The sequence below is a fragment of the Raphanus sativus genome, chromosome 6, assembly GCF_000801105.2.
Source record: "Raphanus sativus cultivar WK10039 chromosome 6, ASM80110v3, whole genome shotgun sequence".
Classification (NCBI taxonomy): Eukaryota; Viridiplantae; Streptophyta; class Magnoliopsida; order Brassicales; family Brassicaceae; genus Raphanus; species Raphanus sativus.
In genome coordinates, this window is record NC_079516.1 from 39925330 (window position 1) to 40047225 (window position 121896).

Genomic DNA, 121896 nt, shown 5'->3' on the forward strand with positions numbered 1-121896 from the left:
AATCGAACCTGAATGGGTATCCGAACGCCCATTTCTAGTCATCATATATGTGTAATCATCAGTGGCGGAGCCAGAATATTTTTGACTGGGGTCATAATATATAAATTTAATATGTAAGAATATTTTTTTATAAATATTTATTTTAGTAAATTAATGGGAACATTGAAGATTTATAAATAAATTAGTGGAGTCAAATGTTAAATTATAACAAAATAATATAATAATTTTAGAAAAAAATACACTAAAAATAGAATACACCCCAATGTTAGTGGGGTCATCATATCTTCTTATATTAGATATTTTCTGCCCATCATATAATTAATCATATTTTATGCGTACCATCATATAAGTTTTGAGATAATTAGATTTATTCGTTTTCGTATATTTTAAAAGTTGCCCATAAAAGATAGTTTATCATAATATAATGGATTTCCAATTTTTTTAAATAACATAAGTCAATTACTTTTTCTTAATATACTCATATCTATGTTTCCTAACTACATTATACTCTCTTTATACTACTATCTATGTTTTTATACAAACCTTTTTTTAACAGCTATTTTTTTAGACTTCCAATAAAGTGATTTGCAAGGATTAATGTGTGTCAATTGATCGGATTTGAGTCTTGAAGTAACAATATATACGTTTTATTAGCTAAATCAGAAATACAAAGTTATTCTTAGTAAGATTGCTATCCTTTTAGTTATAACTAGGTGATAGCCCGTGCCTTGCACGGGATGAGTTAGTCTAAAATATTATTAGTTTTAATATATTTTGATCCAATAGACCGAAAATGTACATGTATATATAATGTTTATTTTATTTTTTGAAAATTTTATATAATTGGTTAGATTCAATTGAAGTATATTTTATGGGAAAAAATCAATAGGAGTAAACAATAACTAAAGTAAATATATTATGAACTTAAGATAAAACAAAACATAGGCAATAGAATAATTGCTTTCATAATAAAATGATGACTGCAATAACTAAAGAAATATAGATAATAGAAAAATAAAATATGAAATGATATAAAATCTTTTTTGAGAACTCATGATTTACAATCCTATAGAGAGACATCACACAGAATTAGTTTACCAAACAAAACACAATTATTTATTTATTTTACTAAAAGAAATGATATTCCTCTTTTTCTTGTGAGAATGTTTTTGCTAAGGGATGATTTAAGAAGTTGGTTTTGATGGGGTGATATCAACTCGGCAATGAGAGTTAAATAGGTCCTATGACTCGTCGAGCAATAATCTCTAATAATAAAATCGCCATAATTTTTACAATATTCGTAATTAATTTTTACGTAAATTGTGCGTCTCACCAATTATAAACTTGCCGTATTATTTGATATCGATAATAAATCAGGTTTGCAAAAAATATTTACATTAATGATTGTGGTATGGGTTTGAAAAAAATAAAGGAAAGTTTATATCACATGAACAATGGTCAAATTCTCTAACAATTAAAACCGATATATTCTTACCAAAAATATTACCTGCTCCGATATGATTATTACCGATAAATGAAAGTTTATGTTACATGAACAATGTTTCAAAATGCTACAATATGATTATTTTTGGGCGGTTAAAGTTACAGTTTGAGGAAAGTTGTAAATATTAATCAACGACGTAATTGTAGCTAAATTAGGTATGATTCGCATTCGTATATATGATTTTAGCCGGATTTCCTTCTAATAACAATGAAATTATAGAATAAAAAGTCAAACTTAAGATTCCGTGATAAATGTATTGTTACCCATTTTTGTTAATCCCCTTTATATTAAATTATGAGTATTTTTTAAGAGTAACCATATGTATATATATACAGCGGCGAAAAAACAATGTAAATATCAATAATAGATTTTTCTTTAGTACAGAGTCTATAAAAAATGTCACAAAAAATATCACATATATATATATATATATATTCGTATACAATGCAAAATATATATAACATAACTTTGCACCTATAAACCAAAACAACTATAACATATCTATTATTGTAAAAAACAAAATAATAGAAATTGAGTTTGAGATGATTTTTATGTGTGCTCCTGCTACCATTTATATATCGAACCATTGAAATGAAGTTATGGTTGGAGTAGGTTGAACTAATATAGAATGTACATTATATATTTAACTGTGCATTAAATATGAAATTTAAAAAGCGGGATTTTATTTTTTTGTAAGCAATTTCTCTTATAATATATATTTTGTTGACTATGTCATAGTTTATGAAATATAAGATATGTTTATTGTAGATGCATTATTATTTCTAACAGATCATTGTTGTAGTCGCAGAGGTCACAGTATAACATACATTATTAGCTTAGAATATATATTTTCAACTGAAACTAATTTCTTCAGACAATCGTCAAATAATAAAACTGGTAAAACGTTATACATGTTTGATCCATGTCTTCTTACTTTTATATTACTTTGCTTTTATTATATTTGCGCTTGCTTATAAAAATTGAATGGTTAATGCACAGTTAAATATAGAATGTACATGGGATTTGACACTAATTGAAACATATAATGATTTTGAAAACATGGAAAGATTAGAGACCATCAATTCGTCAATTAATACAGAGGAATAATACAATTCTTTTAATTTTGTATAAGTAAATAGTAGGTCAATAACATAAGTAAGTTGGAATATATCAATGGCACAATAAGTAATAATTCTAGTAAGTTAAGGGTTTTGTCAAGATAGGGATGAGAGTGAATGTGAAAGTGACACCTAAGAAATGGCATTGTGTAAATAACACATCAAGTAAATGTTATTTTCTTTTAGTGCTCCTAAAATAATATATAGGGGATGGTTGCTTTAAAATAGGAAATGTTTTCTAAATGATTTAATTGCCCTACGAAGTCATTGGTTAAGATTTGGTGGGCAGAAAATATCTTCTTATATTAACCAATCAATTTTAGAAGTCAATAAGTAGTCCATTTAATTTCCAAAAGGTTGGATCTGATTCTGTCGACACCACTAAACCGAGAAATAATTGGTTCTGAAATACGTATACAACTGCTATATAAAATTATAAATTACTGAATTGAGTTTTGGATAGATATGATTTGATTATGTACATGATCGTATGGTTTAGTATAAGACTCAACGTTGTGTATTATTAATTGTATAGAACGATATGTAGACAAGGTAACCGAGGATCAAGTGGTTTAGTAATAGCTTTATAGTTTATGGTTTATTAATAAGCAATTGTGTGTATCGGTTTAATTTTAAAACAAACTCTGTGTTTAATATCAGTGGCATAAGAAAGTAAATATTGAAGAAAACTAAGGATTAAGTACAAAGTGTACTTCACTTTTAATAGGATAGAAGATAGAAGATAAGTCTATATATATTAATATTTGATGTCTTTTGCAAATGGACTTTTATATAGAAAGACACTTAAAGATATGTTTAGATTCAAAAAGATATGTTCGGACTTGTATAAGATAAGAAAAATATCAGTTTATATAATAAGACCCACATATAACTAAAACAACAAATGGAGACACTTCTGAATATTCTTTAGGACCAAATCTTGAATATTTAAGTTCAGACATAAATGAAAGCTGATAAATTATTAGATCAGTCAAGTAGAAAATGGAAGTTGTCTCTCACATGGCGAGACAATTTTTCAAAGAGAAAAATGTGTATATATACAGACCTCAAGCATCTACCTCACATCTCACTATCACCAACTAACTAAACCTTAATTCAACATTTCTCTCGAACAACCGATCTCTTATATATCTTCATTGATCATCTCTCATTCAACCCAAAAATTATTTTTGTAATTTTTAAAATGAAACAACTGTCGACAAAAGTGACAAGCAATGCTCATGGACAAGACTCATCCTACTTCTTGGGATGGGAAGAATACGAGAAGAACCCATACGAAGAAATCAAGAACCCTAATGGGATTATTCAAATGGGTCTTGCTGAAAACCAGGTAAATACATTAAGTTTGGTTTTTCGACCAATAGCAAATATTTAGTCTATCTTTCCTGGTACTTAATATGATCTTCGTTATATGCAGCTATGTTTTGATCTCGTAGAGACATGGTTAGCCAAGAATCCAGACGCAGCCGGACTCAAGAAGGATGGCCAATCCATTTTCAAAGAGCTTGCTCTCTTCCAAGACTATCATGGCCTGCCCGAATTCAAGAAAGTAAGCAATTAAATACTTTCTCCTTCATATACACAATATAGTTCAAGACGCAAGTAAACTAATGGTGTCTACCTGTCCATCTAGGCTTTGGCAGAGTTTATGGAAGAAATAAGAGTGAATAGAGTAACAATTGATCCACGCAAGATTGTTCTAGCTGCTGGTTCAACATCTGCCAACGAAACTCTCATGTTTTGTCTCGCAGAACCTGGAGATGCTTTCCTTTTACCCACTCCTTACTATCCAGGGTAATTTCTACACCCTAATTTTTTAATGGTTGATATGTTATTCGCTTGTCTCCCAAGAAAACGGAGGTGACGTTTGATTCTCTTATGCGTACAGATTCGATAGGGATTTGAAATGGAGAACTGGTGCAGAGATCGTACCGATTCATTGTTCCAGCTCCAACGGATTCCAAATAACAGAGTCAGCTCTTCAACAAGCTTATCAACAAGCTCAGAAGCTTGATCTTAAGGTCAAAGGGATTCTTGTTACCAACCCATCTAACCCACTTGGCACAATGTTGACCAGAAGAGAACTTAACCTTCTCGTTGACTTCATTACTTCCAAAAACATTCATCTCATAAGCGACGAGATCTATGCAGGTACCGTTTTTGGGTTTGAACCATTCGTTAGTGTCATGGATGTCTTAAAAGACAAGAAACTCGAGAACACCGAAGTTTCCAAACGAGTTCATGTCGTTTACAGTCTTTCCAAAGATCTCGGTTTACCCGGTTTTCGCGTTGGAGCGATATACTCCAACGAAGAAATGATTGTTTCGGCCGCGACGAAAATGTCGAGTTTCGGTCTTGTGTCTTCCCAAACACAATACCTTCTCTCTGCAATGCTTTCCGACAAGAAGTTCACAGGTAAGTACCTCAACGAAAACCAGAAACGTCTCAAGATTCGTCAAAAGCAACTCGTGTCCGGTCTTGAAGCCGCAGGAGTTACTTGTCTTAAAAGCAATGCTGGTTTGTTTTGTTGGGTCGATATGAGGCATCTCTTGGACACAAACACATTCGAAGCAGAGCTTGAGCTATGGAAGAACATTGTATAGAAGTGATATTTCACCCGGTTCATCGTGCCACTGTACTGAACCGGGTTGGTTTAGGGTTTGTTTCGCCAATATGAGTGAAGAGACACTCGATTTGGCTCAAAGGCTCAAAGAATACGTAGAGTCAACAGATAGTAACAGATTGATTTCAAAAAGCAGCCACGAAAGGATCAAGAGTTTGAGGAAGAGGACTGTCTCTAACTGGGTTTTTCGGGTTTCATGGACCGACCGTGTACCTGATGAACGTTGAAATTAATTCTTCGTCCCAAGTTTGAGACGCAACAAATCTTCATACTTATAATCCGTTTTTCATATTTTGGACAATGTACCAACATTTTCCAAAATGTTTATATTACTCTCTTTGTGTTTTCATATAACTACTAGATTTTGATCCGCCATTTTAGAGGGCGGGACAATCGTTTTCACTTTAAATTTATGTTTTTATTCGATTTTTTCATAAGTATGTTTAGGTATGAGTATCCGGGTTGAGATCGATTGTCGTTAATAATTTTGGTTTAGTCCGACATATATATATCAAATAATATGTGGTATAGAATTGATTATTTTTTATTCGTTTTAAGGGTACGATAGAATTATGAGTTATATTCGGTTATATAAAGTATTGATTTTTAATATTTGATATATTGGTGAGAATAATATGTGTTATGTGGCTTGAATTATATTTGATTTATGTTTTAGAGTTTATGATTTGGCTAACTATGGTATAGGGTTTAGTATTTTTTTATTATATGAAAATTATATAACCTATTTTATGAAATATGATAATTTTAGGAGATGATATGTTATATATATCATAGACTAAGATTCCATGTATATTAATGAGTTTTCAGAAACACCTTATATTATATAGTTGATTATTATGATAATATGTATTAATGAGTATTCACCTAACCATTTATATAATGTAGCCATTGATTATTCTGGTTTGGTGATATATCGGCCAATGTATTCAATGTAACTCTTATTACCTATTAATATTAGCAGTTTATTACCTTTTGGGAAGCTTCTAGCTACTGCTTCATCAAGGTGGAATGTCTAGTTGTAGCAGCTAGTACTAAGACCCTTTCTTCATCCTTTGTGCGCTCTCCGGCTTTATCATGAATTCGTCTTCATCTTTAGCATAGCTTCATGTTTTCCAGGATTCTCGCACCTCCCCAACATTCTATCAACCTAAATAATTTTGTTTTGAATCAAAAGATACCTAGAAGGCATAAGAAACTGTAGGGAGATCGTGATACAAATTAACATAAAGTTACAGGGAAGCAGGTATTCAAAAAAACGGAAAGCAAGGAAGAGCTCTGTTTTTAAAGTCTTGCAACATACCTCATCCACACAAAAAAAAAGACGATTAGAGCTATATTACTTGCTAAAAAGAAAACAGCTTTCACGTGCTTCGCTCCCTCACCAAACCACTGCAAGAAAAATCTTTGTGTCAAATCCAATCTTACAGGAAATATTACAGAGCCACGTCACTGTTTTAAGAAGTATTTTCGAGGAAGCTACTTAGCAATCTGCACTATCTTCATGTGTAAGAAAATAAGAAAACAATAACACAAAACAGTCTTGATATATGAAACTGGAAGTTACATACTTGCTTATGTCCTCATGGACGATCAAGAGAGTGAGATTGGATTGTTTCCTTCTGGTGGATTACATACTTGCTCGTGATTGTTTCCTTCTGGTGGATTCAGTTGCAGATCATGCTCCAAAAGAGCTTTCATTAGGTGCTCTGTCTCCACAATCTTCATCTCCAGATTCATGGCCGTCGTAGTCAAACCTGTTGCTCAGCCTCGTTCGTATAAGTCCACGATCATTCTCTCAGATTCGTCACTATCTGAACAACTGAATCTCTCGACCACTCGAGCTTTTCTAAATACAATTTCAATGTTTGAATACTTAAAATCCTCCAAGATTAACCACAAAAATTCACTCTAATTACTGAATCCCACAAGAAGACGGGAGAGTACCTTCTTGCGCACTCATCCACCGATCGTGTCATTGCTACCTTGATTGCTTCAACTCCTCTATCCAACAGTCGTCGTCATATCCAGTCCGCCTTCAACCTCGAGAAAAGCAACACCACATGGAACATGTCAAGGATGAATCAGGAGAAAGATCAGGAGAAGATTTATAATAATGTTATTTGGATACTCAGATTCCTATGTTAGATGCCGAAAGATATGTGATATAGGGATTTAGTTAGAACAAACTTTTTGAAATTAGAATCGTAGAAAAGGAAGAAAATATTTTTTTTTTGAAACACAAGGAAGAAAAAAACATTTAATGAAAAGTATAACCTAAAAATAAGTCAGTGGCAAAAAATAGTAAATACTATTGAAAATCAAGTATACCTCAAAAAAGGCCTTGTGTTTTAATAGTATAGATGTTTTATTTAAATATTCATATCTGTACTGTTGCAAATTTTTTGTTTGGGTGTAGGTGTTACTAGTTAAGTGCACTGTCCAAATTTTGATTTGCAATAGCTATTTATATTATTCCCTTGTAATATGTCAGTGAAAGCTGAGTGTGTTCCATACAAATGTAAGAGATAATTTTATCCTTGAGTATGTACATCTCATAAAGCTTGATATCTTTTGCAGACTTGCAGTAACAAATATCAGCCATGAATACACTCACACTAATTCAGTGACGGATCCATAATTATTTTTTACCAGTGTCATAATTTAATTATTATTTTAATAAAAATATTATTAAATATTTATTAATATAAAAATAATATTAATAATATTATTATTTAACCAAACATTTATAATCTAAAAGTTTCGATAATGTTCAGTTTAGATTTAGAAGCTCACAAAATAAATAGCACAATTATACTATAAGTTAGTAGTTGTTAATAATTAATGAAATTGCAGTGCAGGTAATTAGTTAAACAAGGAAACATATGGAAGAACGTCACCACTCAAATTTTAGTGAGTGATAGTACGCAATGAAACACGCATACTAAAATAAATTACTTTCGAATAACGAAATACATGATAATTTATATTTTCACATGTTTAAAAATATACTATTGTTTTGGAATATTTATTTTTAAATTAAAATATTATCATTTTAAGTTTGGGATATATATTTCAAATTTGAATATTTAGTCAAGATAAATTTGGAAAATTATAAAACTAGATTTGAGTTTGAAAGATTATATGACTTTTGAATTTATTTTGTTAATAAATTAATACTAGGTGTTTTGCCCGCAGTTGCGGGCATAATAATTTTTAAAATTACTAAATAAATATATTATCAATTCGAGAACCATTAAAATAAATTATTTTCATGCCTTTGATATATTTAATAATTAATTAAATATTAATTTTATATACAATAAAGTTTTGTTTTAATAAAATATATTTATTATGTAAGAAATTTGAAAATATTCATATATTTATAAAACTATATACATGGATTTATATTATTTTAAAATATTTTGATGTAAAATATTATTGGATCACATACTATATAATTTTGTAGATAATGATGAGAATCTAATTAATGAAATTCGTTTTTAATTTGTGAGTAATTCTATATTAAAAAATCTAATCTAATTATGTATTAAGGATAATGAAGATTTTAAACGCTATAAATTTTAACGTGAGAGAAAGAAAATTACTTTGAATATAATAGTATAAACTAAATGTTCTCTTTTCAATTATAAAAAATTGATAACTTTTTCTTGATTAATCTTTAGTTATGTGTTTTCTGTTTTTATTTTAGTTTTAAATTTATTATTAAAAGATAATTTCAGATAACAACACATATATATTTATATATATTATATTATATTTTAGTATATATTAGGTTTCAGATAATTCTTCTTATTATTGTTATTATTATTTTTAATCATTTAAATTCGTTTTTATTTTGGAGTTAATTTATATATTTTATTTATTAAGGGTATAAATGATATTAACCACTCTAACTTTTAACGTGAGAGCTCGAATCCAAAAAATCACTTCGCAAATAATAGTATAGATATTATTTTATACAACATATTCGAATTTTTTAGTAAGTTTTTATATATTTCTCAATATACTTTGTTATAATTAAGAATAAACTTAAACCTGTCTATTCAATAGATTTTGTCAAAATATAGTTTATGAATTTTAACTGTGAATTATATCTTATTTTTATTTAAATAAAAAAATAAGATAGGTTAATCTACGATATAATATAATTCTGTTATAAAATCATTTTATAAAAAAACAAAATTAAGTTATAAAAAAATAAATATTACTTATTACAAAATTAATTAATGCATTGTTTTATCAAAAATATTGGGGGGGGGGGTGGATTCTAAATTTACCTTCAATTTTTATCACTTTTCAAATTTACTTTTAAATGATAACTTTTTCATAAATACCTCAATTTTATTATAAAAAACAATTAACACTCCTAAATAAATTATAAACTTTTAAACACTATTTATAGATGTTTATGAACTCAACTCCACACTTTAAATACTAAAATCTAAATAATAATCACTAAACTATATATAAATCTATGTTATACTATTTTGATTGAATTTATTTTGAAAATTTCTTTTCTAGTTAATGTATTTCAAACAAGTTCTCAAATATTATTTATTTTTTTCTTAAGATTTATTACGTTTTTTTAAAATGGTTGTTATAACTAAAAATAAATTTAAGTCTATAGTTAAAGTTAATTATTATTAATATTTTAATAATTATTAAGATTTTCTATAAATTTATATATTGGATTGATTAATATAAGTAATTAAATAAGTTATAGTAAATAATTAATGAATGGTTTCATTATAATTTTATATAGTAGATTTTTAATGATTTTATTTTATTAGAATAGATACCTATATCTGGTAATATTATGGGGGTCAGGGTGAGGGGAATTGCAGTACATTAAATCAAGTCATATGATATGATGCAACCATTGTTAGAAATATGCATACGTTATCTATACTATTAATGTAGAATTCCTATTAGGATTCTGCCATTAGTTTTAAAGTTATTTACGAGGAAATGTCATTCCCTTATTTTAATTTCTCTTCTATAATTAAATTGATTTTGGGAAAAATTGTGCTTTAAAGTCAGATATCATAACAATTCTTACCAAAAATATAGGAACTTCCATAACATCCATATATATTTATTAGTTTCAAAATAACGTTGGCAAAAAATATAATTCGTTGGTTACAAATCACTGAATTTTAGAAAGTCTAACAGAGGAAAGTTATTAAGGATGTGAACTATATTCCGATTACATTGCGCAGTTTTTTTTTCATTTTGTTTGAAATTGAATCACTAAATACGTGTATACAAGGCATCAAATAACAGATAAACCCATTATTAATAGATATAAATATTTACAGGCCGCCAAATCTATATTATTAAAGCTTATGATTATGTCCCTAACTTTTTTTAACTAATTACAAAATTGCATATACTTTTTTGCCAGCATTATTTGGCAACCATTCAAAAGTCATTATTTTACAATTACATTAAAAGTATTTAATATAATTCAGTAACATTTTTAAAAATTTTATTTCCTAAATATTTGCACCATATATTTCCAAAAAACAATTCACGTTATTTATTATTTGAAAGCATTTATTAAATGAAACCTCAAAATAAAATCAAGTTGAAATAACAAATAATTAAATCAATAAAATCATAATACAGGTCTGAATTATCTCAACTCCTTAAAAATAGTTTCATTTAAAATAAAAATAAATCACATAAACTAAATTTAATAAAATTGTAGAAAATGTTTTGAAACGTACAAACAAATTTTTTAATACAAAGAGTATTGAAGATATAAAATATTTTATTTAAATAAAAAAATCAGTGTAAAATAAGTTTAATTTCGGGTTAAATAAATAAAATCATATTACGGGTTAGAATTATTTAGAGTTTTCAAAATTTATTCATATTTAAAATAACAAAATAAATCATATAAATAAATTTAAGATAAATTTCATAAAAAGTTAAAATATATAATTTATCAAAAATCATAACTTTTATTACGTGAAATAATTTTTCCAACAAAAAATATCCGCCCTTTTTAAGGGCGGGTCAAAATCTAGTATATCATTATTTCAGTCATTCTATTTCTTCCGGTTGGAGAAGTCTATAATGGTCCAATCATTTCGAAAGAATATATACTTTCTCATTAATAGTATTTTGTTTTTGTCAACTTCTTAATAATAGCAATTTAAAGTCGATAAAATGTTGTCAATTGAGAAACTATCAATTATCATTTTATAATTATCATAGATATGTTCAATATATTGTTACCGGTTTATCATTTACTGGTCGTAGATTATGATCTTAAATATAGACATGATATATAACCAAGTGGGGTTCAATTTTCCTTAGCTATCCGTAGATGTGTTAAGTGGCAAAAAAACACGATATCTGTGAATCTCGTGGTTAATTAGTCTTTGAACCTAACGTTTTTGGAACACACCACGGTTATAAAAAAACTTATATTTTCAAGATAAATAATTTGAAAATGCCATGTGCTTTGTTGGTACTAGTACGAACGAAATAATCGAAACCTTAGTAAAGTTAATATAATTTTACTCGTCTATCTACAAGAATAAATCTAACAACACATCTAATATCGATCTTGTTCCCTTATTCGTATGAAACGAGGAGAACCCGCCCGTTGCGACAAGAGAAATCCTTACATGTGAGGAGCAATGTTTTGGTCGTCGGCATGTATAACATATGGTATACTCGAAGTAAAAATAGTAATATCGACACATACAAATGATTTTGAGTATTTTATCTGATATTCGTAGTCAGAGAATATTGCAATCAATGGTGTTCTTAGTTGCATATGGCACAGCCAGAACTTGTCGTCTATATCATCGACCATATATATATGCTCTTAGCCAAGAAAGAAATAATTACATTTTGAGATTTGTGAGTTGGTCTCGATAAGATTTGAATCACAAATATCTATAGCAATCAGCAAACTGGTCGGTTGGTTATATAATGATAGAACTGATAGTAGCTTCACAAATAGGGAATTATGTCCCCACATAATTGTTTGATATGTGTTCAGATCCTTATTATATATACTTCAGTTTAGAAAGTGCATTTCCATTGAAGAATTCTCGATGAATATCTTAAATTCAAATTCTTAAGAAAAATAAAATAGGAATAATATTAAAAAGTGAAAAAATGTTTGAAGAAGTTCTTAAATGAGAACTTATAAGAATTCTATGATACCTACAAATACATGTGTCAATAATATTTTACGCAGTCCACAACTTTTATTTAGTATTAGAATTAATTGTAAAATGAAATTACATACAAATAAAAAATCTTCCAATAAGATTGCTCTATAAAAGAAACACATTATCTTTTTCAGAAAAAAAGGGAAATCTATAATAATAAAGTTGAAGATAAAATTTTCATATACTCGCCACCTTCTTTTTCTTCCCATATGTAGAGTAAAAAGAGTGTGTTTTTGGACTTCTAATTCGCAGAGAAATTGTTAGGTTTTCTGTTAATTTATTGGGTCATCAATATTTTGATATCTTTGCCATGTTTTGTCTTTAGAGTTTGGTGTGTCCTCTTCTTCAGTTCGATGTGTTGGAACTCGTTTTTTGACGAAATGGTTTTAGACTATTTTCGGTAATTTTTCCGGGCGAAGACGTTCGCCGGATAACTGATTGTTTGACAAATACTATGAATTAGTGTATTCATATGTCAAAAATAGAGTTCATTTGAATGAGAAATGGAGTAATAAAATATGTGACTTAAATGTACACATTAGATATTAGGTTTGAATTTGGATTTAAATATATTAGATAGACTTATGTCTAATAACTTATGGTTTAAATCATATTCATGTTATCTTTTATATTTGTTTAAATATAAAAATGTAAACCCAAAAGTATATTGATGGTTTTTGATTTGGTCAAAATATCTTTATGACTTGAAAAAAAAAAAACGTACAAGAGTCATGAATTATGGAATTCAAATTTCATTATGGCACTTAATTAGTACGTTTGGTTGACTCCATAATGACATAACGTGCCTTCATTTTTCTGTATAAAAGGAGCACTTGTGTTAACTCATTTGATAGAGATTTACATACAAACAAAGTATAGTAAAAATAATTCTCCCATGTTGAGTAGTGATGTCTTTTATTTTTTATTTTAGTTTGTGTCTGAGAGTACAACACAAAACCAATCTAATTAAAAAAATATTTGTATTTCGTTAATGCTTAAATGCACCTTTTTTAATTAGTACGTTTGGTTGACTCCATAATGTAAACTAAACTAAAAATAAAAAATAAAAGACATCACTACTCAACATGGGAGAATTATGTTTACTATACTTTGTTTGTATGTAAATCTCTATCAAATGAGTTAACACAAGTGCTCCTTTTATACAGAAAAATGAAGGCACGTTATGTCATTATGGAGTCAACCAAACGTACTAATTAAGTGCCATAATGAAATTTGAATTTCATAATTCATGACTCTTGTACGTTTTTTCTTTTCAAGTCATAAAGATGTTTTGACCAAATCAAAAACCATCAATATACTTTTGGGTTTACATTTTTATATTTAAACAAATATAAAAGATAACATGAATATGATTTAAACCATAAGTTATTAGACATAAGTCTATCTAACATATTTAAATCCAAATTCAAACCCAATATCTAATGTGTACATTTAAGTCACATATTTTATTACTCTATTTCTCATTCAAATGAACTCTATTTTTGACATATGAATACACTAATTCATAGTGTTTGTCAAACAATCAGTTATCCGGCGAACGTCTTCGCCCGGAAAAATTACCGAAAATAGTCTAAAACCATTTCGTCAAAAAACGAGTTCCAACACGATGTAGTGTCCTCCATCGTCCGATTACAGTTTCTACAGCATACTGCTACCGCTTTATCATTATCTGTACCAATCAAGACTTTAGAAAAATTTATAGACTCAAAGGTATAAGGAGACAAATTTATTCCCAATATGGCCTAAATAGCCAATTTTCCCGAAAAACGCATTAATAAGTTATATTTGAACAAAGAATGCAGTCACATGGGCTTCACATCCCATGCCATAAATTCCGCATATATGATATACATGAACTATTTTGGATTATCATTTAATACACGAATTAATTTTTGTTTCCCATTAAATACACCAATTTTTTTTTAAAATTAGATTTTACGCATCAATTTTGACAATATCAACTATGTTCACCATGATTAAACGCCGTCAACTATGTTTAACATAAGTGAAGACACTGTTAGATTTTAGTTAAATTATGAAGGAAAAATTCTTTAAAATCCCCCGGTGGATTATATAGTTAGCTTTTGTCCATTACGCTTCCTAGTGTAAATTAATCTTTATTAACTAATCAATGCAATCAAAGCGAAAAAAATAAGAATCATAAATACATAATACTAAAGTATTCCAAAATGAGAAACTCGTTTAAAATTACCTATTTTTCATTATTTTTTACTGACATGGAAAGAGACTTCACTTTGAACTGATATGAAGGGAAATCAAAACGAAAAATAAGAAAAAGAACAAAGTTTTGAGAATAAGAGAAATTGGAACATATTAGAGTTCCAAACTCGAATTGAAACTAACTTGAACTATAATTCAATCGTTTTGAGAGTTTTTGGTTGAGGGTGAGAATATTTTCACAATTTAACTACATGTTTAATTTAAATAAATGTCATCTGACGTTGTTTAAACCGATGTGTAAACTATGCAAATTTAAAATGTTTATGTATTTAATAAGAAACGAAAATTAGTTCGTGTATAAAAGAGAATCCAAAATAGTTCATGTATTTTATTAGCAAATTAAAATTAGTCAATGTGTTTTTAAAAAAAATTCCTTTCACATTTTAACCATGTTTTAAATTAAACATTAACGATGTCGTGCCATTTAAAGCAATTCTAAGAATTTCAAAATTTTATGTATTTAATAAACAACAAAAAATACTTTATGTATTAAAAAGAGAACCAAATAGTTTGAATATTTTTTTGGTAAAAAAATAGTTTGAATATTTTATTAATAAATAAAAATTAGTTCGTATATGTTTAAAGAAATATTACGAACCAGAGCTTTATATATGAACTAGATATGGATCCGTGCGTTGCACGGATTTTATTTGATGTTTTAATTTCACGAATACAAAAAAAAAAAAAAATCTTTTTCACATTAGTTCTTGTATTTTCATTATATTTTGTTAGCTTATTTTAATAATAATAATCTTTTTCTTCCATAAATTTTTATTAGTATTTTTTCAATAATCACAGTGTTTTAAAAAGTAAATTAGTTTTTTGTCTTTTTAACAAATACTTCATTTTTAATTATTTTCAAAATAATATTAATTGTAATTAATTAAAAAATATATAACTGTGAAATCTCTATATTGTTTATTGTTTAAAACAAATTAAAAATAGCACAATCCAAAATATTAATGTTACACAACACCAATCAATATATATTATTGATAGTCAGCTAAATATCAAATATATTACTGGACAAATATCAAATTTAATTACTTTCGCATCCATAGTTTGATTTTAACCTATTTTATATATATATCATATATTATTAAAAACTTCGTGATATATAATACTTTGTAGAAAACCATTGTCGTTGTGTTTTAAAAATCTAAAGCTCTGTAGTTATAGTGATTTTTGATAGTGCGGTGTATAATTGTAAAACTGGACTTGGCAAATATAGACAAACTTTTTTGAGTTTTAACGTAACTCTTATTGACAATCATTAGATAACAAAATCATAAAGGGAATTGATCTTTTCAGTTTGAAAAGCCATCTTGCATATGTAGGTCTAGGAATAAATATTCATTTTCCACGTAACTTTCGATTATGATTTCTGCTTCAATAATCATGTTGCCTAGGTTTTCTATTTGATTTAAATTCTTTAGTTCTTTAGTAGCATGACCTACAATAGCATAACCAATTTTCTTAGTAGCATAGAGTAGTCCATTTTCCACGTGACTTTCGGTTAGGATTTCTGCTTCAATAATTAGTAATCTTGATTTTCTGATTACCCTAATTTTCTACAATAGCATAACCCTAATTTTTGATTAGGATTTGAAGAAAGAAAAACTACTATTAAACACTCTTTTACCATTTTCTTCTGTTCAAGATTATAGAGAAGGACAACTACTATCAAATATTTTTTTACAATTATATTTTCTTTAGAAATTACGAAAAAGGAAATCAGTACTAAATAAATTATTTGAATGTTTTTTGTTTATTTGGAAAAAATACTATTAAATAATTTTAAAATCACTTTAAAAATTCCCCTCTTATCAAATATGATTTTATCCTTATTAAAATTATATAGTAATTTTCCTTTTTAAAAGAATCTGGTGATAAAAATGATATTATAAATTATTTAATTAACAAATACGTAATTTTCCTTATTTTCAGCTATTTTCCTTATTTATTTTTTGTTGATAATGAACATGATATTATAACTTATTTAATTAAAAAGGTGTCAATATAAATAATATTATCAAATACTCTTTTGTTTAGGATTTTAAAAATGGAAAAATTACTATTAATAATATGTATAGTTACTTTTTATTAAAATTCGTTTTTGTCATTATCTTAATATATATGTTATTAATTATGAGATAGATTAACACATGTCATAATCTTAGATATATAATTGACATATGTCACAATCATGTTAATTAGTAAAAAACCAAGCTTTATATAATAAATTTTAATTAACAAATACATAATTTTCCTTATTTGTTTTGTTGATAATGAACATGATATTATAACTTATTTAATTAAAAAGGGGTCAATATAAATAATTTAAACAGAAAACAATTATCATAATTATATAAAATAAATGATTCCATAGTACTTTTATTTTTATAATATAACCAAAACATATTTTTAGAAAATTAAAATAAATGATTCCATAGTAATTTTCCTTTTATATTATAACCAAAATAATTATATAAAAAGTATATGGTAATTTTCGTTTTTAAAAATTCATTTTTATTATCTAAGTATATATATTTTTAATCATTATATATTTAAACACATGTAAATTTATTTGAAGAAAAATTACTATCAAATAACCTTTTGTTTAGGATTTTAAAAATGGAAAAATTACTATTAATATTTTTTGTAGTTACTTTTTGTTTTTTTTTAACGCTGATTTATTATGATATTACAATTACAATTACAATTATTAGGAACATTACATAGACGATTCGACAACCGACAAACTACCTGTCTTATGAAGATCTACGCCTAACTGCATCATCTGAGCCGTCCTATGAAGATCTACGCCTGACCAGATTTACTTGTACTATATTGAAGATCTCTTGTAATCCTTCCTTCCATAATCTCATAGTTGCATGTAATCCTTCTTTCCATAATCTGCATAGTTGCCTAATAAATCGCGCTCTCTCCGGAACTTGAAACATGGATTTGAGAAAATTTGCAATAAATTGCATAGTCTGGGAGTCGAACCCCAGACCTGGGTGTAGAAGCCTTTAGACCTTAACCATTAGGCTAAGGTGCTTCCACCGTAGTTACTTTTTGTTAAAATTTGTTTTTGTCATTATGTTAATATATATGTTTTTAATTATGAGATAGATTAACACATGTCATAATCTTAGATATATAATTGACATGTGTCACAATCATGTTAATTAGTAACTTTGAAGAACCAAGCTTTATATAATAAGATGATGATTAACAAATACGTAATTTTCCTTATTTTTCAGCTATTTTCCTTATTTTTTTGTTGATAATGAACATGATATTATAACTTATTTAATTAAAAAGGTGTCAATATAAAATAATATTAACAAAAAATAATTATTATTATTATATAAAATAAATGATTCCATAGTACTTTTTTTTTTATAATATAACCAAAACATATTTTTAGAAAATTAAAATAAATGATTCCATAGTAATTTTCCTTTTATATTGTAACCAATATAATTATATAAAAACTATATGGTAATTTTCGTTTTTAAAAATTAATTTTTATTATCTAAGTATATATATTTTTAATAATTATATATTTAAACACATGTAAATTTATTTGAAGAAAAATTACTATCAAATAATATTTTGTTTTTAGAAAATTAAAATAAATGATTCCATAGTAATTTTCCTTTTATATTATAACCAAAATCATTATATAAAAATTATATGGTAATTTTCTTTTTTAAAACTTCATTTTTATTATCTAAGTATATATATTTTTAATCATTATATATTTAAACACATGTAAATTTATTTGAAGAAAAATTACTATCAAATTACCTTTTGTTTAGGATTTTAAAAATGGAAAATTACTATTAATATTTTTTATAGTTACTTTTTGTTAAAATTTGTTTTTGTCATTATGTTAATATATATGTTTTTAATTATGAGATATATTAACACATGTCATCTTAGATATATAATTGACATGTGTCACAATCATGTTAATTAATAATTTTGAAGAACCAAACTTTATATAATAAGATGATGATTAACAAATACGTAATTTTCCTTATTTTTCAGCTATTTTCCTTATTTTTTTTGTTGATAATGAATATGATATTATAACTTTTTTAATTAAAAAGGTGTCAATATAAAATAATATTAACAAAAATAATTATTATAATTATATAAAATAAATGATTCCATAGTACTTTTCTTTTTATAATATAACCAAAACATATTTTTAGAAAATTAAAATAAATGATTCCGTAGTAATTTTCCTTTTATATTATAACCAAATAGTTATATAAAACTATATGGTAATTTTCGTTTTTAAAAATTCATTTTTATTATCTAAGTATATATATTTTTAATCATTATATATTTAGACACATGTAAATTTATTTGAAGAAAAATTACTATCAAATAATATTTTGTTTAGGATTTTAAAAATGGAAAAATTACTATTAATAATTTTTATAGTTACTTTTTGTTAAAATTTGTTTTTGTCATTATATTAATATATATGTTTTTAATTATGAAATAAGTTAACACATATCATAATTTTAGATATATAAGTTAACAAATGTCATAATCATGTTAATTAGTAACTTTGAAGAAATAAACTTTATAATTTATATAATAAGATTGTGCAGGCAAAAAAATACTCGCCGATTTGGGTCTCGTCTTCTCTTCGGTTTCTTCCATGTTCATTCAACTTTTCTTCTTCCGTACAGTTTATTCTACTTTTTTTCCATGTTCATTCAATTCATATATAAACGGAGATGATTTTTTTATCAACGGATGATAAGAAATATTACAAACAAGAGCTTTTAAGGCCCATTTGGCTCCTTAGACGACACCTTTGACTTGATTTGACCCGGTTCAGCCGGTTTGGACAATGTGAGACAATTTAAAAAAACAAAACCGGAAATAAATTTTATCTATGGACACATTCTCTGCTTTACTCATTTAGACATATTCTCTACTTTCTTTACAAAAAAGAACACAATCCACTTGAGAGACACATTGTGTAGGAGAGAGAAGAAAATTTTGACGTTAAAGCCCTTTCTTCTATAGAGAAAGAGACTAACGAAATTGTAAGGACAAGAGATTGAGGAGGTCTCGTTAGGATCCAGCTGGCATTTGTAAATCCTCTTACTTTAGCTTCATATTTTGAATAAATAAAAATTTACCAATATATATGTATAAAATAAAATATTTTTTTCTTTTTATTTTGATATCCATATATCTACATGTAACTTTTAATTAAATTTTATTAATTTAGTGGACACCTTTTCTGTGGATGTGGATGCATGTTTTGGTAGACAAAAGTAATATAGATGTGTTCGTGGTGGACAATGGGGTTGTGGTCAAGATGAGAGTTTAGTTGTGAATGTGGACACGGCGACATGAGGTTGTGAGGTTGTAGTTATCATGATATTTAGCTTCTTAATGACCATTTCTGTCAAGCTTAGTTTGGTATGAACAAGCACGATGATAGGAGGTCGATGGATGGCACAAAGAACTTAACAATAATTAAGAAAACTTTACTAATAAATTTTATAAAGCTAGGAAAATATATTACAAAAAGGTTTATAAAGCCAATCTAAGACGAGCTAACAAGTGCGAGTAAGATGATACAAGGAACCAAAACTCCATTTCCGACGAACACAGTGTATAACAAATCCTGATGTCCCCGCAGCTTCACGCCGACCGGCATGTTCGAAACCGGCCACAAATCCACCAACATTTAATCTTCAAAGCCAGAGCCAACTCTCAAATCCTCCTCCGCCAAGCTCTGCTGCTGCCTCACCGCCATACTCGCAGCCACAAATCCACCAATATTTAATCTTCAAAGCCAGAGCTAACTCTTAAATCCTCCTCCGCTAAGCTCTGCTGCTGCCTCACCGCCATACTCGCCTTTGAGTACCGCACACACAGCATTATATATTACAAAGAACATAGAAGATGCCGGAGGAATCTTCACTATTATCCATATCTCATCTGATCGCCTCTTATCTGACCACTTCACACTTGCCACAACTCTCATGTCCACACCGACCACATCCACACAACCGCTTTCCACACCGACCACATCGACACAACAGCTGTCCACATCTTTGTCTCAAGCTCTGCAACTAGAGTTCCACTCAATTTCCAAGAAATACAGAGATCTTTGTTGCAGAAAGCTTGTCATTTGTTATGTTTCTTCCTCTTGGTAGTTGATGTTATAGCAACTTCTTCGTTATCTTTCTTGCTCTTGGAAATTTTTTTTCTTCCAGTTGTCTAACAAAAGAAACACGATATGTTAACTTTTTTCCTCATAAACACAAAACAATAGCATTGCCGTGTACATATTTAAATCCAAATAAGAAATACCATTGAGAATTGAAAGTGACTTACAAAAGAAGGTAACTTTGAGTAGATAAAAGGAAAAAAAATCAACAGAAACTAATTATGAATCTCAAAATAAATCGAATTTCACAATAAAAACTCAGAGAAGAGAGAGATGTTACTGTCAGCTGCATAGTTCTTGAGTTTCAAGAACAGAGATGCTTGCAGAATCAGATGGCGAAAGCTCACAACATCATCTCTGCATGAGACTATGCTTGACTGTGTTGTTCCCCGCAAGAGAACGAACACCGGCGGCCATCCACGAAGATCTTAAACACGAAATACATGGTGTGGACCACTGGCAGTCGAGGAGGAGGAGGTGGAGCACGGCTACGCGAGTGGACAGCTTGGAGAGGCTAACTCCGCGAAGCAGTCTCAGATCGAGCAAAAATTTAGAGGTCGACACAGAGAGCTTTAACGAAGTGACGACTCCGGCGCTTCGCCATAGACACCACGACAGAGATCGTTTTACAGAGGATAGGACGCGGGCGAGAGGAATTCGTGTAGTGGTGGAATGACACATCGTGAACGGTGATGAAGGCATCGAAGGGCTGAAATCATGCGCTGTTACTCTCATCCGCTAATACCCAAGAAAGGAAATCGCAGTTGACGAACACAGCCCAGCCTTGGTAATCAGACATTAATTAGGGTTCTATACCTTCATCGCAGAGAAGAAGGAGAACGAAAGAGAATTATGATTAGGGATTATTGACAAGAACTGGGAAAGTGATTTTTATTTTTTTTATTTTTCGTTTTAAATTTTAAACAGTTAATCAATAAACAACGATCGTTTTAGTTGAGAAAGGAGTGAGAGTAAGGAAGAGTAAATAGTGTTGGAGGGCATATATGACAATCAATACCAATAAAGTGTGTGGCAAGTGGATTGTGTTCTTTCATGTAATTAGAAACACGAAAAATGTCTCAGGGAGTAAATATTTCTTTTTTTTGCTTAATAACAAAAAAGTTAATTAGATTTTGGGAGAGAGATATGAAGAGAAAGTACAAGAGAGGAGGTGTTTTTAGTTAGTTAATGGATTTTTTTTTAATGTATACTGGGTGCAATTCCCCTTTATCTATTTGGCTTCAAAACAAACACAAAGGATACCAACATCTACTGATCTTTAAGCAGACCTGTAAGATGTCAACTTTTAAGATCGAACAAAGTTTTTTAAAACAATCGAACTTGTAGTTTCACGAACAAGAATCACAGACTTATATGAGAACAAAAAAATAAAACCGTAAACACCAGTGTAGAGGTTTTATCTAACTCAGATTCACAGTCCAGTTCATGTTGTCCTCGCTCAGACCCATCTGTAAGCTTGTCAGAACGGTGTAGAGTTTCTCCGAGACAGGTCCAAAGCTACCTTCTCCATAAGATACTCTGCGTGCATATATTATTGCGGATTGAAAAAAACACTCTTGTGAAAAAATGCAATAAAAAAACACATTTTATAGCTTTGTTTTAATACCTTTTGCCTTTGTGTGTAATGCTTCCAACTGGAGAGACAACCACGGCGGTTCCTGTGCAGAAAACTTCATCTGCGTCTAGTAACTCGTCCACTGTCACATCCCGTTCCTCCACCTGCATGGTTTACCAAATAAAATATGCTCCGTGACCACTACCTACTTGTGGTAAGATGTGAGTATAATTGAAGAAAGGGAGAGATTTTACCTTAAACCCTTGGGTACGAGCCACATCGATTATGCTTTTCCGCGTAATCCCAGGTAAAATGGTTCCTTTTATTTCAGGAGTAGATATCACATTGTCCTGGTAAAAGAGAAGCAAAGCAACAACGTTTCATTATAAAAGAATCAGTAGCATTGAGATGTTTACCAAATGATCCAACAAGATAAAGACTCTTTTATATCTTATAGAATGTATATTGGATTTATTTAATTTTACCTTAACAATGAAGATATTGCAAGAGGAGACCTCTTCAAGATATCTTTTGTAAACGCAATCAAGGTACAAAACATCAGAATATCCTTTAGATTTCGCAATCGACTGTGCTTTTAGTACCTATATATAGTTATAAGGTGTTACGGTGTGAGTAAGCAGAACAAAAAAAAAAGACCATCAAATATATTAAAGAAATCAGATATACTAACTGCAGCGTAATTGCCAATGGTCTTAACACCTCCAGTACCACCAGGTGTTGCACGGTGAAATTCACTTTCCACAATCAAATTGATTGGTGCCACACCTTCCTGAGGAGAAACGAAAAAAGCATAAAAAAAAATATGGATTATATATTTAATTGAAAGGAGGAGGAGGGGATGAAAGAAGGAACCTTGAAGTAGTTTCCAACAGGAGAAACATAGACAAGAAAAGTATATTCTGGTGCAGGGGCAAGACCAAGAACAGCTCCAGTTCCCATTAGCAACGGTCTAATATACAAAGAACCTTTTCCTGCAGGTGGAACCTGATAAACAACAATACGTCGATTTAACTAACTCATCATAACAGCCAACAAAGAACTCTGTCTTTATTCATTTTTACCCAACGTTTGTTTGCTAAAACGGTTGCTTTAACAGCTTGGACAAACTGATCAACGGAAGGAGCAGGCATACACATCCTCTCGGCACCATTTCTCATACGCGTTGCATTCTCTTGAGGACGAAAGAGGAGGATGTTTTTACCGTCTTGCTTTCTGTAAGCTTTCATCCCTTCGAACAATCCCTACAAACAGTAGTACACACATTAGCTAGTAAGACTCAAAATAACAGTAAAGGAGGTGACTTTTGGGGGAGGGGGAAACAAAAAACCTGTCCATAGTTGAGGACACCAGCAGAGGGGCTGACTTCGATGTTCCCAAAACGTTGCAATTCACCCTCTGAGAACTCCCCGTTAAGGTTGCATTTCATGACGTACATGTAATCAGTGGGTTTCAGACCGAACCCGATGTTGTCCCAATCTATGTCTGCTACCTCCGTACTACTATTTCAACATTGTATTAAAAAAAATACCCAATCTTATCATCAATTAATTAGCAAAACACACACCCCCAAAATGATTGTGAATACAAGGAACCTGGAAGACGAATTGGAGAGGACGGCGTTGCAACGAGTAAGGGAGGTTCCGCCATTGATGGAACAGGAAGATACAGAAGAGGAGGAATGCTGAACCTGCGGAGAAATGGGTGGGTCAGACGACGATGACAGTTTGATGAGAAATTGATAACTTAAAGCAGTGGATAAGAAAGAAGGGAGAAGAGAGATATAGACCTTGATGGAGGAGGAAGATGATGGCGATAAGCTCCGAGTAGTAGAGAAGGAGTGGAGGCGCGTGGTGAAGGCGCGTGAAGGACAAAGTAGGTAGTTTTGACTCAGGCTCGGAGAAATGGTGGTTGCTCTCTCCATCTCTCTTTCTGAAAGCAATTGGGTGATAGCTAGGAGGAGGCTCTTCTTTTTTTGCCCTACCACCTTTTATTTTCTAGTAAAAAAAAAAGTTCGGGAGCTATATCATAGAATGTTGGAACACACATATGTGAATGACATCGGCACCTTTATACTAATTTTTTTTTCTTTTAACTGGCTTTCATTGCAATAAAATAAACTAGATCTTAATCCGTGCGGTTTTGTTTTCAAAATATATATAAATATTTGTTTTAGAACATAAATGATTTATATTTTTAATCATCTATTTATATAATTATATAACTATTTCATATACAATAATTTTATAATTTACATGTTATAATTAGTTAATTATTTAAAATCGTATGAATTTGTCAGTTCTCATTATGTATTTATCGTATCGTATGAATCGTATGCTCTGTTCAAATGCAATTCGGATCCAAATCCACATGAAAAGAAACATATGAGCATTTGATAAAAGAGAAAAAACCACACAGAACCGAGTCTAAAATGGATCTTAAAAACAACAACCAATATAAGAAACTACATAATATTGTCACTCTGTTCTCCCATGCTGCGATTCTCATTCCTACACTCCTGTCATCATGATCATTAATGTTGGCACCACCACTGCCACCACCGAAGTACTTCTTCACGAACTTGTTAATCTTGTACCTAATCATTACTCTCCTATCCCCTTCTTATTATTTGAGGAGACCATTTGATAACTAACCATTTGATAACTAACCTTTAGTTCATGTGTTATTTTCAATTGTGTCATTTCTTATGTGTCAATCCCACAAGTTCTCTCACACCCTATATTAAAAAACCCTTTGTTAACTAGAATTTGCCATTGATCATTATAATATAACTTGACTAATATACTATAATCTTCTTCACTATTGACAAACAACAATTAATACCTCTACGATTGATGATATATTCTGACTATTTTCGGAAATATATTTATTACTTAGTCTACTATATGGTTTTAGACATAATAAATTATTGAGGCATATTGTACTTTCAGAATATATTGTATGACTATATAGAAATCGAATATGACCATGAGTTTTCACACGACGATGTATTAAAACGTAACCATTATTATTTTTTATAGAGAAACCTAATTTATTTCTTTAGAAACTGTTTTTATATAGAAACCATATTTTATTTTTTTGTCAATGTTTGAGTCATTGTGGCTTATTGAGATGCAACATAGTATATATACAAGGGGTTTATAATATGGTTTTAAATTATATTATTTCTCTATCGATGATACCTTTGTACTTTTGAATCATTGTTTTAAATTGCAATAAAACGATCCAATATTTATTTTTAAATGATGATTGCTTCACCTTTGCCATAATTGTTTTTATAGAGAAATCAAAATTTATTTCTTCACAGAAATGTTTGAGTCATTGTGGCTTATTGAGTACCATGATAGTATTTTGATTCAAGGGGTTTATAATATGATTTTAAATTATATTATTTCCATATCAATGGTACCTTTGTACTTTTGAATCACTTTTTAAAATTTCCATAAGACGATCCAATATTATTTTTAAATACCAATTGCTTCTCCTTTGCAATCGATAACTATGTTTAGTAATCGATAACTATGTTTTGTCAATGCCATATTTCTTGATGCAATATACTCTTTGATTTTTTATTGGCAAGCGGAAATATGAATTGTTTTTACAACGTTAATGCAATAGCGGAAAAATATATTCCAACGTTAATTAGGTCATTGATTTGCTTAGTTTAGGTGTCTAAAGATCAAATATGAATTATCAATCACATTGTTAAAAAAAAGAAATATCAATCACAATTTACTTGTGTGACCTAATGCATGATTTTAATAATATATCTATGAAAATTATGATATTGTTTCGAAAATTAATACATGTCAAAGACCAAATTTGAATTGTCAATCACGTCAAATTAAGAATATAAATGTGATCGCCACTGATTGATTTTAAAATTTAATAAGATTGACCAAATCCTCAGTTTGTTTCCTATTATACAACAATATTGTATAATATTTAATTGTGAGTTATTTAAAATATAATATATTATGTAAAATTTTACTCTTTACAAAAGTCATTAGTTACAATTTTTTTTTTATAAAACTTTATATCAATCTATATGTTATAATAAAAACTTCATACTCCCTCTGTTTTTTAAAGATGTATGTTTTAGGAATTTTTTTTGTTTCAAAAAGATGTATTTTCATATTTTCAATGTAATTTTTGTCAACTAATTATGAATAATTGTGAATCTCAAAAACATTAATTGCATTTCTTGAAATTTTATTGGTTTAGAAATATAGGAAATATAAAATAACAAAAAACTATGCACTAATAAGTAAATTTTAATATGTTTTTATTAAAAAGTGTGAAAATCTCAAAACATGTATTATTTAAAAACAGAGGGAGTATATAATACGTGATCTACTTATTTTTTACTCCATCTCAATCTTTTTCAAACTAAATTTGGTATGTAATTCAATATGTTTGACCGAAATAAAGACGGTAATTGTTTCCTATCTAAAATATATATTCAATTCATTGATTATTTTTACAAACGTATCAGTCAGATCTAAAATTTTGGAATCAAGTTTGGAATCAATTCATAATCTTCACTAATTGATTTTTTTTAAACAATCAACTAATTTTCCTCAATTATAGTTGTTGAAAAACAAATTTTCATATACACTTCGAGATTCAAATTCTGCGTAATTTGAGAGCTGCATTTTTATTACAACATATGTTAAGGCAAGTTTTCAAGTATTTTGTTAATATTTTAATACTTCGAAGATCATGATCAAATTATGCATAAATCATCTTTTACGATGTAAGACAAAAAACTAATGAAAGGTAGATTCCCTATTTATTATTGGTACCTAAATCAATTCAATCAGTATTACGGTGAATTGATTGACTAATAATGGAGTATGCCTAATTATTCTATTGGAAAAATTAGAATTCAATTAGTATTACAGTGAATTTACGTTTTATCATAATTATTCTATTGAAAAAATTATAATTAAAGTAAATAAATTCAATTAGTATTACAGTGAATTTACATTTTATCATAATTATTCTATTGAAAAATTAGAATTTAAGTAAATAAATAGGGAATCTACCTTATAATTTAAATGAATAGGAGATTTAGTCACGTCTTTTAATATCAAATCCATTAATGTTTTGTTTCTATATTTACTTGATTATTTTTTGCTAATTTTACGTTTAATAATAATTAATGCTATTGAAAAAATTAGGAAACTAATGTAATATTAATCAATACGCATTCTTATTTAAGTTAATATATGAAAGTTACAACTAATATATTGAAATTTGTGAGACCAATTAAACATTTTACACAAAATTGTAGGGATTTTCTGATATTAATCTCGCCATGTAATATATTTGATTGATACAATTATCATGACCTAAATCCTGTTAATTATTACAATATATCATACTAGACTTTTTTCTGCTGTATCACAATCTACAAACTTTAAAACACGCAAAGAAAATGAGTGTTATTGATGCTTTCAGAAAGAAGTATATTATTTCGTTTAGTGAGTTTGGTAAGCTGATAATTTCTTTATAGGATTGCAAACAAAGAATTATGAAGACATTTTTATTTATTTTTTTTATAATTTGTTTTTTCATATTTTATTATTCTATTGCATAAGTTCGTTTTATATTATATTCATAGTCTATATTATGAAATCAAATTGCATGTGTTTTGTTTAATCTTAAATTCATAACTAATTTTATATAATTTTTTTTTTTACTCTTATAGATTTACTTCCACAAAAAATATTCAGATGTTACATTTAATCAATTACACAAGTTTTTTTTTAAAAAAAATCAAAGTTCACCTTATATAAACATGCATAATTTCGTCAAAACTTTATTATATAATATGTAATATTTGTTACTATGATTTTTAGTTTTCTAATATCTATAGAGTAAAAGTTATAATTTTATTAGTCCATTCGCTCCGTGCAGGGCTCCGTGCAGGGCGCGGATATCACCTAGTTCTTCTCATTATTCTTCATCCTTCTCACCTTCCACCACTAGTGAAAGAAGTGTTTACGATATCTATTTTTACAGTTTCTTTTTAGATATTAACTCAATGTACTAAGAATAATTTTTTCACATCTTTCAAATGGAAAATATCACCTAATTGATTTTGTATATTCTAATAGACTAGCTATTTTGAATTAGGATTCAATGTCATCTTGATCAGTTTCATAGAGGAGGATCACCAACAAACATGCGAGAGTTGTTTAATTGGAAACATGCGAGTTTGTGAACAGTAATTGAACGGATATTTGGATTTTAGAAAGCAAAGTAGCACATTTTTATTGTAAACATCAAAAATATGGTTTAACTAAGTGTATAAAGATTTTAACATCAACAGTGACACTACACAGTTTGATAGGTGACTCGCATCAAAAGATAATGATTTTGTAAAATGGCCAAATCTGACAATGGCACACATTAGAAAAATATCTAGTTCATGGTGATGAAGAAGAAGAAGAATATGATGATGAGACTATCAGTGATGATGATGATTATAGTGAACATATTCAATACGAGCTTACTAGTTATACAGCCATGAAAAATTTGTGTGATGTGATTACAAATGAAATTAATAGAAGATGTATCAACCATTTTAGATATTTTGAATATTGTTTCTGGTGTAGATTTACAATTTCTTTTTGTTTGTTACCTTTTATGCTCTATATTCATTTGAATTTACTATTTTATCATAATCATTATTATTGATGTTTTTATTTGCAAGTACATGCTCTTTCAGATTTATTTGAAAGTACTAGACAGAAGTAAACACATTTTGATCATCACAGGAGACCAAGATTTCAGGCGTGTCACTACTAGCTTAATGGCATATGATGCTTGGTTTAACCAGTAACAGTGTGTGCTCTCTCTTTAACAAAGCTGAAGTAACCTGGATGTGGCACCAGTTGAAAATAGGAGGCGCACCTTACCTCGTGACCACAAAGAATGGGAGATATTTTGGTTCATTTTAACTTTTGGTCTTGTGACTACGAAATAACAACAATACTAGAATTGAACCCGCACGTTCGTGCGGATATATATTTAAATGACATTTAAAATATAAAATATATTTTGATTTATGTAAAAAATATTATTTTGAAAATAAAATACCAAAATTTATTTTTGATAAAATTGTACTAATCATATATTCACCACATATCTTTTTATTTAAAAATGTAATATTCTATTAATAATTTAATTTAAATATTAGTTTCATATGAATTATTACAATATTTGTTAAAGTTGTATTCTAACAATATTTAATGTAAATCAAATTAGTTAATATTATATTCTGAAAATATTTTTATTTAATGTATTATATTTTAGCTTTGTGTTTTTTACTATAAAATGAAATATATAATGATACAACCAATAAATTATTATTTCTTATATAAAAAGTTTATATATAACTTTTAAAACAACTGGGTTATAGTACTATTTAATTTCAAAATTAATTACCCAAATATAGATAAAATCTGGCCTATATTAAATATGGTAAAATATAAAAAATAGTTGCATGATATAAATTGATTAGATTTTTACCAGAAATGTTATTATTTGGATCTATATTGTTTTTTGTTAGAAGAATATCATATCATACATGCATAAATTTAGGATATGTTGTTAAATTTTTAGTTACTGGTCTGACATAGACCTTTTTATGGTAGATAAAATTAGGACTCTATTTTAATAGAGTAGACTAGATTCTGACCCGCACGTTCGTGCGGATATTTTTTATTCTATAATCTATATAATCATAAATATTTAAATATATGATTTATATTTTAATATTATATATTATGTAATTCTATCATCTTGTTTTTAGGTTTTTATTTGATATTATTAGTATATAATAATCTCTTTTACACATTTTATTTGTTATTAATTGTTAATGCATACAATACATTTTAAAATATACTTAGTTCCACTCTAGAAAATATATTTGTTTAGGATAATTTAATATTTTCATGTTTTTTAAGAAAAATATATTTTGGCATCTATCTTTTATATATTTTGTAGAAATTTTTAAGTAAATACATTGTTCTGTTTAAATAATATGGTTTATTATTTTAGTATATTTTATATGTAATATCATCTATTATATTTTTTTTAGTAAATTTTATTGATATAGTATATTTTGGATGTTATGGTATTAAGTTTTCTGATTCTTTTGTTATTAAATTAAGTTATGGTATTTTAGTAAATATATTACTTTGATTTTTACAAACATAGTTTTTTTGTATTGCATTTCAAAAAATTATAGTTTTTTATGGCATTTCACAATATTACTTTTGATTTTTACAAACATAGTTTTTTTGTATTGTATTTCACAATATTACTTTTGATTTTTACGAACATAGTTTTTTTTTGTATTGCATTTAACAAAATTATACTCTAACATCTATGATGTTATCTTTTGTAAAAATCAAAGTAATATATTTACTAAAATACCACTAAGAAATGTTAATTAATACATAGATTAATTGATTAGATATGTCTTTCGTTAAATTATGTTATTACAATATATTGTATTAAATAACCGATTTTTGTTTTGTGTGGTTAATTTTTTTTTTGTTTATTTGTATAGATTTTCCAACCATATAACATTAATATAATGTAAAAGTCTCATTACGGTTCTTGTATTTTTAATGTAATAGTAGAAAACCGTGGGTTTTGTTATTGTAGTGTTAAGTTTACATAGATTTAATGTTGGTTTTGTTTAAATTGTCCAGTCCTATAATCTTGGTAGCATATAGTAATAATTATAGTGTAATTAACTTGAAATGGTCAACAAATTAAATAACATACTAACACACTTGAAACAGTCCAAAACTTAAGTGAGAACTTTTATAGTAGATAAATTTAGAACTCTATTTTAATAGAATAGATATATAATCACTAGTCGTATATCGTAAGGTCTATACGACATTCAAATGTATGGCATATATTGTCAAATCAATGATCACCAGAAAAAAACATATTTCAATTGCCGAAACAGAAGTTGTCTTTTTGGTGGGGGTGAGAGGGTCAACCAAGAGTGCATATCTCAAAAATAGATTGTTCTTCCAAGTTCCTTTTTGGTAAAATGTTCTTCCAAGTTCTTCTTATTCTTTTGTGCACCTTTTTTTTTTAATAAAATGTTATTCAACCCGAGAATCGGGAATATAGGTCCGGTTACAAGCACGATTTGAACAAAATTTCCCAAGTAAACCCATTACATCCTAGCTTCGCCCACCCACTAAACCCGACACGTTCCACTATTCAGTTCTAAGTGTTCCTAAGACCCAGTTGCTGTTCTCGATCTTTGGCAATGACCCCGAGAATGTAAGGTTCTCCTCGTTGACTCGAATGCCGGGAATTCCCGAGTTGCCTTTGACGTAGCTAGCTGTTGGAGATAAACATGAAGATAACTTAAGGAGCAAGACAAAGCAATCCTAAGAGAATTAGGATTAGGATAGTTAATACCTAAGAGTTTAGGAAATCTATTAGCTATATATATAGATATGCAAGAGTGCTGCATAGATATAGAGTTCATGAGTTTGTGTTTGAGTGCTTGAGATTTGAGGAGTTTCTTAAGCTAATAAAGAGAGTTCTTTATTGAGTTCTTGTGTTCATATACAAACAATTGAGATAACATTTGGTATCAGAGCCAAACTTGAGAAAGATAATCAAGAGGAAAGATGGGAGATATAGTTGCGACTAAAACCGATAAAGGAGGTTCATCCTCCATCAAGTGTCCAATGTTAACCACCACGAATTATACAGTTTGGGCGATTCGCATGAAGCTACTACTCGACGTTCATGAAGTATGGGAAGCTGTCGAAGGAACTAACACCGAAAAGAGGAAGAACACCATGGCAACCGCTCTGATTTGTCAATCTATACCAGAAACCTTAGTTCTACAAATTGGGAGCCTTGACTCGGCAAAGAAGGTATGGGACGCAATCAAAACACGTCATGTTGGAGCTGAGAGAGTTCGAGAAGCCCGACTTCATACTCTAATGACTGAATTTGACCGCCTAAAGATGAAAGAAACCGAGAAGATTGATGAGTTCGTCGGAAAACTATCAGAGATGTCCTCGAAAGCAGCCACATTAGGGGAAACGATTGAAGAAACAAAACTAGTAAAGAAGCTGTTGGGAAGCTTACCGCGCAAGAAATATATATTTATGGTTGCCTCCTTGGAACAGACACTAGATTTAAAAACGGCAAACTTCGAAGACGTCATAGGACGTTTAAAGACATTCGAGGAACGAGTAAGCGAAGAAGAAGAAGATACGCAGGATCAGAGCAAACTAATGTATACTAATGCTGAATCACAACGAGATTATCAAGGAGGACGAGGCAGAGGTGGTAGATTTTATAACAGAGGAAGAGGACGCGGGAGAACATATTGGGACAATAGAGATAATTCACGGTCTTACTGGGAAAGTCGAGATACCTCGAAGATAACGTGTTTTAGATGTGATAAACAGGGACACTTTGCAGCAACGTGCCCTGACAGATTGTTAAAATTACAAGAGACTACGGAGAGCAAAGATGGGGATATAACTCAAGAAGCTGACAGACTAATGATGCATGAGATCGTCTACCTAAACGAACGAAATGTAAAGCCTAAGATTTTTGAATCTAATACCGACAGTGACAGAGTATGGTATTTAGATAACGGAGCTAGTAACCACATGACCGGGAACCGAAGATACTTCAACTCTCTAGATGATAAAATTACAGGGAAAGTTCGATTTGGAGATGACTCAAGAGTAGATATAAAAGGAAAAGGATCGATTCTATTCGTTAGTCAAGATGGGAAGAGAAAAATACTTGCGGATGTCTACTATATACCGGATCTTAAGAGTAATATTATAAGTCTCGGGCAAGCCACAGAGTCAGGATGCGATGTTAGAATGCGAGAGGATTACCTTACCTTACATGACAAAGATGGGAATCTCATTGTGAAGGCACAAAGGGCAAGAAATCGACTATATAAAGTAGTAATGGAGACTGCAGAACAGAGATGTCTGAAGACGGAGGGAGTTTGTGAGTCTTCTCAGTGGCATGCGCGCCTTGGACATCTCGGAGCAGATGCACTAAAGATGATGATAAGCAAGGATCTTGTTCGAGGTCTCCCCGAGCTGAAGATTGAGAGAGAGATTTGCAGCTCCTGTCTACGAGCCAAGCAAACAAGAAAACCATTCCCACAATCAACATCATATCGTGCAAGTAAAGTACTTGAGTTGGTACATGGTGACCTCTGTGGACCAATAACACCACAAACTGCAGGAAGAAATAGATATATATTCGTGCTCATCGACGACCACTCGCGATATATGTGGTCCATATTATTAAAGGAGAAAGGAGAAGCATTCGAGAAGTTTAAGAGTTTTAAACACATAGTTGAGCAAGAGACAGGAACAAAGATAAAAACACTAAGAACAGATCGAGGAGGAGAGTTCACTAGTACAGAGTTCCGAGTGTTTTGCGAGAAGGAAGGAATACAACGACATCTGACTGCTCCATACACGCCACAACAGAATGGGGTAGTAGAGAGGCGTAATAGAACATTGCTAGAGATGACAAGAAGCTTGCTGACACACACGAGCGTACCAAATCACTTATGGGGGGAAGCAGTTCGGCACTCTACATACATAATAAACCGTATCGCAACCAAGACGCTAGTCTCTCAAACTCCATACGAAGCATTCAAAGGAAGAAAGCCTAATATTGATCACATACGAGTATTTGGATGCGTGGCTCATGCAAAGGTGGAGACAGCAGGATTGAAGAAGTTAGACAGCAGGTCTCGTACTCTGGTGCACTTAGGAACCGAGCCCGGTTCAAAAGCCTACAGGCTGCTTGAACCCACGCATCAAAGGATCTTGGTTAGCAGGGATGTCGTATTTGAAGAAGAAAAATGTTGGGATTGGAATAAAACAAAAGGAAAAGAAGCAGAGGAACCAGGGAGTTTCAAAGTTATTTTTGGAGAATATGGTAACCAAGGCCTCAAGGAGATTACAGATGATGGATTTAAAGATAAAGAGACAGTTAAAGAAGAGAGTATTGATGCAACTGAGGAAACAGAGGAAACAGAGTTAGATGAAGAAACAGAGGAAACAGAGGAGACAGAGTTACAGACTCGAAAGTCCAACAGAATTACCAAACGACCAGGATACCTTGACGACTATATACTTCTGGCAGAGGCAGAAGGAGAACGTTTGCTGATTCTCTTAGACGAAGAACCGTGGGATTTTAAGAGTGCAATGGAAGAGCAAGTATGGCGTGATGCGTGTGAGGATGAGATCAATTCAATTGTCAAGAACAAAACATGGAATTTAGTTGATCTCCCACCAGGAGCTAAAGCAATAGGCTTAAAATGGATATTCAAGATAAAACGAAACGCAGATGGTAGCATAAATAAATACAAGTCAAGATTGGTGGCAAAGGGGTACATTCAAAGACACGGCATTGATTTTGAAGAAGTATTCGCGCCGGTTGCACGCATTGAAACGGTGAGATTTCTAGTTGCACTTGCAGCATCAAAGAGATGGGTGATCCATCATCTAGACGTAAAGACCGCTTTCCTTAACGGTGACTTAAAAGAGGTCGTATACGTCAAGCAACCCGAGGGATTTGAGGTACAGGGAGAGGAAGACAAGGTTTACAAGCTTAATAAAGCTTTGTACGGACTGAGACAAGCGCCAAGAGCCTGGAACGAGAAGCTAAACAAAGTGTTGGAACAGTTACGTTTCAAGAGATGTTCGAAGGAGCCAGCATTATATCACAAGGAAGAAGACGAGCAGCTTCTTCTTGTAGCTGTATACGTTGACGACCTGTTGGTCACAGGTTCAAACGAGCTTATGATACACGAGTTCAAGAAGCAAATGTCTAACAACTTTGATATGAGCGATCTTGGACTACTAACTTATTATCTCGGCATCGAGGTAACTCAAGAGAAGGGGAGGATCACATTGAGTCAAGCTAGATATGCGAAGAAAATCTTAAGCGAAGCAGGTATGGAGGAGTGTAATGCCACTCATACGCCTATGGAGTTTGGTCTGAAACTATCAAAAGCAGAGGAAGAAGATGACATCGATGCTAAAGAGTACAGACGGATGATTGGATGCTTAAGATATATACTACACACACGACCAGATCTTGCCTTCTCTGTTGGTCTACTCAGTCGCTATATGCATCAACCAAAACGTTCGCACGGAGCAGCGTTGAAACAGGTACTAAGGTATCTAAAAGGAACGACAGGAGTAGGCCTCGTCTATAAGGAAGCAAGTTCAATGGTGTTGGAAGGTTTTAGTGACTCAAGTCACAATATTGATGAAGATGATGGTAGGAGTACCACTGGACATATTTTTTATTTGAATGATAGTCCAATTACTTGGTGTTCTCAGAAGCAGGAAACGGTGGCGCTATCTTCTTGTGAGGCCGAGTTTATGGCAGCAACTGAGGCCGCGAAACAAGCCATATGGCTGCAAGAACTACTTGGAGAAATCGTTCCAGGGTGTGATGATCGGGTCACTATAAGACTTGATAATAAATCCGCCATTGCACTTACAAAGAACCCGGTCTTCCATGGTCGCAGCAAGCACATTCACAAGCGCTACCACTTCATAAGAGAATGTATCGAGAATGAGATAGTAGATGTTCAACATGTTCCCGGAACAGAGCAAAGAGCTGATATCTTGACTAAAGCATTGGGAAGAACTAAGTTCAAAGAAATGAAAGATCTAGTGGGAGTTCAAGTCATTAAGGAAGTTAACTTCAAGTTTAAAGGGGAGAATGTTGGAGATAAACATGAAGATAACTTAAGGAGCAAGACAAAGCAATCCTAAGAGAATTAGGATTAGGATAGTTAATACCTAAGAGTTTAGGAAATCTATTAGCTATATATATAGATATGCAAGAGTGCTGCATAGATATAGAGTTCATGAGTTTGTGTTTGAGTGCTTGAGATTTGAGGAGTTTCTTAAGCTAATAAAGAGAGTTCTTTATTGAGTTCTTGTGTTCATATACAAACAATTGAGATAACACTAGCTTCCAAGGATCGCCTCATAACTTATAACCCTTCCTGTCGTTTAAGCGCTAGACAGAAATAGAAGTGGAGGTATCGAGTAACCGTTACCGAGAAGAGCTCCAAGAGACCAAGCTGTACACACCACTATCCCGCCTCGAACCTTGCAGAAAGCGAGTTGATTTCACCGTCACCACCATATCAGGTTGCCTCCAATACCTGCACAGAAAGTCACTACACTGCCGCAAGATGAATAATTAGTGAAAAGCTGAAAATGAATAATTATCTGACTGATTTAATTGATGTGTATATTACACAATTTGAAGGTGAAACTAGAGCATCACAATAAAGTGATTTAAAAAAGGGATCTGGATAAGACACTTAGACACATGACCAAGAGACCATAGCCTTCATCATTATGGCTTACCACTACCATACATTATCTACTTTGACCATAAGCTTTTCATCAGCAGTATGATTCGTATGAACAATTCTCAACCTTCAAATACTTTAAAATCAATAATATTATAGGAACACAAAGACACTTGACAACAGATTGATGAATACAATGAATTGAAAAGGTAAAACGGTAACTAAGAAGATTTGTGTCCGAAGACCTACCTAAATAGTTCCAAGTCACACAACAAAAAGAATGGATTTTGAAACAAAGCTAGAATCAATCTAACACGACTAAACGAAGAAAGTGAAACACTGGACGGTTACAAACATGTTAAGGAAAGTATGTTTACAATGACTGGGTTAGAAGAGTCTAATCCCTGTTTGCATTATTTCTTCGGTGTCCAAAGTCTAATAGACTTGTCGAGCGAGCCAGATGCGATCAAGTTCTCAGTCGGGTGGCAAGCCACGGTCATGACAGGCTCAGTATGTCCCTCAAGTTTCTGAAGCAACTTCCTGGAGTTCAGCTCCCACATGTACACACACTTGTCCTCCGATCCACCCACTATCTTCCTCCCATCAGTGATGGAAAACGCAGAGGAAACCGAGTACTGAGAGGTGACGTGGCCAGTGTACGTTTTAACGTATTTGCCAGAAGAAACGTTCCACAACCTCTGCAATATTTCCAGAATACATTAAATTACAAAATCATGATCTACACGTGATTTAACAACACAAGTGAGCGTAACAGAAGAAGCACAGGAGGAACGGAACTCACGAGGGTGTTATCGAGGGTGCCGATGAGGACGAACTTGCCGTTAGGAGAGAATCTAACGAACGAGACAGGATGATTCTCGTCGTCCATCAGCAGCGTCTTCAGACAATGCCCAGTCCCCGAGTCCCAAACCCTACACAGCCCATCGTAGCTACTCGAAACGACAAGCGACCCGTCGCGGTTGAAATCCACGGCGGTGACGGGGTCGGAGTGCGCGGGGAGGATTTTCAGGCACTTTCCCGTCTTCACGTCCCAGATCCGGACGGTCTCGTCAAAGGAGCCGGAGGCGATGGTGCTGGACTGCGGGTTGAATCCGACGCAGAAGGCGTGGCTGGTGTGCCCGTGGAGGGTCTTGATCGAGGAGCCGGTCTCGACGTCCCAGAGCTTCAGGGTCTTGTCGTCGGAGGCAGAGACGATGAGCCTCGCGTCTGGGGAGAAGGCGACGTCGGAGACGCCGTTTTGGTGGCCGGTGAGTACTTGTAGGGGTTTGGCGATGGGGACGGAGTTTTCGTCGTCGGGGTTGATGTTGATGGAGTAAGTGCGGATTGTTCTGTCGGAGGATGATGAGGCGAGGAGGCGGCCGTCGGGGGAGAATTTGACTGAGGAGACGGCGTGGTCGTGGGAGGTTAGGGTTTGGGAGTGGGTGTAAGGGGTGAATGATGGAACTTCTTCGTCAGCCATGGGTGATGGAAGCAAAGTGATTTTCAAAATCTGTGAGATTGAATTTGGATAACTAGTGATCAGTGTCCCAAGGAGAGAGACACGATCAGTGTTGGTTTTCAGACAACTTCTGGGGTCAATTTTGAAAATAATAATACTATTGGGGTTTATTTTGAGTTTTCATAAATTTTATCTTATGAACGGCTCATGTGCTAGTTAATTAAGCTCATAAGGGGGAGTATGTAAGCCCATTACTCTAGCGTTTATACTAAGCCTAAGCCTAATGAAACCCAAACTTTAACGAACACAGACGCCATTAAAGCCACCGTGAAGCTTATCATCACGTTCCTCCTCTCTCTCCGCCGGAATTAACCTTCTCCGGGGTCGTCACTGTTTCCCCCGAGCCGCCATTCTGCACGTCTCTCGTCTCCTACTCGAAAACTCGAACTCTGGTTTGTGATTTCTCCCTGTTTCTTCTCTTGTTCTTGAAAGTCTGCTGTTTGACTGCGATTAGCTCAGAAACGTTGTTTTAGTTCTGATTAGTTTGTCGAAATATATCATCGCCGTGTTTTGGATTGTTGAAGCCCCTTCTGTTTAGCTCAGAACTGTCTACATGTGTCTTGTAGTATTAAAGACAAAGAGATGGAACCTAGAAGCGAACTGAAGCTAAAACTTTACGAAATTTTCAAAGAGTTTATGACACGGTAAGTTTTGTTTTGATTGATTGTTTGATTAGTCCCTCTGAATCTTGGTTATTGCAATGATTTTAGGGTCACAAAACTTGAGGAACTAGAGAATGCTGCAAACACCTTTCTTCTACGGTTTCAGCAAGGACTCTGTACGTTTTTTTTTACTTTGTATTGTCATCAGTTTTACTACCCTTCTCTCTCTCTCTGACACTCTTTCTTATCTTAGGCTTGCTCAAACGCTCTCCAATGGTCACTTCGTCCGATTTGGTCAAGAACATTCTGAAGAACAACGAAACAAGACGGCTTAAATCGTATATAGCATCCGGCTGTATTAACATCGATGATGCTGCAAAAAGCACAAGAGCTTGTAAGTTAGTTACTGATCAACTCTTTTGATCTCACTCTCAAAGTTTGTCACTTTATGTGAAAAGTTTCATTTTTTTATTAACATTGTTCAGTTCTGCTTACACATTTCTCTTTTTTTTTGTTTACAAAACTACCGGAATAAGAAGTGCATACATCCTTATCAGGACTTTCTGACCACCTTATTAAAGGTAATAATGTATTTACTGTTTCTCGACATGTTGTTTGTTTTCCATTGGTTAATGTTTAATCTTTAAAGATGTGGAAATTACAGCTCGAAGCTTACTATCTGAGCTCGAGCGTCTCACCGATGAGGCAGCCCTTGCGATTGAGACTGCAACAACACAGCTAGATGTAGATTCAGGTGATGAGTTAGAACAAGTAACGAGTGATGAGGTATGATTTCAACAGATATTTGTTGAGTAAACTAACTTTTATATCTTTGAAAAATGGTTTCAGAGAAGAGTAATGTTGTTTGGTTTTCAGGAGAATGAGACTGTGCATTTTCCTCAAGAACCTGAAGTTACAGAGTACGCTACAGTCATTGCAGTGGTTTATAGTATGGTGAAGCAGAACTATGTTATGCAGGTGTGTGAGATTTTGAACCTTTAGATACTCTCAAAAAGCTTACTGCAGATAATTGGATGATAATTGATGATACTGTTTGCAGGAAAAGATTGTGAGATCGCTTAGTTTGAAGACATCGTTTGATGAACTAGATACTTACACTATGATGTGGTCATTGCGCCCGTTTGTAGAAGACGAGATTATGAACAGAGCGTGGAAATGTATCTACTAATACACATTTTGTTTAATCAGTTTTGTCTCTGATTAGTTTGTTAGTTTGTTTCCGATTCATTGCCATTCAAAAAGCTAACGTATCCGTAGTTTACGTTTTAGATTAGTTTATACTGTGTTTAGTATGGTAAATAAAACCAAACCAATCTAAAACAAGCTAAAATAAATAAATAAAATTTGCATGATTTTGGTTACATCATATAAACATATGAATGTTATTTTTTGATAAAAAAAATCACAGCGCACATATATGATGATTAACTGAATAAATTTTTTAAATTGATAGATTAAAATATAATATATAATTATATAAATTATGAATGATAAGTAAAGTAATTTTATTAAATATAACCTTTTAATATTATAAGTTTTAGTTTGACTAGTTTATCAATTTCTTTATTAAAATTTTAAAATATATGTTAATAACTTTATATATTTAAAAAACGAAAATAATAATAATATATCAATAATTAATTGACAAATTTTCTTAAACAAATTAAACATACTTACGGAATTATGGTTTTCGGTTGAAAATCGAGGAAAACTGAATGTTTCAACTCTCAACCCAAACAAAATCATAGTTTTGAGGTGTTCTTATTATAACTTAACGAGGCGTAAAAAGGCCCAACACAGCAAAATAAAATGGCCCTAGTGAGGCCCAATTATGAACGCAAGCATATGAAGCAAAAATCAAAGAAATTTCTGCGCAGATCTTGGGGAGGGGATTGTGGCATCATCTTCGTGGCTGCGTTCGACGACGCTGCCACGAAGAAGAAGAAGAAGAAGACAAGATGGATTACCGGAACAAGCTTGTTCTTGCTCCGATGGTCCGTGTGGTAAGTCCAAAAGCCTCAAAACTCGCTCCCAAACCTTTGCTCTTACCTCCTTCTTATTGTTATGTTGTTGTTGTAAAGGGAACGCTCTCTTTCCGAATGTTGGCGGCGGAGTACGGCGCCGATATTACATACGGAGAAGAGATTATCGATCATAAGCTTCTCAAATGCCAACGCCGTTTCAACAGTAAGTATTTGGTAATATCCCATTAACTGTGAAATTTTGAATTTGAATTTGATTCCTATGGTTTATTCATCCTCATAGCTTGCCTGCTTCCCTATGCTCACTTGTTGTTGTGTTTTCTACAGTTGCTTCCGGAACAACAGAGTTTGTGGAGAAAGGGAGTGAGAATGTTGTCTTTAGCACATGTGATGCAGAAAGAGAAAGGGTTGTTTTCCAAATGGGGACTTCTGATGCTGTTAGGGCTCTTAAAGCTGCTGAGATTGTGTATTCTTCTTCTATACTCATATTATCTACCAAAGTTTCATGTCTTTATATGCATTTTGAAAGAATAAATGTTTTTTTTTGTTGTTTCTTCATCTTTAGGTGCAATGATGTTGCAGCTGTTGATATTAATATGGGTTGCCCCAAGGCTTTCTCTATTCAAGGAGGAATGGGTGCTGCTCTCTTAAGTAAACCCGAGCTCATTCACGATGTATTATCCCCTCTCTCTTTTTCATATATATATCTGCCTTTTGTATCTGACTGATCAGTTTTTGAATTCTTCTCCATCCCACAGATTCTGGCAACACTTAGAAGGAACTTAGACGTCCCTGTTACTTGCAAGATTCGTCTATTGAAATCACCTGCAGATACTGTTGAATTGGCTAGGAGAATCGAGAAGCTTGGTGTACCAGCTCTTGCTGTACATGGGAGGTAATAATAATAATACAATACACCACTGTGAGTTGTTGGTTCTCACTTCTTTTATCTGTTTCTTTTTATATAAAAAAAATAGTTGGTAACTGGTTTTCTCCTGGCATATTAAATATAGGAAAGTTGCAGACAGGCCAAGAGATCCTGCTAAATGGGACGAGATAGCAGATGTAGTTGCTGCATTGTCCATTCCCGTTATTGCAAACGGAGATGTTTTAGAATACGATGATTTCTCTCGCATTAAAACTGCTACAGGTACACACATGATAAGACTTATTGAATCTAATGGTCTTACTCGAATTCACCTCTGAGTTATATAACCTTGTTTTTTTATATTATGTTCCTTTTCGAAGGCGCTGCGTCCGTGATGGTTGCAAGAGGAGCTATGTGGAATGCTTCAATTTTCTCTCCAAAAGGAAAGTCTCACTGGGAAGATGTGAAAAAGAAATACATTAGAAAGGTTAAACAAATGTCCCTTAAAAGAGTATAACATGAACTTTCCTGGACAGAGTTTTTGATTTTGCAGGTTTATGTGTTTCTTTTTGTTTGCAGAGCATCTTGTGGAACAACGATGTTAAAAGCACGAAATACACGATAAAGGAGATGATAGCGCATCATTCTTGTCTTGAATTAGCCGAAGGAAAGTCTCTCAACAAAGCTGACACTTTGGAAGATATAGCGTAAGTTGTTTAAACCTCTTACTTTAACTGGAGGAGGAGACTATAGTAGTGGCTCGAGTCTTGGACCAATTTGGTTGATGTTGTTTGTTGGGTGTTGATGTTTCAGGAAGCTTTACGAGGTGGAAGATTACTATTGGACAGTAAAGAACATTCGTCCCCTGACACATGACTTGGACTACGTTTTGTGATACTCAGACAAAATGCCACTTTATTTCGAGTCTTAGTGTAATCTCGTTTTTATGTTTTATATATAGAGGGATCCCATTGGTTTTACTTAACCGAAATTCGAATCTATTGTTGTACTGGAAGTAACTACACTATTATTAATCATGCATTCTCTTGATTTACCCTTTTGTTCTGTTACATGGATTCTTTGTAACCAAACTTGCTTAAACTCTACATGAGTCTAGCCTTGAACAATGCGGAATTTGCATTTTCAGAGCAACTTTGGTACATTACATCACTATCTTACTCCAGTCGTATCACCTTGCACGGCATTCAGATGGATGAGCCTTTTTTTTTGGTTATTGATCGGTTGCGAAAGTCACACTAGTACTTTTGTGAGACCCGAATTTGGGTAAAAACCAATTGATCACCAATACAAAATTGTTAAGTAGTCGATAAAGATATAAATAGTGCGCCAAAATAATGTGTTAGCAGAAATAAATAACGCGTCAAATTTTGAATTTGACTTTGAATTTCTTTTGTTTGGTTAAGTTGACTTTGAATTTCTAAGTTCTCAATTTATTACCTAAAGACATAAGGTTAGTGTAGAAAATTATCTTGACCGTATAATACTGAAATATTAGCCGAATTAAATCAATATACATGAAATATGAGAAATATGAGAAATATTGGAAACTAGGTGGATGGAATAGCCGGTTTCAAGAAAAATAAACGAAACTGTCCTCCTTCATCGACATACAAGCTGCAACAAATACAGGAGTATTGCTTACGAATATGGATGTATGTTTGCAAAAAAAAAAAAAAAAAAAATACAGGAGTAAGCTTGATTAGTAAAATATAACATTAAAGATATTGGTGTCAGAAATATATTAAGAAGTAGCTGTCTATTATACATTTAACGAGGATATTGCTTACGAATATGGATGTATGTTTTAGTCAAAATAATTTTTTTTGTCATCAAAAAGTAAAATTAAATATGGATGTATGTGTATACACACACATAAAAATTCATAATGTACATTGATAGAGATCTAATTATTTTCTCTCTTTAGTTTTTCTTCACTATTTTGCAATCATTTTTCTCACTTTCAAAATTTTATATGGTTATGCCGGATTTTTTTTTTCATTGAAAAAATGATGATTTAGCTTCTTCCTACTGAGAGTCTGAAGCTAAAACATAAGTTTTATGATACACATATTTTTTATAAAAATAAGTTTGCAAAATAATTTAGATATTTATTTTTGAAAAATAAAATAATATTTTTATATTTATAGAGATCTAATTTTTTTCTCTTTCTCTTTTGCAATCATTTTTTTTTTCACTTTCATTTTTTTCTATCACATGGCTATGGTCCAAATATTTTCACTGGAAATGATGATGATTTAGCTTCCTAATGGGAGATTGAAGCTAAAAACATAAAATTTTAAGATACACATATTTATATAAATACATATTTCCCAAAATCATTTAAATCTTTTTTTAACATAAAAATATATTTTTACTATGAATTTTGATCAAAACATTTTTGTAATATTTATAAACGTGTACGAAATTTCAAAAGATTTTCAGTTATGTTCACTTGTAAAAATTCAAAGTTTAAACTACACTTTACTATTTGTTTCCCAAAGTAATAGGTATCAAACTTTTTCATAAAAAAGAAGAAAATATCAAACTATACATAATCCAATGAGAATATATTATAAATTCAAGACACAATATCAAGCTAAATGCAAGGGAAAAAGGTTAAATCTGATTTTAATCTATTTTAGAATCACTATTTTAGAATCTGATTTTAATTTATTGTCTAATCCAGAAGAATAAACGCAATCCAATTTCTAAAAAAATAACTGAACTATAAGATTGTACATGAACAAAGTTACATATATATATATATATATATATATATATATATATATATATATATACATATAACATATAAAAATCGTACAAATTATTAATCTTAAAAACAAAATATTAATTGTGTAAGATAATTTATATATTTATAAATAATTATATGTGTATGATCATGGGAGATATTTAGTAAACATAATACACAGATATGTTTGTAACAAATTATATAGTAACATTATTTATTAGAATCCAAAATCCAGCCCGAAAGCAAAACCAATCAAATTAACTGTGTTCCACTAAATTTTCGAAGGTGGTCTGGACTTTGTTAACAAGATGCTCTCCATATACAACTCTTCTAGAAACTTGAGATCTTTTATCTCCTGGATACTTCTCTTTGAAGATATCCAGTGGTTCAACCACCGCGTCAAAGTTAGTCTGTTCGCACAAAATAAATGATTCAACATCAAAGTTGAAAAATACACAAAAATTAACTGTTATACAAGTTTTTTATACCTCATAGAAGAAAGCGATGCATACACGGTATCGATGAGAGTTGTTGATCACTCTATGAAGTGTGGATTCGTACACTCCATTTGAAAGTATCTGCATATTTGATTTTCAAATGTTTTCAAAAATTGTCAAAACGAAAAGAGAGAAAAAGAGGCAGAACAAACAAAACCTTTAACATGTCACCGATGTTACAAATAAATGATCCAGGGATTGGAATAGCTGATACCCAATCACCAGCCAAGTTTTCCACCTTTTCAGGAGACAAAATAAAATCTAAAGCCAGTTTTCTAAGTAACAAAATCAGAGAAGATCATGGTAATAATAGATACCTGAAGAGCAGTTTTATCATCGTCTTGATTTATAAGCGTCAACAAGCCTACAAATCAGGATTTTCATAAATCCAAACCAGTTATGGTATAAAAGGTATATGATGATATTTATTCAGTATCTTAAGTATGAGTTGAAGCTTACTTACCATAGTCAGTGTGAGCTCCACTAGAATTTTGTAAAGAAAAAAAAAGGAGACGAATTATCATCAGTTTACCACCTAATGGAGTTAAACAAAAAGAAATGTATGCGTAGTAAAACAATAATGATAAAAAGTTTATTACCATCCGATAACATTTTCTTGGTTTACACCTGGATAACCAATAATACGCATTACCCAAAAAGGATCCCCAACCATTTCTCCTTCAAATTCATAAGGTGATCCACCAAGAGCTAAGGAGATTCCTCTTAGGATGTTTCTAGAGAGATCTTGAAACCATGAAATGATCTCTAAGTTGGAAACAAACACACACAAAATAAATACGAAGGGGTTGAAATAGACGAATACACACCTGTGCATAACTTAATATACTCATCCATCAACCCTTTGTACTCTTGAGGATATTCTGGCCTTCAAATAAAATGTCCAAAAAGTTAACAAAGAGAAATATAGTTCAAAGAAGGACAAAAGCTAATGTAATCAATTAAATTTTATGAAAATTTTATATATTTTGACATTTTAAAATCGTGATAACATTTACCAAGTGTTCAATGTTTCAAAATGATTTCATTTTTAGTATGAGCTTTATTTTCATTTTAAATACAACTTAAAACACCATTAATCTATGAAAACCAAAAATTTAGTGTTTTAACTTTTTCACAGTTCTAATATTTGACTAACTTTATTCAGTTAAATCTTTCATATCCTAGCATTTGACTAACTCTACTTAATTTAAATGTTTTGGCCATTCAGTAGATTCTATTTATTTGACTAAGCAACTATTCATATGTATGTATCAAAGATTGTCAAAATATATTAGAATTATATCGATTCTATTAAAACGGTAACATGACATTTATTTAAGGGATTATTCTATCAAATTAAATTAATATTAAACACAAATATAATTATAATACTGAATCAAATATAAAAAAGAAATTTTCAAAAAAAAATTAAAACAAAAATGTACTCATCCTTTCAGAGCATGAGTCAGAATCTGATATCTTATTAAAACATAATCAACATTGGTAATAACATTACCTATACGTGTGATTTACTATGTGTACCATTTAGGGGTGTCAAAATGAGTTACAACTCATGAGTTAGCTCAGCTCAGCTCATTTTTTTATGAGTATGATCATTATATTTTAGGCTCATTTAATAAATGAGTTTAATGATCGAGCTTAAAAAAGATCACGAGTTATATGAACGATCGTTAATGAACATGAGCTGACTCATGAGCTCGTTCATTTCTTATGGAAAAATATAATTTTTATATTTATCATATTTATCTTTTAAAATAAAATGTAAAATATACATAAGTAATATAGGAATAAAACTTTTAAAAGTTATCTATACTTTTTCCGAAGAAAGAAAAAAGAGACTATCATGTTTAGAAATTATCAAAATCTTCTATATAAACCCACGTTAACCATATCATCTCTCTCACAAATTTCATTGATCTCAAATTTGACATACGTCTCCTCTCACTTTGCTTATCGTAACTCAGAACTCACGGTAAGTTATTTATGATTAATAGTTTTATTAAATTTTGAATAATACTATAGAAGTAATTTTATCGATGTTTAATTTCATATAGTTATAATTATTTTGTGTTAGATCACGAGTTAGCTCATTTAACTCATGATCTAGATGATCCGAGTACGAGTTTACATATTGAAGCTCATATAATAAATGAGCTGATCTGAGCTAACTCATGAAAGAGCCGAGCTTACTATGAGCTGAGCTGAGCTGAGCGAGCTAGCTCATTTTAACATCCCTAGTACCACTCAAATTTTAACTATTTATTTTTTTGATTTAAAAAATATTGTTTAAATAAATAATTAAATTCATAACTATTATTAAAATATTTACATAAATATTAAATCAGTTTTAGTTTAAAATGAAAAATACAAACTAAACTTATTATATTTTTAAACGGGGCAATCTTAACTTACACAAATTTTAACACCTTTCATCAAAATTTAAAATCTAAATATGGGAAAACCTAAAATTAAATATTTTTATTTAGATTTAATTTTTAGGGAAGATAGTCTCACGTTTTTAAATCTAGTAAGTCACAAAAAGCTGGTAAAATTTCGTCTGCCCCTTTCATTATTTTTTACCAACATAAAGGTAAATGCAAAAATATACATACCACTGGTTTAACCCTTCCAAGACCTTTCCAGTTTCCCCATACTTTCCTTGCTTGAACTCTCTATAACACTGCCCATAAGAGAATAAATACTTATAAGTAGAATCACAACTGCTATAAATCAAAATTGTTCAACCCATTGGCTAGTACGTTGGACCACTTTTTCACCACTTACATCAATTGCTTCGTGGAAATCTTGTTTCCCGCTCGTATAGTTCACTCCAATTCTCTGATATCCTCTGTGTAACTCAACACCATTAATGATCCTCCACAAAAACAACAGCTACGAACGTATTAAAGCATTAAATATTTTGGTTTTCGTTTACAAAAAAAAAAATATTTTGGTTTTCTATTTTAATAGGATGTATCTTTATTTTCAAAAACGTTCCTGGTCTCTTGCACTGTTGGAAGTGCCACCAAACTCTCATTAAGTAATGCATCATCGATAAAGTATTTATTGTGTATATCGTTGTGAACAAAATAGTTCCGTTTGTAATTAAAACGTGATACGTACGTTTTAGATCCATTTTCAGATATTTGAAAACAAACCTATATCCAACTGCTGGAGTAATTTTGATCTTAAGTTTCTCCTCATATGGAAGCTTGAAGAATCGATGTGTCATCTCTTTCACCTTCCTCATAAGACTCTCCGAGATTCCATGACCAATCTGCTTCACCACACTCACCAGTCCAAATCATCAAACCATGTAGAACATTTTCATTAAACCACAAGCAAAAGGTAAATTCAAAATAAATTTTTAGTTACCACGTAGAAGAACCCGACGTCCCGACAAGCCTGGTCTAGTTTTCGGACAGCCTCCGCCACGCCAGTATCGTCCATCATGTCGGAACCATTGCATTTGACAAGCAAAGGTTTGATGTCTGCAACAACACGTTTCATTATAGTTCCCTTGGCATAATATGAAATGAAAGTTACTTTTGATGATGAGAGAGTGATCACATCTGCTTGAAAATAATGAATCTAGGTTTTTTTTGAACGCACCGATAATTGGTAAGTGTGACTTGAAGTTTGTAGCCATCTCAGATTCTAAACATAGATGGAAAATTGTGGCGTTGATATAACACTCCTTAAAAAATTGGAAATATTCTAAATGGTTTTTTTTTTTTTTTTTTTTTGCCACTTGGGGAAATCTCACACCCAGGAACCCCTGAAGGTGGAGTCGAACCCCGGTGCCTTGGATGCCACTTAGCCACTAGACTAAGGCTGACCCGGCAATATTCTAAATGGTTATTTTCTTAATTTTCAATCAAACCCCGAATTGTCTCTTAAGATCCTTAGAGGCCAAACAGCTAGCTAGGGTGCCACCGCGGCCCCAGTGGCCAGTGGGAAAAGATAGTCCGTGATCCGTTTTACTCCACAATGAACCATATCCAAACATATGTGACAGTGTATTATTGATAAAATCCAAAGGAAACAGATGTCACGTGTTTAAAACGTTTTGCCAAAATTTGAATATTGTTTTGAGTAAAGAAGAGAAGACAAGAGGGGAATTCATGTGTTTTATCCATTTTGCAATAGATCTTTTATTTAGGATTACAATAGTTTGGAGACAAAGTATAATTTAGAGTGGAGAACAAATATATCTAAGACTTTTCAAATAGATATCATCATAATATTGATAACATTTCTTCTTGATGTCCATCATGTTAAAGTGTTTTCAAAATGCCATAGATGATGTCTCGTCAAAAACTTCACTAGAAAAACCCAATAGAAAAAATCATGGTTAAGAAAAAAAAAGAATGCAATGCGTGTTAACTTCCCCTTATGTGTACATATGTCAAAATCTTTGAGATAACACACTCCGATAAGGTGAACTAACTTTTTGAAAGTAGTTGTGTTAGGGCCTTAAATGAATAAGCCAGCGAAATTGTTACTTGAACGAACGTGTAGGATACCAACATCGCCATTCTTCTATAGTGTACGAGTCTTCATATGATTTGATCATTTTCTTGGATTCTCTTTAGAACAATGATAGACTTTCATCTCTTAGATTGTAACATTCTCCTTGGGTGTCTATTCTTTGTGTGTGTTTTGTTGCCTCGTTAAAATCTTGTTATGGGAAAACTTTATAGGATAAAAACCATGATAAAAATAGTACAACCATACACATTTTCATATTTCTTCCCATGAAAGCAATATCTTCGGGATAGGCATTCCAATCAAATAAATTTTCTTTGAAATTGAGAATATCATAATAAACTCTTTCCATTAGAGTATTCAAGATCTACGGACTTCTGGTCCAAAATTCTCATTTGATACAGACAATAATTTTTTGGTCTATTTAGATTTCAAGCCAAACATCTTACAAACAGTCTTCTAGACATTCACCTCGTATGTATTCATTCATAACTATAAAAGTTACTATTATGATTTTCTTTCTTGTCATATGAAATTACATCTTTCAGTTATGAAAAAAATTAGTAACTTGCTCAAATAATACTCTTTAGTATGGTGCTTCAGGATCAAACATATATGAGCATAGTAAAATTCTTTAAGGATCTTTATGATATTTCACTTTTAGATCTCCAGTTTGGACTAAAACAATATGGTATTATAAAGAGTTTTCTTTCAAAATACAATTTTTTCTATAACTCTTTGGGAGTTTTGATTATATTCAAACCAATGATTCTATTGATCTATAATCTTTTGATAAATACAAAGATGTATTGATTAACTTCAAATATCCCATATATCTCATAAAACATATTTTGATCGAATAGCTAGAGTTCCCGAGAACATGATTTTGATATCACAATTCCTTCAAGGATTATATCTCTTACGGATTATCAGTTTCCAAGGGTTGTATAATTCACGTTCTTTCTTTATTGCCAGACTTGTAAGAAACTTGAAAGTAGTTGCATCTACCATATGAGACTATGTCTCTTCACAATCAATACCATATTGATCTTACTTTGGTTCAACGACTCATTTCTATCCCACTTATTTTACACCTTCTAGTGTATGGACTACTGGTCCAAATACTTCTCTCTTTCGTAAGAGTTTCTATATTTTTCTATTGCTTCCTTCTGATTTGGCCAATTATTTATTTGTGTACACTTTTCAATAGACTTTCTTTCATGATCCTATTTCTCATTTATCATATCAACTGCTACTTTGCATACATAAATATCATCGACGTCGATTTTTATACCATGCTACAGGCGTGACTAGCAGTTTGATATTGTTCTTCTAGAACATCAATTCTTATTGAAGCATTTACAGCTGGTATTGTGACTTGATCACTCTACTTATGTGGGTCAGTCGTCAATGTGCCTGACAACTGATTTACTAAGCTTTGTAATTGAATTATCTTTTGGACTCTATTTCACATTCTCTTTGGTGCTACATCTTCATCAACTCTTTGACGCACCATCCTACGATTCATATCTTCACCATCTTCCTCAACTCTCTGACACACCATATGATTCATATCCTCACCATCTCCATCATCTCTCTGGCGCACCTTAGGATTCATATCTTGACGAAGATATGAATCGTAAGGTGCGTCAAGAGTTGATGAAGATGTCACTACAAAAAAATCATTGAATTGTATCACTTAAATTGTATCACAAAAATAAGTGATATGATTTTAAATTAGTTATTTAGAAATGATACAAATATATATAAATTTTAAATCAGTTAGAACAATTGATATGTTTATCAATTAAATTAACATCAATTCAATAAAATGATATAATTTTTATGAATTTGCATCATTTTAACACAACTGATATTGTTATACAGATTTATATCATTTCAACAACTGATACATTTATTTTTTTGCTTAACATCACTTATTAAAATGATATATAATTTATATCAATAAAAAACTGATGCTAACAAATAATTATATAAGTATATTTATCGTTAAAATCGTTTTAATAGTTGTGATGTTATATTATCTTCATTGACATCAATTAGAATATCTGATAATAGTAAAATTGGTTTACATCGATAAAATAATTTCAAGTTATTAATATATCTAATAATTTATATTGTAAAATTCTTTAAGTGATCAGTTATAATCCCTACAAAATGGGAACCACTATTACAATTCCAAATAAAACGTTAACCAATTAATTAAAAAGTACCATCGACTTAAGAAAAAAAAAAAGACTATGAGAAGTTGTACAGTATATTTATGGCTTTAACCTCAACAAACGCTGCTCCCTTCTCTCAAATTCCTCATCTTCATCTTTTTTTCTTTCAGTTTCTTAAACTTTCTTTATCAATCTAAAATATGTCTAACTGTTTCTTCTTCTGAAGAATTTCAAAGGAAACTGGATTTTTCTAATCAGTGGGATCTGATTGAAAATTTTCAGAGGTACTTTTCTTTTCTTTTTTTCTCTTGGTTCTTATTCTATTAGAAGATTACAAGTTTTTTTAAAATAATTGTTTATGCTTTACTTATTTTTTGTTGCTAGAGTGGAGAGCATCTAGAAATGTAGAAGGAGATGACGTTGATCCAAAAATGAAAGAAGCATAGAAGTAACGAAGAACTGAAGAAAAAAAAGAAGAACTGAAGAATCTCAATATTTTTAACTTTCATGGCAAATTTTGTTTAACCATTTCAATTATTTTCTCTTTTAAATTCATCTTCGTATTTCTTTTTACGCATGTAACTTTTTCTTGTTAATTATATTTTTAATAGAAAAATAAAAATGTTAATAAAATATGTTCTTCAATTTATATATTGAAAAGAGTTATTTAGGTACAAATGATATTAATATACTTAATTAATATTATCAATTATATAATTACGAAATCATTTAAATTTTCATATTAATTTAACTTCAATTATAATAAATGATACAAATAATTCCAATCAGTTATTTTAATTGATGTCAATACTAACATCATTTATAAAAAACTGATGTAGTTGTTAAAATCATTTTTTGCAATTGATACATAATGATATCACTTATCATAATTGATGGAAATATTTAGTATTTTTACATCATTTATTAATAAACTGATGCAAATTATTTGCATCATCACTTTCAGAGTCATTTATTTAAGTGATGCAAAATTATTTTACATCATTTATAAATGATACAAAAATAAAAAATAAATGATGCTAAACAACTCTTTTTTTGTAGTGTGTTGAGTATATTAGTAGGGTGTTAGAGAGTTGATGAAGATGGTAAGGATATAAATCATAGGGTGGTGTGTCAGAGATTTGATGAAGACGGTAAGGATAACACGTTATTCAAGCCAAGAGACAAGAAAACTGTTTTAAAATCATCAAAAACAAATCAAAACAAATTAAATAATCACCTCTGGAACAAAGAGAAGGACTTTATTTTCGTTTATTCTGAGAGAAAGAAAGAATAAAGAAGACTCTGAAGACTGGGTATTGAAGGTGAAGAGAGAGAGACACGAGAAGAGAGTTTATATAAGAGCAAACTGTATTTGTAAGAGAACTATCTATCACTTTCTTGGCACGGTACATTTATATATACTCTACCAGTCAACACAATAACTCCACTTTTTATTCTAAACATTTAAAAATATTATAAGATATTCATAATATTTTTTAAGTAGTATTTTCATTAATTTTGAAATGTATATCCATACTTATTAATCTCTTTAGTGAATACATAGTATTTTACATTAATTTTTAAATAGTATGTGTATATTTTTTATTTATTGTAGCTAAATTTTTAAATGTCTATACATACACAATCACTTTATATAAATTTGTTTGGTATGTAATTACTATTTAGATTTTTATTAATCATGATAATTAATTTTAACAGTAATAACGCATATGGTAAGTAATATAAGAGAGACATGTGTCTTGCGTCTTTAGTAATTAAGATTTTCTAACAATTAATTAATGATTTTGTATGTTTCTTAAACAATTTAAGACTACTATATTTTTTTCCTCTGGAAATGACAATAATCATAAACCATGAGTGATAGACATGTGTTCTATACCAAAATGGAGATTTCTTCTTTAATAGTTAAGACTTTATTCAAAAGATTTACTCGTAACTCATGCTTTAGACTAAAATAAAAAAAATGTAACAAAGTTGGAAAAGAGACCAAAGTATTGTTGAACAAAAAAAAGACCAAAGTACTAAAACTAAATCACATACCACACATATTACTTTAGGAGTATAAGAAAAGCAAAAATACAAGAGAAAGAGGCACCTCATTGGTTGCAATTAATAACAAAGCATTCTTTTCCAACCCCCTTAATTTCTGTTTAAGGAAATATAAACTAAAGATATGAATGGATATTGTTCGTAAATGAATTTTAATTGAAATAAGAATTTATATTATAATTTATAAAATTAAGTACAATTTACTGATTTTCAAATATACTATGTTAGTTTAATTAATGTTTACAAATCCGGAGATTTATCTCGAATTTAAGTATTTATATTTTAGACTTATTAGTCAATTAAAATATACTGAAATCAAATTTATTAACAAATCTGCATAACTAATACTTGATTTATGACTAATACTTGATTTGAGTTAAATTTTGTAAATCGTTAAAAAAATAAAAACATCAAATTTATTATGTTGGTTTTAATCATTGTTTACAGTACAGAGATTTTATTTCCAATTAGAGTGTTTATATTTTAAATTTATTAGTTAATTCAAATCTATTAAAATCAAATTTATTTTCAAATCCTTATGATTAATACTTGATTTATGACTAATTCTTTATTTTAGTTAAATTTTGTAAATCGTAAAACAGATAACAAAATTTTCAAATCTATTATTTGGTTTTAGTTAATGTTTACAATCCAGAGATTTTGTTTCGAATTTGAGTATTTATACTTTAAACTTCGTAATCAATTTAAATCTACTGAAATCAAATTTACTAACAAATCAGTATGACTAATACTATATTTATGACTAACTCTTGATTTAAACTAAATTTTGTAAGTCGTAAAACAAATAATACCTTTTTCAAATCTATTATGTTGTGTTTAATTAATGTTTAAAATCCAGAGATTTTATTTATAGTTTGATTATTTATGTTTTAAACTTAGTAGTCAATTAAAATCTATTGAAATCAAACTTATTGACAAATCTGTATGACTAATACTTGATTTATGACTAATTCTTGATTTGAATTAATTTTTTATATCTATAAAAAATAACACCATTTTCAAATCTAATAAGTTGGTTTTAATTCATGTTTACAATCCGGAGATTTTATTTCAAATTTGAGTATTTATCAAATCTATTAAAATCAAATTTATTAACAAATCCGTATGACTATACTTAGGGGTGTTCAATCCGGATATCGGTTCGGTTTCGGTTCGGTTTTTTTTGGTTTTTCGGTATTTCGGTTAGTAAAATACAAGTACCATTCTAAATCCATATTTACTTCGGTTCGGTTCGGTTTATATACTGTTGGTTTTTGGTTTATTCGGTTTTATACCAAGAAACATAATTCTTTATTTTGTGATCATATTATATGAATTTTAGAATCATGTTGTCAACACAGTCATTTATTAAAAAATATTATATGTTTAAATAAAAGAACAAAAAAATAAAAAAACGCTTATACCATCTAATAAAATAATCAAATCTAGAATTAAAATCAAAGCTCAAAATTTTGAATAAAAGTAAAAAACTAAAAACAAAACAGAAGCACGAAACACTAAAAAAGTTTTTCTATTCTTCCATATTTAGCGTTCATCAAATTCATGTTTCTTCGATTGAATACGAATCTCTGTTCATTTATAGATTAAAAAAAATTGTGAAGAATTTCTACTAATTATTGTCCAACAAATTTATAATCTTTATTTCAATTTAATCAATACTAAAATAAAGCAAAAAGATCAAAAAGAAGACTAAAAATAAGAAGCATCGGTTGCGATGAATTGTTATTTAATTATACTTCAAATGTTTTACAAATCATGACTTCTTTATTACTGTAAAAAATATGGTAATAGTTATTAGCAAACAAATTAAGTTATGATTTTCATACGTCGTTATAAAATATATAAATATTTACATGTTTCTATTTTTGATCGGTTTTATTAGGTTTATTCGGTTTTATCGGTTATATACCAAACCATATCCAAATCCTACGGTTTTTAGAAAATTACATCCATTCGGTTTGTATGGTATATACCAAATCCAAACCACATTGTCTATTTCGGTTCGGTTCGGTTCGGTATGGTTCGGTTTTACCATATTGAACAGCCCTAACTATACTACAAAAAAAGACTATGTTAAATCAGATAAATAGTATCATAAGAAAAACTGATACTAATTTAAAATTAATTATTAGTAAGTGATGTAAAATAGTGTATTAAGATTAATAATAATACTATCAATTAATATAACATCAATTTAATATAACTGATATAAATTCACAACATTTCCAAATAATTGACACTAAATACAAATTAGGATCAGTTATTTAACTGATGTTTTTTGAAATTTTTATTAGCATCAATTAAAAAGTGATGCAAAATTTACATCAATTATAAAACTGATGTTAATAAAAATTTATTGGAAAAACTGACTAATTATCAAGTGTCATTTGATTTTAGCTGTGGCTGTAATTCTAAAATACTTCAATATATTAGTACTGAAAAAAAATTATATAGGAAATTAAAAGGAGATTTGAATGGAAAAGGAAAAAAAACAATTAAGTGGAGTTTGTTCAGAGGAAAGAGTGTTTCGGGATCTAGAAAAATATATTAGCCTTTTGATGTAAAAGTTGGTTTATAAGAGAATCTGATTCTTTGTAATTTAAAGTCTAGGAAAAATATAAGAAACTTCTAGAAAATCGATGTACTTTAAAAAATTGGGTGATAAAAATATTGTTAAAATGAACATGTGAACACTATATCTTCAACTTTTTTCTAAAAAAACTTCATTTTTTTTCATTTTGAAACAAGAAATAAAGTACACTTGAAGCAAAATTTTCTTCAGAATGAAGCAAATGCGGAAAATTAAGCATCATTAAAAATGGTCTAAACCTATTTATATATTTTCTAAGTATTCCTCTTAACAATTTCGTTCTAGAATTTTAACTATCAAGTAATTTTTATTTATTTATTTTTAAAGTAGGGTTTACACGGTTGGAAAAAATGGTTAATTAATATATTTTGGGATATATTTAGTTGGTATAATGATCTTTTTACAATTATCCAAATAAATGCTTCACAAAATTTACAATGTCCAGTGGCATTTATATAATATAAAACATTATTTTCTATTAATTTAAAATGATTACATTTTTATATTATAGATAATTTGAAACAGAAAAATTAATTCATTGTAATATTAATATTAAGTATTATGACCTTAAACTGGTATTTTGTGATATTTTATTTTATAATTTATAGAGTCGGGGACCATATACTCGAACTGTAACATGTAAATTACATTTATAATACTATAATAATAATAATCTTTTGCATGATAAAAACATGTAATTCTCTGAAATGTTTTCTAAACTGTTATTATTAATAGGTTTTAAAATTGCTAAAACTAGCTGGACTGATAAACATATATAATGTAACTTGTAGATTGTTTCTAAAAATATTTTAGTTTTAATATCAAACTAGTTAGTAATATTATTGATTAGAATCGAAATTTAGTCTGAAAGCCGAACCAATTCAGTTAAATGTGTTTCACTAAATTTGCAAAGGTGGTATGGATTTTGTTAACCAGATGCTATCCATATACATCTCTTTTGGAAACTTGAGATCTTTGCAGACATCCAATGGCTCAACCATCGCTTCAAAAGTTAGTATGTTTGAACAAGATAAATGATTCAAAATCTGAGTTGAAAAATGCAGAAAAAACTGTTACAAGTTTATTATACATAATACCTCGTAGAAGAATGCGATGCATACACGGTATATAGGAGAGTTATTGATCACTCGATGCAGTGTCGATTCGTTAAAACCTTTAACAATGATTGAGAGAGTCAAACTTTTACTTTCATTAAAACCAATGATGATCCAATTATATATGAATGTAATCTCTGTCTCTTTTCTCTTCAGTTTTACTTCCTAATGAATTATTTTATTTCTCAAGATTTTTTCACTTTTCTGTCTGCTGCTTGCTTTATCATTGGGAAAGCTGATGAAGAGCTTATTCAGCCAGGACACCAAATATCAGCTTGGTAGTTAGCTGCTTTGAGAAGTGGCCCTTGGTGTTATGATGCGGTGGAAGCTTATCTTGGTCGGTTTACATCATCTAAAGAATGTGAATTTAGTAAATTTAGCACAGTTTGAAACATGATTTTGCCACAAAAAAAATTTGGCATGATACCAAAAGGTGAATCATAGCTTATTTTCCCGACCAAACCCTTAATTACATTAAAAATGTTAAATCTCTATAATACTATTCGAGAAGTTTCAAGATTGTTTATTACATTGATAACTTTAATAATTGAGTTTATTATATAATTTTCATTGTATTAATATTTTTTTTCTTTATTTTATTAAATTACTTTTATACATATAAATTATAAAAAATAATACATGGATATTTTTGTAACAAATTATAAGTAACATTATTTATTAGAATTTGAAATCCAGCCCAAAAGCCAAACAAATCAAATTAAATGTGTTCCACCAGATTTACGAAGGTGGTCTGGACTTTGTTAACGAGATGCTCTCCGTATACAACTCTTTTGGAAACTTGAGATCTTTTATCTCCTGGATACTTTTCTTTGAAGATATCCAATGGCTCAACCATCGCGTCAAAGTTAGTCTGTTCGAACAAAGATAAATGATTTAAAATCTGAGTTGAAACATACACAAAACTGTTACAAGTTTATTTATTATACCTCGTAGAAGAATGCAATGCAAACACGGTATAGAGGAGAGTTATTCATCACTCTATGAAGTGTGGATTCATATACTCCATTTGAAAGTATCTGCATATTTGATTCCCAAGTTTTTCAAGGATTGTCAAATTAAAAGAAAAGAGAGAAATAGAGAAGGAGAGAAAACAAACAAAACCTTTAACATGTCACCGATGTTACAAATAAATGATCCATGGATTGGAGTAGCTGGTATCCAATCACCAGCCAAGTTTTTCACCTTTTCGAAGATACAAAAAAAAAAATCTAAAGCCATTTTTCTAAGTACCAAAATCAGAGAAGATTATATATGGTAAATATATACCTGAAGAGCAGTTTTATCATCGTCTTGATTTATAAGTGTCAACAAGCCTACAAATCACGGTGGTTTCATAAAACCAAACCAGTTAAGGTATATCTTATTTTTGAGAAAAAAAAATGAAGATATATAATCATTATCTTGATTAAAGTTGAATCTTACTTACCATAGTCAGTGTGAGCTCCACTGGAATTTTATAAACAAAAAAAAGATGATGAATTATTACCCGATTACCACTATTAGAGTTAAATAAAACGAAATTTCTCCGTAGTAAAACAGTAATGATAAAAGTTTGTTACCATCCAATAACATTTTTTTGGTTTACACCAGGATAACCAATAATACGCATTACCCAAAAAGGGTCTCCAGCCATTTCTCCCTCAAATTCATAAGGTGATCCACCAAGTGCTAAGGAAATTCCCCTTAAGATGTTTCTAGAAAGATCTTGAAACCATGAAATGAAATTACAAAACTATGAATCTCTAAGTTGGAAACAAACACACACCTAGTAAACACAAAAGGGTTGAAACAGATCGGATACACACCTGTGCATAGTTTAATATACTCATCCATCAACTCTTTGTACTTTTGAGGATTTTCTGGCCTTCAAATAAAATGCCGCACAAAAAAAGAAAGAAAAAAAGAGAAATTTAAACTAAAGAAGATAGAAAGCTAATAAAATAAAACATTATCGTCATGTATATTTGGCATTCAAAAATCGTATATATTTCTAATATCAAGTGTTCAGAAAATTAAAACTAAATTTATTTATTATGAACTTGTATTTCCCTTAATAATACAACTTAAAACACCCATCTATGAAAAATAAAATTTTAGTGTTTTAATCATTTGACTAACTTTGTTCAATTTAAATGTTTCTTATTCTTGTTTTTTTACCTAACTCTATTCAATTAAAATGCTCTGGCCGTTCAGCCTATTCTAAATAATTGACTAATCCACTATGCATATTAACAAAAAAAAAACGTTTCTAAATTTTATATTCAATTAAAGCTAATAAAATTAAGTCTGGCGTTTTCGTTATTTTTTTCCCAATACAAAGGTAAATACATAAATATACTAACCACTGATTTGGCCCTTCCAAGACCTTTCCAGTTTCACCATACTTTCCTTGCTTGAACTCTCTGTAACACTGTCCGTAAGAGAATAAATATACATTAGTAGAATCACAACTACTTAATAAATTAGAATCGCAAGCAGTTTGATGACAAAAAAAAAGAGAAATTGGAATCGCTTAAGCCATTGGCTAGTACGTTGGACACTACTTACATCTATTGCTTCGTGGAAATCTTGTTTCCCACTCGTAAAGTTCACTCCAATTCTCTGATATCCTCTGTGAAACTCAACATCCATTAAAGATCCTCCACAAAACATTATGTTCGATTCTTGGAAAGACTTTTTGTTTGTTTTTTCCTCTTCAAGATTTTGGTTTTTACGTAAGGTGTTGGTAATCTAGTGGGAATGAAAAAAGATTGGTTTTCTTGTTCCATGGGTTTCAAACCACCCTGGATTCAAACATAATTTTAAATTGAAAATTTTAAAGAACTGACTTCGGAAATAAAAAAATTACGGGCGTAAAGTTTGAAGTTTCCATAATAGTAATTAAACAATGGTTTCCTATTTTAGTTGGATGTATGTATATATATCTTTGATTTTATTTTTGATGAAAGTATGTATCTTTGAATTTTTCACGGACGTAAAATTATGTTTGGTTTTCGATATTAAGTTATATGTTTGGTATTAGATTTTCGTGGATTATTAACTTATTACGTTTTTTTGCGAGTTTTTCTTGGGTTCACTCCCTAGGGTGAACTTTTAGGTTCACCAACCAATAGAAACTTGTTATCTTAGATTGAGTATTTTTAAGAAAGTAAACAAAATAATTATCAAATTTGCATTATGTTTTTAAAATAAATAAAAATAGTAATTAACATAAAACGAATTTTTGAAAAATAATTTTAAATCCGCCAGCAAAAAACTATACCCTAAACCCTAATCACAACCCTAAACTCTTGGATAACCCCTAAACCCTTGGATAACCCCTAAACCCTTGGATAAATCATAAATTTTAATTCGTAAATAACAAACTCTAAATCATAAAAACACTGAATTTTTTAATTCTAAATCTTAAACCTTTAGATAAATTATAAACCTTAAGATTTATATATAGTTTTTAAATACATTTATACAATTACTATTACTTTTATTTTTTTTTATTTTTATTTTAAAACATAATATAACTTGACAATTATTTTGTTTCCTTTTTCAAAAGATACCTAATCTAAAATAACCAATTCATATTGGTTGGTGAACCTAAAGGTTCATCCTAGGGAGTGAATCCAAGAAAAAAGTATTTTTTTGCTCTTTTCCAATGTAAACTAAAACGAGAAACACGTTTTGGATCACATTTTCAGATCTATTAAACAAACCTATAACCAGCTGCTGGAGTAATCTTGATCTTAAGTTTCTCCTCATATGGAAGCTCGAAAAATCGATGTGTCATCTCTTTCACCTTGTTCATAAGACTGTCTGAAATCCCATGACCAACCTGCTCCACAACACTCACCAATCCAAATTATTAAACGTCCACGAAGAATATTTTCATAAAACCAAAGAAAAAGATAAACTCAATGTTTGTTACCACGTAGAAGAATCCGACGTCCCGACAAGCCCGGTCTAGTTTTCCGACAACCTCAGCCACGCCAGCATCCTCCATCATGTCGGAATCATCGCATTTAACAAGTAAAGGACTAATGTCTGCAATATCAGCGTCTCATTTTAGTTTTTAAATTTTTGTTAAAGGATTTATCTCATTTAGTTTCCTTGGCATAATATGAAATGAAAGATTTTATGGTAATAGAGTGGTTATATTTCCTTGAAAATAATGAATCTAAAATTTTATAGAACGTACCGATAATTGGTAAGTGTGATTTGAAGTTTGTAGCCATCTGATCAGATTCTTAGACAATGACGGAGTCTTTTCTCGTTGGTATGTTATATATCTATCTCGGATTCTTTTGGACAATGACGGAAACCTTTCCCGTTGGTCCATTTATATCTATCTTATTAAAACAGAAACATTCTGTTGGACCTAACATTTACTTTGTAAGTTTTTAAATTAAATACACATTTATACTTTATAATTAAACATACATTAAATCATTAATGTTTTTTTCTTTATACTACTATCCATGTTTCCAAACAATATACTTATTTCTTTATAATACTATCAATGTTTCCAAACAATATACTTATTTCTTTATACTACTATCAATGTTTCCAAATAATATATTTTTTATACTACTATCAATGTTTCCAAATAATACAATAATTAATCTTAGTTATTTTATATCTATCATTTTCTCTTTAAAATTTTGTAGAAACGTCATAATTTCATAAGTTGCAAAATAGTGCACTTTAAAATTTCGATTATAAGATTACAAATTATGAAACTATTACAATTTAAATTCAATTAGATTACATATCGGTCATCCATCAGTTCAATCGGTTAGTCTCGGGTTTTAGTGATTTTTTAATATGAATATTTTAAAAACATAAATTGAATTGTCAGATCTCCGTATTAACCGGTATAATAACAATCGGGTTGAATTCAAAAATACTGATTTAAATACATACTCTTTAAAAATTATCAAAATATTTGTTAAATTATTAGTAAAATTTTTCATCGTAAAATATTCCGCGCTTCAAAAGCGCGGGTCAAAATCTAGTAACTATCTTAAAATGGAATATTTATTCTAAATGTTGATGTTATTAATTTTCAAGCCCCCTAAATTGCCTCCTAAATCCTTAGAGGCCAAACAGCTAGCTAGGCTGCCGCAGCCGTCGCCGCCTCAGTGGGAAAGGATAGTACGTGAACCGTTTTACCCCATCATGATCCACATCCACACATATGTGACAATGTATTGATAAACTCCAAGACAAAATAGATATATTGAAGGTTTTGCTAAAATTTCAATATATATAAATTTAATAATTCTCCAAATATTGATCCGTTTGGTACAATTTAAATAAAATATCAGTAGCTGACAAGAAAATTATTAATAAAATTTAGGAGTCAAAGAAAGCGAAATTCCAGCAATCTGCATTATTCATTAACCTTTTTTTCTTTTTTTTTTGGCAAATCATAAATTTAGTCTGTTTGCAAACCTAGTATAGATTGTAATCGTTAAAAAGTTTAACACCACATATAAGTTACTTAAACAGTACTAAAGAACACGTTGTAATTAGCGTAATTCTTTTGTTTATACATGCGTAGAATAAACGCCTAAAAAGTTTAATAGGAGCTTAACTAGGGATGGCAATCAAGGACCTGGACCGCGGACCTGGCCCGTAAAAGCTTGCTGCGGAGCGGGATTGGGCCTCCATTTGATAGGCCCGCAAAATTGCGGACCTCGCGGGACGGGTTCAAAGCGGAACGGATTCAAAGCGGGATTGACTCAAAATGGGACAGGTCAGAAAGCGGGATGGGTTAAACCGCGGGATTTTGCGGCAATCCTAAGTCTCCATTTATGCTTTCACATGAGAGAGAGAGAGAGAGAGAGAGAGAGAGAGAGAGAGAGAGAGAGAGAGTGAGTGAGAGAGAGAGAGTGTGTGTGTGAGAGAGAGAGAGATTATACACTATGGAACTCCATTGATGGTGGTTTCAGTGTCGATGATGCTTCTGGTCTCCCAAGAGCCTCTAATCTGTACTGGTAGAGCTTCTTCAAACCATCATAAATGATAATAAATACATTTGTTTTGTATAAGCTTAATGTATTGATCTTGTAAGAGAATACTCGATCATGTGCAAGATGAAAATCAATTCATGTCTATGTTTGTTTGTGCATGTAGAAATAAGCAATGTAATATTCGATGTCCCACGGGACGGCCCGCGAAGACCTGCATATTTCGCGGTACGGGATTGGACAGCTAGTTTGAGGACCGCATCCCGCGCGGGACAGGTCCGCTGTGTACCGCCAGAAGTCGAATCCGCAGCGGTTCGAGACGGGACGGGAGAGCCCTTAACCAATAAAATAATCGAACTAAAGACCCACACTGTGTTTTAACTTAAACCGAACTCGGATACGCTATCACGGTTTAATCTGGTCCAACCGAAACGATTTGGTTTCACAAAGGTTTTCAATATTTTAAAATAGAGAAATACAATTTTGACCAAAAAAGAAAATAAGAGATATACAACCCGCTTGGGCCTAAGCCCATTAAGTATGTATATCACTAATTTCAGGCCTTTTAGGTTCCGTTAAACCTTGCTCTTTCTTCTGATCTGATAAGAGTTCAATCTTCCTCGTCGTCTCCTTGTTGTCCGCTCGCATCTCGCCGCATCGACGATAAACTGGTAATTTAACCCTTTCCCGATTCAATCAGAGATCTGTGTGCTATTAGATTCAGATTGGTTTTTAAGCTTGAGTTTTAGGGTTTCTACAGATCTATCGATTTGAATCTGAACCAGTCTCTTTCGCTAATTCGATTTAGGGTTTGTTGTGAGGTGATTGAAGTTTCGTTTCGTAGAAGAAAGATGTACAACGGAATAGGATTACAGACGGCGAGAGGCTCAGGGACTAACGGTTACGTTCAGACGAACAAGTTCTTCGTGAGGCCCAGGAACGGTGGTAAGCCCGTTAGTGGCGGAAAGGGGTTTGCGGATGATCAGGGAACCGCTGGTTTATCCAAGAAACCGAACAAAGACATCCTCGAGCATGACCGTAAGCGTCAGATCCATCTCAAGCTCGCTGTGCTCGAAGACGAGCTCTCGGACCAGGGCTTCTCTGATGCGGAGATTGCTGAGAGGCTTGAGGAAGCGAGGTTGAAGTTTGAAGCTGCTACTGCTGCTGGTGGTTCTGAGGAGAGTGATGCGAAGATATCTGATACGCAGACGCATCAGGTTGCTGCGAGGAAGGAGAAGCAGATGGAAGCGTTTCGAGCTGCGCTTGGCTTGACTGATCAGGAGCAGGCTGAGGAAGGGATGATTGAGGAGGAGGAGCCGACGGGGGTTGTGAAAGAGAGGCGGGAACATTCGTTTTTGGACCGTGGTAGTGGGAGGAAGAGAGATGAGGATGTGGAGGTGAAGGATGGTAAGGTTAAGGAGAGCAAGAAGCAGGGTGGTGATGAAGTGAAACGTCAGAAGAAGAAAGAGAGCAAGAAGAGAAGACATGATGATGACTCGTCTGAGTCTGATGGTAAGGGTCGTGACCGCAGAAGGCGGTCGAAGAAGAAGGCTAAGGGGCGTAAACAAGAGAGTGACAGTGAAAGTGACTCAAGCAGCGCTGATTCTGACTCTGGCAGTGACAGTGGAGAGAAGAGGAGAAGGAAGCCTACAAAGAAACGAGGTAGAAGCAGAAGAAGTGTTTCTTCTGAATCTGAATCTGAAGCTGAGAGTGATGACAGCCTGAAGCTTCGGAAGTCACACAAAAAGAGTCGGCCCTCCAACCAAACTGTTTCGAAAGATTCAAGGGACAAACCTGACGAAGGAAGAAGTGGGCGAAAGAGGCATGATTCTGATGTTAGCGAGCCTGAGTCTGAGGATGAGAAACAACAACTGCGGAAGAAAGAAGAAGCTTACCGTAGTGGACAAAAGCAGAAAAGAGATGAGGAAGACCTGGAGTCTAATCTCAAGGACATGCGTAGAGGTGGCAAGAAAGCTGCAAGAGACTCTGATGACAGTGAGGCCGAGTATGGGAACAACAAGAAACAGTTGCGCAGTAAAGTAGAAGTTTACAGTGGAGGAATGAGCAAGAAGAGGGACGAAGAAGAGACCCTGCCCAAGCATGACAAGGACACCTATAGGAGTGATTCTCGTAGCAAGCAAGTTGCAGGAGACTCTTCTGATGACAGTGAGGCTGAGTATGAAAATAGGAGGAAGCTGAAGGATGACAGTTACCAAAGAGGAAGGAAGCAGATAAGAGAGGAGGACCACGGTCACCATGGAAGGGACAGGTATAGAAGCGATGATGCTGGTCAGAGACGTGGAACAGTTAAGGATGTTGATGATAGGTATAGAGGTCAAGCCAGCGAGGAAGAGGATGACAGTGACAGGGATAGATACAGACAGAGACGTGAAGTGGTTAGAAAGGATGATGAAGAGTACAAGCGTGGCAGGGACAGGTACAGAGGCGATAAGGAGGACAGGTACAGAGATGATGTTGCTGCTGGGAAAAGACATGTGACGGGTAAGGAAGACGAAGATGATGAAAGAGTTAACAGGGAGCGTGAGTACTCAAACAAGGGTCGAAGTCATTACGATGGCAGATCAAGCGAGAAGAGGTCCTCCTACGGTGATAGAGACTAATGATAATCTTGTTTCATATGTATGTTTTGAAGTTTCCCAAACATTCGTGCGTCTTTTATGGGTTTGTCGCAACATAAACCTTGTTTTGCTTGCAGACTATCTTTGAGACTTTTATTAATGTTACATGTTTGTCAAAAGGTTTAAGCCATAATAACTAGACACGGGTGTTTCAAACGCGCCGAACCAAATACCCAAACTGAACCGACCTAGCAACAAAACTAAACCAAGAAATGATTAGTACCAAATATTGTAAAATACCATCTATAAGTATATTATATCTATACTATTAAAAAGCAAGATTATGCACCCTTTCATATACTAATACATTCTTGGTCTTCTCTTATATTTTTCTAACTATATTATAATAAATGCTTTTATTTATCTTTTGATTTTTTTGCATTTTAATACACCAACTCCTAAGAGCATGCCCATTGGGGGTTTTTAAGGGGTTCATGGGCTCGGGTTCATAGGGCCGGGCAGGGAAAAATAAATCGAAAATGGGCTAATATCGGTGACCCGAGTCTTACGCATGATCTGTTCTTAGCCGGGTTCAAGACACGTGTTTGTAACCCATTGGCCCCGCGTTTTCGAGTTTACGCGAAGCATTGACCGAGACCATTCATTTTTCTTTTCTTCTTCGATAGCTAGGGTTTGTTTCTCTGAGGCGATTGAGAGGCGATTCTGGTGCGACGGCGATTTCCGAAGTTTTTGACCATCAAATCAACGACGAACGGTCCCCTCCACGAGCTCAGGTCAGTATTGAGTAGATTCTCCACAATTTTGAAGCGTTTTGGGTCTCGAGGATTCTCAATCGATTTAGGGTTTTCATATTAGGGTTCAAAATCGAGTTGGGGCTTTCGATTATCGTCATCGGGGTTGTATTTACCCAGTTAGTGTTCGTTAATCGGGGATTCGATGTTGATTTGGGGATTTAGGGTTACGGTTCCAAATTGATTTGGGGGTTTTAGGTTAGGGTTGTTAATCGATTGTGTGGGTTTCGTTTGATGGTTTTAAATCGTCCATGAGTGGTTTATTGATTCGTTTTGATTTGATTGTTAACTTTTATGAGTTTGCTAATGAGTTTTGTTTGTGTTTCTGCTACAGATGGATCCCGCAGCAGAGAGAAGAGACGCAAAGAGGAACATTGAGTACAACAACTCATTAGGCTATGTGGCGGATTAAGAGTATGGTATTCCAAAAAGGTGTTATTGCGGTGAGAGAATGATTGGTGAGGTTCAGAGGAAGGAGGAGCACGACACTCTTCTTGGGAAGCGATTCTTCACCTGCATAAACTACGAGGTAAGAAACAAACATAGTTTATTGTTTATGTTATTATTTTGTTTCTGTTTTTAATTTCAGTACATGTTTTTACCAAGGCTGATGGGCTCCACTACCGTCAGCCTTGGGTGATTGGTGTAAGGAGGAGATCGAAAGGCTGACTAGCCGGCTGGAGGAGGCTGAGAAGGTTATCAAGGAGGTGCCCATCCTCAATGAACAGATCGTATCTCTAGAGGTTAGTGATCATTCATTGTATTGTAATGGTTATTGTTTGTTGCTCTTTCATTAGTTATTAGTTAGTTCAATTAAAAGAGAGTATTAACTCATTTTTATTGTTGTTTCCATGTCCAGGAACAGGTTAAAAGTCTCTCTGGTCTGCTCAATGTTCTCACTGTGAAGGTGCATGACCTGGAGATGGTCTGCTTCGATTGAAAAGCAAAGGTACCGTCTTATCTCATTGGTCACTTTGTTTGTGATGCTCTCATTCCTCGCTTTGTTTGTGATGCTTTTGTGATGCTGTGATCTCGTTCTGTTTATTTTTTTTATTAATATGTTAACGTTAACTGAGCTACTTGTAGTTCAGTTAAAATTAAACTAGAAGAACAACTTTATACTAGAAGTTGTTGTGTTTACTAAACTAGAAGCTAAAACTAGAACTTGTAAAAATTACCATAAATTCATTGTGTTTGTTGGTTGGTTGCTGTGATTAAGACCGATTGTACTGAGCTTTAAATAATGGTCTCGACTGATTTGATAGTTGTAGTTAAATGAAGTTGTTGTGTGATCAATGTTTGGTAGTTAGAGTTAAATGTAGTTGCAAATTGTAGTTTAAAAACATAACAAATCCACTTCTAAAACACACACATACCAAACCGAAACAAGAATGGAACATTTTCCCCAAAACCCCCAAACCTCTCCCGTTAATCAAAGACGCAAGTGGTCAACCAAAAAAGACGTTGTGCTCATCAGTGCTTGGTTGAACACCAGCAAGGATGCAATCGTCGGTACTGACCAGAAGGCTGGAGCTTTTTGGAAGAGAATTGTGGACTACGTGAACGCCAGCCCTCAGCTCAGTGGCGGCGTCCCTAGAGAGTGGAGTCAGTGTAAGCAGAGGTGGGGAAGAATCAATGAGCAGGTGTGCAAGTTTGTGGGCTGTTATGAAGCAGCAGTGAGGGAGCAAGCGAGTGGCCAAAACGAGAATGATGTCATGAAGGCTGCCCATGACATCTTCTTCAATGACATTGGCATCAAGTTCACACTTGAACATTGTTGGAGGGAACTTCGGTTCTATCAGAAATGGAAATCACTTGGTGTTCCCAAAGAAGGTTCCAAGGAGAAAAGGAAGGAAGCTGCGGAGGTGGTGGCTGAGGAGGAAGGTGCGGAGGTTCGGCCTCCTGGTGTCAAGGCTTGCAAAGCAGCCAAACGCAAGAGGCAAGGTTATGATGAGATACATGCCATGCTTGCTGTGAAGAAGGAGATACAGCAACAGAAACTGCTAGAGCGTCTCCTTGCCAAAGACCCTACCCATCTAACTGCAAGCGAAATCACCCTCATGGAGAAACTCATTTCTGAAATGATTTGAGATGGGTAATATGATAGCTTAAGTTGTTCGTTTGATTGCTGTTGTGGTTCATTTGGATAATATGATAGCTTAAGTTGTTCATTTGGTTGCTTGATCTCGTGGTTCATTCGTTTGCTTGATCTTGTGGTTCATTTGGTTGGTTGATCTCGTGGTTCATTTGTACTTCATGTTGGTTGCTTGCTGTTGTGCTCATGAGTATATAATTTTGTTTTCTTTTGTCTTGCAGGTCACGGGCTGGAGTTGAAGTTGTATGGCAGGAAGGGAATGCACATGTTTATTAGCTTTATGGTTGTTGTGTTTCACGGGAAAGTGTAGTATTTTGTTTCTTTCTACACTTCATTTCAATTAACTTGTCTTGTTTCTTTGTACTTTGTACTTGTTTGGTTGCTCACGGGTAACTTGTCTTGTTTCTTTGTTTTGTATCGGCTATGTACTGACTATGCCAACTCTATATATAAAGCAGGGTGTTTGTTTCATAAATTTGCTCACTTCAGTCTCTTCTTTACTCTATCACTCATATCAAACCGAAGTATAAAGAGAACTACCACTCTTCTCTCTATCACTCATCTCTCGAACACCCCTCTTCTCTCTATCACTCTTCTCTCCAACAACACTATCAACAACACTCTTCTCTCTATCACTCTTCTCTCCAACAACAAGTATACTCTCCCATCACTCTTCTATCAAGACAAGTATACTCTCCCATCACTCTTTTAAAAAGTTATATTTTGTTATTAAAGTAATGAAGATTTATATTTTTTATTTTAAAAAAAAATATGTTTCTTGACTAGTGCAGATTTAATTTTTTTTTTAAATATATGTTTCTTATTAGACTAGTGAAGATTTATTTTTTTTTTCAAAAAAAGATATGTTTCTTATTAGACTAGTGAAGATTTAATTTTTTTTTCAAAAAAGATATGTTTCTTATTAGAGTAGTGAAGATTTTATTTTTTTTTAAAAAAAAATATGTTTCTTATTAAACTTGTGAATAATTAAATTTTTTCTTCTATGAAGGAAGAAGTGTTCAAGTGATGTTTTTCTCATCAGATGATGCAGCAAATAAACTAATTGAAGATACGTTTGACGAACATGTTGATAATTTTATCGACCAACAAGTTGATAATTTCATCGACCAACAAATTAACAAGCCGAAGAGACGAGCTTATATCGAAAGACATAGGGAGCAAGGCCACGAAGACCTTTGCAATGACTATTTCAGTGAAAATCCTACATACCCACCAGAAATGTTTAGGCGGCGTTTTCGAATGACGAAGCCATTGTTCCTTTCCATTGTCGATCGCCTGAGTAATGAAGTTCCATACTTTCGTCAAAGACGAAATGCTCACGGAAGGTACGGCCTATCTGCACTTCAAAAGTGTACTGCAGCTATATGTATGCTAGCATATGGTCAATCGGGAGATACGTATGACGAATATCTCCGACTTGGTGAGAGTACCGCACTTTTATGTTTGGAGAAGTTCAACGAAGCGATAATACAATTGTTTGGAGATGAGTATCTACGAAAACCTACACCAGCTGATCTTCAACGATTACTCGATATCGGAGAGGTACGCGGATTTCCGGGAATGATAGGCAGCATCGACTGTATGCATTGGGAGTGGAAAAACTGCCCAAGGTCTTGGAGAGGGCAGTACGCACGAGGTCACGGAAAGCCGACCATTGTCTTAGAGGCTGTGGCATCACAGGATCTTTGGATATGGCACGCATTTTTCGGTTTACCAGGTACCCTAAACGATATTAATGTTCTCGATCGGTCACAAGTTTTTTCTGACATTATACAAGGTCGAGCTCCTAAAGTTAATTTCACGGTCAACGGCCACAATTATCGTATGGCGTACTACCTTACAGACGGAATCTATCCGAAATGGTCAACATTTATCCAATCCATTCCACTACCTCAAGGTCTTAAAGCTGAGCTTTTTGCTGAAAAACAAGAATCCGCCAGAAAAGATGTCGAACGTGCTTTCGGAGTTCTGCAATCGAGGTTTGCAATAGTAAAAAATCCTGCTCTACTATGGGACAAGGAAAAGATTGGAAAGATTATGAGAACTTGTGTCATACTACACAATATGATAGTAGAGAACGAACGAAACACATATATTCTGTCTGATACATCTGAGTTCGACTCGGGAGAGTCAAGCAGGAGTTCACAGGTGGAAATCTCGCAACCTACGGACTCTCCTTCCAACTTCGTTAATAGGCATGGCATTCAAGCTCAAATTCGGGATCAACAAAAACATGATCGTTTGAAAATATATGGCACAAATTTGGTAATCTAGATGAATAATCTTTGTATGTTTTTTAATTTCCATTGTATTAAATAAATTTTTTTTTTTAAAAAAAATATTATTTTATTCTTATGAACCCCATTTTCGGGTTCACTAATGGAAGAGCAAAATTAATACGGGTTCGTCACTATTCCCGGACCCACCCAAAAACAATAAAAAAATCCCTATGAACCCCCCCTTAGGGTTCACAAATGGGCATACTCTAATGGATCCGATATATAATATCAAAGCAAATTAGTTGAAATCGGTTAGTTATGAATATTTGTGTTCGGTTTGTTTTACTTAATTTTAAAACTAAATATATCTTAACATGTTTTCTATCTTATCCATTTTACAGACAATATATATGCCAGATATAATAGATTATAAGACTTTTATTTTCGGATCGATTCCGAATCATTTTTTTGGATACGAATATTTTTTACTAATTATGTTAGGTGCTTATTAAGAAAATATAATATGTTACAAACTTCAGAAATAAAATTTTAAAATAATTTCTGAATACTTATGACATAAGTGTATAGTTATACAACTTGACATATTTAATATAGTTACAAAAAATTATATTAAAATATTAAACACAAATGTGATTACAAAAAGTAACAAAAATATAAAAATTAAATTTCTCACAAATTTTAAAACAAAAAAATATATCCGCTCTTTCAAATGACGGTCAGAATCTAGTTATATAGTTAAATTAATTAATGATATGACCAAAAAATAATTATGCATGGATCAAACAATTTATATGTGGATGTCATGAAATATATGTATGTAAAATGATAATTGATGATTAATTAAATAAGAGAGACAAATTTATAATTAATTTGATTGATTACAAAATTAGTTTGTTAGATAGCAAACTTGTAGGAGTAAATAATAGGAAATATTAATATTTTGTTACTGATTAATGTAAATATTGTTATAGAAATATATGGTAACATATTGTTAGTCTAAGTTTAAGATAAAATCAAAATAATATTAGTCTAATAAAATAGTGTGATAGTCTTGTATAAGTAGATTTTTTTGAGACTGATTCCCTTTTAATAGTATAGATGTTCAAAATATAATTTATCAATCAAATTTTTATATAAAACATCTAAAATTATCCAAAAGACATAATTAACCAAAAAATTTGGATTGACCAAATTTATTTAAATATTTGTATCTGAAATATCTAAAATTATTTAAATTGTTTAATACTTTTATATTAACTATCTTAATTATCCAAACCATCTTATATACCAATCCACATAAAATCAAAATTTTCTTTCTTGAAATTAATCATTTTTCTCTTTAAAACCGAATTAAACACAAAAAAAACTGAACTAAAACCATCTCAAATTTCATAAATATTTGAGATGGTTTTTATATCTCCAGTATTTTTAATATTAAAGTAGAAAACTATAAAAAAATTGAAAACCCCTATAAAAAATTAATGTTTTATATAATTTCTTATCAGAAGATGTCATCCAACGCGTGAATGTCCTGAAATAGTGGTTTTGATGGCGTTGGCCCATGATCTAATGAAATTGATAAGTTTGTCACATTTAGAGTTTTTTTTTTTTTGGATCAAACGGTTCACATTTAGAGTTAGTGGGACATTAAATGCAAAAGAAACTAAATTAAGCCAATGGGGATTAGTTTGGAATGAAATCTCATCTGTGGACTACAACAAAAACCTATAGAGACTTAATATAAATGCAAAAGAAATCTAGAGCTAATTGATGATCTCTTCCTTAATATAATCTGAAATCGAGAGAGCGCGCGCGGGACGACAGTACAGAGACGAGAGGGAGAAATTATTAAAAAAAAAAAAAACAAAGAGAAATAAAAATTAAAAAGAAAAAAAATAAAGAAAAAAAATTCGCAGCGGAGACAAAGAGTTGAGGAAGAAGAAGAAGAAGTAGACGGAGAAAGCTTGAGAGCTCTTTTGTTTTGCTCTCTCTCTCTACTTAGCAGCTACCAACTCTCCCCTTTCCACAGATTCTCAGGTACTCTTTCTCCTCCCCTTGATTGTTAAAAATTTCTTCGCTAAATTTCTCAGTTGCTCCGATCGATCTGGGAGTGTTCGACGTGATTATCGTGTTAAACCTAGATGCGAATTTCATCGAATGTTTATATTCAGAAACGCTTGAGAGAGGATTATTATGTATTTTGGAAATTTCGGTTGAATCGGTGATCAGATTAGGTTGAATAAAAATGTGTGTTTCTTCTTCTTGTTCTATTTAGGGTTTGGTGGTGACACAATGAGACCTAACACCAGGAACAAGAACAAACGGCAGAGACCATCAGACGCTGCTGATTCCTATTCTCAAATCCTCCGGTTCATTTTTTTCACCTCTTTCAATCTAATAACTGATATGAGAGAAAGTAAATCGACACCTAAATTGAAACTAAATGCGAAAAACAGATTTAATTAAACTCAAATAGAACACAGAGATTTAATTAACAAAGATAAATCTTATTAATTAGAGGCTAATTTTTTTTTTTTTTTTTGTTGTTGTTATGCAGAAAGATACACGAAGCTAATGATGTAACTGAAGAAGACGTGAACCAGCTTTTCATGATATCAAAGCCACTTTGTCAAGGCTGTCGTGTCAACACCCGTGACAACCCCAACTGTTTCTGCGGCCTTGTTCCCCCGCCTAACGGGAGCCGTAAATCCGGTCTCTGGCAGAAGACTTCCGAGATCATCCAGGCTCTTGGCCCCGATCTCTCCTCCGAGCTTCGTGCCTCCGACTCCACCCCCGCTGGTCTGACCAATCTCGGAGCTACTTGCTATGCTAATAGCATACTCCAGTGTCTGTACATGAACACTGCCTTCCGGGAAGGTGTTTTCTCTGTGGAGGTTGATGTGTTGAGACAGTATCCGGTCTTGGATCAGATCGCTAGGCTTTTCGCGCAGCTGTATGCTAGCAAAAAGTCTTTTGTTGATTCCGATGCTTTTGTGAAGACACTGGAGTTGGATAATGGGATTCAGCAGGATATACATGAGTTCTCCACTTTGCTTCTCTCCTTGCTTGAGCGTTGCTTGCGCCATTCTGGAGTTTGCAAGGCTAAAACGATTGTGCAGGATCTCTTCCGTGGTAGTGTCTCCCATGTTACCACGTAAGATTTGATCTTAAGAATATACTTATTTTGATACATATCTGTTTTTTTTTTTGTTTATTGTTCATCTGTTTATTTTCTTGTCTTGTTAGGTGCTCAAAATGTGGGAGGGAGTCGGAAGCTTCTTCAAAGGTCGAAGATTTTTATGCCCTTGAGTTAAATGTCAAGGGCCTCAAAAGTTTGGATGATAGTTTGAATGATTACCTTAGCTTGGAGCATCTCAATGGGGATAATCAGTATTTTTGTGGCAGCTGCGATGCCAGAGTAGATGCCACACGCTGCATTAAGCTCCGCACACTACCTCCTGTTATCACTTTCCAGCTCAAACGATGTGTTTTCCTCCCTAAGGTGGTTTCCTCGATCTTTAATACGCCTTGCTTCTTGACTCGGTTGTGCACAGAAATTATTTCAATGTCTTGCTTACTCATCATATCTTGTGATTTTGCATAAGAATTGAATCATTTTCCTGCGTGTTTTTTTTCAACATATCTACCTCTTGTATGCGTTTGTGTATTACAAATGCTGACGGATGTTTCTCGTATGTTATCTTCGGCTGGCTGTTTTTTACTCATGATCATTTCTCATGCCTTTTCCTTTTTGCCTTCTCCTGATATCAACTTGTATGTAGAAAAATTGAATCTCTTACATAAGACATTGTTAAAATTTTCCTGAACTTTTCCTTCTTTTTGGCTGGATCATGTCAACAGACTACGGCTAAGAAGAAAATTACGTCATCGTTTTCCTTTCCTCAAGTGCTGGATATGGGATCGAGATTGGCAGAGTCTTCTGAGAATGAGTTGACATACGAACTCTCTGCTGTGTTAATCCACAAAGGAAGCGCTGTGAACAGTGGACATTACGTCGCTCACATAAAAGATGAAAAGACTGGCTTGTGGTGGAAATTTGACGATGAGCAAGTGTCTGAACTGGGTACACATCCATTCGATGAAGGCTCTTCTTCAACTACACAGTCCGAGAGTAATGGTGCCGCTAGTAGTAGGAACACCAAAGATGTCAATCAATCAGGTTCTTCTTCTATTAAGTCAGAGGTTTTCTCATCCAGTGATGCTTATATGCTGATGTATAGTCTTAGATGCGGTAAAAAGGAAAGTCAGGGAGGACAGAGAGAGAATCCTATTGACATAGCCAACGGAGAAGTTGCTAGTGTTCAACAGCCGGAAGGTTGTTATCTTCCGTCACATCTCGATACATGGATCAATGACCTGAACGCAACATTCCTTGAGGCCTGCAAGCAATTTGATTTAACAAAGGAAAGTCAATTGAAAACTTTGACTGAAAGGAGGCAAGAAGTACGGACTATACTTTCAGAAGCTGCTGTTCAGTCACTTGAAGAACAATACTTTTGGATCTCCACAGAATGGCTTCGTCTATGGGCTGATACCATTTCGCCCCCGTAAGTAAATCTCCTCATACATGCATTTGTTGTTATTCTTTACATACCCGCGCCAACTGCACAGGTTTCAACATACGATGCTTTCAGATCTGCAGCAAAATATATGATTTATCAGAATACAATGGGGCCACACAAACTTTCTAGATATTGCTTTACCTTAACATTATATTTGATTTCAGTTTTCAGGTCTAACCGGTAGTGTTGATATGATTTTCGATTTAGAAAATTAGATCACATCCATGCTTTCAACTGTTCTTGATTATATTTGTTCTTTTTGTACAATGTAGCGCTTTGGACAACACCCCGTTACTTTGTTCCCATGGGAAAGTTCTTGCCTCAAAAGTTACTTGCATGAAGCGTATATCTGAACTTGCATGGACTAAGTTAGAATCAAAGGTTAGTGCCTTTCCTTTGTTCAAGTTTTGGATCAGCTGCTATCATAAGCCATGTGTCAGACAAAGTCGTAGTTTCTAAATTCATGCGAACAGACTTCTATTCTAGTATCATGTCCTTGAATTCTTTACTGGTTTTTGCCACATCCTTATTTCATCTTTTTTTCTGATACGTTCATTTCCTCTTATGTTTAGTTCAATGGTGGACCAAAAATAGGGAAAGGGGACTACTGCAGGGAATGCCTTATGGATGGTGCTCGCTTGGTTGTCTCTTCAGACAGTTATAGGGATCGAAGAACATTCATGAAAAGCATAGCAATCGATGTTCTTTCGGGAAAGTGTGAGGACGGAAATTATTACGTCTCTAAATCATGGTATGCATTCAACTCTCCTGCAACTTAAAAGTTACTGATAATACCGTTTTGCTTATCTGTGCGTGTTCGACACTTGATGCATTTGCAGATGGCGACTTTAGCACTTATTTACTATTGTTATTGTTATTTTGTGGGGGTGTTAACACAGTTAGCTGCTTCTATGTTAGACGCCATTGGGACTCGCACTAACATGTTTCAAAAATCTTGCTCCTTCTAAAGCTTAATATGATGTTTCCAGGTTGCAGCAATGGGTGAAAAGGAAAAATATTGATGCTCCCAGTGAAGCAGATGCAGAGCCTACAAATGCAATCACGTGTAGTCATGGAGAGCTGATGCCTGAGCAAGCGCCAGGGGCCAAACGAATTCTAGTTCCAGAAAACCTCTGGTCTTTCCTTGTTGAAGATGCTTTAAAAGTGACACCAGAAGATACTTCGGGTTGTCAATGTTTCACTCTGGACTCCATCCAGTGTTCTCATTGCACATCCGAACTTTCTGAGGTTGCAGGCGTCGAGGATGCACTAAGGTTAACCATTGTTTACTTGTTTTTTCTGTTGGTCTTGATGCTCTTAGATATTTTCTTACGTTCGGTCTGATGCAACAGAACAATAAAGGCCAAGCAGCGCCAAAATCACGATAAGTTAGCCACGGGAAAGGGTATAGCATTAACGCCACAAAGCCGATATTTCTTGTTGCCATCTCCATGGCTAGTGCAGTGGAGAAGCTATATTAACATGACTGGAAAAAATAGTTCCTCAGTACCAGAGCCTGAACTTCTTGATGGAGTCATTAATACTCTCAAATGCCAGAAGGTAAGATCCATTGCTGGGCAGTAATTTGATTTCGATATGTACAGAAGTGCTTAATTCTTAATTGGGTTACCTGACTGCTTTCTCTATTTCCTCTCACACACCTATTTAGATGTGTTAGTAAACGCTGGTTAATGTAAACTGTCGTATATCAGCAAACCTTTCATCTTCCCACTAGCAATTTGAGCATAAAACTAACGGTTTGTTCCTATGGTTATTGGTTACAGCATACTCGACTCCTTGAAAGGCTCCCTGAACTTGTCTACAGACGTGGCTCGTTATTTCAAAAAAGTCCATCTGTAAGTGCATTTATATACAGTAATATGCCTTCTTAATCAGTATTGCAATCGTTTGAATTAATAAAGCCATGATCAGAATGGAAAGAGATGGCTGAGTGTTTCTGTAGAAGTAAGAATAGTATATATGAGACATTATTCAAGTGTGTACAGAGATGGCTGAGTGTTTCGGAACTGGTTTTATTAGGGCTTGGAGGGTTTAGGATCTCTAGGATAAAGTTACTGATTTTAATAGTTTGGTTATGTGGTTTGATTGTCGTTTCTGTTTGAGAAATAAAGGGAACTGTGCTCTCAATTGGGCAGTGGCTGTCGCTTCAGTTTACATTCTTTGTCTTGTTTGCTTGCTGCTTTAGCGATGTGATGGAAAATGCTGACTTTGATCTAAACTCTTAACACATTTTTCTAGACGGATAAGCTGACAATCATCCCTGAGGACGACTGGAAGTATTTCTGTGAGGAGTGGGGAGGGATCGTGGAGAAAGGGGTCTCTGCTCTTATTGAGGATGGTAGTAATACAAATCGAAGTGCATCATCCCAGGACGTTATTGACCTTGATCAGGATTCTTCTCCTGATGTTAATATGGAGATTGATAATCAGCAGCTTATTATAAGGACATCCCCAGAGGTAACATCTTGAGCTTGTGATTTTACATTGGAATTGTAATGTTGGCTTAGCTTTTCGCACGAGGTTTAGATGTGTTACATACACTACGATGTTTTTTTTTCCTTCGTATAAGTAGATGTTGTCATTTGCATTACATTGATTAATCGTTTGAGGTTCATGTGTTGCGTTTAACAATAGCTTTTTAACCTCGCTAGGTTTGTGAGGAATGCATAGGAGAGAGGGAGAGCTGTGAGTTGATGCAGAAGCTCACTTATTCTGAAGGAGATGTATATGTCCTCCTGGTGCGCGGAAAGGAAGCTCCAAAGTCAATGTTAAATGCATCTGACTCGAGCTTTGAGGTGGACCGTCGTACTTCAAAGCGTTCTCGGAGAACTAACTATGGGAAGCATACCAGCCTGAAAGTTTCTGCAACGACCACTGTCTACCAGCTAAAGATGATGATATGGCAACTACTTGGGGTAACATTGCTTTTCGAAATCCTCGAGAATAGTTTTTTTGAAAGTTTCACTAGGTTACTTGTGGATGACATACAAATATTGAGAGGTGTGCTATAATAATAATATTGCAGGTGATGAAGGAGAACCAAGAACTTCACAAAGGCACACAAGTGATTGATCAGGAATCTGCAACCCTTGCAGACATGAACATATTCCCTGGCGACAAGCTTTGGGTGAGAGATACCGAGATGCATGAACACCGCGATATTGCTGGTAAAGCTAAACTTCTTTTAAATTATTACAGTGTAGCCCAATTACTTAGATTTGTCTGTTAAAGAATAACCCTCTTTTTGATGTTTTCAACAGATGAGCTCTGCGATACAAATTCAGGGCCTCAAGATATAGAGGAAGGTTTTCGCGGCACACTTTTGACTGGAGATATCACTTTTGAAGCCTGCTAGTTATTCTCAGTTAGTTGTGCAGGAGATGATGGATGACAGTTTTTTTTTTGTAAAGGCAAGGGGCTTTGAAGCTTTATTTTGTGCGCAAAGATATTGATGAAAGCTTGCAAATGCCTGAATCCGTAGATGTTTAGGCGTGGATGGATTTGAAGCTTTTTCTGTGTGTGTTTCTGGTGTACGGTTTATTTTAATGTGACATTTGTGTTACAAAACTTCTTTTAAGTGCATATTGAAAGTTCATTTGCGGAAACTTTGTTTTGTTCTTTTACAGAAACTAAAACGTGAGCTCAAGTATTCGTTATCAAATCCATATTTACAAACATTCATCCCATTAACTCATATCTTTCTTGCTTAGTAGACAGGAGTTGCTTCACCAACACTCTCGGATTTAGAGAGAAGCAAGTCTTTAAGCTGCTTGTAGTTTTTCAGTTCTTCTAGTGCATCTGTTGTACTTCGAGCCATCGAAAATTCAGATTCGGTGCCTGACACCGAACCTTCTCCCTAAACCCCCGACATTGATGCCATGCAATTGCTCGAGTCTTGCGTAATGGCGGTGCTGTCTTCAGCATTTAAACAAGAACTCCAACCGATGCGTCCTGTGACTTTCTCCCTATAGGTAGCGACTGTGATATATATAGAGCTTGACGTTTTCCTCCGGTCAAGACTTTGGCTACACCGGAAGAAATGCAAAATCTTGACGTCATGTACAGATCCGTTTTAGGATTATGTGTATATGAATGTATCTTTATGGACAAATCTTATGTTTTCGACATTAATTAAATGTTGAGAGCAATTGCTAATGAATAATTATTTCTCATATTTTATGCAGAATTTTCACATATAGAATGGTCCGACTTTCAGAAAAATTTAGCAAAACTCTTTATGGATTTGACTTGTGAAACATATTACGTTTTTAGTAATGAGATAATAACATACGAGTTGAGTAGTCAATATTAGGTTTTTTTTTGTAATTCTACTCTCAGATTCTGGTCATACTTTTGATTCTTCTTTGAATGAAATTCAGTGAAAAATGCAGCCCAAGTTATAGCATATACTTTTTTAACATGTTTGGAGATATTTACAGTCAAATTGTAACTAGCAAATATGATATGTGTATGTGGAACTATTACTTATGTTCCTTGTTCGATCAGAAGATGCACCAAATGTAGTAAGGCCCTCTTCTTTAAGCTATCGCGTGACATGCGATTTGCTGTCGTGTAACATGCGACATGCGATATTGATCGGAAGTCGCATGTCATTGTTCGTTTTGATGTTACGCGACTGATTGCATGACCAGTCGCAGGTTCCGATTCAAGTCGTCCGAAAAAACAGCTACCAAAAATTAAGAAAATTTTGATCGGTCGCAGGTGGCGCGATACGTAAACGAACATGACCTATATTCATCAATATATGATTTGCGTATTTGACAAAAACAAAATTTTATTTTCTTTGACAAAAAGAAACAAAATTTGTGTGAAAACATCAGAACAAAAGAATATCCTTATATTAATTCTTCAATGGGATCCAATGTATTTCTAAGGGATTAGAGCAACGACATATAAAACTGGAATGAATCAATCGGCGGTGTAAAGTGTTATATTATGTATGTAAAGTTCTTTAATGTAGATCAAAGTTTTGACAAAAAGGGGGTTTTATATGGTTATAATGGAAACCGTAGAAAGACTTTCACTATATTGAACTCGATAACAAGTTTTCTATATATGAGTTTCCTGAAACATAGGTGTTCCATATTGGTTGAGGGTCATTTCCTATTTTCATAATTATATATAGTCTAATCTGTGCAAGAAATATTATATAACTAGGTGTTTTGTCCGCACATGCGGACATAAATTTCTTATAAATACTTATTAGTTTATGTCTTATTAATCTAAAATCAGCATAATAAATTATTATTTATGTTTTTAAATAGTTAAATCAAACATCAAAATATTTATATATGTCAAATACTTTTAATCAAAATATATACTTATTATTGTGTTAATTTTTTTTAAAACATTCATATCTTAGAGATAGTTTAGAAAATATATTTATATTTTTTGGTTGACTAATATTTAATAATAAATTGTTTTGTATCTTAATTTTTTTTAACTTTTATAATAAAATATTGTTTTCAGATAGGCACAAAAAAGAATATTATAGAAGAATTATCTTTTTTTGATAATTCTAAAATATTATTTTGTAATCAATTATTTAATATAGCATATAACATATAAACTTTATATCATTAAAATAAATTAGTGAATAGTTAGAAACTAATAATAAATTAATAACCTATCTAAAAGTTTAAAACCTAATAAAAATATGACAAATAAGAAAAGCTAATATAACATATAAATTTAATATTAATAAAATAAAATTTGTTTTTATTTATATAGAATATTCATCAAGGCTATTATTTTAAATTAATGATTTAGTGACTCAGCTCAAAACAAATAATACATCAATGATAATTTAGGTTAAACTTAATAAAAATATGACAAATAAGCAAAATTAGCTAAAATCATGGTGAAGATGACAAATAAGCAAAATCACTTCATAAATAATAGTATAGATGACAATGTGCTGGCAAAGATTGACGTGAATTTATTTGTTTGTTATACGATTAATCGAGCTCTTTTGATTACGTTATTAGCAATGACAAAACTTGAACGAAAGATTTAATAATTAGATGATGACATCATGTGATTGTTAGCCCTTTGCACTTACCATTCCGAGACGACGAGAAAGTTCCATGCGTATATTTTACAATTTTAACATCTTCATCTTGGTCGAGTAAGTCATGACGGTCTCGGTCTAAACCAAACCTGTCGACAATGGATTGAATTGAATCTTCAATTTGTTTGAAGTCTATTTTCAATCCCAAACAAAGCAAAGCTAACCAAAACAGATACGTTGGCATTAATTAAACCGAAGTGAAACGGAAAAAATATGATTTCGACGAGTCAAACTAGACCCGAGAAGAAAGGAGGTACATTGAACCTGGACGTAAAGGAACTCAATCAAGTTGTGAGGGGATATCCCGAATCTGTCTACTGATCCTTTTGGCAGTTTTAAATAATTGTGGAAAATATCTATTTCATGATTTGATTCTTTTTGCATTTTTCTAGTATTGTATAAATTTATCCTTTATTTTAAATATTTCATACACTTAGGATTAGTCCTCTTTTTATTCAACCACCTCTGATTAATTATATTATTACAATGCTCAAAAATACTACATAAACGATTTTACAGCCGACAATTTTACCGTTTTATAAGATCCATATTCGATGATAAAGATGTTATAATAGGTTCTGTTTGCGGGTTTTTAATGGATTTCTAAAAAATATCTATTTAAACCCATTTAGTTGAATGGATTTTAAATAGGTAGTTTTGTTAAGACTCATTTGATAGATATGTTTCTACTTTAATTTAGTGGGGGTTAACTCATTTAACTTAATATATTAATTTATTACTTTTTTATGGAAAATGTGGTTTTTTAGTTTTGCAGTGTTGGCAAAAAAATTTGATTTTTTAGTTTTGACGGAAAAATTTGATTTTACGATTTTTGGCGGAAAAATCTGATTTAGAGATTCCGGGGGAGGGGGGGGGATCTCATTTAGAAATTTTGGCAGGAAAATCTGATTTTACAGTTTTGGCCGGAAAAACTCGATTTTGCCTAAGCACTTTATTTTTTTATGTGTATGTTTGTTCTTAAAATTGTTTTGAGCCTAAGCACTTAATTATTTTATGTTACATATGAATTTACATTATAATTTTATTTAAGTTTTTTTTGTTATACAATTTTTTAGTTCTTAATTCAATTTAAAATACTATATTTAAGCTTCTTTAAACATATTTTATTAATCTATATGAAAGACTACAACTTTTGTTGTAAAGAAAGGAAGGAAAACAACAATTTTTAATTAAGATATTTTTTAAGTAAGTAATTTTAATCTTCCACTTTTAAACTGTTAAATATAATTAACGGCATTAAATCGTTGATTTTTGACGAGACTGGAATGACTTAGTCAACGAAAATATAAAATTTATTGGTATTTATTTGACTAGAAGTTGAAGGTTAAGATAACTTATTTGTGAGTTGGAGATTTTTTTTTGCCTATTTTCTAAAGTTGATGATTATTTTGTCAATTTTCCCAGAAAAAATACCAGTGAATTATTTATCGGAAAAAGATTTGCAATAGTCATCAAATACGTATAACGTACCACGTGTGGTTACATTTCAAAGAAATACGACAGACACGAGATACACTGAACCTGGACACTAAGCATTCCAAGGCCAAAACGCTTGTTAAAAGGAGCAACAACTCAAGACAGAAGTACACACATTACAGAGGCAACAGAACCACCACCAAACAAATCAAACTGTTTTCAGTAATACAAATAAAAATAAAAAAAAATGGGAAAAGGAGGAGCTTACGCGACGGTGGCGGCGGACGAGATGGAAAAGCTAAGGAGGAGGAACGGAGAATTGGAGAGAGAAATGGAGGAGATGAAGAAAGAGATGATTCAGCTGTGGAGGAGAACAGTGGTGGCGGAAGAGGCGGAGGAGAGACTCTGCTCGCAGCTGGCGGAGCTGGAGGTGGAGTCTCTAGATCAGGCGCGTGAGTATGAGTCTCGTATACATTTTCTCGTGGATCAAATCTCTCGTCTCTCTTCCTCCTCTCTCGAAGTCGTTGTTATGAATTCATAGTCTGATATATATCTGTAAAAATGGCTAAGAATCCTAAGATCTATACCAGTTTTTAGTTTTTTTTTTTCTTTTTAATCTTGGTTAGGAACCTCTAGAGCTAGTCTGATGTAAGCAAAAGTAAAACAGAACATCACTGTATTAAATTTTCGAATTTCATCTGTAAAATTTCAACATTTATATACCTAGAAAAGGTTAAACATCCATCAGGATTTTTTTTTGTGCGCCAACGCCAAGACTCTTCGCCCAAGAGTTTACATTAGTAGAAAATTCTCTTGCCGCTTAATATTGATTTTAGATGTTTATTTATTTATTTTACAACTTCCACGATTACGGACGACGACTGTCAGACAGAGACGTCTCATCAAGTTATTTTCTTAGCGGCAATACTTTAATTATTCTAGTGAAGATATTTTGATCAACAATAAAATAATTAGATAAACACAACAAGATTAAATTCGGTAAATCGAGGTCCAACGTCAACAAACTATTTTAATATTTATATCTATGGTAATAGCATCAATTGATTTATTGATAAGTTTACACTGCCTTTTGTGATTTGCAATTGCCAATGTTTTTATGGTTAAGCCAGCCCGTATCATCTTATTATCATACAAAGCATATCCCATTTATTTCTTCAGAATATAAAATGCTTTCAAATTTTAAAGAGAATTCAAAACAACATTGCTAGTAGAGGCAGAAGAATCTAACAAGAGTTCTTCCTAGCAATATCAGCTAAGGAAAACATTAAAACAAGACCATACATTTGTGTTTCGACATATCCTTACAGCCAAAACAGATTTGATTCCAGTAATGACCATATAAACAAACAAAAGGGCAGGCTCAGCTACTACTTTCCTCGTTTGCCCTTTATCTCAGGGTCCCTGCACTCAAAACAACAGAGAGAACGGTTCGACCCAGTTCAGTACTTTTTTCTTTTACAGATTCAGTCTTTTCATTAGTGGAAGAGTGGAAAACTTGGTTTACGAACCTCTGGATATGGTCTAGTATCAGAAGCCTTGGCCCTGGTGGGATGCTCACATCTCTTAGCGCACTATGATTCAAGTATCAACAAGAAGATAAGACATTAGTCTTAAGTTAAGTTGCTACGTAAACGAAAGCTTGAAGATGATGATATATATAAAAGTAAGTACCTATCGGTGAGTAATGGCAAGGTGGGATCAGTTAGAAGTCCTTTCTTGAAGTTCTTCTCGTACTTCTGTAGACCTAGCTTCAACAGCATGGATCTAGATCGTGTGTAAAACGGGTCTTCAGGACTCGGTTTAGAGAATCTTTCTCCCAACTGAGTTTAATAAACCAATTAGGGGGGTAAGAATAGAGATGCTTATGCATTGATTCATCATATTAAACACCAAAAATGATTGATAACTCGCCTTGAAAAAGATTCCTTGGAAGACAGCGAAACCAGCAGCAGTGGTGATTGCGTTAACAGGCTGTCCTTGCAAGCCTTGGCTCACCAAAGAGTAGGCAAATCCAGATCCTAATGCTGCCACCACGCTGCAAAAGTTAAAAAAACATCTCTAATTACTTAACCACAAAGTCTTAAAATTCAAGTTATACACTTAATATTAGCCTGGGAAGTGAGAGACATACGCAGATTCAAGATCCTCTTTGCCTCTAACCCGTTTCATAACACACGCAATTCCAGCGTTAACACCAGTAATGGCAGCAAAGTTCCGAGCCTGGACCCATGGCCCACCCACAAGAGCCTGAGCTTGCTTCATCGACGCCATGGCTTGAGGGTCGTTGCTGGTCTGAGGCATCTCGGGGGAGAGTGTTCCCATGAGTCCTCCGATGAAAGCTCCCTGCACACCGCTCATGGTTGCTACCACGGCTGCTTCCACCGGTATCGATTGCTTCGACAGCCACGTCTTGACACCCACTTCTACCTCCTTGAACTTCACTTGTATCTGCTGGATTGGATTCTGCTGCTGGTCGCTGAACAAGCTCGACATCGCCATCATCATCTTCTCTCCCCCGCTTCTCCTCTCCTCACCACCTTCTCCGCCGCCTAATCCCATTTCTTTTTTTTTTTCTCTTACACACGACTTTTGAGTTTTGTTTTCTGTCTTTCGGTTCTTGCTTCTTCCGTCTTATCTCCTTTCTTCCATTCTCTATTGGGTGCTTTAACCTTTAAGATATGTTTGGGCCGTAGGGCCCATGTATCTTCTCTCTTAAATTCTACCTTTGCTCTCATATTGTTCCATTATTTTAGATAACTTTTTCTTTTGACAACTTTTAGAAAACTTATTAGAAATATTTAATGTAAATACAAAATAAGTAATAAATAAAAAAAAAATTAGGAAGTAATCGCTGACCACTTTGATTTTATATCATTTTCATGAAATTCCAAAACAACTGATTTGAAATCATTTTAAATACAAAAAATTAAAACCTTTGAAACTAAATGCCACTAAATTTTTAATTTTTACTTAAATTATTTATCGAATAACACCATATTTTAAATTAAATTTATAAATATTATATCCAGTAATACTAAATTTTATAAAATAATTTAAAATCACCATTCAAATAATTGTGAATTTTGTTTAGATTTAAGCTCTATTAAAATAAATGATTGAATAATATATTTTGTGATTGTTGCAAAACACCATGTGGATGTTTTCTACAAAATCAACAAATCTTTAGAAAATAGTAAATCGGTTAAGGAAATGTTGATATGAAATTCTCCTGAAGCAAAACTGATTTATATTTAAATTAATAAAAGAAGAATCATTATGACACACAAAGAACAACCAAAGCCAATTAATTAAATCATGTAGTAGCAAATCAAATCAAGGTGGTTTTACAGCAACGTTCAAAATATTTTCACATTTTTAATCCAATCAAACGGTGACAACAACTTCTTTCTCTTCCTTCACTGGTTCGGCCTCAGCCTCTTTCGCCGCAACCTCCTCAACGTTTTCTGTTGCAGCCACGACGTTCTCAACTTTCTCAGTTGCTGCTGCAACCTCACCAGCAGAAGATGACTCTTCCACGGCTGCTGCAACCTCTGCTTCAGCAGTAGGAGCTGTTTCCTTGGTCGGTTCGACCTCAGATGTCTCCTTAGTTTCCTCAGGAGTTGTTTCAGTGGTCTCCGTCTGGTTCTGCTTCTCACCGGTTTCTTCTGTGTTGATCTCCTGTATTATCATACCAAAACATCATAACTTATTAAGCACGGTTTGTAGCCTAATTTTCCAAATTAAAAAAAAAAACTAAATGATTAGGTTGTCTACCTTGGCTACTACGTCTTCAGACACAGGCTTAGGAACAGAGCCTTCGTTGTTCATGTCTGACTCCTTGGGTCTACTCGCACAGCCACCCATTATTTATTTATAGTTTTTGTGGTTTAGGGTTGGGTTTAGGCTGTGGAGTGTAAGAAATTATTTTGCTTTGCGATTTATTATTGTCGACCCGAGGATTGAACAAACGAAGGGAACATAGTCAGGTTATATAGATGAAGATGATTCCGAACTTCATTGAGAGCCCTAGTTTTTTTTGTGTGGTTTGAATAATTCAAGTTGAAAATGACTAAGAATAGATATTTACAGAATGTTAGGGGATTATATTAGAGTTTAACACCAATCCAGGAGCATAATTAGGGGTTTCTGTATTTGAAATTGCTGTATTTAGACTCAGACAAAGGGAAGTTTTGTGGACGTGTCGTCGCTTGAGACTTGCGCTCTATTTTTAGTCGTTCCTAAAAATAATAATTCGGTGAAGAAAACTACTATATGAAAATCTTTAATTCGGTTGTTTATAGAAACTAGCATTACTCAAAACCAGTAGTAAGTTCTAGGTAACATTTCAAAACCTGTGGAAGTGGTAACCTGCTATGAACACGTCGAGTAAAAAATATCCTTGAAAGCAGTGGAGATCGATTTTTGGGAGGATCAAACTGGCCAGCACTAACTACCGCAGACTTGCAAGCTGCATATATAGCCCAATTGTAACTGCAACAAGATATAAAACAAAAAGAGCACTAAACCCAACCGAGTTTCTTATAAGAAATGGACAGGTGTAGCAAAAGGGAACACGCCTGAAGCAGAAAATATAACACCCGTTATAGTTCTAACAACACTAATAAAGGCGTTAATGATCGGCCAACCAATCACTATGCATGTGATATTCTGTGGTCAGTAAGATGGTTGCTAAGGTCTTCAAACGAAAGAAATAGATAAGAGAAGAAACGGAGATATACTTGTTGGACTAAATGATGAAGAAAGAGGGTGGCTAACAAGCTTGAGAGGGCATAGTCCAGGTTTGAATTCCTTGGGAATGAGGCCAGAGCAGGTATTCAGCATAACAAGCTTGGAGTCGCTATATATGAACTAGACTTTCAAATTGTTTGTGCCTCCCTAAATCTCAGGCCATCCCTGAATGAAGTAAGCCTATTAACAAAAGAAAGCAAATCGCCTGGCCCAACCTCTAGCTTCATCATTGTCCATTGATCAGCATTATAGAACTAATACAGTAATATACTAAAATAAAAACTCCTATGTCAGCGAGACTTACTTGCGTCTCAAACTATTTGGTGCTGATGGTGTAAAATCAAACGTACCGCGAAGTAGCATAGACTGCTGGATTGGTAGTCGGGAATGATGTGCGGTTGTAGTAAAAAAGACGAGGAGTACAGTAAGGATGATTGCACATCTCCGGAAGCATGGGAATCTTTTCGTTTTTTTTTTGGGCAAAGGCTTGAATCTTATCGTTTTCGTTCGGTAAAACCATTTCCAGACAAACGTCACCTAATGTCACTGGTAGTGATAACACAGAAAAAACTAGGGCCTGACATAAATTGCCAATTGAGAAGGAATGAGGAAGGAGACTTCGAGTCTTTTATTTTTGATAAATAACTTCGATTCATATGACTGGGTTATGGTCGTCTTACGACTCTTACCTCATATCATTATTGTTATCCCACCATAACTAAAAGAGTGTGTGAATTTTAGCAAAAAAAAAAAAAAAACTTAAAATGTGTGAAGCCACGTCTGAATTAAGAAAAAAAAGAAACAGAAACAATTTTCCCAAGTCATGGAAGCATCCGAGAAACTCAACAAGTGGAGCTGACACCGAAACCTCCTTACCACGTCTACGTGTCGTTATACCATTCGTAGTCTGACATAACACTTGTCTATTTACTTCACCTTACATCAACTTCTCTACTTTACCCCTACGTGTTTTCAGTATTAATCAACAAAACAACCTCTTTCATAAAAAGATCGTCAAGGATAAAATAGTACTTTCTGTAATTTTCCAAACCGCGTAATTTGGCGCGTGTATGTAAGAGACGCCACGCGCCAGCCTCATCACCTCTATAATTATACTTTTGACCACAATGGAACTTCTTCACCATCTTCTTCTTCACTTTACCAAATCGTATCCAATCTTAGGGCAACAGTGAAATTTTCATCGTCTTCTTCTTCTCGATACCTTCGAATCGCATCTCTAGTAAAAAAAAAGAGTTCCTTATCCAACCTGTATCTGAGAATCTTTCAATTCGTTAAAAAGAAAAAAAGTTCGCATCAATGAATCAGAATATTAAAGTATTAACGCTGGATTCGTTACCAGTGGGGTTGAGATTCCGTCCAACAGACGAGGAGCTAGTCCGTTTCTATCTCCGCAGGAAAATCAACGGCCACGATGACGACGTCAAAGCCATCCGAGAGATCGACATCTGCAAATGGGAACCTTGGGACTTACCTGGTACTAACCTATCTTCTTGTAATTTATATTATATATATATTCGCATCACTCACATATAATTAAGCTTCTGTTGTGTTTATAGGTTTCTCGGTGATCAAAACAAACGACTCGGAATGGCTCTTCTTCTGTCCATTGGACCGGAAGTACCCAAACGGAAGTAGACAGAACCGGGCGACGATCGCAGGCTACTGGAAAGCCACAGGGAAAGACCGTAAGATCAAATCCAGCAGGAACAGCATTATCGGCGTGAAGAGGACTCTGGTTTTCCACTCTGGTCGTGCTCCTAAGGGTACACGAACGAACTGGATTATGCACGAGTACCGTGCCACCGAGGATGACCTCCGTGGCACCAATCCTGGCCAGGTAAATAAAATAAAATAAATGAAAAACCGAATTGGTTACTTAATGTGGTTGTTTTTTTTAATATATATGCAGAGTCCTTTTGTTATATGCAAATTGTTCAAGAAACAAGAGTTGAGTTTAGAGGATGAAGCTGCAGAACCTGCTGTCTCGTCCTCTCCAACATCTTCCCCTGATGAGACTAAATCTGAAGTATCAGTGGTCGTTAAAACAGAAGACGTGAAGCGTTATGACGTAGCGGAATCTTCTCTTGTAGTCTCATCCGGTGAGGCTACAACCGCCAAGGTGAGGACATTGCAGAGTTTTAACTTTAGATCATTAAGTGTAGTTTTTTGCTAATTAAAGGAGTTCTTTTTTTTAAAGTTTGAATCACAGCTTGGAGATATTGATTATCTGTCTTTTCCGGAGCTGGAGTCTCTGAACTACACAATGTTCTCCCCATCACACTCTCAACTCCAATCCGAGCTTGGATTCTCTCTCAGCGCATTTCAGTCTGGCTTGAGTGACTTTTCAGGGAACTACAACAACAGCAGCAGCAGCAGCTCCCAGGTTCAGACTCAGTTCGGTACTAACGAAGTGGATACGTACGTATCAGAGTTTGTGGACTCGATTCTTGATCTCCCAGATGAAGCAGTTCCAGAGCAGGACGGGTCAGCGCCACATCAGATAGCATATGCACAGGCACAGCACTCGGTAGGTGACATGAGCAATGAGGTTTCGAGAACAGGTATCATCAAGTTACAGGCTCGAAGGGAACAACCCTCAGGTTGTGCCACTGACTATATAGTCCATGGAAGTGCCTCGAAAAGGTTGCGTCTGCAAAGCAACCTCGACGGTATTAAGTCGAGAAGTCTAGAGATTCAGACTATCAAGAGAGAGGTGAGCATAACAACCACCTTCAAATGAATTTACTCGGTTTCTTGTTTTGTTTTTATTCCGTGGCTTAACAAATGAATGTTACTACTACGCACAGGTTGAGGATACGGATGGAGATAGCATGAAGAAGGGGAAGCAATCAAAGAACAAAACCGGATTCTTGTTTAGAAAGATCGTGTCCATGAGATGTTCGTACGGAGGACTTTTTAGGGCAGCCGTAGTTGCAGTCCTGTTCTTGATGTCAGTGTGCAGTCTGACCGCAGACTTCCGAGCTTCCGTGTTGATCTGAAAACTGTGAAACCTTTGTTATATATAGTGCTCGAACCAGGTTCTTTTTTTTTTTATTTGGTTTTGGTTTCAGTTTTCACCTTATCAAGGGCGAGTGTACGTCTGTATTATTTGTTTGTATACATTGTATAACGTTATGATGAGATGTTAAGACTCTAGCTACTTCTCTGACTTTATTAGAGAGTTCTTGTTACATAATTAAAGCTTTCTTAACGTGTTTTTATTTTTGGCACTTGACAATGAAATAGCAAAGATTACTATTGTCGTATTGTTTCCTGAGGTTTTAAAGATTGCTCTATAAAGGGTGATAAGTACCATTCTTAATAACAGTTTTGAACTTTATAGTTAACAACCATGTGTTGAAGAGAACAAAGTTGGTAGTGGACTTATTTGAAAAGTCTTGTCATGTCTTCTTTCGAATGATCATACCACAACAAGTGCAGTTACAAAAGCATACATGGCAGAACTTCTTATTAGCTTCTCAGGATGTTCACTTGCCAAGATCAACTGCTTAACATTAGTTTCTTAACAAACACAAACAAAACTACAAATGACAACATAAAAGCTCTAAAATGTCCACTGGACCGTGTGTGCACATAAGTGAGGATGAGGATAAATGCCAAGAACATCATGAATCTAGGAAACAAGTATTATATACAAATGAAACAAACATTGTCATTAATCGAGTATTAGATCAAAGACTAACCACAAAGAAAACCTACATTGGTTTCTCTAGAACTTATATCCAAGAAGACTAAGCATGCAATTACGAATGGATGACCCAAGGAAGGATGGCTAGTTTAGACAGAAGGAAGTCTCCTTGAGTACAAACAGACAAAATTTGAAAGTTTCTGACAGCCAGTTCCTTGTCTTTATCAATGGCATGTAACTCATATATGCTCGCTCGTTTCATATTCATTCGAAACTATTTATTATCAAAATGGGAGTAGATAAAATTTTTTTTTTTTGTTTGCACAAAAAAAAACAGAAGAAATGTTAAGTTTTTTTATTAAGATAAATAATTAAAATAGGAAATGATAATTATCTAAATTTCCAATGTATATCGGCCCGGTATTACATGTACATATTTAATAAAAAACGTGATTATCTTAAAACTAATAGTCGTCACTAAATCGTGTAGATAATTACGAATTGACGTTAAAACCCTATAAGACCTCCTGGCCCATTAGTAATTACGATTAATCTTAAAAGCTAATCCTCCTCAGCACTTGGCTGCAGAATCACTTTTCCTTCTTCTTATTCACCAGTCGCTTCCACCTTTTACGACGGGGATGGCGGATGAATTTGTTGAGTACGGCGGTTACGCAGGAGTAGTGCACCCGTACTGGCTTTGGCCTCCGTATCAGCAGCATCCTTCAGTTTCCACTCCGCCGTTTCTCGCAACCCCATCATCCTACGATCATCCGATGAATATTCCTCACGTCTCTTATCTACACCGATCGCCTTCGTATGGTGATAATTCTCGCTCTCCGACCCCGCCGCCTTCATCGTCTCAACCCGGTATATATAATTAATCAACCAAATTTTGAGGTTTAATACTAGTACTGTGACAGTTTCAAACTGTAGAGAGATGAGTCTAGTAGATATGATAATAGATCATGTATTTGTGTTTGTGATTAGTTGCAGGAAATCATCTAGGTCACGGGGGTGAAGATGCTTGCTCATCCTCTCAGGCTGGTGGATATTACCCTTCAATGGAAACACCAACCTCTGGTGTCGTCTACTGTCCTCCTATGGAGAGGCAACGCGTGCCTCCTTACAGCTCGGCTACGGTGTCTTCTTTAGCTGACATGCTAATCAGAAACTCTCAGGAGCCTTTCTATGTCCCTGTTCCTCCTTCTGGTGTTTGTGCTACTACTAGCAGCAGCACCTATGCTTTTGATCTCAACTCTGGTCCACATGAAAGCGTGGATGCTGCTGTCTCTGCTCCTCCTTACCTACGTGTTCCATCTATGCCTATCACACAAGGTTTCTTTGGTGAAAATCGGCCGACTGGGATTCGCTTAGGAGACGGAAGATCGTTCCGTCACAATGTTTCTAGTCACTTCCCTGAGTATATTCAATTTGGTGATGCTACTGGTCATGTCAAGCCTTTGTCAGAGAATCCAGATCTTTGCGATGGGACTGGTTCACGGACTCCCCGGTCTTCCCACCCGCTACAGTTTGATGCCAAGTCCTCCCTTTATCACAAGGCAACCACGTTGGTTGCTGACAGTGAGAATGGTAGCTCCTTGAAGAATGCGATTGGCGATTTAAATTTTGATGAGCAGCATGAATCTCGGAACCACTGTGTGGTATCTTCTGAGGGACCTTCAGCGCCTACTATGGGAAGTGGTGCAATGAAAGCGGATAACAGGAATGCTGCTCAGTCAGCTGTCAGCTATGGAGCCCACTCCGAAGGTTGTGCTAACAAGTCAACTGGTCAATCACTAGTATGTGATCAAGGAGATTTCACATGCCCGGATTCTTCTACAAGAGTTTCTTCCGTGGTTAATGCCATGCATAATCTCTCAGAAGTGCTTGTTTATGAATGCTTCAGCAATAGAAGAAGCTTGCTGAAGCCCGAACAACTTGAGAAAATAGTAGAGAATCTCACCAAGTGCTTAAAGAAAATCACTGGTGACAAGACTATAGCATCAGTTCCAACTCAAGCTATACATGAATCCTGTCCAAACGTGGTCGACCTTAATGAGGTATGTGATGCAGCTCGACCTTGGCATTTGTGATTATAGGTTGAAGTTCAAAAAAAATATCTGTTTTCATGTTGTCTGAGCTGATAATTTATTTCTTATGTTCCGGACCTATTTTGTTTTCATATAAAATACACTTTACTTGTTCTTGTTTGCTGTTAGTTGCTTAATGATACCTTTTCAGGCCCCTAATGTAGTTGCTGAAGACTCTCAAGGGTTTGATGTCAAGCCACAGGACAGCTTTGGCTTCAAAGTCAAAGAATCGGTGGATAAGGATAAGAATGAGATGACGCAGGTATTTATTTACAAAGATTTTTTTTTTTTTTTTTTTTTTTTGCATATTTGTAAACACCTGACTTAATCTTAACTTTGCAGAGTATTAAGAACACACTTGCTTCCAACTTTCCTGATGGTGAGGAAAACCACCCACAAACTCTTTTGTACAAGAATCTCTGGCTCGAAACTGAAGCTGCCTTATGCTCCACAGCTTACCTGGCTCGATACCATCGGATCAAGAACTGGGCTGGTAATCTCAAATTGCAGAATAGAGGTCGGTAACTTTCAAACTGACCGTCTCCTTTGTTTGATAGTATTATTAACCACTAGAGCTGCATTGCAAGAGCATATTCTCCACAATCCCATTCATGTTGTTATTGATGCCATGCCATGCCATGCCACTGCTATGCTAAATTTCGTATAAAGGATAATATACTCAGGCAGTTTAAACACTAAAAATGCTGGTAGATGAGATTAGGATACTGTTACTCTCGGGTATTTGTGAATACCCTTCAAAAGTATTTGTTATAACAGTTCATCTTTTGCTTTTCTCAGAGACCTCTGCAGATGCATCAACCTTTAAGCAGGAACCTTCTCTTAACCCCCCGAAATCAGTTTCCATCATAAACAAGGTAGAGCAGGAGACGGCTGAACCACTCATCAAAGACGGGAGCACTTTTGGGAACAATGTAGTTGCAATGAGTCATGACGCACCACAAAGCTCTAGATTCAACACTGCTCCCGTTGATGCAGTGCTCTCACAGATGAAGCAAGAGTCCCCTGCATCCACCACAGAGGAAAACCATGATGATGTTATAGAAAGGTTTCAGATTCTGAAGCATCAGGAAACAATGCGCAAACTCAAGTCTCAGGAAACCTACTCAGAGACAATGGATGAGCAGGAGGAGGACAATCCAGATGCTTCGGAGATGGCTACTATTGGCAGAAGCAGCCATATGAGTGATGTTATGGGTAGATTTCAGATGCTAAAACGCCGGGAAGCTGAGCAAGTTCAGAAACCTCTCAACAGCGTCGTCGACTTTGATTCAGATTGGGATTCAGAGTTCGAATCAGATTCAGACAGTGACCAAAGGTGTGATTATCTCTTGTCAGACTCGATGATGACAACAGGTGGAAACTCACAGATAGAGACGTGCGCCAACACTGAGCCATCTGCAGATGGAAAAGGCTACGAGAGCCCGACCTCGGATTGGGAACATGTCCTCAAGGATGACTGAGTACTGGAACTTCCTTGGACAATAAGTTTCGATCCTTTAATGGCTTTATTAGTGTATTAATAACAAAAGGCTTTGTGGAACAACATTAAATGAAACTGGTTCCTACTCTTATTCAAAATGTGGTTTGCAGTTATTATATTTTTTAGAAAAAAAGCTTTACAAGTAGCCAATTGCTCTATTGTTTTACAAGAGGTTGATCTCTCCTTGTACACTCTGGTGCTACAAAAACTCACACAAACTTGCGCAACATTAACATAGAAAGGCCATGTAATTCTGTACCTAATTTACATAGTTATTGCTTAATCATATCACTACAGCTAGTTTTTTTTTATTTAATTTTTATAAAGGTAGTTTTGTTTTATTTCTCAGTGGCTAGTGTTATTATTTCTCTCATTTCACTAGTCTGACAAGAAACTCAGAGTATACAAGGTTTCTTCTTTATCAATGCACCTTTTGAAGAAACGAAAACAAAAACATACAAACTATGCGTCCTGAATCGCTAACCAACGTAACTCATGTCTCCAGGACTCAAGAGTCGTAACAGAGGCAAGTGTTGGTACACAAGAAAGACCAAGCAACTGGACCAAAAGAAAAAAAAAAGTAATTTTCCGGTGATTCTTCCAAACCCGGTATAAGTAGATCAACCAGTGAATGAAGACAGAGACAAAGAGAAGATATATCTGTACGGCTTTAACGTTTGACCCATTGGAAACTCTTTCTTGCCTTGGCTTTTCCAGGTTTCTTCCTTTCCACAACTCTCGAGTCTCTTGTCAAAAAACCAGCTGAAAAAACATATCCAAGATTAAAAATAAGATCGTAATCATCAAGAACAATCCATCTAACCAAATGGAAACACATCATGCCTGTCTCTCTGCTAAAGAAGAATATAAAGCTTGCTTACCAGCTCGAAGTGCTGTCCGCATATCTGGTTCCCAGTTTTGCAATGCCCTGCTGATACCCAATTGAATAGCTCCAACTTGACCTTTATTTACCAAACATTTTTGAGTACACGGTTACTTATACTAGCTAGACAAACTTGAGCAACGAGTGACTATATCCCTAGGAGGTGATCGTTGAAAGGGGGTTTACCTGTAGTTCCACCGCCATTAACAGTGCAGTTAATATCCCAACTACCTAAGGTTTTGGTTTCAGCAAGCGGGCGGAGAAGAGCGGCACGGTGATCAAGCATAGGGAAATAGACATCGAACTCTTTGTCGTTAACAAGGAACTTTCCTTTGCCAGGGACAATCCAAACACGGGCAATGCTGCATTTTCTTCTCCCCGTTCCATACGCTCTCCCAGTTTCATCCACTTGTCTGACCCTCGATTTGGCAATCTCCTCTTGCATCTGGAGTTCTATCTCAGCTCTTGAAGACTTCTTAGAACTCTTCTCACGTCGCAGGTTCTCAATCTCAGCCAGAGGAGGCAAGCCCTGGACCCCTTGGAAATCCTTCAAGGCTATCAGACTGTCTAGCATTTCATCTGTTATACCAGACTTTGCTATCAAGTCTCCGAATGCTCGATCAGGACCTGCCATAACAGAGTAAGTTCCAAAAAAAAAAAACGTTTTTCCTTTTCCTAATAGATATATGGTTAAGCAACAATCAATATAGCAAAAGGGTCATGATCCAGAAAGAAGACAATGTTATGTCACACTATATGCCTAATCAACTTGTACAGTGAATTAGAATAATATGAATCCAATCCTGAACAAGTTTCATGGAGAGAGGTAATAAGAAACAACTACTCCAAATGCTAGAGGCAATTTACACTTAATCATAAGAAATTATTAATGATTATGTAACAGGAAGACCAAGGAGGCACAAACAGTGTAACTTCCTAAGTCCTAAACCAAAACATCCAAAATACTCACCAACTCACATCAAACCCGACCAAACTAATTTTCACAAAAATTGGCTTTTAAAAAATAATCAAAAGGCAGAGAGAGAGAAACATACCAAATCAGAGTGCATATGTGTGTTGGTCAACTTGCAAACAAACAAACAAAGTGCTCTCTCTCTGTCTCTCTCAGAGCTTTGGATTCAGGGTTAAGGGTCTGTATGGTATGGGTGGAGGAGGTAAAATCCCCAATTCACATTTGATAATGATGTGATTGTGCCTACTCAGCCCATACATACAGACACTTAATCCCTGAAACCATCCCAAAACACTAGAAACTATATTTTCTCCCCAGATTCGATCCCCAGCCCCCCATCGCTTAACTCTCGATCTACTTTTTTTTTTGACTCAGAAAGTGTAGTTTTTTGCTAATTAAAGGAGTTCTTTTTTTTAAAGTTTGAATCACAGCTTGGAGATATTGATTATCTGTCTTTTCCGGAGCTGGAGTCTCTGAACTACACAATGTTCTCCCCATCACACTCTCAACTCCAATCCGAGCTTGGATTCTCTCTCAGCGCATTTCAGTCTGGCTTGAGTGACTTTTCAGGGAACTACAACAACAGCAGCAGCAGCAGCTCCCAGGTTCAGACTCAGTTCGGTACTAACGAAGTGGATACGTACGTATCAGAGTTTGTGGACTCGATTCTTGATCTCCCAGATGAAGCAGTTCCAGAGCAGGACGGGTCAGCGCCACATCAGATAGCATATGCACAGGCACAGCACTCGGTAGGTGACATGAGCAATGAGGTTTCGAGAACAGGTATCATCAAGTTACAGGCTCGAAGGGAACAACCCTCAGGTTGTGCCACTGACTATATAGTCCATGGAAGTGCCTCGAAAAGGTTGCGTCTGCAAAGCAACCTCGACGGTATTAAGTCGAGAAGTCTAGAGATTCAGACTATCAAGAGAGAGGTGAGCATAACAACCACCTTCAAATGAATTTACTCGGTTTCTTGTTTTGTTTTTATTCCGTGGCTTAACAAATGAATGTTACTACTACGCACAGGTTGAGGATACGGATGGAGATAGCATGAAGAAGGGGAAGCAATCAAAGAACAAAACCGGATTCTTGTTTAGAAAGATCGTGTCCATGAGATGTTCGTACGGAGGACTTTTTAGGGCAGCCGTAGTTGCAGTCCTGTTCTTGATGTCAGTGTGCAGTCTGACCGCAGACTTCCGAGCTTCCGTGTTGATCTGAAAACTGTGAAACCTTTGTTATATATAGTGCTCGAACCAGGTTCTTTTTTTTTTTATTTGGTTTTGGTTTCAGTTTTCACCTTATCAAGGGCGAGTGTACGTCTGTATTATTTGTTTGTATACATTGTATAACGTTATGATGAGATGTTAAGACTCTAGCTACTTCTCTGACTTTATTAGAGAGTTCTTGTTACATAATTAAAGCTTTTTTAACGCGTTTTTCTTGCACTTAACAATGAAATAGCAAGGATTACTATAGCTAGCAATTCGTATTGTTTCCTGAGTTTTAAAGATTGGTCTATAAAGGGTGATAACTGATAAGTACCATTCTTAGTAACAGTTTTGAACTGCTTTATAGTTAACAACCATGTGTTGAAGAGACCAAAGTTGGTAGTGGACTTACTTGAAAAGTCTGTCGTGTCTTCTTTCGAATGATCATATACCACAACAAGTGCCTACAGTTACAAAGGCATATATTAGGATAGGTACAATCGTGGCAGAACTTCTTATTAGCTTCTCAGGATGTTCACTTGCCAATATATCAACTGCTTAACATTAGTTTCTTGACAAACACAAAAGCTCTAAAATGCGCACTGGACCGTGTGTGCACATAAGTGAGGATCAGGATAATGCCAAGAACATCATGAATCTAGAAAACAAGTAAATTATATACAAAGGAAAGAAACATTGTTACCCATCGAGTATTATTAAGATCAAGACTAACCACAAAGAAAACCTACATTGGTTCTCTAGAACTTTTATCTAAGACTAAACATGCAATTACGAATGGATGACTAATTTAGACACAAGAAAGTCTCCTCGAGTGTAACAGACAAAATTTGAAAGTTTTTGACAGCCAGTTCCTTGTCTTTATCAATGGCATGTAACTCATACATGCTCGCTCGTTTCATATTCATTCGAAACTATTTATTACTATGAAAATGGGAGTAGATAAAATGTCTTTCTTTTTTTAAGTTTGCACAAAAAAACAGAAGAAATGTTAAGGTTTTTACTAAGATAAATAATTAAATAGGAAATGGACCAAATGGTAATTATCTTGATTTCCAATGTTTATCGGCCCGCTGTTACATGTATTTTTTTGATAAAAATCGTGATTATCTTAGAACTAATGGTCGTCATTAAATCGTGTGGATAATTACGAAGTGAGGTTAAAACCCTATAAGACCTCCTCGCCCATTAGTAATTACGATTAATCTTAAAAGCACTTTTCCTTCTTCTTCTTATTCACCAGTCGCTTCCACCTTTTACGACGGGGATGGCAGATGAATTTGTTGAGTACGGCGGTTACGCAGGAGTAGTGCACCCGTACTGGCTTTGGCCTCCGTATCAGCAGCATCCTTCAGTTTCCACTCCGCCGTTTCTCGCAACCCCATCATCCTACGATCATCCGATGAATATTCCTCACGTCTCTTATCTACACCCATCGCCTTCGTATGGTGATAATTCTCGCTCTCCGACGCCACCTCCTTCATCGTCTCAACCCGGTATATATATAAATAATTAATCAACCAAATTTGAGGTTTAATAGTAGTACTGTGACGGTTTCAAACTGTAGAGAGATGAGTCTAGTAGATATAATAGTCTAGTAGATATGATTATATGATCATGTATTTGTGTTTGTGTTAGTTGCAGGAGGAAATCATCTAGGTCACGGGGGTGAAGATTCTTGCTCGTCCTCTCCGGGTGGTGGATATTACCCTTCAATGGAAACATCATCATCCTCTGGCGTTGTCTATTGTCCTCCTATGGAGAGGCAACGCGTGCCTCCTTACAGCTCAGCTACAGTCTCTTCTTTAGCTGACATGCTTATCAGAAACTCTCAGGAGCCTTTCTATCTGCCTGTCCCTCCTTCTGGTGTTTGTGCTACTACTAGCAGCAGCACCTATGCTTTTGATCTCAACTCTGGTACACATGAAAGCGTGGATGCTGCTGTCTCTGCTCCTCCTTACCTACGTGTTCCATCTATGCATATCACACAAGGTTTCTTTGGTGGAAATCGGCCGACTGGGATTCGCTTAGGAGATGGAAGATCGTTCCGTGACAATGTTTCTAGTCACTTCCCTGAGTATATTCAATTTGGTGCTTCTGTTGAACCGGTGCTTGGATATGGTGATGCTACTGGTCATGTCACTGTCAAGGCTTTGTCAGAGAATCCAGCTCTTCGCGATGGGACTGGTTCACGGACTCCCCGGTCTTCCCACCCGCTACAGTTTGATGCCAAGTCCTCCCTTTATCACAAGGCAACCGCGTTGGTTGCTGACAGTGAGAATGGTAGCTCCTTGAAGAATGCGATTGGCGATTTAAATTTTGATGAGCAGCATGAATCTCGGAACCACTGTGTGGTATCTTCTGAGGGACCTTCAGCGCCTACTATGGGAAGTGGTGCAATGAAAGCGGATAACAGGAATGCTGCTCAGTCAGCTGTCAGCTATGGAGCCCACTCCGAAGGTTGTGCTAACAAGTCAACTGGTCAATCACTAGTATGTGATCAAGGAGATTTCACATGCCCGGATTCTTCTACAAGAGTTTCTTCCGTGGTTAATGCCATGCATAATCTCTCAGAAGTGCTTGTTTATGAATGCTTCAGCAATAGAAGAAGCTTGCTGAAGCCCGAACAACTTGAGAAAATAGTAGAGAATCTCACCAGGTGCTTAAAGAAAATCACTGGTGACAAGACTATAGCATCAGTTCCAACTCAAGCTATACATGAATCCTGTCCAAACGTGGTCGACCTTAATGAGGTATGTGATGCAGCTCGACCTTGGCATTTGTGATTATAGGTTGAAGTTCAAAAAAAATATCTGTTTTCATGTTGTCTGAGCTGATAATTTATTTCTTATGTTCCGGACCTATTTTGTTTTCATATAAAATACACTTTACTTGTTCTTGTTTGCTGTTAGTTGCTTAATGATACCTTTTCAGGCCCCTAATGTAGTTGCTGAAGACTCTCAAGGGTTTGATGTCAAGCCACAGGACAGCTTTGGCTTCAAAGTCAAAGAATCGGTGGATAAGGATAAGAATGAGATGACGCAGGTATTTATTTACAAAGATTTTTTTTTTTTTTTTTTTTTTTTGCATATTTGTAAACACCTGACTTAATCTTAACTTTGCAGAGTATTAAGAACACACTTGCTTCCAACTTTCCTGATGGTGAGGAAAACCACCCACAAACTCTTTTGTACAAGAATCTCTGGCTCGAAACTGAAGCTGCCTTATGCTCCACAGCTTACCTGGCTCGATACCATCGGATCAAGAACTGGGCTGGTAATCTCAAATTGCAGAATAGAGGTCGGTAACTTTCAAACTGACCGTCTCCTTTGTTTGATAGTATTATTAACCACTAGAGCTGCATTGCAAGAGCATATTCTCCACAATCCCATTCATGTTGTTATTGATGCCATGCCATGCCATGCCACTGCTATGCTAAATTTCGTATAAAGGATAATATACTCAGGCAGTTTAAACACTAAAAATGCTGGTAGATGAGATTAGGATACTGTTACTCTCGGGTATTTGTGAATACCCTTCAAAAGTATTTGTTATAACAGTTCATCTTTTGCTTTTCTCAGAGACCTCTGCAGATGCATCAACCTTTAAGCAGGAACCTTCTCTTAACCCCCCGAAATCAGTTTCCATCATAAACAAGGTAGAGCAGGAGACGGCTGAACCACTCATCAAAGACGGGAGCACTTTTGGGAACAATGTAGTTGCAATGAGTCATGACGCACCACAAAGCTCTAGATTCAACACTGCTCCCGTTGATGCAGTGCTCTCACAGATGAAGCAAGAGTCCCCTGCATCCACCACAGAGGAAAACCATGATGATGTTATAGAAAGGTTTCAGATTCTGAAGCATCAGGAAACAATGCGCAAACTCAAGTCTCAGGAAACCTACTCAGAGACAATGGATGAGCAGGAGGAGGACAATCCAGATGCTTCGGAGATGGCTACTATTGGCAGAAGCAGCCATATGAGTGATGTTATGGGTAGATTTCAGATGCTAAAACGCCGGGAAGCTGAGCAAGTTCAGAAACCTCTCAACAGCGTCGTCGACTTTGATTCAGATTGGGATTCAGAGTTCGAATCAGATTCAGACAGTGACCAAAGGTGTGATTATCTCTTGTCAGACTCGATGATGACAACAGGTGGAAACTCACAGATAGAGACGTGCGCCAACACTGAGCCATCTGCAGATGGAAAAGGCTACGAGAGCCCGACCTCGGATTGGGAACATGTCCTCAAGGATGACTGAGTACTGGAACTTCCTTGGACAATAAGTTTCGATCCTTTAATGGCTTTATTAGTGTATTAATAACAAAAGGCTTTGTGGAACAACATTAAATGAAACTGGTTCCTACTCTTATTCAAAATGTGGTTTGCAGTTATTATATTTTTTAGAAAAAAAGCTTTACAAGTAGCCAATTGCTCTATTGTTTTACAAGAGGTTGATCTCTCCTTGTACACTCTGGTGCTACAAAAACTCACACAAACTTGCGCAACATTAACATAGAAAGGCCATGTAATTCTGTACCTAATTTACATAGTTATTGCTTAATCATATCACTACAGCTAGTTTTTTTTTATTTAATTTTTATAAAGGTAGTTTTGTTTTATTTCTCAGTGGCTAGTGTTATTATTTCTCTCATTTCACTAGTCTGACAAGAAACTCAGAGTATACAAGGTTTCTTCTTTATCAATGCACCTTTTGAAGAAACGAAAACAAAAACATACAAACTATGCGTCCTGAATCGCTAACCAACGTAACTCATGTCTCCAGGACTCAAGAGTCGTAACAGAGGCAAGTGTTGGTACACAAGAAAGACCAAGCAACTGGACCAAAAGAAAAAAAAAAGTAATTTTCCGGTGATTCTTCCAAACCCGGTATAAGTAGATCAACCAGTGAATGAAGACAGAGACAAAGAGAAGATATATCTGTACGGCTTTAACGTTTGACCCATTGGAAACTCTTTCTTGCCTTGGCTTTTCCAGGTTTCTTCCTTTCCACAACTCTCGAGTCTCTTGTCAAAAAACCAGCTGAAAAAACATATCCAAGATTAAAAATAAGATCGTAATCATCAAGAACAATCCATCTAACCAAATGGAAACACATCATGCCTGTCTCTCTGCTAAAGAAGAATATAAAGCTTGCTTACCAGCTCGAAGTGCTGTCCGCATATCTGGTTCCCAGTTTTGCAATGCCCTGCTGATACCCAATTGAATAGCTCCAACTTGACCTTTATTTTACCAAACATTTTTGAGTACACGGTTACTTATACTAGCTAGACAAACTTGAGCAACGAGTGACTATAACCCTAGGAGGTGATCGTTGAAAGGTGTTTTACCTGTAGTTCCACCGCCATTAACAGTGCAGTTAATGTCCCAACTACCTAATGTTTTGGTTTCAGCAAGCGGGCGGAGAAGAGCGGCACGGTGATCAAGCATAGGGAAATAGACATCGAACTCTTTGTCGTTAACAAGGAACTTTCCTTTGCCAGGGACTATCCAAACACGGGCAATGCTGCATTTTCTTCTCCCGGTTCCATACGCTCTCCCAGTTTCATCCACTTGTCTGACCCTCGATTTGGCAATCTCCTCTTGCATCTGGAGTTCTATCTCAGCTCTTGAAGACTTCTTAGAACTCTTCTCACGTCGCAGGTTCTCAATCTCAGCCAGAGGAGGCAAGCCCTGGACCCCTTGGAAATCCTTCAAGGCTATCAGACTGTCTAGCATTTCATCTGTTATACCAGACTTTGCTATCAAGTCTCCGAATGCTCGATCAGGACCTGCCATAACAGAGTAAGTTCCAAAAAAAAAAAACGTTTTTCCTTTTCCTAATAGATATATGGTTAAGCAACAATCAATATAGCAAAAGGGTCATGATCCAGAAAGAAGACAATGTTATGTCACACTATATGCCTAATCAACTTGTACAGTGAATTAGAATAATATGAATCCAATCCTGAACAAGTTTCATGGAGAGAGGTAATAAGAAACAACTACTCCAAATGCTAGAGGCAATTTACACTTAATCATAAGAAATTATTAATGATCATGTAACAGGAAGACCAAGGAGGCACAAACAATGTAACTTCCTAAGTCCTAAACCAAAACATCCAAAATACTCACCAACTCACATCAAACCCGACCAAACTAATTTTTCACAAAAATTGGCTTTTAAAAAATAATCAAAAGGCAGAGAGAGAGAGAAACATACCAAATCAGAGTGCATATGTGTGTTGGTCAACTTGCAAACAAACAAACAAAGTGCTCTCTCTCTCTGTCTCTCTCAGAGCTTTGGATTCAGGGTTAAGGGTCTGTATGGTATGGGTGGAGGAGGTAAAATCCCCAATTCACATTTGATAATGATGTGATTGTGCCTACTCAGCCCATACATACAGACACTTAATCCCTGAAACCATCCCAAAACAATAGAAACTATATTTTCTCCCCAGATTCGATCCCCAGCCCCCCATCGCTTAACTCTCGATCTACTTTTTTTTTGACTCAGAAATACGAGTCGGTGACTGCTATCTCTTGGACCAGACAGGAAGGCCCATTAGTAATATCTGGCCCAAAGGCCCAAACACATACAAAATAATAATAATAAATACACGATACGTCGTCGTCTAACACGTATTGTACGCGGTTCGGATTTTTTGTTAACCCTAATCGAAAAAAGGAAAATAGATAAAAGCATAACAAACGGTGACTTGAGTCCCACCCAACTCACTCCCAGCTTTCGTTTTATTAGTTTTCATCCCATTCCCATTCTCCACAATCACCATTCACCAACTTTGCTAATTCTCCACACACGATGGCTATTATTAGGGTTCGAAAGTCCAACTTGATGATGAAGAAGAAGAAGAAGAGTATCTCTCTCAAAGAGATATCCAAAGCTTCTTTCGAGACCGCTCTTTCCTCCCACAACGTAACCCTAGAAGACGACAACAACGGATGTGGAATACATTCATCCTCCTCGTGGGTGAAATCTCTGCTACTCGGAAGAGGAGCCTACGGTTCGGTTTATCTTGGTAGGAGCAAGACACTCCATACATGTGAACGAGCCATCAAAACCGCTGAGATTTCTCACGCTTCGAGCCTTATGCACGAAGCCAGGATTCTCATCCGTTTACAGTCTCCTTTCATCGTCCGTTGCTACGGCGAAGAGATCGCACGCGAGGACTGTTCTACTCAGTACAATTTGATTCTCGAATACTGCTCTGGCAAAACCATCGCCGACTTGATCGAGGATAATAATGGCGAGTTATTTGAGTCCGATGCTAAAGTTTTTGCTAGGGATGTTCTGTCTGGTCTTACTTACCTACACGACAACAACATTGTTCACTGCGATATAAAACCGGATAATCTATTACTCTCCCCTACCGATCAGCGCTTTAGGTCTACGGGATACTTGACCAAGATCGGTGATTTCGGATTATCTATGGAGAAAGGGTCACTCGAGTACGGTAACGGATACGGCCACAAGAGAGGCACCACGAGGTATGCGGCCCCGGAGCTTATGGGGCATGGCTTTGTGGACTTTGGAGCGGATGTGTGGGCCTTTGGATGCACTGTCTTGGAGATGTTATCGGGAGTATCAGTTTGGGGAGAATACGGTGATCTTGCTTTTGATGATTGGGTCAATCTCATTGGCCACAGCGATCGCATGCCTCATGTACCGGCTTGGTTGTCTACAGAAGCACTAGATTTCTTGAGCAGATGCTTGGAGAGAGACATTAACAAGAGGTGGTCTACGCATGAACTCAAGAACCATCCCTTTGTTCTGCTGTGAGGAAGGCGAAGAAGAGAAACTTAATCTTCTTTCAGCTGTTTGGAACAGTTTTGTATTCTTCTAGTATATGATATAATTTTGTCGTTTGGTAAAGACTTATAATTGCTATTTGTATCACTTTGACTTCTGTTTGTAACTGTTGGTATATATTTTCATATGATATTTTTGTAGACTGGTGATGTCTTCTATATTTGTATCACTTTGAGTTTTGTTTTTTTCATTATAGGTGGTATACTGTTCCAGAACAAATTTGCTATAATGAATGATTGTTATAATAGAGATCCAAATCTGTGTCTGAAGAAACCATTACACGAGGCAAACTAACATGAGAAACCATATTTAGACATAAAAAGCTTTCAGATTTGGCTAGCCATACATACGGAACCTGTCACCAGAGATCATATATAGCATATTAACTGACGGGATGTGAACGATTAATTAATAGCTACCAGACACACACAATAGATGCAGGAGGAACAGTGTATATGTAATTAATTAGTCCACAAAATTCCACTTTCCTTCCATTTGTTTTAGAAACAGAACATATCAATAACACTCAGGAGATTCAAAGCCATAGATTGTCAACTACCACTAGAAACGCTTCTACTCTTTCCTAATCATAATGTAACATGAAACCAGTGCTGGGTTAAGAATCTTTAAGGTTTTTGGATAAACAGAATTATGGGCTCTCTGACAAAAGTTGATAATAACTCCTTTTATATTATTTTTATGAGTTGGATTAGATATAATTAATTAATTTTATAAGTTGGGAGATTTATCTTACGTTTTAACATTTTCTAATCACATTCTTGTGTCACACTAACATTAAAGGTACCCTCAAGGGTTGCTTGGAACTTGGTATGTCTTACCAAATAGAAAATTATCTATTTGGAACAATGTGCTGTGCCTACGACTCATATGTCTCTTGTTCTCAGGCGAAAACTCTCTTTGGGCGGCTTGGAAGAAGCATCAAAAGTTGCTTGGCATAAGTGTTTGGACGACGGTGGAACCCAAAACAACTCTTCATCCTTGAATTCAATCCGCTCAATATTTTTTTTAGCTGAGCTCATCATGTCTTGTAAGGTTCATGATGGACAAACCTCATGTTTTTTGGTTAGATTCATTGACACCCTTCGCTCAGCATGCTGGTCACAGCTTCTGTAGCTGATTCTTGAAACTCTAGAGGATGGTTTTCCATTCTCCATGATATGATAAATTGATAACAGTCTGGCTCTTTAAAATCCACTTGATAATGTTTCTCTGCCTAGTCCAAACTTGAGACCGGACACATTTCTTTGGATCATCGAGAACACAAAATTTAAGGGTCTCTCTTCTCCCAAAACATGGAAAGCAGTCATACCAGGAGCAGATAACCAAATCAGTTTAGTTCAAATGGGGAATGCCAAAGCATGCTTTTGTCATGTAGACGGCTAATCTTAATCGACTACCAACAAGAGTAAGGCTTGTGTCTTAAGATTTTACATCCAAAAACTGTTGTTTGTGTGACAGGGATGATGAAACTAGAGACCACTTGTATCTTCTCTACGATCTCGACTTATCATTACGGGGAATGGGGATTGCAAGACTGGATCCTTATCATAGGATACACCTCATCTGAGATAGTTCTATCTTGGACTCGACATTTCTCTACCTTATCACAACTACTATCAGTAAAATTGTCACTCAGGCGACAATTTACCACATTTGGAAACAATATACACAACTTTGTTCTGCATCTTGATGATTCTTCCCTGGCTTGGATCATATTCAAATCAATCGACAGGAAAGTTTGAAACATAATCACAGCGAAATAACATATGAGAGAGTTCACTACCCTTATCTCTCTTTGGATTCAGTAATCGTATCACTACCAAATCATTCATGTGTTATTTTTTATCTTTTCTTGCCAAATATTTGTTTGTGAGACGTCAAACATATCGGTATTGCATGTTCTGCATAGATCAAACTTAGGCAAAAATCTAAGAGCAATCTTATCCTGATAGAGTTCGAAACAAAATATTATTTTTTAAATTTAAAGATTAAGTTCTAGTGAAAAATATTATTAAATTATTCAGATGAAACATCTAGTGTAGAAGAAGATGCATTACCTTAGCTAAGAATGCTAGGAGCCTCTCGACATGCGGTGAAGAAAAAAAGAGCACTTTCTCAAAAAAAAAATGCATTACCTGTGCAAGATGAAAACCGATCCACTACAAACCTAGGATGGAGATGCGCTCTATTATGGCTTATTTAGGATATGAAATAATAGAAAAGTAGTTCAAAGTATGGTGCGTGTTAAAGCCAAGGAGCATCCAGTTCTGTCATTAGAAATGGGTTTACTGTCATGGAGAATGGTTGAATTTTACATACTCATTTTCCTACATAGGTTGGGCTATATGTATCAATGCAGCATTGTCTTAGAAAGCCTGTGGATCGTGATGGGTATCTAGAGGAGTATATATACACGTAGTTTGTTTTGACTCTTAATATTGTTAGAGGTGGGCTATGATAGGTTCGAGTTTATTATGTGAGATATGACTTTAGACCTTGTTAAATAACAATAAGTTAACTCCCTGTTACTGCGGTGAAAGAGGGGTGAGGCGCTACAGATAAACCATGAGAAGCTGACAGAATTTTCCTCTAACTTGTATACGTAGTGTTGTGATGCAAAACCAGTTGTTAGACTTGTTGAGAATACCTTATTATTTACACCTTATATATATATATGTATGTGAACATTATTTGTCAGAAATAAAAACAGTGCCAAATGAGTTTACTTATGTAATATCATTTTATAATAGAAACACATTTAATAGATCTTTTTATATAAAATATTAATGTGATTAGATGAATGGTATTTTTTATTTGGTGTGAAGATGAATCATATTTTGTATACACTAACTGTAAAGTCTGGAAATGTTTTAAATTTTTGTACACCACTAAAATGCTAATTAACATTCGTTAGATCAAAACGAATATGGTTGTTGTATACGCAACAAAAATATTTTCATTATAGTATCTGCAGGGCCTGAAATCCCCCTGGTACATCTTTCAAAATTAGAAAATTATGTTTTCATATGTACTCTTAGAAGAAAAAAAAATCTTTAAAATGATTTCTTCGAGTTTGATTCGTGTTTGCCTCAATTGTTTTTTTAATTTCTTCGAGTTTGATTTGCATTAGTTCACAATAATTTCAAATATGCAATAGTAAATGCAAAGGCAACCAATAAGAAATAGCCACTTATTTTATTCATCTCGCCACATAATAAGAAAGCTTGTTGATAATGATTAAGCAAATACGAAGGCAAGCTTAATTTGCTCTGGAACCCATATGTGGTGTCAACAAAAATCAAAGGTCAGTCAAGTCAAGTGACTAATAAGATATATTAGACACATAGTTGTCTCACATCGGTAGTTGAAAGGGATACCTAGTAATATATAAGGTGGATGAACCACTCCTCTTATCACCAATTGGTTTTAAGTGTGAAGCCCATCTAGCTTAACATGGTATCAGAGCCCGATCTAAACAATTCAACCCGATCCACATCGATCTGGCCCAAAGTTGGCATATCGATCCTTGTCCGAGAATTCCGAGATTGACGCTCAAAGAGCCATCATCTCGAGGGGGCGTATTAGACACATTGTTGTCCCACATCGGTAGTTAGAAAGGATTCCTAGTAGTATATAAGGTGGATGAGTCACTCCTTTTATCACCAGTTGGTTTTAGGTGGGAAACCCATCTAGCTTAACAAGATCTTCCGAGTTGATTCCACAGGCTCCACTCCACTGCAAATTTTTACTCCTTTACTAAATGAGAAAATTTGCGATACAACCAATTTTGTAGGTGAAATGAAGAAAATATTAATTAGTGATTTTAACTGAATTTATTTGCTAACAATTAGTCCAACTAAAGTCTGGTTTTATCCTCAAACTTGCAAGCTGTCAGTTACACGGACAGAAAGATACGGCGTGTTTAATATTTGATGGAATGGACATATTTATTCAACACTATTAACTATCACACCATGTAAGAGTCAACGTTACTAACATATTTACTGCAAAGTAAGATACTGAAGAGTATGCAGTAACTATGTGGATAAAAATATTTAGTCAAAAAGAAGATATATATGTTGATAAAAATAGTTTGATTTCCCATATATAGAGTATTATTCCATTTACTATTCGATGGTAATCATCTCTGTAACAAAACTTACTGAAGAAACTGGCGAAAACAGGTGGCCAAAAGAAATTGAAGTTGAAGATGATCCGATCAATCAATAACTCTGATGCCTAGACAAAGCAAAGGAAGACGACAGAAGATGGAGTGATACTGACGCCACTATTTTCTACGTGAAAACAATGGAATAGAATATTCATAAATAGTACATAATAAAAAGTCTATTCTATGCCGGGTCAGCCTTAGTCTAGTGGCTAAGTGGCACCCAAGGCACCGGGGTTCGACTCCACCTTTAGGAATTCCTGGGTGTGAAATTTTCACAAACGACAAAAAAAAGAGTCTATTCTATTTACAAATGAACTAAAATATAATATAGAGTAGTATAGTTTAATAAAATTATCAAACAATTATGTAAAGTACGTAGTTAATTTGTCTTAAATCATAAAGATGATCCACACTATAAATACTAAACCCTAAACTTCAATCATTGAAGCGTAAACTTCAATCATTGAAGCGTAAACCTCAATATAAACTCTAAACTCAAATATAAATCATAATCCCAAATACAAATCATAAAATATCAAAATCTAATAATACTGCATAATTTTTAGTTGGTAAATATGAATTTGTCAAATAATCAAATTTCTAGAGGAGGAGAAAACGACAAGATAAAACGTCTATCATGATTCTACAAATACATAAGTATATTCCGTTTAAAGCAGATATAACAAGATGCACACAAATTATCCCAAAAGTATATTACATTATATTCACAATAGTAATATTCTATTTTCATCCAATGTACAACGCTGATTAACAAATACAATGTGTCTATCATATTCGACATCAACGCATATTTAGTTTTATTTGGTTAGAAACAACATTTCAATCCAAACAGAAACACACAAACAGCTTTTCATATATACATGCATGAGTTCCATACTATACGATCAAAAGGCTATACTATTTTGTTACAATATATGTAGGCTACTTCAATTAAAATTGATCCAAATGCTTGTACAGTCATAAAGCTATTATCCCTTCCATTGCGACACTACACACCATCTTCACACTGGTACCCCTAAACTTGTATCCCCCAAACGGATGCACAATCTTGCACAGCACCAGGTTGGGTCGCTTGGAGCCTTGGAAGACGTGCAAATATATGCATGACTATTAAATATGGGAAAAATAGAATGGAAATATGTAAACTATGTGGAATGTTCTTTTTCGTAGGTAAACTTACATTTTCTCCTACAATGGAAGCTCTTAAGGCGGCAGAACAAAAGGTGTATCTAATAGTGATCGAAAAGAACGGTGGGAGTGAGGAGAAAACGGACTGTGACGATGGTGGAAGAGAAAACGGATTTCGATGAGTAAAACAATTAATGCATATATATGGTATTGATTATACAGAAGGAGGTGATTGTGGCGTGATGACTGAAGGCAAAATTGATGAATAATGAAGGACAATAATTATGTCTTTGTAGTTTCAGGTTTGATCACCTAACTAGATGTAAATCTATATATATAAAAAAGAGTTGAATCTCTCCTGCTGACACATCAGCGTCTACATCATAAATTAGAAGTCTCACGAGTTGACACATCAGATACGCACTGTATCACTTAAACTTTGTTCTCTCGAAATGGGCTTCGCAGTGGGCTTCGTCCAGAGCAAATGAAATGCTCTTCGGCACTAGGCCCATCGACACTGTTCTACGGAATCCCTAAACAGATGTTCTCCTTCGTGTTCTTCGTCTGTTTTCATTTGGCGCTAAGACTTTCTAGATTCTGTAACGGTGTTTGTGGTTTAATCTTAAATCGTCTTTATTCTCCATCCCACTACGAATCAACCTATTGCGCTCTTCGTCTGCTTATATATATAAACTTTCGATGCGTCGTTTCCGGCAAAATCTATAATCTTCCGGAGATCGCGATCTCTTCATCTCTCTGAAAAAGGCAGCGTCTTGTGGGGTTAGCAAGCTATTCGTCGGCGAGCAGGTGAGGCCAGCGACCATTGGCATTACCCGGAGCAACCACAACTTCAAGCTTTCTGACTATACAATGTCCATACGCTTATGGGTATTCTCAAACCTTGGATATATTATCAAATATATAAGATACTCCAATTTTTCTTCTTTTTTTTCCAGCTTTAAAATACTCCAAATTTTGTGAGGCTCATAATCCGTTCGTGGAATATAATTATTTATTTTATGGTTATAGTTTAACTTGCAAATGTATGATTATAAATACAAACAAAAGTAATTTAAAAATATATATTATATTTTAACTATGTTTTCGCAAATGAAATTTCTATAAGTTCTATATGTGTTAATGCTTTTAAAAATATTAATAAACTTCAATATAAATATAAATCACTGTTATAGAATAACTTACAAAATCCAATCAAATGACATAGAAGATTAATCTTATTTCTTCTAAGAATAGGAATAAATGAAGTAGAATAAAAAAACTTATATGATGTATAAATCTTTATAATTACACATTGTGAATGATATAGATGATATAAAAGGGAAAAACATTGACAATACAAGTTAGATCAAATATAAATAAACAAATAAAACATATTTGGATATTCTCATTTCTAAAATAAAACTATACTGTATAGGAAAATTGGTCAATTGTAATAAAATTATGTTTTCATCAAACTAAAAACCCACAACAAAAAATATAAATAATAATTATAATAGTATAGTCTCACAACATATACATCAAATAAAAATTAGAACACATCACATTAAAATAAGTATATATTAAATGTTAAACAAAATAAAAATAGACATTTTAAACTAAATATTTATAGTATACATATATAGATATAATTATGTTTAAATATTTTAAAAATATATAACTGGTCCGGATCCGGATATACATGCCTAAAATTTTAGTATCCAGATCTTAATGTTTTTAATTTGTATATTAGCCGTTGAAATTATTTTATAGTTCACATCCCGTCCGTAGGGCGGGCCGACCCTAGTATGTGAAGAAAGATAAGACACAATGTAACCACAGCTATCTAACAATTATTAGTATACATATTTTTAGCAGATTACACCAATTGTTTAGGAAGGCAGAATGGTAATTATATAAAAATATGTTGTGTACTCTAGCATATAGGTAAAACAACAAGATGTTAAATTATAATATTTTTGTTGGTTATAAAACCAAATTTCCCTTATTAAATATTATCTCAAGTTATTTGAATAGTTCTCTAATTTTTTTTACTATTAAGCATTTTTACCAAAAATACACATAGTCAATTGTACAAAACAAATATCAATGCGCAAAAATATATTTTGGTGAAAATTATATATTGTACATTAAAAGAAGAAAAATATTCTCTTATTGTATATAAAGACTACTTAACTAAATAAGGTTGAAATCTTAAAGTTAGATTTTTTTACAAAAGATAATACATATTTCTTGTGAAGTTACACTACAAGAAAACATCGTGATTCTGACGGATATTTTCCTCGGTATGTCCTCGGAATAACGGTATTCCGAGGACATACCGACGAAAAACGTCGTCGGAAAAATTTGGTCGGAAAGTTCAGATTCCTCGGAAATCCCTCGGAAATTTCCGAGGAAATTCTGAGGACACTAGTTTCCGACGAAATTCCGAAGAACGTTTTTGAGGACCATTTCGTCGGTATTTCCTCGGATATGTCCGATAGAATATTCCTCGGAAATGCGTCGGTATATTTCCGAGGACATTTCGAGGACATATGCCCTCGGAAATTTCCGAGGAAATCTTTCCTCGGAAATTTCCGAGGGAATATTTCCTCGGAAATTTCCGAGGGCTGTGTCCTCGATAAAGTCCTCGGACATATACCGACGCTTTTCCGAGGATGTGTATCCCTCGGAATATTCCGACGACCCTTTCCTCGGAATATTCCGAGGGATACACTTCCTCGGAATTTTCCCAATTTTTTTTTTTATAAAATTGTAAATTAATTTGTTTTTAATTGGAATTAGAAAATATAAAATTAGAATTAGAATTGAAAGAAAACATATTAGATAATATTCAAAGTTGTACAAATTAAAATAAAACATTCAGAGTTTTTGAAAAAAAAAAAAAGAAACTACGGGAACTGCTCGTTCGGGTACATTCTCTTCATCATTTCCATCATTCTCTCGTTCTGCCTCCTCGTTTCCTCCCATCCCGCCTGTTGATCCGCCATCCTGGTCTCCAACGCAGCAATGCGGTCATCCCTGTCCTTCAACTGATCCATAAATACTGCTGGATCAACTGAGGACGATGGTGCACAAGGAGGAACCGACTGGGATCGACGACCCAAACCGACCAAACGTCCCTTCTTCTTCGGTACCGACTGAAATAGAAAATAAATAAATTTAAATAATAGAAAAGATGATAAATGAAAATAAAATAAATGAATTGAACTTTTAAAGAAGAACATACCGATGCAACGATTTCGTTGATTCGAATCCGGGACAAGTTGGTAGAAGCCGTCGAAGTGGCGTCCATGTCGGTTTGAAGCTGAGATAGACGGATCTCTTCGTCTTCCTTCTGAGTTTGGATCAGGTCGATCACATCCCTCACAACACCATCATCAATCAGCCCAGTATGCTTGTTGGTATGCGCCTTCCTATATAGGAGGAGATCATCAACCGGCTCGCCATCATTTTCTTCCGCCTTGAAATAAACATAAGTTAAACAAACGTTAGAAATTAGAATAAATGCATAAAAAATAAAATAAACATATTTAAATAATTGGAAGAAAAAAAAAATTGAACTTACCAAGCGATCTCTGAGAGTGGCAATAGTCTGGGCACCCAAATTGTGCTTGTACATGCCCTTCCCGCCACGATCGCTCTTGCGGTTGTTGGAGTTGGTCAAGGAGATTTCTTTCGTCTCCTCCTTGTTCCAATGCACACACAACTCCTTCCAGACGGTGGGGTTGATCGACTGCGGGACCTTTTAATTACCATGTTTGACCGAGTCCCCGTGGCTCCGGAGTAAGATAGGGAAGATGCTCACGACCGGGCTGTTGAACCAACTGTTCAACAGTCATCACTCCCGGAACCACTGGAGGAGCAGGAGAGTGTGCAGCAGCGGGAGCAGAAACCGGAGAGGGAGATGTATGGTAAGAGCTCTGTGGCGATGAAGAATCCCGAGAGTGGCTGGACGAACCCCGAGAGTGGCTCGCCGTACCACCACGACCTCGTGGTGCGGAACGACGAGGTCGAACCCGGGGCTGATCACCAGTAGACCTGTAAATTAAAAAAAAAAGTTTTAGTCAATAAAAATTGAAAAAATATTTAAATACAGATTTTAATCACAAAAATAGTTTTAGTCAATATAAATTGAAAAAATATTTAAAAATAGATTTTAATCACAAAAATATAAATATAATTAGAAAAAATAGTTTTTAATAAAAAAAAGGTTTCAAAAATATTAAAAATGTTTAATAAGTATAGAAATGATTTTATAATTCAAAAAATAGATTTATATATAAAAAACGTTTTCATAATTATTATTTCGATTTTTAAAAATCTAAAAAATAGATTTTAATCACAAAAATATAAATATAATTACAAAAAATAGTTTTTAATCATAAAAAGGTTTCATAAATATTTAAAATGTTTAATAAATATAGAAATGATTTTATAGTTCAAAAAATAGATTTTCTATACAAAAAACGTTTTCATAATTATTAATTCGATTTTAAAAACACAAAATTAAGAATAAACTTTCAAAAAACTTCTAAATCAACTCAATACAAACAATAATCACAATCAAACTCCCATTACACAATCCTACCAATCACCCTAAAAAAAATCTATCTAAAAACTTCTAAAATCATCACATCTACTTAAACCCCCACCAAATCGAATCTAATAGAGTGGGATAGGGTCCTTACATGATTTATGGATGAAATTGAAGAGGATTAGGGAGGATTCGCCGGAAATCGCCGCGGGAGAAGAGAGTGGTCGGCGGAGATCGCGAGAAGAAGAAGAGAGAAATGGGGAAGAAGAAGTGTTTAGGGTTTATAAAACCGAATTTCCGACGGAAAAACGGCCGTCGGAATTTCCTCGGTCCGTCGGAATTTCCTCGGAAATCAATTATTTAATTTTCGTGAAAAATTTGGCGGTTTCCTTTGCCCGGTTAAATGAAAACATTCTGAGGAAAAGAATATTCCTCGGAAATTCCTCGGTATATTCCGAGGAAATTCCGAGGAATACATGTTTGTGGTTTCAAAACATCAAATTTTTTTGCCCTATATCATTTTTTATATTAATGTAATGCATACCAATGATAATTGTTTGTTTATATGATCCTAAATCATGAAATAACAAAATTCTAAAATGAATTGTATGTATTCCCTTTACCATTCATTAAAGTGTATAAGTGTTTCTCGTATGTTGTGGGGATTTCGTTCATACATTCCGAAAACTGTTTATTATCGGGTGATACACCAATTTTTGACTTCATATTCAGTCTAAGTATTTTAATAAGGCTTATATAAGTGTTATTGAAACCGAAAAATGTTGTTTTCGACTAAAAAAACCTATATTCCTCGGAAAAGCCTCGGAATTTCCGAGGAAATTCCGAGGAAAACTTATGTTTCCTCGGTATTTCCTAAGAATTCCCTCGGAATTTTCCGACGCATTTCCGAGGAAGAGAAAACCCTATAATCAAAACCCTCAATTCCTCGGGATTTCCTCGGAAATGTCCGAGGCTTTTCCGAGGAACAGATACCCTATAACCAAATACCCTAAACCGTCGGAATTCCCTCGGAATTTCCTCGGTATTCTTATATTAAAAAAAAAAAAAAAAAGGCGATGCTACTCTGTTTCGGAGTCATCATCACCAGATGATTCTGAATCTGGATCTTGGTGAAACTCTCCAATCTCTGGTTCATCCTCTACGTGAACGACGGCTTCCTCTGCGAAATCGGTTAAATCGACTACAAGGCCAACTGCAGCTAAATCTTCTGCTGCACTTAAGTTGCCAGATGTGCTTGGTTGTAGTGGGTCTTCCAGCTAAATTTTAATTTGTTTAAAGCACTCACATAAGTAAGCATCCATCCAGCAAATTCTCTCTGCTTCAGTTCTTCTAGAGCCTCCTCTGTGGCGTATCTATATTCGAACCGCTTTTCTGCCATGAAAATCCTGTACATATGATGACAATAATGTAATTAATTAAGATTTAAATTTTAACTTGTTAAAATAAAAATTTGTAAGCTAATTTATTTACCTCTCATATTGAAGAATATCTTCGCAGTTGGTGAGCAAATATGTTTGCAAATGACTGCGCTCCTGCTCAGTAAGTCGACGGTCCTTTGGTTTTCCGCTAAGTCGTCCAACATCTGTGAAGATGTCTGGAACCGTAACATGATATGTTGCCCGTTCGCCTCTATCATCATGCCGAGCAGGTCTTCTGTTTTTGGTCTGCATTACCCAGGAAATTCCGACGGAATTCCGACGGCAACGGCTCCTTCCTCGGAATTTCCTCGGTAATTTGAAAATTCCCCAACGGCTCTCTAACGGCTATAATATATCCTCAGATTTTCGTCGGTTTTTTTCCGAGGAATATTGTTTCCTCGGTATTTCATAAGAAAATACCGACGAAATGTTGTTTCCTCGGAATTCCGTCGGTATATTCCGAGGAAATTCCGAGGAAACTCAAAATTTGAGTTTCCTCGGAATTTCCTCGGAAATCTCTCGGAATGTTCCGAGGATCTCATTTTCCGTCGGAATGTCCGTCAGAATCGCCTTGTTTTCTTGTAGTGTTATAATAACTTATACTCTTTCCATTTTATATTAAGTGTCGTTTTAGGCTTTTAGCACTTCAGTGCAAAATTTTATTAACTTTATACTCCAATTTATTTTTTTATTGTTGAATTATAAGTATGTATATAGATAATGATATTTTTATATAAAATATACAAAATTAAATGATTTTTTAATCTTTGTGAACAAACGACACTTAAAATGAAACTGATGGAATATAATATTAAGTATAAGGAGATATATGTATTATATATAATTAAGTCTTTATATATATATACATTTGAATAAAAAGTAATCAACAAAAAACATTAAAGCAGTTAAGACATAGAATCATTATTCTTTATTTTCATTTCCTTTTTCCAAACGAGTGTGATTTAATGATTTTTGACCAGAAAATTAGCTAATATGTATATACATTGCATATGAAGGTATACTTATTATTGTGGAGGAACAGAAATCAAAAGGTGAATGTTACACTTGAACTCTAGGCAGCGCTTTCATTTCATGTTATGTCTGCCATGAAGAAACGAAAGCATTGTGTTTCCAAGGAAGAGACTCGTATCATCTCTTCAACTACATCAACGAAAGCATCAGGAGAAAAATATGGTCAGATCCCAATGGATATCATCCTCGAAATACTTTCGAGAGCGCCTGCCAAATCCATAGCGAGGTTTCGTTGCGTGTCTAAAGACTGGGGTGTCACTCTCTGCCGTCCATGTTTCACCGATCTGTTTCTGAAGATGTCTTCTCTTAGTCCATGTCTCCTTTTCACTTTCCATGCAGAGGGTAAGTGGTCCTTTTTCTCCTCCCCCGAGTCTCTGTTGATTTCAGACCAGAAGTCCTCTTGTGTAGTTGTCGACCGTCTTAGTCATGTCCCTATAGATTATCCCATTAGAGTTTGTGTCCCTGTCTGTGGTTTGTTGTGTACTAAAGATGAGTGGGTTTTAAGCAAAAAGAAGGATGCTAGGTTGATGATATGTAACCCTAGCACAGGAGAATTCAAACTTTTACCCAAAGTGAAAACTAGCAGGCGTAGAGTTTTGACCTATTTAGGGCATGATCCTGTAGAAAAGGTACACAAGGTATTGTGCATGACATCTTGTGAAAGGCCGTATAGTCAAAAAGCTGAACAACATCAGGTTCTCACACTAGGAAGGGGAAAAATGAATTGGAGAATGATTGAGTGTTCAGTATCTCATTATCCTCAGTCTCAAGATAGCGAGATATGCATAGACGGAATCCTATACTATTTAGCTGCGGGAAGTGGGTCTTGGAAAACTTCTATGATAGTTTGTTTTCACATCAAGTCTGAGAAGTTGAAGTTTATTGTTGATGAAGCTTTCAAGGATATCAAATCCCCTTCAACTCTGATAAATTACAAAGGAAAATTAGGTATACTCCATCCTAATGCATCAGGTTTTATGAATGGAAGATCTAGCGGTTTCGTGTTGTGGGTCATTGATGATATTGAGAACCATACATGGTGTAAGAATATTATCATGTTTCCGCCTCTCTGGTGGAGTCTAGTTGATCGGACTAAGGTACATATTGTTGGGACTACCGGTAATGGTGAAATTTTGTTTTCTCCTCGCGTCGTGTACATCCCTTTCTACATTTTCTGTTACAACATGGAAACGAAATCTATCAGAAGAGCTGAAATCGAAGGTTTTGGATCTGCCACGGGTCAAAACATTTACACGTTCTTAAACCATATGGAGAATGTGAAACTTTTTACATAAGTGCTTTGAATTTTGTTTGTAAAAGCTTCATGAGAGCTAATTTCCTTTATACATTTTCATATACAGACTATCATGGGCTTGTCTTTGTTTTATCGTGGATCTATGCAACTTTCCGATTATTATATAATTATTTTTATTTACTTTATTGTGTTGATCTTTTTTTTTGTTCACAACTTAATTCTCATTAACTAAACTTCAAAGTTACAATGATAGAGTTGAGTTCTCAGACCTCTTTTATTAGTACAACAACTTTAAAACTTTGCATGTTTTTAGTTCCACAAAAACGTTAAATGTAAATTTGCACATTACCGCCTTCCTTTGAAATGGACCTCAAATACTACAACATGTCTTTTGCAGATGTAACCTTTTTTAGAAAAGTATTTAGGAAATAACCCTTGATGAACATGATTTGATATTGCTTTTGAAAATGTTAATGTTAACTGTTTTTACCAAAAAAAAGAGAAAAAAGAGAAAGGTACATACGATTTTTTAAAAAAATTACATAATAAAAACAAAGCTGATTCTATCACAAATCTAATTGATCTTAACATCAATCTAACACAAAATATCTAGATCTATTCAAAGTCAAACCGAACACGAACAAATTCAAAAACAAGTATATCTAACCATAAATTACATCACCAAACCACAAATCCTAATTTTAGCTATTCAAACCTAAAACCAGAAATTTCAACAGTTTTATGATGGTTCTTATTATATTCTTATTAAAAATCTCTTATATATTGTTTAAGAAAAATTACAGCCTTTCAGATATGACATGTATCAAAATAATTTTTAGAGTCATTAAAAATAAGTTGAAACATATAAATATATGTTATACTTTTCATTAATCTAATCATAGAATTAGTAATAAATGCATAAATAGTATTCTTCCTTTTTTCTTAAATAAAAATATGGAATTACCTGATGTGGTTAAAATATATATGAAAATTAATTATATTGAATAATAAATATTTGATAATAATTTTTATATCCTCTATTATGTTTGCTTAATTTTAGATTAAGAAAATATTTTTTTGATCAAAAATAATTAAACCATCACATCAACCATAAATTAAAAAATTCAATTTTCTGAATATGTTTTATTTAGAATTTATAAAAACGTTCATAAATAATAAAACTGTTAAAATCTACACTGAAAAATTTGTGATCAATTGTATAATTTTTGTTTTGTAAAAAGATAAAATAATCATAAAATTATATAAGTAGTAAGTCTCATTTAATATATATATATATATATAATATCGTTTAAATTAAATTATTACCATAAATAAAAATATTTAAATTTAAAAATTTTCATTGCATATTAAAAATTTAATATTTTAATTTCATAATTTTCATTGAAATGTTTAAAAAAATATGAGTTATTAAAACTATTAAAATCTCATATTTAAAACTTTTTATCAATGATTTGAAATTTTTGTTATAAAAATACAAATGATCCTAAAACCATATGATGAATTTTTTTTGATAAAGAGTCATACTAATAATAATTTATATATCTATGTTAATATCTTTTAAATTAAATGATATATCATATTAAAACAGATAAAATGATTGTTTAGATTTATTTACCATAAAATTGTAATACATAATAATGATTGCTTTGATTTATATGTTCACACCAATTTAGTTATATACATAATAGTTATTGACCTTTCAGTTA

The 121896-nt window shown here is 33.8% G+C and overlaps 22 protein-coding genes and 2 long non-coding RNA genes across 30 annotated transcripts; 14 read left to right on the forward strand and 10 right to left on the reverse strand.

The window, feature by feature from the left end:
- Positions 1 to 3810: 3810 nt before the first annotated feature.
- LOC108811568 (uncharacterized) lies at positions 3811 to 7533 on the reverse strand. 2 transcript variants are annotated; one of them, XR_001943336.2, is made up of 6 exons: positions 7232 to 7533; positions 6856 to 7133; positions 6588 to 6676; positions 6257 to 6434; positions 4265 to 5479; positions 3811 to 4174 (listed from the first exon to the last, which is right to left on the reverse strand). It is a non-coding gene; the product is annotated as an uncharacterized LOC108811568 (long non-coding RNA). The 2 variants fall into 2 exon arrangements; XR_008935346.1 differs by having other exon boundaries at positions 6257 to 6465.
- A 14705-nt stretch (positions 7534 to 22238) lies between these two features.
- LOC108806231 (branched-chain-amino-acid aminotransferase 3, chloroplastic) lies at positions 22239 to 24608 on the reverse strand. Of its 2 annotated transcripts, none has more exons than XM_018578283.2 (10): positions 24364 to 24608; positions 24170 to 24264; positions 23905 to 24073; positions 23639 to 23818; positions 23430 to 23561; positions 23248 to 23346; positions 23042 to 23158; positions 22811 to 22906; positions 22608 to 22720; positions 22239 to 22519 (listed from the first exon to the last, which is right to left on the reverse strand). In XM_018578283.2, exons 1-10 carry the CDS (start codon positions 24496 to 24498, stop codon positions 22402 to 22404), a joined length of 1254 nt encoding a protein of 417 aa, XP_018433785.1. In that variant the 5' UTR covers positions 24499 to 24608; the 3' UTR covers positions 22239 to 22401. The 2 variants fall into 2 exon arrangements, with proteins under 2 accessions (XP_018433785.1, XP_018433784.1); XM_018578282.2 differs by having other exon boundaries at positions 23905 to 24076; positions 24364 to 24607.
- Positions 24609 to 37118: 12510 nt separating this feature from the next.
- Positions 37119 to 38589, reverse strand: LOC108813566 (COMPASS-like H3K4 histone methylase component WDR5A). The gene is made up of 2 exons (XM_018586151.2): positions 37787 to 38589; positions 37119 to 37682 (listed from the first exon to the last, which is right to left on the reverse strand). Exons 1-2 carry the CDS (start codon positions 38462 to 38464, stop codon positions 37398 to 37400), a joined length of 963 nt encoding a protein of 320 aa, XP_018441653.1. The 5' UTR covers positions 38465 to 38589; the 3' UTR covers positions 37119 to 37397.
- Positions 38590 to 38724: 135 nt separating this feature from the next.
- LOC108813567 (uncharacterized) lies at positions 38725 to 40391 on the forward strand. Its single transcript, XM_018586152.2, has 8 exons — positions 38725 to 38895; positions 39070 to 39147; positions 39214 to 39281; positions 39359 to 39499; positions 39645 to 39686; positions 39770 to 39891; positions 39982 to 40083; positions 40166 to 40391. The coding sequence occupies exons 2-8, from the start codon at positions 39086 to 39088 to the stop codon at positions 40292 to 40294; spliced, it is 666 nt and encodes a 221-aa protein (XP_018441654.1). The 5' UTR covers positions 38725 to 38895; positions 39070 to 39085; the 3' UTR covers positions 40295 to 40391.
- A 585-nt stretch (positions 40392 to 40976) lies between these two features.
- Positions 40977 to 43026, forward strand: LOC108813565 (uncharacterized). Its single transcript, XM_018586150.2, has 9 exons — positions 40977 to 41129; positions 41208 to 41313; positions 41436 to 41574; positions 41674 to 41782; positions 41867 to 42003; positions 42122 to 42258; positions 42357 to 42463; positions 42556 to 42683; positions 42790 to 43026. The coding sequence occupies exons 1-9, from the start codon at positions 41085 to 41087 to the stop codon at positions 42869 to 42871; spliced, it is 990 nt and encodes a 329-aa protein (XP_018441652.1). The 5' UTR covers positions 40977 to 41084; the 3' UTR covers positions 42872 to 43026.
- Positions 43027 to 44848: 1822 nt separating this feature from the next.
- Positions 44849 to 48999, reverse strand: LOC108809452 (probable 2-oxoglutarate-dependent dioxygenase At3g49630). 3 transcript variants are annotated; one of them, XM_018581591.2, is made up of 12 exons: positions 48877 to 48999; positions 48640 to 48755; positions 48423 to 48541; positions 48049 to 48112; positions 47877 to 47944; positions 46071 to 46129; positions 45843 to 45987; positions 45707 to 45726; positions 45561 to 45607; positions 45401 to 45481; positions 45235 to 45324; positions 44849 to 45156 (listed from the first exon to the last, which is right to left on the reverse strand). In XM_018581591.2, the coding sequence occupies exons 1-12, from the start codon at positions 48911 to 48913 to the stop codon at positions 45004 to 45006; spliced, it is 999 nt and encodes a 332-aa protein (XP_018437093.1). In that variant the 5' UTR covers positions 48914 to 48999; the 3' UTR covers positions 44849 to 45003. The 3 variants fall into 3 exon arrangements, with proteins under 3 accessions (XP_018437093.1, XP_018437092.1, XP_018437094.1); XM_018581590.2 differs by having other exon boundaries at positions 48423 to 48544; XM_018581592.2 differs by lacking the exon at positions 45401 to 45481 and having other exon boundaries at positions 48423 to 48544.
- Positions 49000 to 51919: 2920 nt separating this feature from the next.
- LOC130496248 (uncharacterized) lies at positions 51920 to 52582 on the forward strand. The gene is made up of 2 exons (XR_008935349.1): positions 51920 to 52219; positions 52320 to 52582. It is a non-coding gene; the product is annotated as an uncharacterized LOC130496248 (long non-coding RNA).
- Positions 52583 to 58376: 5794 nt separating this feature from the next.
- LOC108810371 (probable 2-oxoglutarate-dependent dioxygenase DIN11) lies at positions 58377 to 62059 on the reverse strand. Its single transcript, XM_018582487.2, has 12 exons — positions 61942 to 62059; positions 61672 to 61787; positions 61460 to 61578; positions 60300 to 60363; positions 60095 to 60162; positions 59558 to 59616; positions 59312 to 59456; positions 59179 to 59198; positions 59019 to 59065; positions 58854 to 58934; positions 58679 to 58768; positions 58377 to 58602 (listed from the first exon to the last, which is right to left on the reverse strand). The coding sequence occupies exons 1-12, from the start codon at positions 61976 to 61978 to the stop codon at positions 58450 to 58452; spliced, it is 999 nt and encodes a 332-aa protein (XP_018437989.1). The 5' UTR covers positions 61979 to 62059; the 3' UTR covers positions 58377 to 58449.
- Positions 62060 to 64299: 2240 nt separating this feature from the next.
- On the forward strand, positions 64300 to 66473 carry LOC108812844 (lisH domain-containing protein C1711.05). Its single transcript, XM_018585218.2, has 2 exons — positions 64300 to 64386; positions 64524 to 66473. The coding sequence occupies exon 2, from the start codon at positions 64567 to 64569 to the stop codon at positions 66334 to 66336; it is 1770 nt and encodes a 589-aa protein (XP_018440720.1). The 5' UTR covers positions 64300 to 64386; positions 64524 to 64566; the 3' UTR covers positions 66337 to 66473.
- A 2024-nt stretch (positions 66474 to 68497) lies between these two features.
- Positions 68498 to 69196, forward strand: LOC130495824 (glutathione S-transferase T3-like). Its single transcript, XM_056987358.1, has one exon. The coding sequence runs from the start codon at positions 68498 to 68500 to the stop codon at positions 69194 to 69196; it is 699 nt and encodes a 232-aa protein (XP_056843338.1).
- Positions 69197 to 70227: 1031 nt separating this feature from the next.
- On the forward strand, positions 70228 to 71496 carry LOC108808490 (uncharacterized). Its single transcript, XM_018580624.2, has one exon. The coding sequence runs from the start codon at positions 70228 to 70230 to the stop codon at positions 71494 to 71496; it is 1269 nt and encodes a 422-aa protein (XP_018436126.1).
- Positions 71497 to 73240: 1744 nt separating this feature from the next.
- LOC108812950 (ubiquitin carboxyl-terminal hydrolase 26) lies at positions 73241 to 79671 on the forward strand. Its single transcript, XM_018585355.2, has 14 exons — positions 73241 to 73499; positions 73738 to 73831; positions 74020 to 74616; positions 74709 to 74964; positions 75324 to 76030; positions 76318 to 76426; positions 76618 to 76796; positions 77035 to 77319; positions 77398 to 77605; positions 77830 to 77901; positions 78305 to 78523; positions 78718 to 78981; positions 79092 to 79233; positions 79327 to 79671. Exons 2-14 carry the CDS (start codon positions 73755 to 73757, stop codon positions 79419 to 79421), a joined length of 3210 nt encoding a protein of 1069 aa, XP_018440857.1. The 5' UTR covers positions 73241 to 73499; positions 73738 to 73754; the 3' UTR covers positions 79422 to 79671.
- A 4079-nt stretch (positions 79672 to 83750) lies between these two features.
- LOC108809079 (protein RESPONSE TO LOW SULFUR 3) lies at positions 83751 to 84338 on the forward strand. Its single transcript, XM_018581203.2, has one exon. It carries the CDS (start codon positions 83842 to 83844, stop codon positions 84133 to 84135), a length of 294 nt encoding a protein of 97 aa, XP_018436705.1. The 5' UTR covers positions 83751 to 83841; the 3' UTR covers positions 84136 to 84338.
- Positions 84339 to 84735: 397 nt separating this feature from the next.
- On the reverse strand, positions 84736 to 86250 carry LOC108806283 (chloroplastic import inner membrane translocase subunit HP30-1). Its single transcript, XM_018578350.2, has 5 exons — positions 85747 to 86250; positions 85527 to 85650; positions 85287 to 85435; positions 85124 to 85186; positions 84736 to 85016 (listed from the first exon to the last, which is right to left on the reverse strand). The coding sequence occupies exons 1-5, from the start codon at positions 86172 to 86174 to the stop codon at positions 84983 to 84985; spliced, it is 798 nt and encodes a 265-aa protein (XP_018433852.1). The 5' UTR covers positions 86175 to 86250; the 3' UTR covers positions 84736 to 84982.
- Positions 86251 to 86845: 595 nt separating this feature from the next.
- Positions 86846 to 87584, reverse strand: LOC108809583 (uncharacterized). The gene is made up of 2 exons (XM_018581727.2): positions 87390 to 87584; positions 86846 to 87293 (listed from the first exon to the last, which is right to left on the reverse strand). Exons 1-2 carry the CDS (start codon positions 87477 to 87479, stop codon positions 87000 to 87002), a joined length of 384 nt encoding a protein of 127 aa, XP_018437229.1. The 5' UTR covers positions 87480 to 87584; the 3' UTR covers positions 86846 to 86999.
- Positions 87585 to 89498: 1914 nt separating this feature from the next.
- Positions 89499 to 91559, forward strand: LOC108813161 (NAC domain-containing protein 62). The gene is made up of 5 exons (XM_018585631.2): positions 89499 to 89859; positions 89942 to 90222; positions 90295 to 90504; positions 90583 to 91098; positions 91193 to 91559. The coding sequence occupies exons 1-5, from the start codon at positions 89682 to 89684 to the stop codon at positions 91382 to 91384; spliced, it is 1377 nt and encodes a 458-aa protein (XP_018441133.1). The 5' UTR covers positions 89499 to 89681; the 3' UTR covers positions 91385 to 91559.
- Positions 91560 to 92609: 1050 nt separating this feature from the next.
- On the forward strand, positions 92610 to 95741 carry LOC130496296 (uncharacterized). Its single transcript, XM_056988272.1, has 6 exons — positions 92610 to 92904; positions 93025 to 94097; positions 94279 to 94389; positions 94470 to 94506; positions 94582 to 94644; positions 94926 to 95741. Exons 1-6 carry the CDS (start codon positions 92676 to 92678, stop codon positions 95606 to 95608), a joined length of 2196 nt encoding a protein of 731 aa, XP_056844252.1. The 5' UTR covers positions 92610 to 92675; the 3' UTR covers positions 95609 to 95741.
- A 240-nt stretch (positions 95742 to 95981) lies between these two features.
- LOC108812626 (30S ribosomal protein S9, mitochondrial) lies at positions 95982 to 97799 on the reverse strand. The gene is made up of 4 exons (XM_018584939.2): positions 97567 to 97799; positions 96698 to 97138; positions 96510 to 96590; positions 95982 to 96390 (listed from the first exon to the last, which is right to left on the reverse strand). The coding sequence occupies exons 2-4, from the start codon at positions 97083 to 97085 to the stop codon at positions 96299 to 96301; spliced, it is 561 nt and encodes a 186-aa protein (XP_018440441.1). The 5' UTR covers positions 97086 to 97138; positions 97567 to 97799; the 3' UTR covers positions 95982 to 96298.
- A 71-nt stretch (positions 97800 to 97870) lies between these two features.
- Positions 97871 to 98923, forward strand: LOC130496297 (NAC domain-containing protein 62-like). Its single transcript, XM_056988273.1, has 2 exons — positions 97871 to 98419; positions 98514 to 98923. Exons 1-2 carry the CDS (start codon positions 97970 to 97972, stop codon positions 98703 to 98705), a joined length of 642 nt encoding a protein of 213 aa, XP_056844253.1. The 5' UTR covers positions 97871 to 97969; the 3' UTR covers positions 98706 to 98923.
- Positions 98924 to 99897: 974 nt separating this feature from the next.
- Positions 99898 to 103110, forward strand: LOC108812625 (uncharacterized). Of its 3 annotated transcripts, XM_018584937.2 has the most exons (6): positions 99898 to 100209; positions 100352 to 101466; positions 101648 to 101758; positions 101839 to 101875; positions 101951 to 102013; positions 102295 to 103110. In XM_018584937.2, the coding sequence occupies exons 1-6, from the start codon at positions 99981 to 99983 to the stop codon at positions 102975 to 102977; spliced, it is 2238 nt and encodes a 745-aa protein (XP_018440439.2). In that variant the 5' UTR covers positions 99898 to 99980; the 3' UTR covers positions 102978 to 103110. The 3 variants fall into 3 exon arrangements, with proteins under 3 accessions (XP_018440439.2, XP_018440437.2, XP_018440436.2); XM_018584935.2 differs by having other exon boundaries at positions 99899 to 100209; positions 100358 to 101466; positions 101839 to 102013; XM_018584934.2 differs by having other exon boundaries at positions 99901 to 100209; positions 101839 to 102013.
- Positions 103111 to 103350: 240 nt separating this feature from the next.
- Positions 103351 to 105205, reverse strand: LOC130496298 (30S ribosomal protein S9, mitochondrial). Its single transcript, XM_056988274.1, has 4 exons — positions 104940 to 105205; positions 104068 to 104508; positions 103879 to 103959; positions 103351 to 103759 (listed from the first exon to the last, which is right to left on the reverse strand). The coding sequence occupies exons 2-4, from the start codon at positions 104453 to 104455 to the stop codon at positions 103668 to 103670; spliced, it is 561 nt and encodes a 186-aa protein (XP_056844254.1). The 5' UTR covers positions 104456 to 104508; positions 104940 to 105205; the 3' UTR covers positions 103351 to 103667.
- A 259-nt stretch (positions 105206 to 105464) lies between these two features.
- LOC108810327 (mitogen-activated protein kinase kinase kinase 17-like) lies at positions 105465 to 106687 on the forward strand. The gene has a single exon (XM_018582447.2). The coding sequence runs from the start codon at positions 105540 to 105542 to the stop codon at positions 106515 to 106517; it is 978 nt and encodes a 325-aa protein (XP_018437949.1). The 5' UTR covers positions 105465 to 105539; the 3' UTR covers positions 106518 to 106687.
- An 8110-nt stretch (positions 106688 to 114797) lies between these two features.
- On the reverse strand, positions 114798 to 115598 carry LOC130495825 (uncharacterized). Its single transcript, XM_056987359.1, has 3 exons — positions 115475 to 115598; positions 115136 to 115369; positions 114798 to 115046 (listed from the first exon to the last, which is right to left on the reverse strand). The coding sequence occupies exons 1-3, from the start codon at positions 115526 to 115528 to the stop codon at positions 114798 to 114800; spliced, it is 537 nt and encodes a 178-aa protein (XP_056843339.1). The 5' UTR covers positions 115529 to 115598.
- A 3354-nt stretch (positions 115599 to 118952) lies between these two features.
- On the forward strand, positions 118953 to 120209 carry LOC108808491 (F-box protein At3g49450-like). The gene has a single exon (XM_018580625.2). It carries the CDS (start codon positions 118980 to 118982, stop codon positions 120207 to 120209), a length of 1230 nt encoding a protein of 409 aa, XP_018436127.1. The 5' UTR covers positions 118953 to 118979.
- The last annotated feature ends 1687 nt before the right edge of the window (positions 120210 to 121896 follow it).

Coding starts and splice junctions, on each gene's coding strand:
- LOC108806231 (XM_018578282.2), bottom strand. CDS start 24,498: ATGGAGAGAGCAACCACCATTTCTCCGAGCCTGAGTCAAAACTACCTA. Junction 23,562..23,638: donor TTTTAGCAAACAAACGTTGG/GTAAAAATGAAT, acceptor GTTGTTTATCAG/GTTCCACCTGCAGGAAAAGG. Junction 22,721..22,810: donor CTCGTACCCAAGGGTTTAAG/GTAAAATCTCTC, acceptor TAAACCATGCAG/GTGGAGGAACGGGATGTGAC.
- LOC108813566 (XM_018586151.2), bottom strand. CDS start 38,464: ATGGCTGACGAAGAAGTTCCATCATTCACCCCTTACACCCACTCCCAA. Junction 37,683..37,786: donor GCACCCTCGATAACACCCTC/GTGAGTTCCGTT, acceptor GAAATATTGCAG/AGGTTGTGGAACGTTTCTTC.
- LOC108813567 (XM_018586152.2), top strand. CDS start 39,086: ATGGAACCTAGAAGCGAACTGAAGCTAAAACTTTACGAAATTTTCAAA. Junction 39,892..39,981: donor AACAAGTAACGAGTGATGAG/GTATGATTTCAA, acceptor TTTGGTTTTCAG/GAGAATGAGACTGTGCATTT. Junction 40,084..40,165: donor AGCAGAACTATGTTATGCAG/GTGTGTGAGATT, acceptor TACTGTTTGCAG/GAAAAGATTGTGAGATCGCT.
- LOC108813565 (XM_018586150.2), top strand. CDS start 41,085: ATGGATTACCGGAACAAGCTTGTTCTTGCTCCGATGGTCCGTGTG. Junction 41,314..41,435: donor ATGCCAACGCCGTTTCAACA/GTAAGTATTTGG, acceptor TGTTTTCTACAG/TTGCTTCCGGAACAACAGAG. Junction 41,575..41,673: donor CTTAAAGCTGCTGAGATTGT/GTATTCTTCTTC, acceptor CTTCATCTTTAG/GTGCAATGATGTTGCAGCTG.
- LOC108809452 (XM_018581590.2), bottom strand. CDS start 48,913: ATGGCTACAAACTTCAAGTCACACTTACCAATTATCG. Junction 47,945..48,048: donor ATTTCCACGAAGCAATTGAT/GTAAGTGGTGAA, acceptor TCTTATGGGCAG/TGTTATAGAGAGTTCAAGCA. Junction 46,130..47,876: donor TTGGAAGGGTTAAACCAGTG/GTATGTATATTT, acceptor TTTTATTTGAAG/GCCAGAATATCCTCAAGAGT.
- LOC108810371 (XM_018582487.2), bottom strand. CDS start 61,978: ATGGCTACAAACTTCAAATCACACTTACCAATTATCG. Junction 60,163..60,299: donor ATTTCCACGAAGCAATAGAT/GTAAGTAGTGTC, acceptor TCTTACGGACAG/TGTTACAGAGAGTTCAAGCA. Junction 59,457..59,557: donor GTATATTAAACTATGCACAG/GTGTGTATCCGA, acceptor CATGGTTTCAAG/ATCTTTCTAGAAACATCTTA.
- LOC108812844 (XM_018585218.2), top strand. CDS start 64,567: ATGTACAACGGAATAGGATTACAGACGGCGAGAGGCTCAGGGACTAAC.
- LOC130495824 (XM_056987358.1), top strand. CDS start 68,498: ATGGAACATTTTCCCCAAAACCCCCAAACCTCTCCCGTTAATCAAAGA.
- LOC108808490 (XM_018580624.2), top strand. CDS start 70,228: ATGTTTTTCTCATCAGATGATGCAGCAAATAAACTAATTGAAGATACG.
- LOC108812950 (XM_018585355.2), top strand. CDS start 73,755: ATGAGACCTAACACCAGGAACAAGAACAAACGGCAGAGACCATCAGAC. Junction 78,524..78,717: donor TTATAAGGACATCCCCAGAG/GTAACATCTTGA, acceptor TAACCTCGCTAG/GTTTGTGAGGAATGCATAGG. Junction 79,234..79,326: donor TGAACACCGCGATATTGCTG/GTAAAGCTAAAC, acceptor TGTTTTCAACAG/ATGAGCTCTGCGATACAAAT.
- LOC108809079 (XM_018581203.2), top strand. CDS start 83,842: ATGGGAAAAGGAGGAGCTTACGCGACGGTGGCGGCGGACGAGATGGAA.
- LOC108806283 (XM_018578350.2), bottom strand. CDS start 86,174: ATGGGATTAGGCGGCGGAGAAGGTGGTGAGGAGAGGAGAAGCGGGGGA. Junction 85,436..85,526: donor TCCAAGGAATCTTTTTCAAG/GCGAGTTATCAA, acceptor TATTAAACTCAG/TTGGGAGAAAGATTCTCTAA. Junction 85,187..85,286: donor TTGCCATTACTCACCGATAG/GTACTTACTTTT, acceptor CTTGAATCATAG/TGCGCTAAGAGATGTGAGCA.
- LOC108809583 (XM_018581727.2), bottom strand. CDS start 87,479: ATGGGTGGCTGTGCGAGTAGACCCAAGGAGTCAGACATGAACAACGAA. Junction 87,294..87,389: donor CTGAAGACGTAGTAGCCAAG/GTAGACAACCTA, acceptor ATGATAATACAG/GAGATCAACACAGAAGAAAC.
- LOC108813161 (XM_018585631.2), top strand. CDS start 89,682: ATGAATCAGAATATTAAAGTATTAACGCTGGATTCGTTACCAGTGGGG. Junction 90,505..90,582: donor GTGAGGCTACAACCGCCAAG/GTGAGGACATTG, acceptor TTTTTTTTAAAG/TTTGAATCACAGCTTGGAGA. Junction 91,099..91,192: donor TTCAGACTATCAAGAGAGAG/GTGAGCATAACA, acceptor TACTACGCACAG/GTTGAGGATACGGATGGAGA.
- LOC130496296 (XM_056988272.1), top strand. CDS start 92,676: ATGGCGGATGAATTTGTTGAGTACGGCGGTTACGCAGGAGTAGTGCAC. Junction 94,098..94,278: donor ACGTGGTCGACCTTAATGAG/GTATGTGATGCA, acceptor ATACCTTTTCAG/GCCCCTAATGTAGTTGCTGA. Junction 94,390..94,469: donor ATAAGAATGAGATGACGCAG/GTATTTATTTAC, acceptor TTAACTTTGCAG/AGTATTAAGAACACACTTGC.
- LOC108812626 (XM_018584939.2), bottom strand. CDS start 97,085: ATGCTAGACAGTCTGATAGCCTTGAAGGATTTCCAAGGGGTCCAGGGC. Junction 96,591..96,697: donor TAATGGCGGTGGAACTACAG/GTAAACCCCCTT, acceptor TGGTAAATAAAG/GTCAAGTTGGAGCTATTCAA. Junction 96,391..96,509: donor GCGGACAGCACTTCGAGCTG/GTAAGCAAGCTT, acceptor ATGTTTTTTCAG/CTGGTTTTTTGACAAGAGAC.
- LOC130496297 (XM_056988273.1), top strand. CDS start 97,970: ATGTTCTCCCCATCACACTCTCAACTCCAATCCGAGCTTGGATTCTCT. Junction 98,420..98,513: donor TTCAGACTATCAAGAGAGAG/GTGAGCATAACA, acceptor TACTACGCACAG/GTTGAGGATACGGATGGAGA.
- LOC108812625 (XM_018584934.2), top strand. CDS start 99,981: ATGGCAGATGAATTTGTTGAGTACGGCGGTTACGCAGGAGTAGTGCAC. Junction 101,467..101,647: donor ACGTGGTCGACCTTAATGAG/GTATGTGATGCA, acceptor ATACCTTTTCAG/GCCCCTAATGTAGTTGCTGA. Junction 102,014..102,294: donor TCTCAAATTGCAGAATAGAG/GTCGGTAACTTT, acceptor TGCTTTTCTCAG/AGACCTCTGCAGATGCATCA.
- LOC130496298 (XM_056988274.1), bottom strand. CDS start 104,455: ATGCTAGACAGTCTGATAGCCTTGAAGGATTTCCAAGGGGTCCAGGGC. Junction 103,960..104,067: donor TAATGGCGGTGGAACTACAG/GTAAAACACCTT, acceptor GGTAAAATAAAG/GTCAAGTTGGAGCTATTCAA. Junction 103,760..103,878: donor GCGGACAGCACTTCGAGCTG/GTAAGCAAGCTT, acceptor ATGTTTTTTCAG/CTGGTTTTTTGACAAGAGAC.
- LOC108810327 (XM_018582447.2), top strand. CDS start 105,540: ATGGCTATTATTAGGGTTCGAAAGTCCAACTTGATGATGAAGAAGAAG.
- LOC130495825 (XM_056987359.1), bottom strand. CDS start 115,528: ATGTACAAGCACAATTTGGGTGCCCAGACTATTGCCACTCTCAGAGAT. Junction 115,370..115,474: donor CCACTCTCAGAGATCGCTTG/GTAAGTTCAATT, acceptor GTTTATTTCAAG/GCGGAAGAAAATGATGGCGA. Junction 115,047..115,135: donor TCAACGAAATCGTTGCATCG/GTATGTTCTTCT, acceptor TTTCTATTTCAG/TCGGTACCGAAGAAGAAGGG.
- LOC108808491 (XM_018580625.2), top strand. CDS start 118,980: ATGTCTGCCATGAAGAAACGAAAGCATTGTGTTTCCAAGGAAGAGACT.